The sequence below is a fragment of the Watersipora subatra genome, chromosome 5 (genome assembly GCF_963576615.1).
Source record: "Watersipora subatra chromosome 5, tzWatSuba1.1, whole genome shotgun sequence".
NCBI classification, from domain to species: domain Eukaryota; kingdom Metazoa; phylum Bryozoa; class Gymnolaemata; order Cheilostomatida; family Watersiporidae; genus Watersipora; species Watersipora subatra.
The window spans coordinates 19,050,954-19,195,132 of record NC_088712.1 but is presented as its reverse complement, the minus strand read 5'-3'; the positions used below and the strand labels follow the sequence as shown (position 1 = coordinate 19,195,132).

General features: G+C 36.5%; 4 protein-coding genes and 1 long non-coding RNA gene across 5 annotated transcripts; 4 read left to right on the top strand and 1 right to left on the bottom strand.

The window, feature by feature from the left end:
- Nucleotides 1–39,103: 39,103 nt before the first annotated feature.
- On the bottom strand, nt 39,104–40,490 carry LOC137397174 (general transcription factor II-I repeat domain-containing protein 2-like). Its single transcript, XM_068083462.1, has 3 exons — nt 40,247–40,490; nt 39,830–40,065; nt 39,104–39,715 (listed from the first exon to the last, which is right to left on the bottom strand). Exons 1-3 carry the CDS (start codon nt 40,488–40,490, stop codon nt 39,104–39,106), a joined length of 1,092 nt encoding a protein of 363 aa, XP_067939563.1.
- Nucleotides 40,491–49,850: 9,360 nt separating this feature from the next.
- On the top strand, nt 49,851–56,397 carry LOC137397173 (uncharacterized). Its single transcript, XM_068083461.1, has 5 exons — nt 49,851–49,983; nt 54,320–54,392; nt 54,672–54,815; nt 55,177–55,709; nt 55,796–56,397. The coding sequence occupies exons 1-5, from the start codon at nt 49,851–49,853 to the stop codon at nt 56,395–56,397; spliced, it is 1,485 nt and encodes a 494-aa protein (XP_067939562.1).
- An 11,655-nt stretch (nt 56,398–68,052) lies between these two features.
- Nucleotides 68,053–120,721, top strand: LOC137396166 (uncharacterized). The gene is made up of 3 exons (XR_010978490.1): nt 68,053–68,173; nt 68,943–69,051; nt 120,584–120,721. It is a non-coding gene; the product is annotated as an uncharacterized lncRNA (long non-coding RNA).
- Nucleotides 108,843–118,204, top strand: LOC137396631 (transcription intermediary factor 1-beta-like). The gene is made up of 7 exons (XM_068082949.1): nt 108,843–109,006; nt 109,976–110,129; nt 111,211–111,394; nt 111,630–111,820; nt 115,261–115,431; nt 116,502–116,610; nt 118,164–118,204. Exons 1-7 carry the CDS (start codon nt 108,843–108,845, stop codon nt 118,202–118,204), a joined length of 1,014 nt encoding a protein of 337 aa, XP_067939050.1.
- A 133-nt stretch (nt 120,722–120,854) lies between the features above and the next one.
- LOC137396927 (uncharacterized) lies at nt 120,855–122,701 on the top strand. Its single transcript, XM_068083219.1, has 2 exons — nt 120,855–121,294; nt 122,051–122,701. Exons 1-2 carry the CDS (start codon nt 120,907–120,909, stop codon nt 122,182–122,184), a joined length of 522 nt encoding a protein of 173 aa, XP_067939320.1. The 5' UTR covers nt 120,855–120,906; the 3' UTR covers nt 122,185–122,701.
- Nucleotides 122,702–144,179: the final 21,478 nt, after the last annotated feature.

Below are 144,179 nucleotides of genomic sequence, written 5' to 3'. Positions count from 1 at the left end.
TAAACTTTTAGAAAAGTCGTTGACAAAAATATTTTGCCGATGGTGGTAATAACGACGCTTATGAATTACGAAAAGATGAAGTTTACCTCTATGGATTTGAATAAAGTGATTTTCTAAAGCGAAAACAACCGTTTCGGTAGCTGTTGGGCAAAAAAACAGTTCGAATTAACAGTGTTGAGTTCGAGTTATCTATAGCAATTTATCATTACGTGGGAACGGACCAAAGAAAATGTTCGAATTAACCATGTGTTCGAGCTATCCGTGGACGAGTTATCCATGTTTGACTGTAATTTGTAAAATGTTTTCTAGTTGTGGTAACAGATAAAGTAGGGTTTCTGGCTGTAGCAGGTGCAACATCACCAAGAATTCCATAGCCTTCAGCTCTCCATGTTCCGTCAACGATTGTTCCGACAACATTGTCAATGATGTCACAGGCACCGGGGGGGGGGGGGGGGGGGGGTGTAACTCGAACAGCATTCTGTGGTCATATAATTGTGCAGGACACAGCATGCCAAAACTACAATTTGTGCATGTTCTGCTGTCATTGGTAGAGTACGACGGAGACAACGCCACCTAGACACCATAATCCCAAAGGTATTTTCAATGGTTCTCCGAGCTCTTGAAAGTCTGTAATTATAAATGCGCTTTGCAAATGTGTCTAATGAACGTCCAGGATAAGGTCTCATCAGCCAGTTCTTTAATGGAAACGCTTTGTCACTAACAAGAACAAACGGCATGTTGGTATTTTCTGTACCTACACTTTAATTAATCAGTCAAAGAACTGAAGACTTTCATTAGCAATATAGAATATAATATAGTGGATTTGACTACAGCAAGATGTACATCATTGCGTACTGCATATTTCAACTGACACATAAATTAATATTGATAGGGTGGTGTTAGTGGCAGCATAACATTTCATGTATTTCATAGATTTTAAGCTCTTTTGCTGTAACTAGTTATACATTTGGAATGATGAACACTAATACTTTTTTCTAGGATAAGTAAATAGATGATTAATTAACCTGTTAGTGGACAATCATTTGGAACATTCAGGTTACCAGTAGCCATTGCATGTTTTAATGAGCAATTATCGAAAGTCTCACCGTCAGACCATCGACCAGAGGTACCAACATCCACATATGTAAAACGGTATGACACATCACACATGGCCATAAGGACAATACTGCAAGCAAACAACCAGCCATAACATTAATTACAAAAATTTAGACAATTATACTGCTTATTTTGTAACATTGCACATTGATTGTCAACAATGATTAGTCCATGTAATATGTTTTATCATTAGATACCTGAAATTTTTCTTGTAGTTGAAATAGTCAGAACCGGAAATTGCCGGAGCCTGGATTGCACAGTGTTTTCCGTCCACAGCACCTATGCAATTTAGAAAATTCTAATTCTTCTCAAATCTAAATGAATAGTTACAGAGAATAATAATCGATGTTGACTGAGAGTAGTATTCATGTAACAATGTTGCCTGAACAAGAGCATGATAGTAAGTATTTACAACATTATTATTTATTATAATTATTATTATTTGGTAAAATATATCAAATAATAATAATTATTAAAAATAAGAATACAATAACAAATAAAATAGTTTTTTACTAAGCAAACAAACATACTCAAGTTTGTTTAAATATAATAATTATAATCACCCTTTAGCTATATGAAACCATTCTTCTTCAGTACTTGGGGTTGTGAGGTATAAATCTTTCATAGCAACCCATATGGCTTGAGATGTCTCGTATATAATACCGCGAACTGTCGACTGTCCCATTCTGGATAGATTTGCCAGAGTTTTGAACGAGTCCCCAGTTGCCAAAAAAGTCAGCGTCACACACAATCGTTGATCTGATGAAATGGCTTTTCTAAACTTAGTGTCTTGTTTATCGATGTGTAGCCTTTTTATTCCTAAAATATGATCAAATGACTCTACAGAAACTCTCATACATTCTTTATGCTTTTCGGGGTATTTTTCACGAAATTCTTTCATTAATAAAGCCCAAGCACCCTCAGTAGATCTTCTCAATAACGTTGGATGCACCCAGTATCGTCTTCTTTTCGCTTTTGATTTCCTTTTCATATAAACGCAGCCAAACGCGATAGCAGCTAACTCTTCCATATTTTCAGTTTTCGGGATTTACCAAAAAATCGGCACGCAGCAAAACAAGGTGTCATCTGTGATTCGTTGTTCATCTGCGATAGGTCATAAATTCGCTCTGACGATATCGCAACAAGTGTGCTTTGAAGTGACATTCGTTTGACGCCTCGGCCGCTGCAGCTTCGCCTTATTCGCTTCTAGTGTGCGCGCACCTTTAGGGTTATGTAGAACGTAGTAAAGTGTGCATTACATCTCACTCAGGGTCCAGCTCACAGATTTGTGGCTCAAGAAACATTTGAATTCAGCAAATGCTAAAATTTAGTGGAATCGCCAATATATTCAGCAGTGCTCACACTAGCTACATCTCCAGGGCTTTCCAGTACCGGCTCGACTCGAGTATACGTAGTTTCTTTCAGCATTTCTTGTAGCTGAACTGAGGTAAGTTTTTCGCATTTTTGCTAAAATGTGTTTATAAAGAATTTTTGTTGTGAGGACAGGACCAAGCCGACGCAATATATGCATATATAATAGTTATTGCTACTGACATTTTCAGTTTTTGTTGTTGAAATAGTATATCTTTATGATATCACATGCATAGCTAAGTTTTTAGTGCTAGAAATATGTTTGATTAACACTTAGAGTCTATCTCTGTTACTTCTGACTTTCCTTTTATGCTGACCAAACATGTTTTTGTTATATTTTTTTATAGCTGAGGGAATAGATGCATAATAGATCAAATCAAACCATTCCAGTCCGTTCCTTTATTTAGTCGTAATATTATTAATAATATGCAGTCATATATATTAGGCACACATTTTGACTAGTATTCTGCCATTGAGATTACAGTGAATTTTATGGCTCAGCTAGACTTTGTTTGTTGCAAAAACTCTAGTTATTAACTACTCAGTGAATCCTTGAAGTCAGTTCATCCTTGAAGTACTTACTTTCGGGCCCTTGCATGTTTCCAACTGCATAAATTATGCCCCTAAATATTTTTTGGGGTGAATCTAACCGGAACAAAAATAAGCAGTGTGCTTGATGTCAGCCTCATATTTTTATCTTTTGTAATAATAAAATATGAGGTCATGTATCGCCGAATTGCCACAATTATACTTTTTTATCTTCATGTTTTGTATTTATTGGAATAACACATTTTAGCTATGAGCTCAGTGTAAATCACATAGCCTTTACATTTTCAAGTGCTGAATTGATGTGTACAAGTTTCGCTTTGTATCGTTTTTTGCTGTTGCTGATCAGTTTCAGTCAGTCGAGGATATTGAAAATCATGACATGAAAATGGTGAAATAGTGAGATAATTATCTGTCATGCCATTACCTTAATTTCAATTACTGTCATCAGTTTTACCACCATCTTTGACATTCTCTTGTTTCCTTTACATTGGTGTTTTTCTGTTTCAGTATTCGAAAATTCTGCTCATAACTTAGTTTCTATGGTGAGGTAAATTTATATGTTGCACGAATTTCAATTCCTGAACATTCAATTTCGTTACCAGTTTTTTCCTTATTAATTTCAAACTACAAAATCACTAAATTTGAATGTCAAAAGTGATCAATATGTGTTTTGTATTCTGTTTCAACAGCCTTGTTTATGAGGAGCTTGAACACCAGAACAACTCAAATGATTCAAAGGATATGATAGAGAAAGGGTCACAGTTTCTTTACTTCAATATACATGACTTTGATAACGACAGTGTTTTGGATGATCTTGACATAGTGAAGGCTCTGCGAAGCAACCGTGAGCAGGGTAACTTGTGATATGTTTTGTCTGATAGACTAGTGCCACAAGATGATGATGAAAATTAGTCATGTTTATGAAATGAATCAGGCTAAAAAAACTTGCACATTACCTGGAGAATTGTCTGAAATGGTTTCAATCCGTTTCATAAAATTTTTAATTTATATTAGTAGTTTTTATACATCTGTTACAAGTAGGAATTTTTTTCCCTATATAAATAGCAGTTTTTCCACGTACAGTAGACGCTCCTATATCATCTACCTCTTACATGATGTAAATTCCATGTAATGTAAAAAGATTGTATCAAGTTTTTATTTCGTACTACCTACAATTTCCATGCAATGGTAAATGTCAAATCGGTGCAGGTTTTCAAATTCGATTTGAATAACGATAATCTTTTAGTTATGGCGTTGAAAGGTCACTTTCTTTTTCTCACCGCTCTTGTGGGAAAATACAACATAGGTATAGCATTGAATATAGCTCTGATATATATACTCTTTTGTACAAGTTTCATTACATTCTAGTTTGCCGTTATTAAACTTTCGATATGTCGACAAAGCAGAGAGAATAAGTAGCTGAGCAATTGCTTAGAAATACTTAAAATTGATCGATTGGTAAATGTGTTACAGCGTTGGTTTACCGATTTGAATTTCACGATTTGGAGTATCATCGAATGATATATTTTATCCTAACCTTGTTTCCCATGAGACCGATAAACGACCGACAGGCACATGTCCCGTTTATTATAGCGAAAATGTATTTTTATTTTATTCTATTTTAGTCGTCTAAAATAAATTAGTTATTAGTTTACCTTTGCAAAATAGACCTTGCTGTCTAGGAACAATAAACAAGTCATTGTAAATGGACGCAGAAAATGTTCTCATTTGTAAATTGCTGCAATAATGAACTCTCATAAACTAACATAAAATCTATGTAACGTATATTTATGTTGTAAGAGCATCTACTGTAAACCATTAGCTTGTTTAGTGGATTTTTCATATAAAAATAGTTGTGCATGTGGAATGATGTTATCATTGTAAAACCCAGTCTTCATTGTCTGAAAGTGAACCTCAAAATCAACTTTTGTTTGAAAAAAATAAAATTTAATCGAGATTATATTAAAATTAGTTAATTTTAACTTAACACAATTGTGTCGCTTTCTTCTCTACTGCCTCAGACCAACAAGATCATTTAGACATGATGCGTGGACAACATATTGCTGGTTGGTTAGCTACGAAAATGACACATTTCATTCATTGTTTTGGTGGTCTGCACCACTACCTTATCCACATCTCTTAGCTGTGTCACTTATTTGAAACACATCAAACTAAACCTTGTCATTGCGTTCTCTATAGCTTATTTCAAATCATCGGAGTTGTCATATTACTCTCAATATGCTTTAACAGAAGATTCTCAAGAAGTGTTTGCTTTAACTCTTGTTTGCCGTAAGATATAGCCATTTCTGCTTTAGTAGTTGTGTCTGGTTATTTACATTGTTGGTTTCTACTTAGGCGGCCCTCTGGCAAGTTGAAATTCTGGCATGATCTGTTGACCTGCATCACCACCTCTGCTACTGCTGATCAACAGATACAGTCCACTGATGATGAAATCATGGTAATTGATGACGACATGCTTGTCTATGATGATGTAAACAAATATGGTGATGTGAGTTTCCATGAGTACAGTCAAACATGGATAACCCGTCCACGGATAGCTCGAACACATGGTTAATTCGAACATTTCCTTTGGTCCGTTCCCACGTAATGATAAATTGCTATAGATAACTCGAACTCAACACTGTTAATTCGAACTGTTTTTTTGCCCAACGGCTACCGAAACGGTTGTTATCGCTTTAGAAAATCACTTTATTCAAAGCCATAGAGGTAAACTTCATCTTTTCGTAATTCATAAGCATCGTTATTACCACCATCGGCAAAATATTTTTGTCAACGACTTTTCTAAAGGTTTGGTGAAATTTGATTTATACTGCTATACGATGAGTAGCACGGGCTAGCAGGGTCACGCGCGCAAGGATTTTCGCCACGCACATACAAAACAAAAATCGCATGTTGTTTTTGTTTTGTATGTGCGTGGCGAAAATCCTTGAGTGCGTGGCGTGACCCGGCTAGCCCGTGATGAATAGTTTTCCGACGTTGATTCCGTGTTGAATCAACGTCGGAATGTTGAATGTTTAAAACATCTTAAAAATTGTTGTAATTAAACTTTAACGTTGTCTGAGCTACAAAAAACTATTCATCGTTTGACCTAAACACAGAATACGTGTGTACATTCAATAAGTATCTATTAAAAAACGTGAGTGATATAGAATGTACGTAAAACCTCGTAAAACTTCTAATTGAACTGCCTCGGAGTGTTGCTCTTAACGAATCCCAGGTAAAGTAAGATAATCTTTGCATAAACTTAAAGAAAAAACGGCAAAATTGATCGTGGGTAAAACCCCAAAAAAAAGTCTTTTCTTTTGAGCATTTCAACAACGATCAAGTTTTGCCAATGTCAATCTGAAAAACGTCCTGGCAATAACATCACCTCAAACAACAAACCAATCTCAAGTGATAGAAAAATCTCTATACTTTTTCATAAAAACGTTTTAAACTTTACATTAGAAGCATTTAATTTGAAACAAGCCATTTGTGCTTTTGATTTATATTATAGTTTGTATATGTACATGTATCTACTAATAAATAAGTAAATATATGGACTTGTGACAGTGCTCTGATAACTTGAACGCTCTGATAATTCGAACACTTTTGCTCGGTCCCTTGAAGTTCGAGTTATCCATGTTTGACTGTATATGACTAGGCAATAACCTGCAATTGGAATCCTTTAGATGTTTGACCCTGTTATAAAGCTGTATGTTTGACCTTGAGAAATACATAGAAGGCATGACAGTCAGAATGTTTTTGGTTTATCTGTGGCATGTTAACACATGTTTGTCACTTGCTGTTTGTAATTTTTTATGAAATTTAATCCTCACTACTCTTGTTTATTTATTTTTGTAATTTTTATCGTTATTGTGGTTTCAGCTTTAGTTTTTCATTCACCCTCCACTACTTACCCATTTAGACAATCAAAAAACTGCTCAACTAATTGTATTTCTGTTCATCAAAATCTTGTTACTCGTACTTGCTGCTATGATTGTACTAAAATTATTCTTCAATGTTTATAATATTATTTGGTTTCTAAGGTGATGCGCTGATTTTCTGCAGTCTTCACTCAAATAAAAGCAGAAGCATTAATGCACCTGGACTAATCAATCACCTTTTTGCGTTACTGAATAATTGTATATGTAGTTATTTTGACCGTTTTTTGTAGCTATAAACAGCTTTGCATTTAGCTATTTTACCTGAAGATTTCTGCACATCAGACTGCCAAGGGTCTAGTCTCTACCATAATAAGATCAGTGTCCATACATGTGAGCGGCTTTGGTAAGTTGGAGAAATGGATAGCAGGGCACAGGATTTGAACTCACTCCCTTACACTTAGTAGAGCAAAACACTAACACATGACCAGTCAATCACCATCCAGATTCTTTTAAGATTTGTACATGAAACTGTTAAACTTGCCAACCTCTTACAGAGCACTAGATTGCTAGATTATAGCGGCTTGGGTAAACTTTGCATTGGCTGCTCTCACTAATGAGATACACAGACAGGATTTGTAGGTACCGCAAGTAAGAGGCTGACCAGTTTGGGAATTGTCATTGGTCACAACATGCATTGCTAAATAAATTAATTACCAATAAATTACTAACAAATTAATAAGAAATATATGATGTTAGAGAATTTTTGAAATACCTGACTAATGCTCATTGTTTATTCCAAAAACAACCACTTTTTGGAAAAACTTTCAGCTGGATTGACTGTACTACAAAAAATAATAGGAAGTACAACTTGAGCATGTAGTGACAACTCTCATTTAGGAAGCCAATACAATGTCAAGGTCATCACCTAAGTCTAGCTTGGCTAACAGTTAAACGTAGCTTCGCTAACGGACATGAAACAAAACAAGTGAAAGAGGAACCTCTCAGATTCTGCGAACTTCGAGCCTTGGAGTCATTCAGACACTAGCCTCAGCTCTACGAGTAGCTCAAGAAGAAATGGTCGAACACCTAATTCCAGAAGGTTTAGCGAGTGTATAAAAAGGGGAGACGACCCAAACCACATACCTAGGGAAGCCTAGCCTGTCTTGACAAACTGTTGTTTTTGCGGAGTTGTCCCCCGTCGAGCGGGCGAGCAACAACAGCTTGTCACAAGACGTACTGCACCTGATGCATCAGCTGCTCTTATAGAGAGTTGTTCTCTTCCGTCTACGCGGCTTGGCTGCGATGTTATGTCGGTCGCTCTATTGGTAACCATAACGGATTTCACGCAAAAATTTATGTAGAAAAAAACAAGATTACAACGTTTAACCAAAAACCAGTTTCTGTGATAAACTTTAGCAGAACTTAAAAATAAAAAAAACTGAAAATAAAATCAATAATGACAAATAAAACTGACTGATACAAAAATAGAAATAAAACTGACTGAGCGCACAAATAACAACATGTTTAGTCGCTGTTGTAGCCTAAGTTTTCAAATTCTGCTAAAGTTTACTGCAGAGACGGGTCGCTAGTTAAACGTTCTTATCTTAAATTTTCTACATAAATTTTTGCGTGAAGTCCGTTATGGTTACCAATGGAGCGACCGACATAACATCGCAACCAAGCTGCGTAGATGGAAGAGAACAACTCCCTATAAGTGCAGCTGATGCGTCAGGTGCAGTACGTCTTGTGACAAGCTGTTGTTGCTCGCCCGCTCGACGGAGGACAACTCCGCAAAAAACAACAGTTTGTCAAGACAGGCTAAGGGAAGCCCTATCTGTCATAACAATTTGCCTTCTCATTCATCTCATGTTGGTAGACTTTCAAAGTCTTTAACCGAGCAAAGGAACTATCGGTCTCTATCAGGTCATATATATACATGCAGGCATTCAATTCTCTAGACATGTTTCATCTGCATAATTTAGACATTTTATTATTATGACAGCAGTCTGTGTTACTACTTGTTACCTTTGGTTTTGTAACAATACAGCATTGCTGACTTACTGAGTGTTTACTGTCACTAGTTGCCTTTTACAATTACTGTCCTAATAAAGTCACCTCAATTTTGATATTTTTACTAATAAGGAGATTAAATATATGAATAGGTAGCAACCACTGATACTCCGGAGAGCTCCCTATAACTGCGAGGGCCTCAAATATCACTGTAGCCTGAGTACCAGCAACTCCGATTACACACCAGTATACATTTTATTAGTTTAGCTCTAATGTTTTTCCCTTGTTTATTTATTTACTAGTAATTATGTAAATTATATTCTATATTTGACTGCTAAGAATTTTAGATTTGTTAAGCAGGTCAAAGGTTAGATCATTTTAATGCTTCTAGTAAATATTTTAAACCAAAGCAATATTTGTAGGGGAAGCTGAGAGTGTGCTTCAGTTCCTTTGGTCTCACAAACTATCATTAACTCCCCTTCCAGCCAATCTTTATTGTAGCGTTTTACATTAGGTTCAAAACTTGCGAGGATTCAAAGATGGAATTAAATCACTGATTTAGAGATGGCCGGTATATTGAATCAACACCAAAACTGTTAAATCCACAATTGAACTACATATAGTTATGAGAATTTTCTCTACTGCAATACAAAAAAGAATAAATTTACAAAAAAATGAAAAACTATTTGCACAAACCTTTTGTCGTCACTAAGAAACACTCACAGAGCTAATACAAGTAGTCCACTAAAAATAATTAACAAATCAAATGTCAAAACGTTTGGGTCTAAAATTTTTTCTAATATTTAGTAGCTGAGCGTTGCTCGCTTTAATTTTAAAACCGTGAAGCCAAGCTTGGATGGAGGGTAAATACCGGAAGTAAAACGTGTCGAGACAAGGGGCCAGCCTCCGAAAACAGTCCGACCTTCCTGCCAAACTACCACCACAGTTGGCCAAACACACAACACCCCAAAACAACTCTCATTTGTCATATATTTATTTTTATGCTTGTATTTTGGCTGTCTGCTAGCTTGTTGCTCGTTTGTTAGAAGTTTCGTTTTTGCTGGTTAGCTAGCTAGGTTTTGGTTTGCTAATTGCTTGCCTGTCAGTTGTTTGCTTGTTAGTTTTTTGTTAGTTGCAGCCTTATTTTGCTTGTGTGTTTGTAATTTATATGTTAGTTGTTTATTAGTTGATCATTTGTTATTTTATTGTTTAGGAGTTATCATACTTGTTAATGTTTTTAATAATTAGTTTTTGGCAATTTCTTTTTACTTTCTTGTTAGTATTTGTTGATCAAGGTTTAGAACCGAAAGGAAGCAAAATAATTGCATTTTACTGATGAATATTTTCAAAACTGATACAGCTGTTTTTTTAGAAATCTAGCATTCTACTAAATACTACCAGCATTTATGACTGTCTTCAACAGAATGATAACAGAAACAGATTAAGGACTCAAGTGCTATGGATGTAAGCAATTACTCACGGTATTATAGGGTTCTAAGGTTTGAGTTACAAATATGCTTGGTTGATTTGGTAGATAGTTCCTAGCACAAGAAAAACATTTCGTATTTCTACTCACCTTTTTCAGCTACTCCCCTTCTCAGCTAATTCTTCCTATCTTATAAACTAAATCTGTACTACATGATATTACGGGCTGCTCAGCAAGAATAATGCTACTTGTGTATGCTGCCATGAACAACATCCCCTGCCATCTATTGACTCTTTAATAATACTGGATAACGATTCGAGTGCGTTCAGTTTTTCGAGAGTGGTTCTCTCTCGGTTTACCAATTCAGAAAGCGAAGACAACGGCATATGAATCGAATTGTTCATAACGGTTCGATTCAGTGTTTGTGCATGCCCACCCAGCAGCTTCCTGAGCAAATTTTCGAGAGAGCAATGATCGGTCAGCAAATGTGTTGTAATATTATGTTTTACGTGTTTTTACACAAGAGAGTTTGTCTCGCAATATAAAGGCAGTTCCGTGACTAATACAATAAAGACAGGTTGTCTACAAAGAGTTCACCTGCTTATATGCAAGCAAAATCTCAATCAATCTTAACCATGATATAACAAGGTGGCCAGTCAGAGATAAACGGAACTCCACTGCGTGCCACAGGCATCGGGTCACATCGGCGGACCTCGATGTGACCTTGGAAGTCCGAAGCTAAGTATCTTATTATTCTTCTGTTGATGCTTATAATTAATAATAACAATTGGATTCTTCTAGAAGAGTATGTGGATGTACTACTGCCAGCTACTGTGGTCCATATCTGCTGCCTGGTGTCCCATGTATTGTTATTGCCGCTAACTATGGGTCTAGAATCATACGTTATAGTGCCGTTACAATAAGCCATACTACTCCTATACTACAGGACAGCAATATTTTTTTGCTCATGTCTCTGGTCATTGGTTACTCCCCTCTCCATGCTGAGTGACTACTGCTGCTAACTATATTGCCAATATTGTAACTGTAATATTACTGTTGTTGTTGCATTACTGCTTGTAGAGGGTTGTGTTTGTACAATTTGTTTGGATATTTTTTTTGGTTTTATCACTATTATTTTGTCACTGCAACAACAATGGCCAAGTTTAGTCAGCCTGCGAGTTCGAATTTGTCCCAGAGCGGTAGGAGGAGTAGAGTAGGAGATGGGAGATGTTTAGGACAATCTCAAAACTGAACAAAGAGGACGCTGCTGTCCAGATAGACAGCCTACTTTATACTATGGGCCTGAGTAACAGTAGCATATTTCAAAGTCTAGGTTTGTCGGATACAGACTCAAAAGATTATTCAAATGTGAAAAGTGGGCTTGACAAATAATTTTCCCCAAAGAAGCATATTATTTTTGAGCTTGCTAGGTTTTTTAGAAGAGATCAGATGGTATGGGAAACAGTCGAACAGTATATTAGAGCTCTGAATGACATTATTGGTAGATGTGAATTTGGAGCAATGTGTTCAGAGCAGATGCGAGACACGATAGTGGTCGATATTTTAGACAAAACTACTAGCCGTGAGATGCAAAAAATGGATACCGACATACTTACAGAGGAAATGGCCATTACTATGGCCCGGCCAGCTGAACAAGTAGACAAAAACGTTCGAGAACTTAGTAATGCTGTTTCTAAGACTGTTGTGTCTGAAGCTAGTTCAGTAGACTATGTAAAACAGTCGCGAAACAAGCCTAGCGGTGGTAGTAAACCTTCAAAAGACAATTGCCCAAAGTGTGGGTGTTCCGTTCACACAAAAGCAGCTTGTCCAGCAGTTGGAGTTTTATGTAGAAAGTGTAATAAATGAAATCATTTTGCTAGAGTGTGTAGGTCTACCGCACCAAGACAAGGGCAAGTAAATTATCTAGCCAAAAGTGAAAACTCCCAAAGTGAAGATTCGGAAAATGTTGACACCCTGTCTTGTGCCATGGACCCATACATTCTAGGTTGTGTTGACAATTGTTATGAAATTAATGATAATGCTTGGAATAAGCTGGTGCGGGTTGCTGGCCTACCTGAGCCCATAGTTTTTAAATTAGACACAGGTGCGGATGTGTCAGTAATTACAAAAAAACTATGTGGAGACATCAAACTCCAGCCGCCCGACAAAGTTTTATCAGGTCCTGGTAACACACATACCTATGCTGGGCTACTTCCAGGCTCAACTCTTTGTGAATAATGCTGTCTGCTCAGAATATTTGTATGCAGTAGAGCAAAATCGAGCTTTACTTAGTAAAAAGCCCGTGTAGATTTAGGGTTGGTTAGCCGTAGTGGAGATATTGACAAAATTTTAAATTGTGAGCAAGTTCATGGTTGAGTTCCCAGCGCTTTTTAGTAGACTTGGGAAAATGGAACAGGAAACTAAAGTGGTTCTGAAACCAGACAGCTAACCATTCACTATATGTACCCGCGCTCTGTGCCTTACCCTTTGCTAGACCGCGTCAAAAATGAACTAAATGGCATGGTAGACAGTGGAGTTATTTTCCCCGTTAGTGAACCTACTGACTGGTGGGCTTTTATGGTTGTGGTTCCTAAAATAAATGATAAGGTCTGTACTTGTGTTGATTACACCGAATTGAATAAGTGGGTCAAACGAGAAGTCTATCCTATGGCTCACGTTGAGTCTAGTTTAGCTCAATTGAGTGGGGGAACAGTCTTTACCAAATTGGATGCCAGTTCCGGGTTTTACCAGATTCCTCTGACAAATGAAACTCGTTTGGTAACTACTTTCTTGACACCATTCGGCAGGTTTGCATATAACCATTTGCCTTTTGGTCTGTCGTCTAGCCCAGAAATATTTTTAAAGATTATCTCTGAGGTTTTGTGTAGACTAGAAAGGGTAGTTATACACATGGATGATGTGTGTGTCTTTGGAGCAAATGCTGAAGAACATGATAGTCGAGTCAGAGCAGTTCTTGAGCAAATGCTAAAAGCAGGCATGACGCTCAGTCCTTCAAAATGTGAGTTTTCACGCAGTTCTATCAAGTTTTTAGGTCAGCTTATTTCTGTAGAAGGCGTTCATGCTTGTCCAAAAACTGTCCAAGGTATTGTAAGTTTTGTGAGGCCTAAAAATGTAAGTGAAGTTCGTAGTTTCCTTGGCATGGTGAATCAAATGAGTAAGTTTTCAGTTTGTCTTGGAGATCTCTGCTCTCCACTGAGAGAGGTGCTGCGTAAAGATGTACAATGGTACTGGGGTGATGCGCAGGACAAGGCATTTAAAGAGAAAAAACAAAAGCTGTCAAGAGTTGTTCGGCTCACTGCATACAACCCCCAGTATCCCACTGTACTCCAGACTGATGCATGTCGTAGTGGTTTAGGGGCAGCCTTGTTGCAACTACAGCCCGATGGTCAATTGAGAATGGTCGCAGCAGCCTCAAGGACTCTTAGTGACACAGAAAAACGCTATGCTACTATAAAGCAGGAGGCTTTGGGTGTCGTGTGGGGCTGTGAGAAGTTTAGAAACGACATCATAGGGTTGACTGTGAAAATCCAAACATATCACAAGCCTTTGGTTTCACTGCTAAGTACCATTGAGCTGGACAAGCTGCCTGTTAGGATACAACGCTTCAGAATGCGCCTGATGCGCTTCTTTTACAGAATGGAACATATTGCTGGTACTGAAAACTTGTTAGCTGATGCATTGTCAAGATTGTCTGATGAGATCCCTTTAAAGGTTGACGTAGGCATGGTTGAAGATGCTGAAGAGTTTGCTATGTTGGCATTGGGTCGATGTGCTTCAGGTGCTAGGTTGAGTGGGATAAGGAAGTTGCAGGAGGAAGATACTGTCTTGTCTCAGTTGTTTCCATATGTGAGAGGAGTTTGGCCAGCTTATCTACCAGCTGATGAGGTGCTTTCATGTCCATATTTTGAGAATAGAGGTAAGATTTCAGTCATTGATGGGATTCTGGTGTTTGAAGACAGGATTATTATTCCAGCAATAGAGAGGTTTGAGGTACTGAAGTTGGTCCATCAAGGTCACTTGGGGATAACCAAGTGTAGGGAGAGAGCTCGACAAGCCATTTGGTGGCCTGGCATGTCGCAGCAGATTGCAGACATGGTAAGAAATTGTGTCGAATGTCGAAAGAACACGAATGTAGTTCGTGAACCTCTAGTAAGGTCAGAATTTCCTGAGCATCCCCGGAAGTGAGGAGGTAGCGACTTGTTCTTTTATGATGGTAGGTGGTACCTCTTGCTAGTAGATTATTATTCAAGATTTATTGAAGTCACTGTCCTTAAGGAGTTGTCAAGTAGAGCGGTTGTTGAAAAAATGAAGAGCATTTTTGATAGACATGAGATCCCAGAGCTCCTAACCTCCGATAATGGTCCGCATTATGCATTGCAAGAATTAAATGAGTTTGCTCATCAGTATGCGTTTCATCACATTACTAGCTCTCCTAAGCACTCTCAGTCAAACGGTGCAGCAGAGCGGGCTGTACAAACTGTAAAGTCCTTGTTGAACATGTCTGAAGACCCCTATCGAGCAATGCTGGCATATTGAACATCTCCACTAGAGAACGGAGCGTCACTATCAGAACTCCTTATGGGGCGTAGATTGAGAACTACAGTTCTAGTGCTACCAAAAGTTCTTAGTCCCAAGGTCCCAGACATTACTAGGGTAGTAGATAAGGAAGCGCAGTCGAGGCACCAAAGTAAAATATATTAGGATCAAAGTCATAAGGTAGTTGAGAAGCCTCCCCTACAGCCTGGTGACAGAGGTTTTGTGAGAGACTTACAGCGTGAAGCTGAGGTGGTCAGTAACGCTACTACTCCTCGTTCGTATATAGCTCAAGATCCTAGAGGTACTTGTCTTAGAAGGAGCACTCAGGAGTTAACTGTTCTGCCAGACTCCTCTCAAACTGCAGCACTAGGTTGTCCCAGTCAAAATGCTGACAGTTCACCTGTTTCTACTCCTAAGAAGTCTGGTTTTGGGCGTGTCATAAAACAGCGACAAGTTTTAGATCTTTGAACGCCTTGGCATCCTGTTTCATGAAGTCTGTCCAGTTGTGTAAATACTATGTTATACACATTTTTAGTTAGGCCTTATATAATGTGTTAGACGGTTATTCATGTATGGGTTAATATTCTTTAGTTAGGTTGTATGTAATCTGTTGAAATTTTACTTATGTATATGCTAACCAAGGATGTTCATGGGTGAAAGTTTTATTCCTGAAAAGGGAGATGTTGTAATATTATGCTTTACGTGTTTTTACACAAGAGAGTTTGTCTCGCAATATAATGGCAGCTTCGTGACTAATACAATAAAGACAGGTTGTCTGCAAAGAGTTCGCCTGCTTATATGCAAACAAAATCTCAATCAATCTTAACCATGTTTAGAGTTTTTTTTCATCCAAATTGTAGCAATAGTCTTGACTCTTACCGGGCCTTACCAGCAGCAAATTAACTCGTGTGATATTTTTTGTAGTTAAGGGACCTATATTTGTAATATTTTATTAAGACATTAATCTTCATTGATTGTATTTGGCTTTAGCATATTGTAATTTTTTTATTTATATTTATTCAATTGTTTTTAAATTGATTAATTTGGTGTTCATTCATTAATTTTTGAAGAGGATAACATTTTCCAAATTGTATTGGTTAATTAATATAATTGAAAATGTCACCATTACTTAAACATTTTTTGCAAATATTAATTATTAGTTTATTATTAATATTAATAAATATATTAAAATAAATGAACAATCACACACATCGCTAGAGCAGTTGTCTTCTCTTACTCGGTTCGATGTGGTTCATAATGCCCATCTGAGTAAATCGAAGTAACAAATGAAGATTCGGTTTTATACAGTTTTTAGGAGAAAGCAACTCTGAAATTGAATGCATAGTCCAGGTAGACATTGAACAGCTCTACCCTTTAATAGGGGAGTTGCTGCCAATCTACTTCGAATGCCAGAATTTAATAATTTTTGCTTGCTTTTGGCTCAGACCACTATTACTAAACAAGCCCAAACAAGTCAAATATTGTTGGAAATGTTGGAATTTGAAGTGCGACACAACATTAATTAAATCAGAAAGATACAACATATGCAACTAATGAACTTTTATATAACTTGTAAAGCAATAACAAATATCCAGTTTATTTTATCGCAATTAATGCTCAATCCATTTAAATTGTCCTCACTAAATAGTAAAATAGGTGTAGGACAAGGGAGACAAATTCTGATATTTCAGAAATGACTGTACCAGTTGACAGTCACGATTGCTACATTAGTACATACATGTATAGCCCTCTCGATATCATAACTTAGTTGCTTATTCATTGAAACCTTTTTAAAATCTCTTTTTAGAAATAGGCAAACCACAAAGCGCAATGGTTACAATATCTCATAGTGAAGTTGTCTTTCCTATCTGAGGCCAAATTAGAATAATACCAGTCTTTCATTGATCTGGCAGATTGCCAGCATAAGCTCAGTTTTTGGGGTCATTATAGATAGCTCTTTTATAAAAATAACAAGATGGCATAAAAAAGCTAGAGTCAACACCTGGCAGCCTAATCCGTTGTTTTATTACCCATATAAAAACTGTTTATACATGGGAAGCAAAAAGTAAGGAAGGAGTAATCACAAAACTAACACTATCGGTAAAGTATAACTGTTTTTTCTTTTAATCTGCCAAGGGTATTAGTGTGTCATGTCAACTCTGTTACATCTTCTATTTTCATTCTAACTATTTCTTGTGTTACCCACAATAGTATTTGGATTGCCATTATTCCTTTTTTGAAGAGTGAATACGCCACTGCTTGGGAACATCTAGCTATCCTATGTTTTAACCAGCTTGTGTCGGTCTCAAATAGAGATTCAGCTGCTAGTCATTTGTAATAGTGTCTCTCCACATGTCTTTACATAACGACCTTTATTCTTAGTGACATTGACTGTAGTCTCCGATATTAATAGCTCATATTGTAGAAAATGACTTCTTGACTGTTATATTTAGTTACAAGTAGGGTGGAGTCAGACACCTTTAAGGAGAACAGCCAACCTCCAGTTATATCATCATGTGCCATCTGAGGGACTATATCCCTTGTAAAGTATAATGAATAATAAACACACAGCCCATTTACACAAATAGATATCAGCTACATGTATAGATGGAAAGTGCTGTCAGCCGGCTCTACTAGTCAAAGTTGAAGCATTTCACAATCTGACATAAACCCTATAGTAAATTTTAGAGCTGCAGATGCTTGACTTATTGACAACACAATTATAACTATTGCTACAAGAAAGTCCAGGAGAGAGAGGGCAGATACGAGTCATTGTGAGCAACATCGTATTTCTCATATAGATGGACTACATATTTTTCTTACAGCTCAGTCTATAATGGAACAAAAGTTAATTAAAAGTTTAAAAAAAATTTAATTTTGTTGTCATCTTGCAAGAAGAGCCCAGTCTACCATAGAGTATTACATATGCTGCATTCAGCAAGAGCTCAGTCTATCATGCAGGATTACATTTCATATTTCACATGCTACAATTATATAGCAAGCCTCTGTGTAGCCATATAGATATAATTTAACAAAAATATATTCCTATAATATAACAACATATATTACAATAACTCCACATCATGCAATTAACTAATCTGTAGTAGAATCGATGATACTCCATAATCTTTTTGTTGAATGCAACCAGCAGAACATATTCACCATAGCTCACCATAGCTTCAGGCTTCTTCACTTCAGTCAGGTTCACAGGACTTCATGAGGCGCCGCGTCTATTTTAAAGACTTTGAAATGTTTATGGGATGATATGAGAAACGTGGGGTCAGGGGCATACATGGTGACATAGCTGCTATCAGTGAGAGGAGGAAAAGGAACATGATGTAGAACTTGACCGTCTAAGGAGTAGGTAGTGATTCATCTGGGGATTGAGCCAGTGATAAGAACCTTGTCTTTAATTATCACCAGCGTTTAGGAGTAGTTAGCCATGATTAGGATGCTCCCAGCTGGTGATAACTTCCCTCTTCTGTGCTGTAGACACCGACTGTACCAGGACTGGTAATGGACAAATAGAGCCTGTCCTGGTGACAAAGGATAGACTCTACCTCACTGGAGGTGAGGGTGAACTTGTGGGTGATGATATTATCACGGTCTACTCTGCTGACTGTGTAATCAACTAGTGCAATATAAGTGTTACCCCTATGATGGCATATGAAGAGGAGACTGGATGTTTGTTGTACAGAGAAAAGTCTGTTGATGCTCTTAGAGAGTTGAACAGGTGGAGCCTTATGTTGTTCCACGATGATATCGGGAGAGGAGATGACTTATATCTCAATATCTCTTTTCTCACCTGCAGTATATAGAATTTACCCTTCACTAGAAACAATTAATAAACAGTATACACAGAAATACTGTACTTGAGGGAAAGATATTAGCTCATAGTAGTTAAGATTTCACTTTTATCACTACCTTCAAATGCCCTGTAGGCAGGTTTTAAATCGTCTTCATTAAGGTTTTTCCTGCGCGATTAAAAGAGCTTGAAGAAAGAATTATTTAAAGCAATAAAAATACTCAGAGTTTAGCCAATATGACAGCACTGCCATACAATGATGTACAACTATAAAATAATAATTAGTTATATAATACTAATACCAACTACTATCAGCAGTGTCCAATATTAAGCATTGTTTCAATGATTACTTGTAAGCATGCCAGCCTGGCTCTTTCAACCGAACTATGTATTTCTCACCAGACTGTTAAATATTGATATGACTAAAGCTGCTCTAAATTTCCATGTGACCATGATAAATATTCTGTGAATGTGTTGAAGGCTGCTCATGTTGTGAGAGCTGGTTTGGCAGCACAAAGCAGACAATACAATTATATCCAAACATCATCCTACGTTGTAGGTTGATGTTTCAAACCCTCCCACAAAATATGAATTACATCAGGATTGAAACTGGATTTTTTTGGATCAAGCACGAATCAGAATTTTTACACTTTTGAACAATTGAACTAATTTCTAACCTTTCATGATTACTATGCATATAACAATATGTACATGTCTTTCCTTGTACAAACATACATGTAATACTTGTTTCATACATTCCATATACAGAATGACAATTATTAAAAGCGTGTTCACGCTATATCACCAGATATCAAGGTTTTCCTCTCAACGACAACATGCACGGTGAACCTACAACACCAACAAGAATTATGTCTGGAACCATAGCGACTGTCGAACTTTCCCAATATTTTGCCGAGCATCCATGAAAGTCTGTGACATGTGCACCACTTCCGCAATGGTGATTGTCATTCACAGAATGCTTCATCTATATTTACCTACATGATAGTTGATGTGGGACTATTAATTTATCATTCCCATTTCACCATGTGTAATGAGAACTCTATGTCATGGAACATTTGTCGATAGTCGATGTAAGCATAGATGGGTTGGTGAAAGTGTGAAAAATGTTATCATGATCTATCACCTATGTGTTATGTGATTAACATGACATACTGTGATATAGCGTAAACCAATCTTTCCAGATCAATGGGAGCTAAACAGTGAGGCATGACTAAGGTAAGAATCATTGAAAAAAAGTCAGTGACTAGTAATCGTGTTTCAATCGATATTATCCTAACAAGTTGATGGAAATTACTCGTTGCAATCTTGCGTATTAACCCTTTCACTGCCATCCATGTACAAATTTAGCTATCGGCCTACTGCCGGCAATTTTACCAAAAATTGCGGATATTGCTAAATGACATGAATAGACTTTTTCAATTTACAACTCCAAAGAATTTTTTTAGATATTTTATTTTTTCAACATGTTAACAAATACTGCTAAGCAAAAAGTCAATGTATCTATACTTTGTGCATCGACAAAGCTACGTGAAGCTACGATCACTACAGAGCTAAACGATCCTCCACAATGTTTCTAACTCTTACAAAACTATTACTTTCACCTCTATCAGAGTCAGTGCTGCTACTTTAATTATCTGTAACTACTAAAATTTGAAGGTGAATTGGCTATAATTTCATTAACAGAAGCAATTCTTTCTTTTCTAACTCAAAAGGTACACGCGCCCATACACACTCACTTACACACAAACACTGACCCACACACACTTACACACATTCACCCACACACCAACACCCACACACTCAGCCAAACCTACGCCCACCCACACACCCATACACAAACACCCACCAACACCCACCCACACATAAATGTTTACCCACACACACAAATCTTCCCACATCTACCCTCACACACCCACCTGCTAACACCCACCATCACACACACACACACACACCCTCACACCAACTCTCATGCACCTACTCGCACACACTTATCCCCACCCCACCACCATCCTAACCTACATTCATGCCCACAATTGCCAATTGCATGCTCACACATATGTACTGCACAATCATCATTACGTATATACATGTATGTTACAAAATACATGTACTACACAAGCACTAGTCAACACAATTATACCAACAAACACTCACAAATACACTCACTTACACCCAGTACAAAAAGACATGTGCAATACAGAAATCCTGAATAACAATCCTAACTAACAACATATTGGGGGATAGCTCTTGGCCCCAATTTTTAGTAGCTCTTTCTTGGTCCTTAGGCTATTCCACGGCTTGAGCAGTGCATCTTCCATAAATTCAGTTATTCTAATCTGCGACTGCTGTCGGTTTTCCAGCACACGTTTCTCTAATGTGTCATATTTAGGTGTAACTTTATTGATCTGTCACAGGAAGTAGGAAAGTAAATAGGAATAATAGAAAAACTAATATTGAATAATTATAGTCTCCTTCTCATATTAAAACTAATGTTTCAGTATCACAGCAACTGCTGAGATATAACTTCAGGAAGAATAGCATCTGGGGTGAGTTGTGTTCTCTTTATTATATTACAATAAAGGCCATAGTGTGACTGTGACTACTGGGGTATAAAATTAGAGAAAACAGGAGCCTTGGAAATTTGTAGAGTCAGACACCATGCTATCTTCCAGCAGTTATACAGTGTATAGTATAGTTGGGCTGATCTTAATGATATGAAATTTGATTGAAAAATCGACCAAAACTCTGAATTACCCGCATTCTAATGGGCGTTTTTTGTCTCATAGCGTACATCATCAACCTTCATTCAATGTCTTGCTGTCAGCAGAACCCGTGTCTCTGATGTTTCTCTGAAACACTGGATGGTTGTAGTGAATACCGGATGCAATAATGCTGATATAAGCTGTGTTGCAGCATCTTAACATTTTAACTAGCAAATCTCTAATATGTCTACTCCATAGAGTCTCTATCCATTATATTAATAGAGTAACTGATAGAATTTAGGCACTTAATTCACCAGTACATGCTACACTTCAATAAGAACAATGGTCACAAACCTGACTTTCTTTTGTCTCATGAATGAGTGAAAATATTATGCTGCTAGAAACCATATCTGCAGCATCTCAACATTTCAATTAACAAAGGTCCGATATGTCTACTTCATAAAGTCCCTATACCCAATATTTTAATAGAATAACTGCTAAAGTTTAGTTACTGATTTTACCAGCATGCAATACTTCAACAAGAACAATAATTCAACTTGACTTTCTTTTGTTTGGTAAATAAGTAGAAGCATGGCTTCTGTTCAATCATCAAAGTCTGCCTGAACTTTGGATACTTCCTTGAATAGTTTTTCATACCCTTCATCCTTGGTTGTACTATCCTCCATTATAATGGCGTTCAGCAAGGAGGCAGCCAAATCCTTCAGCAACTGGAAGTCATGTGGTACACCTGTACAATATTATCTTAACTGTTAATATAACATTATAAATGAACATGGATTAATTGCAAATTTAATACAAATCTCATGGATATTTAGACACATGGGCTTTGACCTTGAATACTGACTAAGTATGAGCTGAATCAAGTTGAAAAAAAAATAGAGAAACATGTTGGCTTAAAAAAGGTCAATAAATTTGGAATATCTGCGCCTATCATATCAACATCAACAAAGTCAGGTTTAAACCTTTTGTATGTTTTCAATATTTTAAATAATGAAGTAATTGTTCCTGAAAATGACCATGCATTATTTTAGACTTATGAAAAATTCATCATTTCATATAAAATTGTGTCTTTGATAATCAGTTGGCCAAGCAGTGGGCGTAAAAGTGAAGCAGTCCTTATAGACTCTAATGCACCAGCCTTTACCATTAGCCTCAGCTGCAATATCCCTGCCTAATTCTTTCCTTATTTCTTCAGTTCACTTCAGTCTTTATATGTAAGCCTGTTATCTAAAATGTGTATGGCCCTTGCTCAAGAAACTTATCTTTCTCCTATTTGGTTGAATCCGCAACACACTTCATACAGCTGATGGTATCGCAGGCCTTACATCCCATTACCAGTGGCTGTTTTTCATGTTTTGTACTGGTATCTGGCTTATGTTGGTTCTCCTTTAACATATACTGGGTTATGGAAACTGTATTATGGTCATCTACTACATTGACATGGTGCTGAGAGAAAAAGAAACATGGTTAAAGTACATTTATATTATACAAACGGTGAAGCAAGTGAAAAGATTCAAAAGATTGTTGACATATCTTTGTTATGGTAAATTACCATCTGATGATGTTATGGATACCTTCATATGTTTTATATTTAGAGCAGTTGTTGGGGCTCATAAGAGGTAATGACCAAATGTAGTATGGTCATTTGAGAGTAGATATCAGCATGCGAATTGATGCATTCGTAAAAATCATGAAGTTACTTTCAGCCTAAAAATCCAGATTTCAAACTTGTACAACAAAATATAGCATCATGTGACTTGGCAGTTTGGCTTCAGAAAAATTAGAAAGGCCAGTAGTAATCTGACCTAACTGCTGCAGATATTGAAGGTCATATAAAGTATGAATGTTCTCTACAGAAAACGTGAGTAGGTAAGCCTGACCCTCATATCAACCTTATTACCAAGCAACATTTTAAAACTTACCTTAACCTGTTGGGTGTTCCTAAACAATACAAACTGCATTTCATACTTGCTTTATACATAGTTCAAAGACATGCACTGAATGAATGTGAATTCACTGGTGAATCTTCTGCTTTACTACGAATCAGGGCAACCCCAGACAAAAAGAGTCTCTGAAATTTAAAGGACACCAAAATGAAAAATATCTAGCTTCATAATAAACCTCTGGTGGTCTGATATGCATCAGGTTGTTTCGTGAGGCAGTCAGCTTATAACTTAATGTAAACGGTGTAGCCCAAGGTGGGAAAGTTTTATCACTATATGATCAGCGCTTAGCAGCCTCATTCCCTATTACCATAATGCTATATATACGCTAAATACAATGTAAATATTTGAAGGTTTACTTGCAAAAAAATTTAAATTACAGTTATTTGATATCAAAAAACTTCACATGTCTTACTTTGCTGCGTTGTAGGTGCCAAATCTGCGGAAATGTAATTACAAGCTATTTAAAGCTAAAAAACGAACAGTTAATCACAGCCACCTCAAAAACGCTGTAGGTTGGAATTGCTCTCCAAAACAGCTCAAATGGGACGTAGTAGAACATGATGGCTTCTGTTTACCCTTTCATGCAATCTCATTTGTCGAAATATTATCCCAAGTATATTTCACTCATTCAAAAAAACCATGTCTATTGTCTTTATTTGTTTATTTCTTCATCGTTGTAAAGCTGTCACCTAGAAGACAAATATCTCAAAACCTAAGGTAAAAGTTCATTTTCCTTTTTATCCTTAGCTCAAACGAGTGCATTTCATTCTCTGATAAACATGAGGGACCCGTTGGTCACCTGTGATAGTTGAAAAATGCTGCAGAAATGGTTCGCGCTATTTGGCAGGAAGTATGGGTCACTTGATCAAATTATGAATAGATGACTAAACAAGGCTGAAACGAAACTGTAAAGTAGCAAGCATCTATATTCGATAGATGTTTGGAAGCACCTGCTCTCATTGCTAGGGCTCTTCTCTCAAGGGAGGCCCTGCCGTGCTGATTACTTGAGTCGAGACCAAGCCACAGATCCCTCAGCATCTCCAGGAACTGTACCAGGCCACAAAATCCTCGTGCCAAAACGCAGAACAGGATAGGAAGCTGGCTATCCTACTGGACAAGTATGGGTCAGTATGGGTATGTGATGACGATATGGGTAGAACGTCGCTCGTTGAACACTCCATACCTGTGAAAAACAGGACCCAGCCTGTTCAACAACCCCTTTAATGCCTAGACCTTAAAAAGGAAGCAAAGGCCGAGAGACAGGTGCATGACCTGTTGGCCAGTTGATTGATTAAGCCGGTTGGAGGAGCATGGAGCTCGCCTATTGTGTTAGTGAAGTAGAAGGATGGAAAGTGGCGGTATTACCAGAGACTCAAAGCGGTAACAGAACAAGACACTTATCTCTTTCCCAGAATAAACGAAAGTCTGGATGCCCTAGCAGGGAACCGATATTTCAGTAACCTCGATCTTGTGAGCAGACACCGGCATGTTCGGCTGGACGAAGATGACAGAAAAAGATTGGCAATCATCCTTTGCTTGGGATTGTGACAATGGAGATTCTGTACTTTCGGATTGACTTCCGCCCCAGCCACTTTTCAGCGATTGATGGAGAGAGCGTTTCATGGGCTCCACTTTCAGACCTTACCATTGTACCTAAATGACATGATTGTTATTGCACCTGATTTTGATACCCACCTCCAGTGGCTAGAGGAAGTGTTCCAGCAGCTACAGCGAGGCGAACTCAAGCCCAAGCTGACGAAGTGTGAACTGCTACAATCCCAAATATGGTACATGTGCCACATAGCAAGTAGAGAAGGGGTTGCCATAAACCCAGCCAAAGTGGAAGTAGTTGAGCGCTGACCAACCCCGCATGGAACCCAAGGACTGCAAAGTTTCCTGGGTACTGTCAGGTACTGCCAGCAGTACATCCCAGAGTTTGCCACCATTGTGAAGCCCCTCCACCGGTTGGTAGGGAAAGAAGAGCCCTGGGGATGGACAGGCAAGGATCAGGCAGCCTTTGACACCCTGCGCCACAGTGCCATCACAATGCCCATGTTGAGGTACCCAGATCTGGAAAATACCTATGTACTGGACACGGATGCCAGCGGGTGTGGCATAAAAAATGTGCACTCACTGCAGCAAAGCGACCAGGAATGAGTGATTGCTTACTACAGCAAAACACTTGCACCTTCAAAGCAAAATTACTGTGTGACACGCAGAGAGCTGTTGGCGGTGGTCAAAACAGCAAAACACTTTGGCTTCTACTTATATGGATAAGAGTTTCGGCTTTGCACAAACCCTGCCTCGCCGCGATGGCCTTGCCGCTAGAGATTGTCCTCCCACTAGGTGTTGCTTGCTAAAGGTGCTAGCCAATCTCAAATACATGCTAGAAAACCGCCTGGGACTAAAGCACATCAACACAGATAGCTTGAGTCTACAGACCTGTAAAACTGTTGACAGTGTGCCCAAATAGAGTACCGCGATGGGCACCTAACTGGGCTGGAGTTGGACCAAGAAAACCAAGAAGAGGCTAGAATGATCGGGGAAAACGATGCTCTGTCAGGGAATGCCAGGCCTATTCACGAGATGGCCAGTCAACGGGTGCAATGCTCTTTCTCAATCGGGACAGCCAGGGTCAACCTCGGACAAGTCAAGGTCATCTTGGGATTCCCTGACATTGAGCGGGTGACGACCCGAGGTACTATCAGTCACCTCCAGGAACCACATAGGAGCTGGACAGAGGTGGCCAGGACCACCCGCGAGATGACCGGCCAAACGGGCCAACACCTTGCCCTCACCGGGGCCATAGCCATAATGTACTGAGCACTTTGGAGCCACAGCGAAGTATCTTTGGAACATTTGGAGTTGGGACACCAGGAGCTCAGGGCTCTTCATGGCAGAAAGGAATCCCTGATAATCAGGCAGAATGGCGTAATGGAAACCACAGTGGCCATTCATGGTCAAACCCTATGGTTTGCTATGTGCCTCCATCTATGAAGGAGCCAGTTATCTGGCAGACACGTGTCATGACCCATTCTAGAGTGGGGAGAACAGTGAGCTGCCCCCAGCATACATAGTACTGGCCCGAACTGACTGCCATTGCCTGCAGGTCACTACGAAGCTGTGAGATGTGCTAGACTGCTAAGCACAGAAAGATTAAGTCTTCAGACAGCAGTTATATGCTAGATAAACCTGGCAGAAGATTTTCATCAACTTGGTGGGCCAGCTTTTTACCACTCTGAGGGGCAATAAGTGGATCTTAGCGCTCTCGGACCTCCTTACCGGATGAAAGGATGCCATTGCTATTCCGGAAGCCACGGCTCCAGTGGTGGCCAGTGTGCTCGATGAAAGAGTGTTCTGCCACCTGGGGCTTCCACAACAAGTTTATACAGACCAAGGTGCCCAATATGAGAGCCAACTGATGTAGGAGCTCTGCCAGTTCTGAAAGGTGAGCAAGACATGGACTACTCCCTACCATCCCCAGACAAATGGGATTGTAGATAGAACCAATCGCGGCTTAGGCGACTCTCTGAGAACCATGTTGTTGAAATGAAATTAGAAGAAATGGGATGAGCTCCTGCCTCAGCTCATGCGGACATACCGAAGCACTCCCCACACCATGACAGGCGAGATGGCCAACTTCATGATGTTCGGCAAAGAGTTGTGTTCGTCTGACCAGTTAGAAAGTCACCCCCTTCTACAGAGATGGAATCTACTAGTGACTACATGCTGCAAAGGCAGCCAAAGCTCGAAGAAGCGCATGAGGCCATTCGAAAGGCGCCGATGGAGACTAAGTGAGCAGACCAAGAAGAACCACTGTGCCTAGCACGTAAGGATTGAGCGTGGTTGATAAACAAGCGGAGGTGAAGGGCAAACGCAAAGCTACAAGCTAATTTTGTGAGCCTCTACCAAGTCATATCCGCTTGGTCTAACCACACCTATGTGATGGAAAGACAGGGCCAAAGCTCAACTCAACACGAGTTCAGGTTTAAACCCTATCACACCTGTCCCGGAAGCCCTGGCTGTGCTCCGGCAACGCTTGAGCCTCAAAGAGGGCCAAATATAAAAAGGAACCAAAAGAGCTTGGCCCTCAGCAAGAAACTGCCCATAGACCGATAAAGAATTAATGATGGAGTTCCCTTCCCAAATGAGTCCAGCCGAAAAGCTTGACAAAATGGGAAAGGCAACTCGACAGGCCAATGCCGAAAACGAAAACTAGCACGAGGGTTCGAACTCCAAACCTTCTGCAGCACATCTATAAAGCCAAGTTAGAGAGGAAATAAGCCTTTCCCTTCTAAAAGACCATGTGAGTTAGATACGGATTTGGTTTCCGGACACCTAGCAATGTCCCCCAGGCTATGGAAAGTTCCATCACCGCTACGGAAGAACTAAATCATCTTTCGTCCCGTTTTAGAAAAAGCCGGAACAGTACGGTGATTGGGTCTATCAGACAACAAAAGAATACATAGACCTAGCCACAGACCTGACAACTTGAGGGCCAAGTCCAGACAGTCTGACCCCTCTAATAAGAGAGCTTCCGCTTGGTCACCCGTATTCAGGATATGCAGCGATAACTTTAGGAAGAAGAAATACAGTTCAAAGAGGCAGCCCGCGGTACCAGAACCAGGATACACCAGCTACTCACGACAAACTGTTGATTAATCAAGAAATTAGCCATTTTGAACACCATCTTAAGCAGCTTGAGATGTGGGCCCTGCTGATTGCTCCACCATTTGGTATTATTTAGACACAGCTTCTAATGGAGGGGAGTGTTTGGTGGATGCCGGGCCATAACTTTGTAAGTCTTGTAAATATTTTTATATGTATTTATCTTGCATGCTGTGCTGTTATTTAGATTATATTGTTATTAATTGGTTCGATATACTATATCGCTATTATGCCTTCGTTTACCGCTGTTTTATAGCTATTCCAAAGCATCAGCGATTTTATTTATTACTTCTGTTATACAGTTTTTACTTGGTTCCATTAGCCGAAACAGGTGAATTTATTGTATATAAAGGAGTGCGCTCATTCAGTTGGGCAAAGCATATAATCGTAAGCTCCTCGACTAAGAGATTTTCTTTTCGAAATAAAAGCAAATGAAATTCTTTACAGCAATAAAAGCATCTTTGCATATATAGCTAGTAGTACCTACATAGCTTTTCCATGTAACTGATTAGTGACACCCACATGTATGTAACTTTTCTACAATTTAGACAAGTTGCACCTACAAAACTCATCTATACTTTGTGGTGGCACCCGCATTGCTTGTCAAGATTTTTGTCTAAAAGCACCTGTAAGGGCTGCCTGCGTGTCTGACTATTGACATATGTCAAGGTTGTCAATGTCCTGCTTGAAATACCTGCAAAGCTCGTTTGCGTATCTCCCTAGCAAGAGCAGCCCAAGTTTCCTCATTTAGTAATACTCTGGCAATCTAGTACTCTGTGAGAAATTTTACGTCTACTAATTATTTATACAATTGTTACAAGACGCTAAATGGTAGTGGACTGGCACAAGTGTCAGCATGCTGGTCTACAATAGGTAATGAGTTCTAGCCCTGCGCCCTGCAATATTTTTTCCAAGCTTCAACGGTGGTGCCAAATGGATAGACATCGTTGTTATTATAATAAACATTAGACCCCTGGCAGTTTATTGTGCAGCTATCCGCAAGCATAATAACTAAATGAAAAACTATTCCATTGCACAGCAAGATAGTGAATTGGTGTAGGTAGCAACGTGTTAGTCTATCAAGCTGTATGTTGTGAGTTCGAATCTTGTAAAAAACAATACTTTTTTCTCAAACTTCTGAGCGAGGCATTGCACAGATCTATGAAAAAAATCTTACTACAGCGAAAAGAGAAAAAAAAATGTATGTAATAATAAAAATCAATTTATTATTAGAAACAATAGAAAAAAATCAATATATTATTATTAACTATAGAAACAATCAATATATTACGATAAACATTGAAGAATAATTGTAGAGAACATGCAATCATAGCAGCAAGTATCTGTAGTGAGATTTTAATAAACAGAAATAGAATTAGTTGAGTAGTTGCTTGATTGGCTAAAAGGGTAAGTGGTGGAAAGTGAATAAAAACTGAATATGAAACCTCAAAAATAATTAAACATAAAACAGGAAAATGCAAATAACAGATAACTTGGGCAACAGCTCAGACAACAAATAACCAATTAAACTGAGTGACTATGTTAGAAAGTCTGAAAGGCATTCCAACTACATGAATCATATGAATCATTACACACTTCACAACTGCATCAACTTTGGCATACCTTGTGACTTTCACATTGTAAGTAATTTTATACACAATTTAACAGAAGGGAAGTGAAACAATGTGTTAACAAGTTACTGATAAACCAAAAGTATTGTGACTGTCTCACTTTTGAGGCACTTCTCAAGGTCAAACATACAGTTTTATAATTGACCATTTGTTTGATTGTCTAATAAGGTAAGTGGTGTAAAAAAGAATGATAAAATAAATTTGAAGCCACAACAATTGAAAATATAACAGAAAAGTACAAATAAATGATTAGGTTGAATTATGGCTCAGACAACAAATAATCAATTAAACTGAGTGACTATGTTAAAAGTTTGAAAGGCATTCCAACTACATGAATCATATGAATAATTACACATTTTATAACTGCATCAACTTCGGCATACCTTTTGACTTTCACATTGTAAGTAATTTTATACACAATTTAACAAACAATAAGCGACAAGTGTGTGTTATCAAGCTACGAATGAACCATTTTGACTGTCCAGCCATTGATTTAATTCTCAGAGGTAATACCCAGGCTCTGACAGAGACTATTTATGTTGTAGGTTCTTGCCCATCCGTACAAATTTCCAAACAGGAAGTGACAAATATGTATTAATATGCCACATATAAACCAAAAACATTGTGACTGTCCCGCCTTTGATTCACTTCTCCAAGTCAAACATATGGTTTTATGAATGGATCAATAACCAGAGGATTTACCTCGCAGGTTCTTCCCAGACATAAACTCAAAGTACTCCGTAAACCTATTTTTGTTTACATCATCCTTATGAATAGATAAATTCAAAGTGGTATGACAACTCCAATGATTTGAAAAAGCTGGAGAGTAAAGCTGGTTGTTTATGCTGGTCTTTATAAATGGGTCAATATTCAAAGAATTTACATCACAGGTTCTTGCCCATCCATAAACTCATCGAACCTAGACTACCCATGTTTTGTTTGCATCATCCTTGACAAGCACGTCGTTCAATTACTATGACTTCATCATCAGAGGAGTGTATCTGTTGATCAGCTGTAGAAGAGGTAGGATACAGGTTCCCTCGAAAAGCCTATGTATAAATATTTAGAGTGGTATGACAACTCCAATGACTTAAAAAAGCTGGAGAGAAAGGAATAGTAAGATGTGGTTTAGATAAGTGCACCAGGTAAGTGGTGTAGATAAGGTAGTGATGCAGACTAACACAACAACCCATGAAATGTCTTGTTTTTGTAGCTGTCATAACAGCGACGTGTCAGCAATATGTTATCAATGCATGATGTCTAAATAAACATGTCGGTATGCAGTGGTAAGAAAGAAACCAACTCGATTGTGATAAGTTACAATGACTTTATTTGAAACAAATATATGTAATCTCCATTAAATTTTATTCATTTCAAGCAAGGGCTGATTTATTTGAGGCTCCTTTTTAAATAACAAAAATTGGGTTTCACGATAATGACAGCGCTTCACAAATGCAACTATTTCAATATAGAACAACTATTTATATATAAGAAAAGATATTCTCATTGTAACATATATATGTGCTACAGAACTACATGTACTAGAATAAATTTAATATGTTTAGGAAGCAATTCATAAGTTTTTAGGATTTTCGAGTCTGATTCATTTCATGAACATGATTGATTTTCATAATTAATGTTTAGCGCACTTTTCCTTGAGCAAAAAAAATAACATCTTACCCTGCTCATGGTTGTCTCGAAGAGCCTTCACATTACAGAAGGTTATCCAGGAGGTCATTGCTATCAAAACCAAGCAGCTTAAAATAATGAAACTGTCGTTCTTTCTCTCTCACATTCTTGTCATTCATCATGTTGACTGAGTGTTCAGGTTCCTTAAAAACATGGCTGTTCAAATGAAACACCAAATGCAAAAATTAGCAGTTAAAAACACTTTTAAAACTAAATTATTAGCAGAGTTGCTAAAAACTGAAACAGAGAAACACCAATCTCAAGGAGACAAGAGAATGGCCAATATGGTGCTAAAACCAATGAAAGTAATGGCGTGACTCATAATTAACTCACTATTTCACTATTTTCCTGTCATGATTTGACTGACTGGAAACAACAGCAAAAAAAAATCATACAAAGAGGAGCTGTGCAGATCAGTTCATCAGCTAAAAATGTAAAGACTATGTGATTTAATTTGAGCTCACAGCATAAATGTGTTATACAAATCAATGAGAAATATGAAACCAAAAGAAAATATAGAATTGTGACGATTCGGCATATTAATGGTATACGCATTGGTGCATGACCTCATATTTTATTATTACAAAAGATAAAAATATGAGACCGACATCAAGCACACTGCTTATTTCTTGCTCCGGTTAGAATCACAATAAATCTTTAGGTGCATAATTTGTATAACTGGATTGAAAACATGCGAAAGTAGGTACTTTAAGGATGAACCGACATTCACCGAATAGTTAATAGCTTGAGTTTTTGCAACAAACAAAGTCTAGCTGAGCCGCCATAAAAGCCAACATGATCATAATGGCACAATAGTAGTCAGAAAGTGCGCCGAATGACGCCATATCATTAATAATACTGCGAGAGAAAGCACAGAACTGGTTTGATTTGATCGTATGCTTCTATTACCTTAGCTATAAACAAATATACCTGACAAACTAATTTTAGTCAGCATAAAAGGAAAGCATTGAGAGACCGTCTACAGCTGACTGAATAATTAGGAGTTACCCTCTCCGTATAGACAACTCCATATATTATCCATGTCATTACACTTATATGTTTATCCACATTAGCCAATCAGATTACTAGCTTTACTAGCTATATATACACTACAGACAAAGGCATGTACAAAGCCATACTACGTCTTGCAGAAGAATAAGAGGTTGACACAAACTTTGCAGACAAAAACAGGGGAGCATACGCAGAGCTTGTCCAAGTTATTGATAAACGCTCATTACAACCATTCAGCTCATTCATGAATGATGCCAAAGATGATGGACGAAAAGCTTTGCTATTACCCTACAGGATGAATTTATTCGCGGAGTTAAATTTTGCGAAAATTGCCTTTTCATGCATATTCGCGGATTAATTTATTCGAAGAGTTAACTATAAAGAGTTAACTCTATTGCAGCTAGCAATAGAGTTAACCCTACGCATGCAAACACAGCGTGTTTTGGTGTGCGCATACACCAAACCGTGATGTATACCACAGCTTGCAACTACGAGTCGACCATGCTAAGCTATAAATCTTTTGCCGCGTTCAGAGGTTTTCACAAATATTCATCGATTTGGAGGCCTTTGATGAACCAACAATTTGTGGTAAGTAATGAGTTTTTTCAAAACCGTTTAGTAAATTGTTGAATTTTACCTTGGTTCTTCGGTAAAACGCAATATTTATTTGTTTCATCCCTACCGCTTCATTATTGGTTTTAGTGTGAGAGATTTTTCATCATACCCGAAGCACAATGATTGCAAGGGTAGATGTCATTCTTAGAAGATCACCAATCATTCAGGGAGGTCTTGAAATTGAGGTAAAGGTGACCGCAGCCACTTACGAGGAGAATATATCTGTTTTAAAAAAAGGAACAAAAACGCCTTTACGAGCACAAATTTTTGGCCAACCGGCAGAACTTTGCAATAGTAAGCCACGAGGAGAGTTTTTATGATAACTTTCTTACCAGTCATGTAGTAGCGAGAGAATCGCCTTTAACGTCTACCCAAGACAGTGACAGTGACAGAGCTGCTATTACCAAAATAACTACTCAGAGAGCACCATTACACGCTAGTATTCGCTTATCAAGAGTACCAGTTTAATTTTATTGTTAGACAACCGCCATATAGACTAAACTGTTTATATTTACTCCATTCATCGTTTGTAAAATTTTATTTGTATTTGAAATATTTTATTTGTACACTTAAGTTTGTAATAAATTATAATATATCTATACATGAAATAAAATATATATTATAATCATGTTTGCTGCAGCGATATCAAAGAGTTGTTGTTGATGAAGGGGTCTAGGTTGACTGGTTGCTTCTCATCCAATATTCCTGCCTTGATAAAGATTACTACTTGTCTCTAGTTTTCGTAATCAGAGTAGGTTGTTTTATTCTCAATCTGCAGTAAACACAAAAAGAAAAAATATTAGTAAGTGTTAAGGAAGTACAAAAACAATAGCTGAAGTATATAATGAAAGCAATCAGTTTTTAAACAAAAGCATTAACTAATGCAGTTGATTGTGGAAAAACGTATCTGCACTGCAAATCAAATACATACCATAATGTACAGATCAAAATCATGATTGTTCTCAACTTCGGTATTAGAGATTGATGGAGTTGATTTCAATGTAAAAAGGCGAAGAGAGATTTTTGCGATGCCGAAGCCATGCCGAATAACTTGTGAAAACCTTGAATAATTTTGTAAAGTTTGGTGCAATGGCAATAAAACTCGAGGCCCCGGCAATGATTTTAAAGAAGTTTTGGCACTCGGCTACGTTTAGTACTTCTACCTAGCGGCTATTTTTGCGATGACGCCATTCTGCATATTTTGTGACAACCTTGAATAATTTTGTAAAGAAGTGTGATGCATTGGCAATGGTGTTAGCTCAAAGCCTAGGCAATGATTTTAAAAATGTTTTGGAGCTCAACTAAGTTTAGTATTTATGCCTAGCGGCTAGTTTTTATTTAGATGCAGTAGTTATTATCCCTTGAGATTAAAAATAGAACTAATTATTCACGGAGTTTAATAATTTGCGGAATTGAATTTTTGCGAAATGGCGAGTTTTTATAACTATCGAATATTTTCATCATGTAGGGTACTCAGACAACACTACGCTAGTACTGAGAAACCTAAAATTATGACTTTATATGATGAGCTAACTACAATACATATGACAGAGACAGAGGATGTAACCGATTACTTGATTAGAGCCGAAAAAGCTGCTAGTGGTTTACATTCAGCTGGTGAAACGATATCTGACAATTTTATAATCACTATGCTTTTGAAAGGTTTTCCAGCAGCTTTCAACTCGTTCGTCGTTGTGTATACACAAACCGACCAGAAAAATTCCTCAACCAAATTTAAAGCTGCACTACGTAACCATGTAAATATCGAAGCTGCCCAAAATACTACCACACAATCAACCGCCATAGCAGCCAGTACTAAACCTAGACAATATCACTATACACCTAAAAAAAACCACCTACGCACAATAACAAACAGGTATGTCTGGCGAGTGCGAAACCGGGTCACAGGGCACATGCGTGCAGATCAAAGACAAAATTAGCCTGTGAATACTGTGAAAGGCCTGGTCACGTTAAACTCGTATGTTTCCAAAAAAGAAACCGACCATTACTAACACACAGCAGCCAGTGCATCGACATAAACATTTAGCTTTACAGTCAACGGTAGCCCTACAACTCAGGCAGATAATATAACTAACACCGACAAACATACAGACAATTTTTACAGTAGCTTGTTGGTTGACCGTTAAGCTATGTGCCATATCGTAAACGACGCCTCACCCTTTACTACGTATGATGACACATTCGACTCGAATAAACATTACATACAGCTCGCCGATGGCCGTCGCAGTAACGAACTTGCCACAAAGAGAGGAAATGCAGAGTTTGTAATCTATGACTCAGAAAACAATCCGGCTAAATTCATACTTACAATTGCATTCTTAGCACTGACATTTCATACAAGCCTGTTCTCCATTTGTGCCGCCACCGAAGCAGGAGCACAAGTTACATTTGCTAAAGATACAGTTTATCTCACCTCCAAAATCACTAAATTCAACGTTGTCAAACAAAGTCAGCTGTATTTCCTGCAAACTGACGACAATAGTAGCAAACACGACTTGATATATAATGCCTGTACAATCGAAGAGTGGAATATGACATTAGGGCATACAAACTACAAAGATATACAGCAGCTACAGCATGTAACCCGTGAAATGAAGATAGCATCGCCGCCTAAGAAGCACATGAGCTCTTGTCAAACATGCAAAGAAAACCAACTAACGAATCAACCTAAGTCAAACGAATACCCACCAATACATGCAACAAAGCCGTTACAATGTGTACATACCGACATATCAACCCGGTATCGAAGGAGGGGTAAAAATACATTATAAACTTTATAGACAAGTTTTCTAGTATGCTGTTTGTATAGGCACATTCAAAGATGAAGCTGGCACAGCACTAAAGACGTTTCTAGCCGATGTTGCACCGATTGGAGCTGTACTCGAATTACACAGTGACAACGGTAATGAATATCTCAGCAGTGACTTTCAATCTATTCTTACAGAAAGAGGTATTAAACAAATGACTACGACACCTTACTCGCTGTACCAAAATGGAAAATCTGAACGTTCCTGGCGTACTATTTTAGAAATGTCTCGCTGTCTGATCACGGGAACTACATTACCGAAAACGTACTGGTCATACGCCATACGCCATGCAGCGTATATAAGAAACCGATCGTATCAAAGGAGAACTAAATCGACTGCTTACAAATTATTTACAAACATAAAGCCTGATATGACCAAACTAGACGACTTTAGTTCACTGTGCAAATTTTACACAGAAGGACACAAGCAAAAACTACAGCTTAGGGGACAGAAAAGTATCTACCTAGGTGTTAATCTTAGAAATCAAGGTCACTAAATTCTTGATACACAAACCAATAGAATCCTAATGTCAAAAAATGTACACCTGTGCAGACGACTGCCCAACAACAACACAGCTGACTCAGAGCTCTTGACTGAGGACTATCATGGTACCGACGACCGGCTACTACTACAACAAAAAGGCAGTAAGCAAACCGTAAACGACACCTAAACTACAGCTCCAAACAGTACAGAAAACACCGACATGCCTCGTTGATCTAGCCATGAAAGAAAACCACCTACACACTTAACAGATTACCAACTGCCGACCTCAGTAGATTATGCATATGCTGCTATACCGTTTATACCTAAAACCTACGATGAAGCAGTGAGCTCAGAAGATGCTTCAAACTGTAAAGCAGCTATGGACAAAGAGATGAAAACTCTGACAAACGATAACACATGGGACATAAAACCGTTGCCAAAAGATCGTACTGAAACAAAAGGCAAATGGGTGTACACTATGAGGGTTTTCTGTTTTCACACTTATGGGTTCGGCGTGAAAAAAGACGTTCACTCTAAGCATTAAGCGAGATAATATATTTGAGTCAGATACAGTGTGTACATAGCAATCACTTGTAAAATAACTACTGATATAAAGCTAAAAATGGTTCTTTTATACAAAAACTGTGACAGCATGATTGACGCCAAAGTATAAACTTTGCCAAACACAACTTGGTATTTGTGACAGACAACATTAGACAAAATATACATTTTATGTTTTTAGACACCGATGGCACGACTAGAGTTCACAGGAAAATATATCATTAAGTCTGATGAAATGTATTAAGAATAAACTTGGAAGGCAGAGACAGGATAAGATTGTTGGTCTCAGATATTGTTCAAAGTAGTTAATGTCAGCAATGACTGTCGATATAAATAAAACAGTAAGCATTGCATAGCTTGCATAAAAGAGTGTTATTCTTGGAATGTTACCGTGATGTTATTATAAAGAGATAATGGTTGTCATATATGGCTGACATATTTAGGTCAACTCTGGCGGTCTTCTTCTTTGAGATATCATGATATCTGACAATACATTCAAACAAGGTACAGTAGCCGATGAAGTACAATACAAATCTAGAAATGCCGCCAAATGCTACTCGCAACAATCAGAGATTGATTATTACAATACATACTCGCATGGCATCAATCCGTATACTGTCACAAAAGGCTGTTAATGACAGGTTACAGCTACATCAAATGGATGTCAAAGGAGCTTACCTCAATACCCCTATTGATAAAAACATTTACCTTGAGTAACTAACTGGGTATGAAGAGACCGACGACAGTAAACGCCTAACATGCCATCTTAAAAAGTCGCTTTACAGACAAAAATAAGAGTGGCAAAATTGGTATGCTACACTGACAGACCTCTTCAAATCTCAAGACTACACACTGACCAAGTCCGACTCATGGGTATACATCAAACATACCTCCGACGATAGCTCTCTAATCTTATTTTGGGTAGACGACATAATAATCGCCGCCAAAAACATAGAAACCATAAACTTTATTAAACAAACTTTACACAGCAAATTCCAATTGGATGACCGAGGAGAACTAATGTGGTTTTTCGGTATCAACTTCAAACGTACTGAAGATGGCAACTACAGCATGAGTCAAGAAAGATATGCCGAAGCTATTCTGAAACGCTTCAATTTGACAGATGCTAAAACAGCAAATACACCCGCCGAAAAGAACACACAACTACAAAAGGCAACCGATCAAGAATATCAAGCCTTCCTATCAAGTAAGTTTTCGTACCGTCAAGCCGTTGATAGTCTAATCCAGGGGTGGACAAACTTTTTGATTCGGGGGCCACAATGGGTTCTAAATTTTGACAGAGGGGCCGAACAAGGAGCAGATGGATGGAGTGTTTTGGTAACCCCACCTCATAGGAGAAGAAAATATATCATGGGATATGGAAAAAACATGTGCTTTAATTTCAAATGAAAATGAACAAAAGCATTACAACAAAAGATCTGTCTTTAAAGCCCCACAGTATTTAGCTATTTATTGAAATGAGTCTTAAAACACTGAAAATTAAATGAATAAAAAATAATTTTTTTTGTTACTAACAATTTCTATTTTAAAGCACTGCAAGTTCTGTTACCTCCTGGATATCATCATCACTCTCCTCCTGACTGTATTTATTTCAAAAACAGTAAGAGATTCAGATGTACTTATCCTGCTCCTTCTATTCAGTTTGTGTCTCCAGTGCCAAAAGTCAACAACGATCAGCGCAAGGACGGAACATTGATAACGCGCCACTGCGGAGCACGTTATATTTGATCTGGTGCACATTGTTTGTTTTGAGAACGTGCGTTCATTTGCGCACCACTTATGTGCGCTCCTTAACAGAAATGACATGTAACATATAAGGCTTACTGAACTAATTATTTTCCAAAGCATTTTTTACATAATACAAAGGAGAAACTTTTACTTTCAGTGGGAACAGTGCTGTTGCTCCCCCTTTTTAGCCAGCGCATCAAAGTCTGGAGTGAGTTTAGTTGTAGCAATTCTCAGGATGGATCTGAGGTGTTGGTCTGTTAATTGGGATCTGTGGCTGGCCTGGTTGATGTTCATGATGCTGAACATCTGTTCAAACATGTAGGTCGAGCCGAACAACGCCAGCATCTTCTGCGCTGTCTTCGGGAGATTTGGAAACGCAGCTTCATTGAGTGAAGCGTAAAAATCATTCAGTTTCAGAGAGTTGAACTTCTCTTTTAAGACTGGGTTAGACTGAAGATCAATCAGTTCGAACTGCAGCTCCTCTGGAGCTGTTTTGGGGTCTTGGACAGGCCACCAACTGAAGTGACTTGTCAATTTTTTCAAAATCAGAAAACCGATGGCAGAATTCTCCGTGCAGCGCATCTAGTGACTCGCTGTATTTCTTCATTTTTGCGCCGGCCTCTTTCAGCGTGGCTAGTGTGGGAAAATGTGTCAACGGCTTATTTAAAATTTGCCTAGAAAATAAAACCAGCTTGGATTTGAAGGCTTTCACGTTTGTGTACATGTCCTGCACAAACTGATCCTTCCCCTGTAGTTTCATGTTGAGCTCATTCATGTGCGAAAATACGTCCGCAGCAAACGCAAAGTCACACAGCCAGCTCTTGTTGCTCAGCTCAGGAAATTCGTCAGCCTTTCCCTGTAACTCCAAAAATGCACCAATCTTCTCTTTGAGCTCCCACACTCGTTGAAACTCTTTGCCCAAACTTAACCAGCGGACTCGGGAGTGATAAAGCAGGTCCTGGTGATCCGCATCAGTTTCCTCCAGAAACGTAATGAACTGACGGTGCTGAAGTCCCCTTGCGCGAATAAAGTTGACGAGTTTCACGACAGGATTCACAACATGATTCAGCTGTAATACCGATTTACATAAAGATTCCTGGTGGATGATGCAATGGAAAAAAATAACATCCTGGTCAGGATTTTCATCTTAGACTTTATTCTGGATTCTCCTCAGCAGGCCAACGTTTTTCCCCGTTAAATTCGGAGATCCATCTGTGGTGACGTTGATAAGTTTACTCCAAGGGAGCTTCATCTTTTCGATGACAGCAGACACCCGGTCATACAAGTCTTCTCCCCGTGTTTGTCCTTTCAGAGACTCCATTGTCAAAAACTCATCCGTTATTTCAAAAGTGTCGTTAATCCCTCGGATAAAAATGAGGAGCTGAGCGGTGTCTTTGACATCGTTGCTTTCATCCAGTGCTAATGAATGTAACGTGAAGGACTTCGCCTTTTTATTTAAGTTGCTGGTGATATCTTCATCTATTAGTTCTACACGGCGAGTCACTGTCCTGCGCGATAAACTGATTTTTTTCAAATTTGTCTTTGCTCTCTGGGCACAAGACACTTGCTGTCTCCACCATACATTTTATTAAAAACTCGCCTTCAAACAGAGGCTTGCTGGCCTTTGCCAGTTTGAATGAAAGCATAAAACTGGCCTTGGTACTTGACTCCTGAATGGCAGTTTGGCGGTGAAAAAAGTTTTGTTGAGCCTGTAAATTAGCCGCCAACTTCTGAGCAGTAGCTTCTCGTTCTTTCGTTGATAGCTTGCTAGCATAGTTAGCATGCTTTGTAGTAAAGTGACGGCTAATATTATATTCTTTAAAACCGCCACAGTTTCCTGACATATCAGGCATACAGCAGACGATCGGTGTTCAGTGAAAAAATATTTAGTTGTCCACTCCTTATTGAACACTCGACATTCTCTGTCCACTTTCCTTTTCTTAGGTCCGCTCATCTTTACAGAAGGACTGAGAGGTCAAAAAGCAAACGTGGAGTACCGTAATATGCGGAACCTCAACAAAGTCAATGTATCTAGAGTGCGCCATCCAGTGGGAACACATTAGAATTGCAGGGAAAATAAAACATTAAACCATAACTGTCACGGACAACTTTTATCGTATTTACGAAGGAGCTTGTTACGGCGATCGTATTGTTTTCGGGACCGATATTAAAACGCTGTAAAAAACCTTCATTACTCTAAAAATTTACTGGACAAATCTTTATTTTGAGTACAAAATTGGAATCAGCGTGTCTGATTTACCTAGTTAATACGATAAAAGTTGTTCGTGACAGTTATGGTTTAACAAAGTTTATTTATTTAATTTCTTCAAGTTCGGCGGGCCGGATTAAAAAGTTTAACGGGCCGCATGTGGCCCCCGGGCCGTAGTTTGCCCATGCCTGGTCTAATCTACTTGAGTGCCACACAACTAGGTATATCTTGGACTATGTCATAACTATCACAATACCTAGATAAGCCAAGTATGAAGCACGTTACAGCAGTCAAGCACTTGTTCCGGTACATTAAGGGAACGAAATCATATACACTAGTCTACAAACCTACTGACAACAATTAAAAGCACATACAGATTCAGACCTGGCCAGAAGCATAGAAGACCAACGACTAGTTACGTCAGCACACTAGGTAGTGCGACAGTAAGTTGAAAAACACGCAAACAGCTAACAGTAGCTCCATTCAGCAGCGCAGCTGATTATATGGCTCTCGCTGAGTGTACGAAGGAGATACTTTACATACGAAGCCTCTGTGCATTGCTAAGCATAACAGTCCCTACGCCGACAATCATATATTGCGACAATCAGGGCACAAATGCTATAGCTGACAGTAATGCAGAACATCATAACCAAAATAAACACATAGATATCTGCTACCACTTCGTAAAGGAGCAAAATGACATTACCTACAAACTACCTACAACAACCCTGCAGATGTGCTCCCTAAACTTCTTGGCAAGCTGCAACACAATTCTGCAAATTAGTCTTCTCCAGATTGAGGGGGTGTATTGAGAGACAATCTACAGCTGACTGACTAATTAGGAGTTACCCTCTCTGTATAGACAACTATATATATTATCCACATCCTTGCACTTATATGTTTATCTGCATTAGCCAATCAGATTATTAGATTAATTAGCTGCTGACTTAACGCTCTCCATCTGTTATGCTGCAAAAGCTGATAGTTGTACCAATGATATACAGCCGCCAAAAGGATAGGCGATGGGCATCATGTGGGCGGGGCTTAATGATCGAGCTCTGTTGGGATGAACCCGAACACGGCACTTGAACAAACAAATATGCTAAATAAAGCCCCTTGTAAATTTACAAACATGATAAACAATATTAGTTATTTTACTGATCTGTTGGTTTCCTTTTTGTTGTCAAATAAATATAGTTGCCTGATATTGTCACCGTTATGATCAGTCAGTTGCCATTCACAAGCATTCACGGTATTAATAGTCGCAATCGTAAAATAGCCCAAATTCCGTTTTATATTTAGAGTATGAAAACTACACTCCACAGCTTTGCCTGCTGTCCCATTTTTTTGGCCAGATAACACAATTTGACAACGATAAAATACTTTGTCATTTTATATTAGGGGTGGCAAAACATTAATCAGAAACTAGGGAAAAAAGGCTGTGGTTCGGATGATTTTGGGTAAATTATATTTAGCCTTAAGCATATACTACGACACATACCAATTTCAAAATTGTTTAAAGTAAATAGGGGGGCTACTGACTGAATGAGCTAATGACACGATAACAACGAGTCCTGTTTTCTAAAAACTAACAAGGCAACACGACTGCCTCGCGAGAATTGTGTTGGCTCCATAACCCAGGCTAGCATAAGCCCAACAGTGCAAGATCATTAAACCTTGCCCATATGATAGCCGTTGCCTATCCTTGGAAGGGGAGCTGTATCTCATTGGTTGTACCAATAAATACACAATATGTTAATCTGAATATTACATCACTGATTCCTATCATCTCTACTCAGAATGAGTACCAAAAAGCAGAAAACTCACTCACTTAATAGAAAGTAAGAGAGAAGTAACAAAGATTAACACTAAATATTCAAAAAGGTTTTTTCAGCACTAAAATCTTACATATTTATGTGATAGCACGAAAATACTAGGTATATCAATAACAAAAACGGAAAATGTAATGGTAGCAACAAATACTATACATGCATCTATTCCGTCGGCGCAGCCATGCTTAATAGCGAACATGCTTTTTGAACATGTTCCAAGCAACATGCAAAATACTTACTTTAGTTCAGCTACCACATCCAGTGTCGTATAGGGAAAGTTACGTCGCCAACGGAGCCTATACAAATGCATTGAAAGTTCCAACCAAACATCGGCCACGCCTACTTTTATATAGAATTACAATGGACTGCTCTTACCTGTCTTTATTTATCAGCTAATAAAACTACTTTGGGTAACCTTAGATCAGTATCAACTATACCACAAGAAAGCTCAGGTTTTTCTCTAACTCACATAGCAGTTATAAAGGTGACAACTCCAAATTTACTACTACTTCATAGTAAATAACTCCTATTATATGCTCTAGAATGTCTTAGCTAAATTGTGTTTACTTGCAATTTCACAACTTTAGGCCCTTAACAAACATATTAATGTACTCACAATGATAATTATATTTATAATACCATAACTTGCCAATTTTTTGGTTCTTAAAAATTATAAACAGGCGTGTTCCATGCAAATGAATGGGCAACTCCAAATTTATTATGGACAATGGTTTTAACTGAAAGCACAAGTATGTAGTACAACATAAAAATTGAACAACTTTCCAGAATAAAACCTGAATAATAAAAGAGCATATTATACTACATAAAAAATCCTTCGTAGTAAAGTTACAATAAAAATTATTAACTTTGAATAAACAAGTCAAAGAAGCTAAGCTGTACTAGTACCATAGCAAGCAACACCAGAGTGGTATTTTGTGTGCAATGGCTGACCTACACATGTTTATAACATATATACATATTATATTAGCCAACCAGAATGAGTACAGTAAAGGCGTGGTCACACGAGCACCGAACCGAACTAAATGACGCAAAACGACGTCGCTCTCAGCTGTAAAAAGTTCGGTCGAAGACAGTTCTAGCCGAAATGAACTATTTCGGTACTGCTTGAAATTTTGTGCCGAACCCTTGCTCTTATTGGCTGGTTAAAATTCTAGAATTCTAGCGAGCACGCGTCACATTTCTCCTTACGTGCGTGTGAGTAAAGTTAAAAAAGAAATGGGACGATACTTTTATTTCGTTAAATAAACAACATGAAGCAATTTACAACAAGGTTCACCCGGACTTGTGATTGGGTTGCATGAATGTAAGATGTTGCACTTAAGTTTTGCATAAATGTAAGGGAATGGTTGTGATTTTCTTTTGTGTAGAATATAAGTAATGTGTCATATTCATCCTGATGAAGTATCGTTGACTGATTTATTCATGTAAAACCACAGTACTATGATAAAGACTGTTTTTGTTTGTTATGTACTCAGCATAGAAAAACATTCATATGTTAATAAAAAAATATAATTATGTTGATGGGAAAGGTTAGCAAAATCTTTGTATCGAGTGATTTATTTTGAGCAGCTGAACGATCTTCTGATAAATCTGCTGTGTAATTATAATTTATAATTGTTCCTCAAAGTTTTTTGTTTACAATAGAAATATTTAACTCAAATACATAACAACTACTAATGAAACCGTGTCCTGTTTCTATATGTATGGTATCTAGAAAGCGAAGTGACTTCGGATGCCGTGTGACATGTGCCACAAACCGAACCAGCCTCCGAACCGATCCTACGTCGGTTCGGTGCTCGTGTGACCATGCCTTTAGAATACAGAAAACATCAAATTTTAACAACACTTAATGATTAATATTCTGAGCTAGTGTTTGCATGGCCATGCTTTTGTTGCCTAGCGGAACTGACTGTGAAATGGAGGCATGTTTTTTACATAAAATATGAAGTCTAGCATTCACAAACTTTCTCACTAGTTTCTGTAATATAGGATGACAAGTGGGCAGTTCACGTGGCATATCAATGTTCTCAATGCATTTAGAAGCTATCAAAGTGCCTATATGGTTATTCTTAAGAGGAGGTTCAAAGCTTCTCATGACTGACTCCCACTTTTTGAATAGATCAAATGTGTCACCAGAAACTTCACACAAAGCATCCACCTTCTTTAAAGTTTTTTAATTGCATAAAACCGGACCTACAGTGCGGAACACCAAATGTTTTAGATAGGCTGGTGCAAGAGCCTTCACATACTTGCTTCAACTTTAGCAAACTCTGTAGACAATAGCCAGCTAGATAATATATTGATTTTTCTTCAGCTGCTCTGATCTCCTCATGGGAAGCCAGAGGAATATCTATGAGCAGAGGCTCTGCAGTTGGTACTTCTATGGTAGATGGAAATAAATCTTCGAAGTACTCTCGCTAATCTTCTACACAGTTAGAAGCTTTGGTCCGTTTGAGATACTGTGCCACAGTGACCAGTTTTAGAGCATATTCAAATTCTCGAACTGTTGGCACAGGACTTCTACATCTTACCGAGCTGAAAAGATTCTCGATGCAGTCTTGTGTCAACCTGGAGGTGAGTAAGAACTCCATGTTGTCAAGCACGCCATCACAAATGTTGAGTATGGATCGTGTAGATAGGTGAATACTAGCTTGGACTGGCTTCCATGTATACTTGAATCCTATTCGCATTGACTGAACTATTTGTATCAAATCATCAAGAAATGAATGAGCATCAGCATAAGCATCAGGTTTGTGTTTAGGTAAAGCCACTACCAAATGTCGAGAGGACATCAAATCAAACCAATGATCGACTGTGTCAATAAACCAAGCTGTTGTTAAATACTCCTCAGATCTCCCTTCATTACTAATGAGGTACATCAGTGCCGCACTAACAGACTTACTAAACAGACTTACATTCGCCACATTCATCTTGCTGAAGTGTCCTGTAGACGAGACAGTTTTATCAGACATATTAGGTGCTAATTATAAGTCTTTACCAGACTGGAATTCAAAAAGATCTAAAACATGGGAGAGTTTTATGCAGCTAGAATGAAGGTTATGTTTTCTACAAATATCGTCAGCTATTGTAAAAACTTTATGGATGGCGAACGCATTTCTTAAATTTTTAATAATGTGAGGAACGTCAGCTGAGAAAGGAAGTACATTATCACTGGACACAGGATGTGGAATACAACTCACTAGTGAGTTCCTTTCGCTTTCAATATCAAACGTCTTCCACATCACTTGGTTGCTTGACCCCATGTCTGAAGCGACAGCAACAACTTTCAGACCAATACCGCTTGCATGTGTTATGACATCAATAATAAGAGAAGCTAGAGTGTCCCTGAATAGAGATTCACCACTGAGATGGAATGCGACCTTTTGTTTCCATCTTTCAGTAATTCCTGCAAAGATACAGCCAACAGTTGGATTGGCAGTAATATTAGTAATAAAACTGCAGACACAAAGAGGAAAGTGATAAATGAAATAAACAAGAAATAAACTTCACCATCCTCCAAGCATAACCACCAAACCATGACTAGCAAGGCCAATATGGCCAGGTAACTGCACTTCTCCTATTACAGAGCCGTTGCTCGCACCATGCTCAAGGGCTTCAGTAATCTCCATCTCATCCAACACAAGACAACACAGTTGATTGCTCCATCTCATCCAACACAAGACAACACAGTTGATCCCTCCATCTCATCCAACACAAGACAACACAGTTGATCCCTCCATCTCATCCAACACAAGACAACACAGTTGATCCCTCCCTCTCATCCAACACAAGACAACACAGTTGATTGCTCCATCTCATTCAACACAAGACAACACAGTTGATCCCTCCCTCTCATCCAACACAAGACAACACTGTTGATCCCTCCATCTCATCCATACTCGCAGGCTAAATCAAAGAAGCTTGTAAATGCAGTATAATACACAAAGACATCAGAATATAAAAAAGAGTAGGTAGCAAAACAAATCTAAGAAACATAAAATTTAAAATAAACACACTATGCAATTAGGCACCAGATAGCACTTTATTACACAAGCTCACCTTTTCCTTCATGTATTGAAAAACAGTCGTGAGAAATCCTGGCTCAAAGCAGATAGTTTAAAGTTGTCTTTGAAGTGTCCTAACAGACGGAAGAGGCATTCCTGAATCCAGCAGATGGTTGTATAACCTGTGGACCAACGAGCAAGCCACAATTTAAGTTTTTTCTTTATTGTATTAAGTTACCATTGCATCCTTTAGTGGAATGTCTCTGAAGAGCGACAAGTTGATCCATATTCACCAACTTTTTGAGAGCCATTTCATGGGTTTGGAGTTTTTCTAAGGTAACCTCCATTCTTCTTGGACCTGCAAAAAATAAATAAGTGGCTACATGGTTAAAAATGCTCTTGATTACCACTACTGACCCTATTGAAAAATCGACTACACAGGTTGGTATTAAAATAAACACTAGCAACATTATAGATTTGCATGTTACCAAATTAAAATCCATCACAATTCTCAACAAGCATATACACACATATATGTGTTAGGGTTTCAGAGAACTTAAATTTTCTCAAAATTACATGCATAAAACCGTTCTATACCAATATGGGTCTGAATTGCTCTTACCTCAATGCATAATAGCATAAATCAGCATATATTTTTAAAAATAATCTATATCAAATTATAGTTTTCGATTATTTTCACTAACAACACACTTTCTTAAGCTTCTTCCGTAACATTCGTTCTATGATCTCGATTTCGGATGTAATCAAAGTTGTTGGTTTACTTGATGCGAGTTCTGATTCTAAGACATTCAGTGAATCATTTTCTAAAAATTGAAATATACCATATTAAAATAAAGACAATTGTACTCAATTTAGAAATTTAAGCATCGGCAAATGGGCAGCACTTTTACTCTCTGAACAGCGCATAAACATGCGAATCAATATGAATAGATTGTGAGAAACGTTAACTTGTGCAAACTGAAAATGTGCAGCAAGCAAGTTATTATCATTGGCAATGAGTGATTGAATTCATTAGTAAATACGTGTATGTTAGACAGATATTTAAATCATACATACCACTTATACCTTAGCCCCTATGTTCTACTGCCCACAACAACTGATAATATGATTGCTGCATGCGCTAATAGGAAAAATATTATAGAAGTGAGTGTCATCTAAGAAAGTTAGAGTGTGTAAGAAAGATACATGTATAAAGACTACAATTGTTAATCACACAGCATTTTTGTTCCCATACCTCTTTGTAGTTACCTGGTAAAACATACATGTAAATTAATAACTGAAACTGATTGTAATATATTAAATTACTCTTTGCAAAAATCTGTTGCACAGTTTGATATATCGTGAGCAATAAATGAGAAACCATTATGATGAAGACGCTGTTTAAATTACTATTAAATTTGAAATTGTAAGCTTCTAAGCACAAATTATGCAGTACCAGACTGCCAGCGGTGACACTCCAAACCTCCACTTATGTCACTTCTACTTCACTTGCACGTTTTTCCAGAAAACACCATAGTGCCAGACTACTCCAAGTTAGTTTACTCACGAGTCACCAAGACTCAGACAGACTTGATAGATCATCGAGCTGTGACACCACACGAAGAGTACAAGAGTCACGAGCTACGCGAACGGAGCTCTGATCAACAATGACAACATGGCCGATACCGCTCGTCCGGTATCACAAACTATTCCGAGCTACCGTCGAGCACCACGTAACTACTAACTCACAGAAATTACAAAAAATAATGTAGAAAAATGTTGACGCAAAGATTGAAATAATTCTCATGCTGTTAGATAAACAAAAGTTTACTTTTAGCCTGGTGTACACCTAACTAATTACAGATAAGATGCTTGTGATATACATGAACGAAATCAGAAAATCCTGACGATCTTTTAGTTATACGAAAAGGCTGCAAAAAGGGTGATTTCGACTGTGTATAAGTTGTATTTCTGATTCGATACCTTAATTTGCAACAGCACTTTTTATCGCCAAAGGAGTTTGGGTAAGATGGTAAAAGCTAGTTCCCATCAGAAAAGTCGTGCGCTTTAGGTCTGCGGTATATACGGTAGTTTTTCTTTCCCATCAGAAAAGTCTTTTTTCCGCTTTAACTCACTACAACCCGCAAACATATTCCTTTCTCATCTTCACGCTACGAGTATTCGGTTGAGAAAATAATAAAAAAATGATTGTTTATTGAGGAATCATAGTGCATCATTTTCATTAATGGGTTAATTTTTTATCCGAGATGAGGCCACACGTGCTGGAATATCTTAAAACCAAGTTCAAGGATGCCCTTCCTGACAGATCTAATAGAAGATGTTGGCCTACAGATCGTGACATTGTCAATCACACACAAGCTCTTCCATGAGAACATGATGCTAGTACTGAATATAAGTAGTATTCATTCCACAGCTGAGATTATCATTGGATGTTGGCATGGAGTTTTCTTGACAATGCCTAAAAACCACATAATCGATAATTTTCTTTCTGAATGTGCTCATGACCAAATTAATTTATGCTGATAATAACTAGGCCTAATGTACGATGTATGTAGATTTTTACCAGTTACCAGCGTCCTTATAAGGGTAGAGGCAGTGACCAAGATAACTGTGCCACTCTGGTAGAAGCCTGGTTAAAGAGACATTGAAGATCAATTTCCCTTCGGACTATGTAAGAGGCTCACAGTGCTTTCTGTTTGTGCACCGCACCAGACCAACGTCATCTACTGAAACGCTATGATGATAAGCTATGTTGTTTGGATGCGACATATAAAGACAACTGTAAGAGTTTGCTGTATATCTCTTCTTCGTTGTGGTGAAAACCAATGCTGGCTACTAGGTAATAGTCATATAAGTCAGTCTTCTAACTAGTAAATATTGAAGTGGGTTGATCATCTGAGTAACTGATCGTATTAAAGTCTTGTTTCTTCTGATGGTTCACATTGTCTAAAGTCAAATTTCCACCTTCATTGCAGCATCTCAACGACGCCACTCCATTTTGTGATGAAATTTACTTGTGCCAAAATTGATATCTCACTACATGCACACTAGTTGTACATCTTCAACAATGTAAAAAAGCATTTCAATTTTACACAGGTTGCTGCTACATTCGTAAAAATGGATGAGACTCGAGGAGCTATTCAGGAAGCTTTGAGTGTCGTGAAGAAATGGAATCTAGTATGGTCGCCAAGGTCATGGATCATAGATTATGCTCAGGCAGTGATGTCTGCTCTTGAACACCTCTTTCCAGGTAATAACCTTTTTTTAATGCATCTCTAAACTATAATGACTCAACTAAAAAGAAAAGGTTTCGTGATAGGTGCATGAGTATGGTATGCAGATTGTCAAAATATGTATGTACTGTATATGTACTTTTAGAAGAACGTCAAGTTGCGCTGATTTTTAGAAAAATGGTACATCGGGCTGTCAGTGTTGTGACATATACTATTGTAGGCTGGAAACTGACTAATTTGGCATCACACTTGCTACACCAATATCAAAAAATGATCAAGTAATTAATAAAAGGACCTAAATAAATACATTTCAAGCTTCCGATATATGCTCTTGAAATTTCTTTTAGAAAGCAAAGTTCAACTGTGTGCATTCCATCATGAGCAGGCCCGGGACAGACAGTTGAAAAGAAGAGAAAATGAAATCGGAGAAGAATGGTAGATCATACTCGCATCACCAAGGAAAATTGCAGAGTTTAGGTTTGTCTCCTACGTCTATTGTCTTTTGTCCATTGTCCTATGTCTATTGTGTCCTACGTACACAATAAATCTGTATTTAAAAAATCATAGCAGTGTATTAAGTTCAGTCTCATGTTCCAAGTAAATTTTGTGTAAAAGTATACAAGAGCTGATTCTAGTGCATCTAGTTGTTTTTTTTCCATATTTCAGAATGGAGCAGTATATGTCATCAAAGGCAGCTTTAGAGGGGTCTGACTGGTAGAAAAATTCCAAATCCCTCAAGATACAAGAGTACTTCCTAAACCAGTAGATGAGTGAGGATATGGCCAAGGTAGAATTATAAAAAAAAAAAAATTCACATCAACTTTTTGTATCAGTAATTGACAGTATAATATTTGTTTCTGTATTTTAATTAACAGTTTAATTGAAATGTTTCAAAAGGTTTTGAGCATGCACTGCTTTTTAGTGAATTTTCCGTCAACATACAATATAACATAATCCGTTGAAATCCTTTGGCTCTAAGACAATGTTGAGGAATAGTTTCCATACAGACAAGCTCAATGAATTATTTTGATTTGAAGTTTATATCAATTCATTTATGTATTATTGTAGAAGTGGGTGGAGTGTTATAGCGTGATAGATTCCTGTTTAGTGTACGCACCAACAACTGCATCGAACACATCAACAAACGTTTCAAGCAGAACGTTTCACACTACAAGACCAACAACGGTCTCACCAGGGTGCTCCACATAATCGTGACTCACTTCACACCCTTTCTCTTCAACAGGTACTATGCTCAAATTGAATTTGATCAATGTTACATTAAAATTTCCATCATTGGCTTTTCTACCATTCTGTTAGCAAACCAATCGATGTTCATTTTGGATATTCTGCACATGTCGCAGGTCTAATGACAACATCGATTTAGGCTCGCCTGCGGAGAGATGATATTGTGTGGCAGTTGCAATGAGTGGTTTCACCGTCGGTGCATAATTATGAAACGAACAGATTTTGACCATGTCACTGTTGCTTTGGATCATGAATGGCGATGTAGAAGGTGTGACCCTTTAGGTTAGGTTTTTTCTTTACATCCATGATGCAAGATTTACGTTATGGCATATGTATAAAGATTTATCAACTTGTTCTATATAGTCATGATGAAGTTTTAAATCTGCTTGTGTCAACAGGTATTGTTTCTGTTTATATTTTGTAACATCTCATTTGTGCGATAAGGGGAGGTGCTTTTTTTCCTCTTTCCATCATGACTGATAAGCATGTCCATCAGCGTGGTACGTTTAATAATTTTTATGTTTTTTCTAGTGTACATATGTTGAGAGATATACCAATACTTGTTTATAGATTTATTCATATTTTAATTTATTTCAAGCTTTTCTATGAGTGAGGTACTGAATGAGCCCTTCCTCTTCATACCTAAGACAATGTAAATATAACACAGATTTTGTGTCAGCTACGCTGGCCTAACATGCATATTCTATTTCAAAGTAATTGATTTTGCATATATGCAAACAAAAAACATTTGTAGATACTGTCCAGTAAAAAGATGTAGTTGTTGATAATGATATCATAGTTCCCTGGTGCTCAATCAACCTCTTTTTAACTCATGAACCACAATATCCCATCTGCAACACGGTTAAAAATAAATATTCCATATGACACAACGAAGCATGAATTTACTGAGTGAAGCAGATGCCAAGATTACGCCAAAAAGACAAAAAGTAGGAATTCATTTCCTATATTACCAAAATACATATAATTTTGGCAAGAATAGCAGACCAGTCTGATACATGTAGAAAACTAGCATTGCTATTGACATCTATCGTGAGTGCAATGCATCATCCCCTTTCGGAAGATACTGCTATGTCACTCACTTGAACTTTGTATGGCTATTTCTTCCTTATGTCGATATCTTGGCCATGTTTGCATAACATCTTCAAACCAACAATCGTATTTAGGATCTTGACAATGAAACGCCTTGACCTCTTCGCAAAACTCTGCGCTGAGAAGGTTGATTAAACAAAAAATTAGAGCATCGCAAACAAGCAAAGTTTGTTTATATATATATTTATATTTTGTGTCATCTTTCAAGGGTTCAATGATTCATATGCTATTAGTATTTAAACTGAAAAACCTAGTGTAATATCATTAAATAAAAACAGAAAGCTGATCAATCGCACTTGCTATACATGCAATAAAATATGTAACTCAAGACTCAATGCAAGCCTGCGTAGGCCTGATTGACCATTATATATATACATGTATGTAAATTTAAACTTGTAAGTAACCACAGTCTCAGAGCATACCGGTATGAGTAGGACAGTAAAGATCTTATCTTCCTGCTTGACCACATATTTCATCGTGCGTCTCAGCTCATATTCTTTCATGTATTTTTGGACATCACTCATATTGCCAAATGCACATACAGTATACATCGTAATGGAGTAGCCACCGCCTTCAAGCTGTAAATAAACAGCATGAGTACTGTAACAGAATTTTAGGAAGTAATACTGGTAATTGGTTCCGACTGCTACTAAGAAACATCTAGGCCTACTGCATATCTACTGACCCATGCCATCTTGTTTTAAAGGGCGATGCTGACAAGAAAAAAGGCACCAAGTACAGCTGCAGTTGTTTCAAGTGAATTAGTAATGGTGCGCATGGTATAAATATGATACACTGTCGTCACTTTTAGCTAGTAATAAATATTATTCCTTGTTTTGGCTAGGCCTGTGATAATTATCGATTGACTGAGATTTAAGCTAACATTCCGTCTTAATAAATCTAGGCAGTCACAATCAACAGTTTTTCATCACACTTAACCTCTCACACAACAAATGACAATATTAACCGAGAGAGAGAGAGAGGGGTGGGGGTTTGAGATATTAACGCAAATATTTCATAATAAGTAATTTCTGTGGTAAATAGGCCTAATAAACAAGAACACAGAAAAACCAGCCCATCACGGAAAGAGAACACAAAGTTCATAACAGTTGTTGCTGAACTTTGCGTTCTTTTTCTGGGATGTACTAGCCTGTATACAAGCCAAACAGGGGTTTATATACAGGCTAGTGACATACCTGCCAACTCTCACGCACTGGGCGTGAGACTCACGCAATCACCCCAAAGAAAAAATGAAAATGCGTAAGAAATGCGCGAGATTTTTGCCCCAATTTCCACAATTTTATATATACTATCATTGATACATCAATAGCCCCAAAACCAAATCTCACGCATTGTCCTACTCTTGGGTTGGCAGGTCTGGCTAGTGATGAATGTGAATTGGAATACATATCATATGCGTAGTAAGATTAGGTCTGTCATTAGGTATGTCATTTATAATTGTTTTAGCGCTGACTCACACTCCATCATCTATTAAAGTAATCCCGATATGGTTTCGTCATTAGTTAGTCTTGCCTGAGGTATGTTATTATAAAGCAGTTATGCTGTGGTTTTTGTAGCTGTTTTTGCTGTTGATGAGTTATGCTAGGAGCATTGTGTTGCTGGAGTGAGTAAGCTACGTATACCTGATCAATAAAGGAGAGTATTACAACAGAGCTGAAGTTGAAAGGCATTTAGGAAGATTAGTAGACCAAGATTCAGAACTTACAAGCTATTTCGGCTCAACAATGGCATCAGTAAAGCTGTCAGATATAATCACTAAGTATGAGGACAGCTCCAGTGGAAAATTTAGTGAGTGGTTGAATAAGCTAGAACTGGTTGGAAAATTACAAAAGATTACAGATCTTCAAACCTTTTTGCCCTTGTTTCTTGCTGGACCAGCCTTCGCAGTGTATAAACAACTGCCAGACAGTGAAAAAGAGGATTATGATAAGCTAAAATCTGCATTGCTGATGGCTTTTGGAGTTAATTGTTATGCAGCTTATGAGCAACTGCAAAAAAGAGTGCTGCAAGAGGGTGAGCCAATTGATGTTTATTTGGCTGACATCAGAAGGTTAGTAGCGTTAGTGGGGCAAAATGATGCGGAACCAATCATGAAATGCGCTTTCATGGCAGGGCAGCCAATAGATATTTCTATTCAGCTAAATTCCATGGTATCAGTAGAAAAATTAGGCTTGAGTGAACTTGTAGCTCGAGCAAGAATGATGCTGAGCACCAAAGCATCTGAGATGGCATGTGCAGCAGGTGCAATGATGAAACACAAACGAGGTTGTTTTACTTGTGGAGGCTCAAATCATTTTGCTCGTAATTGTCCTGGTAATACTACTCCTAGGCAACAGATAAGAAAGCCCCGGGTATGTTACACATGTGATGAGCCAGGCCATCTGGCAAAGCACTGTGCAGTTGGCAAGGAGACTGCACAACAGGGAAATGGTCAGGGGGAAGCGTCAGCACCGGATGCTCCTCCACAATGTCAGTAATCAGTCAGGTGCTGCCATTTATAACCATCAAAATACAAGATTGCATGATAAAAACTTTAGTGGACACTGGATGTCAACAGTCTGTGCTTATAAGTCAGTTTTGTCAAAAGTTGGGCTTGTCAAAACATGGACCACAAAAGGTAGTAAAAATGCTAAATGGTGAAAGTACAAGATGCTGTGGTGAAGCATTAGTACATTTGTTGATGAATAATACAAATGTAACAGCTAGATGCCTGGTTGCTCCACAGCTTGTGTGTGATGCCCAGATGATTATTGGAATGGACATTATAACCATGCTGGGAGGAGTGCATGTTGGAAGTAATAATGATGTGCGGCTTGGAGGACAACACTGTGCAGCAGGCGCAGTGACAGAAATGATCCAGAGCAATTGAAGATTGACGAAAGTGACTTTACAGCTGTGTTTGATGATGTAAAGTGGACGATGGAGTGGAAATGGGAAAATGGTGAACCTACAATGGCAAACCAGTGCAGTGAATATGCAGTGCCCAACGACTGTAGAGAGATCTTTGATGATGAAGTAAGTCAATGGATAAGCAATGGATGGCTTGAAAAGTTTAATCCCCATATTCATGACAAAGCAGATGGTGTTATACCGTTAATGGCTGCCTGGCAGCCAAACAAGCCAAAAAAGGTCAGACCGGTCATGGATTATCGAAAGCTCAACACTTTTATAAAGAACAACCCTAAAATTGATGTGGCAGTGTGCCAAGAAAAACTCTGGGCATGGCGTAAAAGAGACAATCAGGCTTCAATTTTGGACTTGAGAAAAGCATACCTACAAATACACAGGTCAGAACAATTGCAAAGATTTCAACTTGTGAAGTTCAAAGGACAACTATATGTGATGAAAAGAATGGGTTTTGGCTTGAGTGTGCCCCTAAAGTAATGTCAAAGATAATTGAGAAGGTTCTCGTTCAAGACAGCCGCATATCAGAGTGAACTGATCACTATATAGATGACATTTGGGTGGATGAAAGCGTCGTTTCAGCTGAAGAAGTCAGACGGCTCTTGTCAAAGTATGGCTTGGAGACAAAAGAGCCTGTGCCGCTGACCAACTCCCGTGTGCTAGGCCTGAGAGTAATCAAAAACCCAGATAACCAGTACAAATGGTACAGAGATGGTGTAGTTCCCATATTACAGGAGATTCCAACAAAATGTGAGTTATTCTCTGTGTTTGGGAAGTTGGTTGGTCATTACCCAGTGGCAGGGTGGCTGAGACCTGCCTGCAGTTACCTGAAACGACAAACTAATGAGATAGGATGGGATGAAGAAATTCCAGTTCCTGTCAGAGAGTTTGCCAAAGAAGTCATGAACAGAATCTCACAGCATGATCCAGTCACTGGGCGTTGGAGTGTGAGCAACGTTTCAGAAGGTGTTGTGTGGTGTGTTGCAAGCAGTTTGGCAGTTGGTTTTTGTTTGGAGATAGATGGAAGTATCGTAGAAGATGCGACATGGCTCAGGAAAGTTGATGGGTCACATATCAATGTTGCTGAGTTGGAAGCAGTGATAAAAGGGCTGAATATTGCCCTGCGCTATGTCGTGATGTTTTGTATATAGCAATGGCTGACAGGCAGGTCACGAGGTCATGCATCCATGTATGTTTACAAGGGCTGTGTGGTTTCACTGTTTCCTGATTTAATTAACTAGTGATCAACTCATGATTAATACTTGGATGTAAAACTGATGTGGTAACACACTTGCTGTTGTGTAGCTGATCTAACAAGAATAAACTAATCTACTCTCCCAAGATTATACTTCATACATTCACATAACACAGTACAACTATAATAATATCATACACGCACAACTGGTACGCCATAATCAACATATGACACGCTAGGGGATTGCTAAACTGAAAATTGTAACTGATTCTGCTAGTGTATACGGCTGGGGGCAGTCAGTATTAGTTGATAGTAAAAGACCTAAGGTCAGTGGCCTGAGTGAGATGGTGATCAAGAGAAGACTTGGGATCATTTCTCAATTGGTAATGGAGTATCACATCAAAATGACTATTCAGTTGGTGCCTTCAACATCTAACAAGGCCGATGTGCTAACCAGGGTACCACAGAAGTGGCTGAACGGCCCGTGCCTAGCTGTAGTGACATTAGATGATAAAACCAAGGAAATAACAAAGTTTCATGGTAAGCATCATTTGGGAGTCAAGAAGACCCTGTATTTGGCCAAAAAGATGTGTGGACAAGATGTGGATGAGAAGGTTGTGAAGCAAGTGGTAGATTCTTGCAATCAGTGTCGGCAAGTGGATCGCGTCTCAATTAAATGGAATCACGGACGGCTGTTGGTTGACGAAGTATGGCAGAGGGTGGCAATGGACATTGCGTACGTTAATAAAAGAGCTTTCCTGACTATAATTGACTGTGGACCAAGTCGTTTTGCTATGTGGAGAAGACTGCCAAATGAAGCTGCTTCCACAGTAGCCAACGAGTTGCATAGAATATTCTTGGAACGAGGAGCTCCAGACGAGGTGCTATGTGACAAAGGGCCATGCTTCAGAAGCTCTGAGATGACTCAATTTTTCAAGGAGTGGGGGATAATTCAGGTGTTCTTTTGTGCATATAAACATTCAGGAAACGGCATAATAGAGCGCAACCACCGTACAATTAAAAGAATGGTTGCCCGAACTGGTGGTCGGTAGAAGACATGGTCTACTGGTACAACAACTCACCCAACTTTGACAATATAGTTCCTGCAGCTAATGTGTATCAGTATGAGGCCAGGCTATTAAGAGCGCCCAAGGCTATTGGGTTACCAGGATAACTGTGGGATACAAAAGCTAATCCATATCAGGCGGGCGATGTGGTTTATGTGAAACCGGAGAACATGCGAACTGATACGACATGGAAGCAAGCTAAAGTGACAAGAGTGGTAGCAGATCATGTAGTTAAAGTAGATGGTATAAATAGACACGTGGTCGATGTAAGACCTGTTATAGCTGACTCAGAAATATCACAGAGTTGTGACCGCCTGGTGACCAATGGAACTGTAGAATATGGCGTAGAGAAGAGTGATGACCAAATCAATGACTTTGATGTTAGTGAGCTCAGCAATGATACTGACAATAGTGAGAGCAATACTGACAGTGATTTACGTGAGAACGATACTTTACCTCTAGGGAGAGACAGAAGATTACCTCCTTACTTGAATGATTTTGTTCTTTACTGATGCTGCAGGTACATTTATATGATCTAGAGATCAGGGGAGAATGTGAATTGGAATACCTATCTTATGCGTAGTAGGATTAGGTTTGTCATTAGGTATGTCATTTATAATTGTTTTAGCGCTGACTCATACTCCATCATCTATTAAAGTAATCACGATATGGTTTCGTCATTAGTTAGTCTTGCCTAAGGTATGTTATCGTATGCTATTATAAAGCAATTATGCTGTGGTTTTTGTAGCTGTTTTTGCTGTTGATGAGTTATGCTAGGAGCATTGTGTTGCTGGAGTCAGTAAGCTACGTATGCCTGATCAATAAAGGAGAGTATCACAACAGAGCTGAAGTTGAGGGGCATTTAGTAAGATTAGTAGACCAAGATTCAGAACTTACAATGGACAGAATGTTGTGGTCGTTTCATCAATTTACAACAAGACTCCACTCAGCATCTACTAATCTCAACTTGAGCTAGTAGCAAAATAATTGATGATGCACTATTCCAAATAAATCATGGTTATTTATTTTCTCAAAAAACTACACGCAAGATAGGGGTGAGAAATAACAACGCCGGTTGTTGCGAGAAAACACTCGCAACAACCCGCTTTATTATTTTTAAGCACTCACCACGTCTTCACTAACTTGAAGCAGAAAAAAGAATGCTCTCCAAATCACCCTTATATATAATATATTTATATAATGTATATATAATATATTAATTATACATATTAATATATATATAATTATTAATTATATATATTAATATTAGAGCAGCGCAATGATTATAAAAATTAATCACGATTAATAACTGGTCTGAACCAATTAATCTTCGATTAATCTTACAATGGACAGAATGTTGTGGTCGTTTCATCAATTTACAACAAGACTCCACTCAGCATCTACTAATCTCAACTTGAGCTAGTAGCAAAATAATTGATGATGCACTATTCCAAATAAATCATGGTTATTTATTTTCTCAAACAACTACACGCAAGATAGGGGTGAGAAATAACAACGCCGGTTGTTGCGAGAAAACACTCGCAACAACCCGCTTTATTATTTTTAAGCACTCACCACGTCTTCACTAGCTTGAAGCAGGAAAAAGAATGCTCTCTAAATCACCCTTATATATAATATATTTATATAATGTATATATAATATATTAATTATACATATTAATATATATATAATTATTAATTATATATATTAATATTAGAGCAGCGCAACGATTATAAAAATTAATCACGATTAATAACTGGTCTGAACCAGTTAATCTTCGATTAATCTTAAAATTAATCTAGCAAAAACCTGTCTATTCGAAAACAAATAATACAGCTATATATAAATTAATTATATTTGAGACAATTGTTGTTAACAGGATTAAATGTTATGTAATCTAGCAAATTCTATACATGTAATTAATCTAGCAAAAACCTGCTTATTCGAAAACAAATAAAACAGCTATATATAAATTAATTATATTTGAGACAATTTTTGTTAACAGGATTACATGTTATGTACAATGTACCTAAGTTACAATGTAATAACTATTATGTGTATGAAAATAGTCAATGAAAGTCTATAATTAAGCCAGCCAAGAGTTGAGGCAGCACAATTTAACCTATTCACATTATCCGAATGAAGAGATGCCCTCTTCGTACATATAGTAGTAGTAGTTATCGACAGCTGGTGATGATTTCTGAGCGGTAGGATGAGAATTAGTTAAATGTTATCTTAATGATGATGTGCTGTGGTGGTAGGCAAATTCTTTCTGGCACATATTACACTTCACTCTCTTGTTATGCTTCTAACCACATATGAAAACGCGCTACCTAGTACGGAGGACATTTTTTTGCTTTTACGTTCCATTAAAGTGTCAATCTTATATTACTATCATTCTAAAGCTGAAATATGAAATTGTGATTTTTTTGAAAAATGAAGATACATGTATAATTCACCTTGAAAAGTTTTTAAATATAAGCAAAGAATAGGCTGTAAAATATTAAATAATACTGAAATCAATTTTGTTGCTATTACCTAGAAACATGTGCAAACAGCTAACAACATGACCGCTTACATCTAGACCTACGCAGCTCGCGTTTTTGTATTGTCTAAACAAGTTTTATGTTAGTGACTCACTTCATGTTTTCATAGTTGAGTGCAAAATAATTGTGGTTGTCTCTAATTGGTAAAAAAGTGTTGCTTGTCATAGTATTTATTTGTTAGTAAATTCAATAGCAGTAACCTGCTATGTTAATGTTATATTGTGGTGGACGCCGGGCCACGAATTTATTTCTTATATTTTATATACTCGCATATAATTACTTTTATATATTGCATATCGTGTCTGTTTTTATTATGTGTTTTACTTGCATATAATTACTCTGATATATATTCTGCATATTGTGTTGTCTTTATTATGTGTCTTATCGCTAATACTTTGTTAGTTTGGCCGTAATTAACCAACGTCTTAGCGAGTCTATTAATCATTTATTCTTTTATGGTTTCTTACCTGGTTCTGTAGTATTATTGCGTTTAGCTAAAGGTAGAATTGAAAAGTTGCGGTTTTATTCGTAGTTTATTGCGTTAACTTGCGCCCAGAATGATCACCGATGTCAAGGTCAAAAACTACGTAACCTTACATAAGCAAGGAAAGACAACACTTAGAGTATAGCCAGCCCAGTTCCACTACATCTCCCCTTCTGAGATTTGAAACAAGCACCAAATGCAACTTAAAGTGAGTACGGCAAAAGATAGGATATACAACAAAAATGATTATCAGTAGGATTTATCTCAGTGCAAAAAAGTACATCATAGGATATATATGTCATAATTATCCGAGGGATGTTTGGTAGTTTTTTACAAAATTTGGCGGTGACTTGCGATCACGTCGTGGTCTACTGTTAATGTTCGGAGACTGAATGTCTTGCCCCTTTTCCGGTATATCCACTGGTCTACACTGTAGCTTAGCTGGTGTGATCATCTGAGTATCTGAGGGGGCTGTCATTGGAACGAGGGCTGATCTATTTCGGCGTACTGTGTTGTCTGCTTCATTAGTTATAGTGTAGGAACGAGGAGCTACTTGTCGTAAGACTACTCCTGTGGCATTCTAATCCCGGATGTATACCTGTTGACCTGGTTTCATCTCTGGAAGGTCTTTAGCACAATGACGTTTATTGTAATGCTCCGCTGCATACTTTCGTCTGTCCTTCTCCCGGCTGCAAGTCTCTTGTTGATTGGCAAGAGCAGGCATAAGGTGATCCGGAAGGACCGGTATACGTGTTTTGAGGCGTCGGCTCATCAGAAACTGTGAGGGAGAGGATCCATTTTCCAAAGGAGTTGATCGATAATTCAACAGAGCTGTGGATAGGTCCCCTGTCTTAACCATTAGGCGTTTCATGGTGCCCACTGCGCGTTCAGCCTCACCGTTAGCTCGTGGATAGCGGGGTGATGAGGTAATGAGTGTAAAATTGTTGTCTCTTGCATATCGCTCAAAACTTTGTGATGCAAACTGAGGACCATTGTCTGATACGATATAGTCTGGGAACCCATGTGTTGCAAAGACTTTGTCTAGGATGGCTACTGTGTTAGCGGAAGTCTGGTTCTTCGTGGTTTCATGAACCTCAATCTAACGACTATAGTAGTCTACAATCAGAAGGTAGACCTTCCCGTCTAATTCAAACAGATCCATCCCGAGTCTCTCCCATGGGCGATCAGGGAAGGAACTGGGTGCCAGTGTCTCTCTTGGGGTAGGCAGAACTTGTTGGCAGATGTTGCATTGACGAACAACCGCTTCTATGTCACCACTCATACCTGGCCACCATATGTCTCTCCTTGCTCTCGCTCTACATCTTGCTATGCCCTGATGGCCCTCGTGTACGAGATTGAGCATCTCCAGCTGAAGACTGCCAGGTATCACAAGTCTCCCATCATAAAGCAACACTTCCTTAACTACAGTCAGATGGCCCTGATGATCAAAATAAGGTGTAAGTGATGGATGTTCACTTTTGTAGGCTGGCCAGCCACGTTGACAGAATTCTATTACCTTCCGCAGGATTGGGTCATCGTTTTGAGCATCCCGTATGCGATTCACAGATGAGTGCTTTGGTATGAACACCTTATTGAAGTATTCCACTTCATTAATGAACTGCACTTTGCTAACAGTAGTCGGCGCTCCATTGGTCCTTGATAGATAGTCTGCTACATGGTGTTTCGACCCTGGAATATAGGTAACTGTGGGAGAATACTTCATCAGACGAAGATGAAATCGAAGAACACGGGCCGGCATATCCGCAAGATTCCTCGAATTGAGCAGCGTGACTAGAGGCTTGTGGTCTACCTCTACGGTGAACATTAGCCCGTGTAAGTACTGGTTGAATCGTTCACAGCCACACGCTACTGCCAGCGCCTCTTTCTCGATGACTGCATATCTTCCTTCAACCTCCGTTAATAATCTTGAAGCAAAGCTGACTGGTCGTCGTGTACCATCAGTTTGAATCTGAAACAAGGCCACTCCTACTCCGCTGTTACACGCATCTGTGGCAAGTACTGTCTCGAGTTTTGGGTCATACGGAGCAAGAACTTTGTCAGAAGCCAGTATTCCTTTCAGTCTTGCAAATGCATCCTGCTGAGCCGTGCCCCAGACCCACTCTCGGTTTTCTTGGAGTAACTGACGAATCGGTGCCGTGAGCTCCGCTAAATTAGGGATGAACTTCATTAGCTGATTCAACATACCGTTTAGGCGTCTGATGTCTGATTGGTTCTGAGGTTCAGGAAATTTTAAAATGGCCTTGGTCTTCTCTGTGTCAGGGTGTATACCCTCCCCATCTATGATATGTCCAAGAAATTTGACCGATGTCTGCCTAAATAGACACTTTTTTCTATTTAGAGTCATGCCTGAGTGAGCGATACGATTAAGAACCTTCCTGAACCGGTCGTCATGGATTTCCCTAGTAGCGGCATGGATCAGAATATCATCCATGTGAATTATTACGCCCTCGATATCACTCAGTAGTTCATTCATATATCGCTGAAAAACCTCTGGTGCGGCTGAAATTCCAAATGGTAGTCTGTTGAATGCATATCTACCAGACAGTGTAAGGAAAGTGGTCAGCAATCGAGAGTGTTTTGTAAGGTTGATTTGATGATACCCAGAATTGGCATCTAGACGAGAAAAAACCTTACTCTGTCCAAGTTTGGCCAGGCTGTCCTCGACACAAGCAGTTGGGTAAATCTCTCGCCTAATTGACTGATTTAGGTGGGACAGATCCACATATATGCCCACGGATCCATCTGGTTTTGGTACCGGCACCATTCCACTACACCATTCCGTGGCCTCCTTTACCGGGGATATAACGCCCATTTTTACCATCTCCTGTAGTTTATCTTTAACCTTCGGTAACAGAGGTTGTGGTACAGAGCGGGCAGTGTATATACACATAGGTCGGGTATCTTCTTTGAGACTTATTTCGTAAGAGTAGTCCTTGACAAAACCCAGTCCATTGAAGACTGTAGGGTATTGCTGATATATTGTCTCTATGTCTGTCTCAACCTGGTACACATTGCATGTTAGCAGCCCAAGGTTTTTGCATGCCTCCCTACTCAGTAGGTTGGTGTTCTGGTTAGCTATGACATATATAGTCTCGTTGGTAGATTTTCTGCCATATCTGAGGCACGCTGTAAAAGCTCCTAAGCAATTAATGCTGTGATTTTCAGGACCACGAAGACGAGACCGGGCTTGGTCTAGATTGACCCTCTGAACCATGGGTTCCGTAATTTTCATAACCGAAGCATCTGCGCCAGAATCGAGCTTGAATTTCACTGGTGTCTTATCAACTTCTATAGTAGCTGACCATCCTGGATGGTTGTGGACACTATCAATCTTGAGGTCCTCGCAGAACAGAGTTTCTTCTGCAGGGCCATCAGACTCTGTTTCAGCCAAATTGACTCGCTTGGAATAGATCGTTGATCTGCAAGCCTTTCCCCAGTGGCCAACTTTGTTGCATTCCTTGCACCTATCTGACCGAGCTGGGCATTGAGACCTAAGATGTGTAATTCCTCCACAGTAGCCACATGTGCCTGACTTGCCAACACTTGGTTTACTGACATGGGCTGGTTTTTGTCGTCGTGATGACCGGGAGACGGCTTCGACTGGTTTAGTTGGTAAATCAGAGGTAAGTGCTTGTGAGCTGATATCTTTCATCGCCCTGGCAGCCAATTCTTGTGATCTGCAGATTTTTACGGCCTCTTCCAGTGTGAGATTATTCCCAAAGGCTATCAGCTTTTTCCTAGAACAGTCTTCGCGGATGCCTAGAACAATCCTGTCGCGAATGAGGTCTGATTCTACATAACCGAATTGGCACTTCTGAGCTTTTTGGCGCAACTCAAGATAAAATGCCTCGAATAACTGTCCTTCAGTCTGTGACGTAGAGTTGAATATATATCGATCATGGATGACATTACGTTCTCCGACACAGTATAAGTGTAAGATTTTAAGAATATCGTCCACTTTACACGAATCTTCCTCATACTGTGGGCTTGTTTCAATGATTTTAACCGCTTCAACGCCTACGCAATGTTTTAGCATAGCCACTTGGTATTCATTCTGTATATATTATTATGTTTCGTTACAATATTATATTATTATAACACTGTAAAAATCTGTACAGGAACAGTTACATGGTAGGTTGTATTTATACACTCTAAAATATTAACCTTTCATCTTGGCCCGCAGAAAGGGGTATTTTTCTGTTTTTGTTTATGTATTATTTTTAATCAATAAAGAGCTTACCACCATCATCGTTTAATACGATGGCATTGTTTGTCCCATATGTTTTCAATGGATGTACTGTCGTTGATAAAAGTAATGAAATCGCATTGATCAAATTGTGACCTGCAGTGGCGTGGCCCTAGGACTATATGTAATTTGCACTCTTGTGAGATCACGCAATGCTTCAAATTAATTAACCTCAACCGTGCCCCTCAACATCACAATAAAAAGTGAGTGCTAGTGCATAATATCATTGGGAAAACAGTATGGTGCTTGGAATCTGAACTATTTATCATGAAAATAATCTGTACAAGGAGAGATAATGACAGTGATTCCTTTGTCATCTTCAGTGGTTTTCTGGAGTTGTGCCACTTTCACTTGCCACTAGCGTCATTATCGTAGTTGATAAATACGCTACAGGATGAACTTATTTGCGGAGTTAAATTTTGCGAAAATTGCCATTTCATGCTTATTCGCGGATTATTTTAATCACGGCTGAAAACTGTCGCTCTCTATGAAGAGTTAACTCTATTACGTCTAGCAAAAGAGTTAACCCTACGCAAGCGCATTGCGTGTTTCGTTTTCTATTTAGCTTACAACTAAGGGTCGACCGTGCTAAGCTATAATTTGTTTTACTGCGTTCAGAGGTTTGCACGGATATTCATAGATCTGGATGCCTTTGATGAACCAACAATTTGTGGTAAGTAATGAGTTTTTTTTTCAAAACCATTTACTAAATTAGTTGAATTTTACTTTGGTCCCTCGATAAAACGCAATATGTATTTTTCCATCCCTACCGCTTCGTTATTTGTTTTAGTGTGAGAGAGAGAGATCTTTCATCATATACGGAGGCACAATGACTGCAAGGGTGGCAGATGTGTTTGACTATATGTGATTTGCACTCTTGTGAAATCACGCAATGCTTGAAATTAATTAACCTCAACCGTGCCCCTCAACATCACAATAAAAAGTGAGTGCTAGTGCATAATATCATCGGGAAAACAGTATAGTGCTTGGAATCTGAGCTATTTATCATGAAAATGATCTGTACAAGGAGAGATAATGACAGTGATTCCTTTGTCATCTTCAGTGGTTTTCTGGAGTTGTTCCACTTTCACCTGCCGCTAGCGTCATTATCGTTGTTGATAAATACGCTACAGGATGAATTTATTTGCGGAGTCAAATTTTGCGAAAATTGCCATTTCATGCTTATTCGGGGATTATTTTAATCGCGGCTGAAAACTGTCACTCTCTATGAAGAGTTGACTCTATTACGTCTAGCAATAGAGTTAACCCTACGCATGTGCGCATTGCGTGTTTCGTTTTCTATTTAGCTTACAACTAAGGGTCGACCGTGCTAAGCTATAATTTGTTTTACTGCGTTCAGAGGTTTGCACGGATATTCATAGATCTGGATGCCTTTGATGAACCAACAATTTGTGATAAGTAATGAGTTTTTTTCAAAACCATTTACTAAATTAGTTGAATTTTACTTTGGTTCCTCGATAAAACGCAATATGTATTTTTCCATCCCTACCGCTTCGTTATTTGTTTTAGTGTGAGAGAGAGAGATCTTTCATCATATACGGAGGCACAATGACTGCAAGGGTGGCAGATGTCATTCTTAGAAAATCACTAATCATTCAGAGAGGTCTTGAAATTTGGTAGAAGTGACTGCAGCTGCTAATGAGGAGAATATAAGTTTTAAAAAGAACAAAAACGCCTTTACGCGTTTAAATCTTTGGCCAACCGGCAGAACTTTGCAATAGTAGGCCACGAGGAGAGTTCTGATGATAACTTCTTTACCAGTCATGTAGTAGTGAGAAAATCGCCTTTAACATCTACCCAAGACAGTGACAGCGACAGAGCTGCTATTACCGAAATAACTAGTCAGAGAGCACCATTACACGCTAGTATTCACTTATCAAGAGTACCAGTTTAATTTTATTGATGGATAACCTCCATAATGACTAAACTGTTTATATTTATTCCATTCATCGTTCGTAAAATTTTATTTGTATTTAAAATATTTTATTTGTACACTCAAGTTTGTAATGAATTATAATATATCTATACATGAAATAAAATATATAATTTAATCATGTTTGCTGCAGTGATATCAAAGAGTTGTTGTCGATGAAGGGGTCTAGGTTGGCTGGTTGCTTTTCTGCCAATATTCCTGCCTTGATGAATATTACTACTCGTCTCTAGTTTTCGTAATCGGAGTAGGTTGTTTCATTCTCAATCTGCAGTAAACACAAAAAAGAAAAAATATTAATAAGTGTTAAGGAAGTACAAAAACAATAGCTGAAGTATTTGATGAAAGCGATCAGTTTTTAAACAAAAGAGTTAACTAATGCAGTTAAATATAGAAAAACGTATCTGCACTGCAAATCAAATACATACCATAATGTCCAGATCATTATCGTCCTCAACTACGGTATTAGAGATTGATGGAGTTGATTTCAATGTCAAAATACTGTAGGAGAGATTTTTGCGATGATGAAGCCATGCCGAATAACTTGTGAAAACCTTGAATAATTTTGTAAAGAAGTTCGATGCAATAGCAATAAAACTCGAAGCCCCGGCAATGATTTAAAAAAAAGTTTTGGAACTCGGCTACGTTTAGTACTTCTGCTTAGCGGCTATTTTTGCGATGACGCCATTCTGCATATCTTGTGGCAACCTTGAATAATTTTGTAAAGAAATGTGATGCATCAGCAATGGGGTTAACGCAAAGCCCCAGCAATGATTTAAAAAAGGTTTTGGAACTCAACTATGCTTAATATTTATGCCTAGCGGCTAGTTTTTAATTTTGAGACAGTAGTTATTCTCTCTTGTGATTAAAAATATAACTAATTTTTCGCGGAATTCAATAATTCACGGAAATGACTGTTCGCGAAATCGCGAATTTTTATAACCATTGAATATTTTCATTCTGTAGAGTATACACTGCATAACTGCTGAAAGATAGTATGATGTCTGTTTCTACAAATAACCAAGGCTCCTGTTCTTTCATGTTTTATATCCCAGTTGTCACGTTTACATTGTGACATTTATTGTAATATAAGAAAGAGGATACAACTTGCCCCAGATACTTTTCTTCCTGAAGTTATATATCTATAGTGATACCGACATGTTAGTTTTAGTAAGAAAAGGAGACTACAACTCTTCAATGTTAGTTTTCATATTATTTCTATTTACTTTACTATTTCCTCTGACAGATAAATGAGATTAAACTTAAATATGACACACTAGAAGAACATGTGCTGGAAAACCGACAGCAGTCACAGACTAAAATTGCTGACTTTGTGGAAGATGTTCTGCTGAAGCAGTGGAATAGCCTGAGGACCAAGAAAGAGTTGCTAGAAAGTGGGGCCAAGAGCCATCCTCCGGTAAGTGCTCTGTATTGTGCATTTATGTTTGTACTGGGTGTAGGTGAGTGTATTTGTGAATATATGTTGGTGTACTTGTGTTGACTAGTCCTTGCGTAGTGTATATATTTAGTAATATATGTACATATTTGTGATTATGTAGTATATACATGTATGTATGTATGTGTGTGTGCGTGCGTGTGTGCGTGCGCGCGCGTGTGTGTGCGCGTGCGGGAATGTGGGTTAGGATGGTGGTTGAGGTGGGGTGTGTGTGACTGAGCATGTGTTGGCGTGTGTGTGTAAGTATGTGAGAGCATGTGTGTATGTATGCATGTGTGAATTAATGCATGTATGTGTACTGGGGTATATTAGGTTACAATGCTGATGTGTATGCAGTAGGTGAAATACACTGTGTTTATGCATTTGTGCCATTCATCATATAACTTTGTAAACTCATGCTACCAGCCGCTTGCGCATTACACTTCCTCAGTGTATCTAACTATAAACTTACTACAACAACTTGATCATGTGTTGTTCGTTGTCTACTAGCCCTACTTACTTTTACATGTTTGTATCGTTTAGTCTACATCATCAACCCCTTTATTCATGCAGTGTATATCATCAGTACATTTTATCTGGAGCCATGTGCTGTACTTATCATGATGACATGGTTCAGCAATGTCCACTCTACCTCATGTACAATGACCTAAACATTACCAATTACCAGAACACATAAAATATGTTTGTATTTTTCTTTTAGTTTTTCCTCCTTGGATAATTCTATGTTTAGGTTGCAATTGTGAGAGGATTTAAAGAGTTGAAGGCAGATCTGGACAGAGTTGCTCGTGAACATTTACCAAAACTCACGCTCACAGACCAGCTACAGTTGAAGCCGAGAGGTATAAATAATTATAAATAGATGTACAGTGCGCCCTCATCATACTAATTTTTATATAAGTACTGCACATATTAAAAATTTATAACAAAATAGTATGTTAACCTTAGTAACTATATTGACCTACATTAACTTTAGTGTACATTTAGTGGTTATGATCGGCAATAAAGTGTAACATTAAAATGTAATATGTGCAGTTTGTAGCGTGAGTAGTTTTTGATTTTGAGACAGACGTATAGCATAATATAACATATTATGTATTTTTAACTATTTTACTGAACTCAAACTTTTTCCTCACTAAAATTTCACCATCAATTGGTTTTCCGCTGTTTTGAAATAACTTTTAGCCGACCTCATAAAAACCTTTCCTAATATGATTTGGCAAGAGAGCCCGAGCAATGCTGTTATTGTAATGAAGTGGATTTTTGTTAGCAGGACACGAGAAGTTGTTGACCACTGACCTTCCGTATGAAGGGATTGCAGCTCCAACTTTACAAAATGTTTGAAAGGAAAATATTACCGTTTTACTCGTGATAATTGATGATCTGAGAGAACCCGGTCATCATGTCTCTTTCAAGCGTTATGAAATTTTTTTTCGGCTAACAGTATTTGGGCGTCTTTTTGGGTAGTATTTGGGTTGTTTTGACAAATGTAATTAGCACCAACTGCCAATTTTGAACTCGGGAGAAGAATGTGTTTAATTTATGTGATAAAACACTATTCAAATGGCGAGATTAAAAAATCAACACGCTCGACTTCGTAAAATAAAAAAACTTTACGCCAATTTAATCCTATTCTGAGAGTGCACTTCTGAGAGGTTAATATTGGATAATGCTGATAGCAGTTAGTACTAGTATTTTATAATTAATTATTAGTTCATAGTTGTAGATCATCGTATAGCAGCGTTGTCATATTGGCTAAACTGTGAGTATCTTTATTGCGTAAAATAGTAGTTTCTGAGTGTCCTCCTAGTCGCACAGAAAAAGACTAAATGGAGTTGCTTTTAGAGCTGCCTACACTGCATTTGATGATGGTGATAAAAATGGAATCCTGACTACTATGTGCTGATATATTTCTCTCAAATACATTATTTCTGTGTATATTATTTTACAATTGTTTCTAGTAACATGTATACATTCTATATTCTGCAGATGAGAGACGAGATATTGAGATAGAAATTATCTCATCTCCTGATATCATTGTTGAAGAACATAAAGTTCCACCTGTACAACTCCCCAAGTTTCTCAGTAGACTGTCCAGCATACAACTGCCATCCAAGCCCCTTTCCATCTGCCACTGTAAGGGTTACACTTATATTGGACTAGCGGATGACACAGTCAGCAGAGTGGACAGTGATAATAACATCACCAACGAGTTCATCTTCACCTCCGGTAATGTAGAGTCTATCACTTGTCACAAGAACAGGATTTACGTACTTGCCTTTTTCTATAAATATCAGTGTCTCACAGTCAGAGTCTACAGCATAGAAGGAGTACCCATCACAAGCTGGGAACATCCTTATCATCCCCACTTCTCTGACATGCTGGTGATAATTGATGACAAGGTTCTTATCGTTGACCCACACAACAGCAGGATCACTACCTACTCCCTAGATGGTCAAGCTCTACCTCATATTCCCTGTCCTCTTCTCGCTGATAGCCAACATGTCACCATGTGCGCCCCTGACAACACGTCTCTCATTATAGCATCCTACAGACATTCTAAAGTCTTTAAAGTAAACATGACTACCCATGAAGTCCTGTGGACCCTCACTGAAATGAAGAACCCTGGAGGGGTAGTGAGCTACGGTGAATATGTTCTTCTGGCTGCACATAACAACAATACTATCTACGCCATTAACTCTACTTCAGGTTAGTTATTTACATGATGCAGAATTATTGTAACATATGGTGTTATATTATAGGAATATATTTTTGTTAAATTATATTTGCATGGTTCCAAAAAGGCTTTCGATCTAATTGTAGCATGGGATATATGGACTGTAATCCTGCTTGATAGACTGAGTTTTTGCTGACTGTGGTATATGTAATATGCTATGGTAGACTCAGCTCTTATAGCAAAGTGACAATAAAACGCAAATATTTTAAAACTATTAATTAACTTTTGCTCCATTATAGACCGAGCTCCCACAGAATTTGTTAAGAATAGTGATCAGACACTTTGTCTTATGACTCAGTGGTTTCAGTTAAACTGTGAGATAAATATGTAGTTCACCTATATGAGAAATACGATGTTGCTCACAATGACTCGTTGCTTCCCTCTCCATCCTTGAATCCCATGTAGCAATGGTTATTATTGTGTTATCAATAAGTCAAGCATCTGCAGCTTTAAAATTTATCATGGAATTTTATGTCCGATTTTAAAATGCATCCATTTTAACCAGAAAAGCGTGATGACAGCAGTTTCCATCTAGAGCTAATATTTATTTGTATAAATGGGCTGTGTGTTTACTATTCATTATACTTAGCAGGGGACATAGTCTCTCAGATGGCACATGATGATATAGCTGGAGGTTACGTGTTCTCCTTAGGGGTGTCTGGCTCCACCCTACTTGTACCTGAACATGACACCAAGCAGCTCATCTTCTACAAGCTGAACTACTAATATCATAGACTACAGTCAATGTCATGAGAATAAAGGTCGTATTGTAAAGACAAGCGGAGATACATTATTACAAATGGCTAGCAGCTGAGTCTCTCTTTGAGACCAGCACAAACTGATGAAAACAGAGGGCAGCTAAATATTCCCAAGCAGTAGCATCTTTACTAATAAAAAAATAATAAAATTCTCAAACACCGTTGTGGGTAACACAAGACCTAATTATAATGAAAATACAAGACGTAACAGAATGGATATGACACACTTATACTTTTGGCAGAATAAAAGAAAAAAACTTATACTTTGCTGATAATGTTAGTTTTGTAGTTGAACCTTCCTTAAGTTTTGCTTTATGAACATTTTTATATGAATAATAAAACAATTGCTTAGGTTTAAAGGGTTGACTGTAGCCTTTTCATGTCATCTTGTTGTCTTCATAAAGGAGCTCTCTATAATGACCCTTAAAACCGAGCCTATGCTGGTAATCTGCCAGATCAATGACAGGACTGGTTGCATGTATTATTCTAATTATAATTTGGCTTGGGACACGAAAGACAACTTTACTATAAGATATGGTAACCATTGTGCTTTGAGTTGTCTCTTTTTCTACACAAAGACTTAAAAAGAGTTTCTATGAATAATCAACCAATGATATTTAGAGGGCTACGCCAGCATGTACTGATGTATTAATTCTGACTGTCGACTGGTATGGCAGTCTCTGAAATGTTAGGATTTGTCTCCCTTGCTGTACAGCTTATTCTACTATTTAGTGTAGATAGTTTACATGGAATTGAACAATAACTACAATCAAATAACCTGGATATATGCTATTGCTTTACAAGTTATTTTAAAGTTGGTTGACTATGTATGTTGCATTTTTTGGTTTTAATGTTCATCGCACTTGAAATTCTAGCAACCCCAACACTATATTATTTGTTGATCATTCTATGCAATGTTTCTGTGAGGCTGTTATGATGGAATCTGGGCGTTCTTAAATACTCGAGTTAACAAGAGGGAGTGAGAGGATTAACAACCCGAGCGAACTAGCCACACAATCCCGTATAACAATGATTATTAATTGAACTCGCTTAGAGCAAGAGTTTTATTCGTTTAATATCTTATTTCCTAAAACATTATTAATATTAGTTTTACTAACAGAGACACGTAAGTAAATGATTATTACATGTTTAAAGTTATTATTAAAAACTTAACAAAATGAAAGTACACAGATATCTGTAATACCTGTATTGAAGAGAGAGCGCACGGCCAGCTGGGCCCACCTTTTAGGACGTCCGCAGCCAGCCACGAAAAAGCGTGGATTTGTTTGTTGGGTCAGTCAGTCAGCAGAAGGATCACGCACGTCTATCAACCAGGAATCCAGGAGAGAGAAGAACGCCACGTAGCTAGCAGAATCTGATCTCTTTCAGCTCCGGCAAGTGTAGACGGGATCACTTCCGTTTATAGTCAAGGGAGGAACGGTTGTCAGTAAATTATCCCACTAAAAGATAACTTGGGCTACAGTTCATGACGTAGTCTTGCTGACACAAATCTATTGGCTAAGGAAAAATCGCGCCACCCTTAGGCTAATTCAAACGGCAATTGCGACGCAATGTGATAGGCGCCTCCCAGGGCTGATACTCCCCCTCAAAAGGCCCATTAGGTTCGGCCCAAAATCACGTTTTATGGGGGGTTTTCAGACCATGGGGCACTGTCAGTGAATTTGCTACTTTAGGGGGGTTTCCACAACCAAGCCAGTAAAAGGGCCCATGCTCATTAAGGTTTTATTCAGCCAAAGTAATACCAATAAATTGCACCAAAATTCCACAGTCTTCATTTTAATGCAGATTGCATCAAAATTTGCATGCTTGCTGACGGAAAAGGAAGGGAAAAGAGACAGTCGACACTGCATCATCTTAGCAACCCTTTAGCAATATACTCAGAATGAATGATATGATATTTCTTTTATTGGTATTATTATGTTTTCTTTTGTAAATGAAATGATGATTTGATGGTTCGTGTTTGGAATAAGTTTTATTAACCCTTTTGCAAGCATAGCAACATTTTTGTCGTTTTGCGATACTGACGCTAGTAAACAGAGCGACTTATGTCACCACACGAACGGTTTTTATAGATTGATTTATGGTTATCTAATTGTCTTTTTTTTGTTTAATTTTTTTTACCAATAGTAAACTACAATATATTGGTCTATGTTAGCAACAAAAAATAAGCCGTTTTCAGAAGAAAAACGATCGTTTTTGCAATACTAAACCAACAAAAAATCCGAAATAAAAACGTAGTTAAATAAAATTGGGAATTTTGTTTGTAGCTTGTTTCTGCTTTATTAATACATGAATCATATTAGATGTTTAGCGCAGCCTGGAACCTGGGCGCCCTCTAGGAAACTCCCAGTGTTTAGGGGGTGTATTTCAAATTGACCAACCAGGTGATTGGGGTACATTATCCAAATTCCAATTGACCAACCAGGTGATTGGGGGTACAATATCCAAGTCTGGGCCTATCCAGGTGGGCGGTTCTTTCAGAGTATCAGCCCTGAGAGGCGCCTTTACCACAGTACAGCACAAGCCATGAGAATTAACCCGGCACAGGGCGTCGGGAGTTATCCGAAGTAGGATGACAACTCCAAGTCTCAATCGGTAATTAAAAACTACCGAAACCGGATATAACAAGGCAAAAGCTAGCAAAAATGGTCCAATTCTGTATTTCCAAGTAGGTTGGCAACAATGCCCACTTAACTAACCTAACTATCATAACTGCCATAAACGGCTTTCATTGTATAATCATAGGTAAATCAGCAGGGCAGTATCCTCCTGTTTGAAAATGGTAGTGCAGAGAGAGTCCAAGAGGGGTACCAAGCGCCCTCTTGGTGGGGGAAAGGGGTCCGGGGGTTCTCCCCTGGGAAAACTTCTAGTATAACTAGTCAAAACGGTGCAAATCTAGCACACTTGGCTCCTGATGGGGCACATGTTCTAACAGAAAAATTGACACTATAATCCAGTTTTCTAAATATAAAACTGTTTATTGAAATTGTCTTTAACAACGCTTATTAAAAATATAATGTGAATGGGAGCTGCTAAAGGGGTTGGCCACAGCTAGCATGAAGTAGAAATTTCACCGGGTAGAATTCTGAATGGTGTAGGAGATGAGTAGTCTCCTATGAAATAATTTAATTAAATAATATTGTAGAGTTAAAAAGTAAGATTAATAGAGCACCATGTTAAAAATAATGTTCTTATACTATAGTCTATAAAACTGAGCAAGTAGTACTTAGTAGATTTAAGTTTAAGCTATGCATGTTACATGCATAGCTCAAACTTAATTTATTTTTATGAACAAAATCTTTTGTACATAAGCATTAATTTACATATCTACTACTACAAAAAAACACAACCATGTACAATTGTCTCTGTATGAAGTGCTTGGAAGCATTCCTTTTGGTAGAGTCCAACGCTATAACGTTGCCGTGTGAGCTACCACAACGATCGTTTTTCTCTGTATATTCCAAGTATTATAAAAGTCTAAAAATTTTAAATCACTTCCATCATCTGAATTATTGTTTTTCTAATCACACCAAAAAATCACTTACAATCGAAGAATCAAATAATATTTCATTTGACCGTTTTGAAAGTCGAGCCGATGTTGACTGGTATTTCCAGCTTTTATTCATTTCCAAGGAGGCGCGATTTCATTAGCACAAAGCAATGCCTTTTGGATTATTGTTTCATATCTTAATTTATTGACTAATATCTTGTTGATGATATTTAAAACTTACTAGCATTCATATCCTTTGTTTAACGTTGCGAGACGGCGGCTTTATACTAAAAGCGACGCAAATGCCATTTCCCACACAACCGATAAATGACATTTTGGCCATTTCTCCAGCCAAAGTGTTAAAATCGAGCAAAAATGACATGAATTCCGAGATTTTGAGCCTCAAAAAATGGTACTGCCATGGCAGTAGCTGCAGTATAAGAGGATATGGCCTGGTAAATCAGACATGCTGATTCAGATTTTGTATTCAAAATTAAGATTGGTCCACTACCTTTCAAAGCCATTTTTGTTTTGGAAGTTTTTTTACAGCAATTCAATATCCGTGTCGCAAACGCCACTACAAGCCCCACCTTTTAATATGTGACATAACCTACCTTTTTAGAGACAGAGGTTAGATATGTTTAGTCCAATTTATAATTATATATCTATGCAAGCTGACCAAATAAAATTGACGATACAGATGTCAAATCATTGAAGGTCAAGGTAATTTCTCAGAATTTATTTTCGAATCGCTCATAAAACGCTTTATTTCTTAGACAGAAGGACTTACTAAACAACAGACACAGATAAGACTTTCAATGGCGGGAATACAAGTACCCTTGGAGGAAGGTATGTATGCTCTGAATCCTGCTGGAGGTTTTGTGGCTGAACCTCATGTTAGGATGGAAGACATTGAGGTTGTGAACGTTAATAACTTTATTTTCATTCGATAAAATTTAATTTCAAATTTGTCAAAAATAATTGATTGAAAAATGTGATATTTGTTAAAAAGTACAAAGCAATTTTATTATTCATTTCATCTGATTTCATTCGAGAATATACATACATACAACTGAATATATCGGCTTGTTCATCATCATGCTTTGTTGTTAATACAATTATTGAGTTTAATCTTCTTGGCTAAGTTCGCCCTAATTTTTTTACTTTGAGACTCAGTTGTATGTAAAGACAAGCTGCTCTGTATTAAACCTCATATCACTAGAACATTTTCTTCTTTACCAGGTTTATGTGCCAAGACCTGTTGATGAATGGTGTAGCTAAAGGAAATGTGAGGCTTGATCTAAAGAGGGTGTAAATGTCTGCTGCAGAGATCATCCTATATAAACTGTTGGTCAAGCTCTAGAAAGGATGTTCCATTGGCACCTCCTTTCAGTGGCAATTTCTGAATTGATTCAGGCTAAATTTGGTATGGAGAATTCCAAACTGATGAATTACCGCAGCTGCCATTCCCAGTTCATTGAGAATATTACTAAAGATTTTGTTGAATTTGTGTTGCAAAATACTTTTTATTTGGAGAGGTGAAACAATATTTATGTTCGACTTCAGAAAGTAAAAAGTATCGTATGTCAGGGTAATCGTATTGTGAGAGTGCACTGTATTTATAACAGTCTAGTGTTTAGGTAAAAATAGTTAGGTGAAAAGAGCCAGGCTAGAATGCCTCCAAACAATCATTGTAACAATGCTTAATATTGAACACTGCTGATAAAAGTTGGTATTGGTATTATATGACTAATTAATAGTTAATAATTGTACATCATTGTATGGCCGCATGGCATATTAGCTGAAATATGATTATTTTTACTGCGTAATATAATTGTTTCTCCATGCTCTCCTAATCACACAGGAAAGAGCCAAATGAAGATAATTTTAGAACGGTTTACAGGGCATCTGAAGGTGTTGATAAAAGTGGATTCCTAACTACTATGGGCTGATATCTTTCTCTCAAGTACTGTATGTCTGTGTAGATTATTGAATAACTGGCTCTAGTAACATATGTACATTCTATATTATGCAGGTCAGAGAAGAGATATTGAGATAGCAGTTATGTCATCTTCCGATATTATTATTGAAAAAACATGAAGCTCCACCTGTTCAACTTCCTAAGACCTTCAGCAAGCTATCCAACAAACCACTGCCATCTTATCCTTTTTCCACCTGCCACTTTAAGGGTAACACTTATATTGGACTAGTGGATAAGACAGTCAGCAGAGTAGACATTGATAGTAACGTCAGCAACAAGTTCATCTCCACCTCCGGTTCAGTAGGGTCTATCACTTGCCATAAAGACAGAATATACATACTTTCCTTAACCAGTACTCGTACAGTCGGTGTCTACGGCATGGAAGGGGAACTCATCACTAGCTGGGAGCATGATAATTATAGCTACTGGTCAGACATGCTGGTGATAATTAAACATGACGTTCTTATCGCTGATCCAGCCAACATTAAAGTCATTAAAGCTACTCCATCGATGGCCAGGTTAAATAACATACTCCCTGTTCTTTTCTCATTGATAACAACTATGTCCCCATGTACACCCCTGATAACAGGTCTCTCATATTATCATCCCACGAAAACTCCAACGTTTTAAAAATAGACACAACCACCCGCGAACTCCTGTGGACCATCACTAAAGTGGAGAAACCTGGATGGCTGGTGAACTATGAGAAATATGTTCTACTGGTTGCACACAACAACAAAGCTATTTATACTATTAACTAGCTGCATTACCTGCCTACTCAAACAGATTCACGCGCAGCATAAGGTTTATTGAGAGTTGTCTTTTATACTGTGTAACAACTCCAAATATGTAGTCTACTGACATTGTTGCCCTTATGTATTATTATGTAAATTGTCTACTGAAATTGTTGCCCTGAATATGCAAACCTACATATTACATGTCAATAATGTTGGGGAGAATAATGAAAATCTGCAATGTGTTTCACAGCTAGATGCGTGTAAAATCTAGTAAATATTCTAGATTCATGCGTCCGTCCATACCTGTCTATATTTGCAGTTGACGATCGCGTACTTCTGCCGCTGAGCCCCCGCCTTGGCTGACCAGTCTTTAGCCGCCTTGCCGTTGACAATCGCGCTCTTGCACTCACCTTGCAATCAATCGCTTCGCACTTGCAGTCAATCGGCCCGCACCCGCCTCATAATCAATCGCCTCGCAATCAATTGTCTCGCACTCGTTTTGCAATTGATTGCCTCGCATTCGCAACCGATCGCCTTGCACTCGCAACCAATCGCCTCGCACTCGCAACCAATCGCCTCGCACTTGCAACCAATCGCCTCGCACTCACCTTGCAATCGCCTCCCACTTACAACCAATCGCCTCCCACTTACAACCAATCGCCTCCCACTTGCAACCAATCGCCTTGCACTCGCAACCAATCGCCTCGCACTCGCAATCAATCATCTCGCAATAAATCGCCTAGCACTCAATTGCTTCGCAATCAATCGCCTCGTACTCGCCAACTCATTCATCTGGAAAGCCACGCCTGGATACTCTCGCTGCACTCGGGCAAGAAAAGTCTCCCACGCATCCTCGAGTGACGCCACGACCCCAAACCGCTAGCTGCATTACCCGTCTACGGAAACAGATTCATGTACAGCAAAAGGTCTATCGAGAGTTGTCTTTCATACTGTAAAACAACTCCAAGTATGCAGTCTACTGAAATGTTTTGCCCTGATCACACTATGCATACACATATGCAGTCATATATGTCAATAATGTTGGGAGAACAATGGAAATCCGCAATACGTTTTACAGCTAGTCTACAATGCATCAGTTTCAAACCACTCAAATCGGCATTCCCCTATTTGTGTACAGAGAACTGATAACGAAATTGACATTGCTAGGCAAACTGAAGTTCTTCAAACTGGCAGTATTGAAAAGTTTTGCAACTTCTAAAAATTTATACAAAATATTTTGCTATCACAAGCATTTATTGAATGGAGACTACATGCTTAAAACACTAATCATAGCTCACCCGTTTTTCATCTATAACCTGTGTTTTGACATGGTATATACAAACAGTAATGAGGTTGTGTCGATAAAATTTATATGTATAACAGCACAGACAGTATGATGTCAAGGCAGATACAGCATTAGCACCTTACAATAATAAAACATAGCACCAACATGATAGCCTTTTTATGAGATACAATAAGGATAAAAAATGCATGAAAATATATATATACTGACAAATATGTTAGAAAATGCTGTATGTGGTATAACAGATCATGAAGAACATAGCATGACATGACAATAACACAATGTTAGTTCAACGCAACACTTGCAGATAGACAACATCTTTTGTTTTTCTGTCGGGTGTATGAGCAAACAATTTTCGGTTTGTGCCTACTTTTTAGCAGGCGACGTACAGCTGGTCATGGCAGATCATGGTCAATCAGATGCAGAATTCTGTGAGGATTCAGAATCAATTTGAATTTTTAACTTCCGGCCACCTTACCCTTGTCAGCTGTGTTTTCTGACTGCGAATGCCAGCGGAATACATAATCCATTGTTCTGAGAATAAAAGAGTTTAAATCTGGAGAGTCAGCGAAGCGCTAACTTTTTTGTTTGGTCCCTAGCAACGGCATCATCAACCGCATCATTTAGAATGAAAACTTGAGCACAGACTAAACTTGACGCTGCGAACCTGATCGATGCATTTTCTAAGGTCGTGACCTTAGTACTGACCTTGACCTTTGGTGCGGCTACATCAAACTTTATTCTTTATCTATAGCCTGTGATACTTGCACAATAGCGATAGTAAACATCCCAAAATTGGTATGAATGACAATCATCGATATCTCAATAAGACAAAATCTGCCAATATTGATAAAAATGATTAAATGGTTGTAATTAAATTTAAAAACAGGTTCCGACCTGTTACGATAAGCATTCGCCTATAATTGCTATGTCTTTCTGTCAAATATAACATGCACACATTCAATGTGTTTGGAACTTACTTACACATGTCCAGGTATGTTACAATAGATGAATAGAAGTATTTATTTCAATCCTTAGAAAACTAATGCTTATTAGTTAGGAGATAACTCCGAAAAATAGTTTTCAGGGGAGATAATTTAGACGGTCATTTCTTTGCTCGAGGGCGCCTGGTAGGCTGGGGAGTGTACTCATCCCTCTCATCACTATCATCACTCTCTCTTGCTTCCTTCCTCTTCTTGCTGGCTTGTTTGACTATACATTTCTTCACCGTAGACTTCATTGTAACATCTACTGCATACATCGATTTCTTACAACGTCTGGATGTAGATAGGATTGGCTCATCATCTGCAACAGACAAATCCATCAATTTTTCAAAAGTTCTTATCACAAAACAAAATTAAGCCACCATAGCTTCAATACAAAAGAAGGCAAAGCGACCCATTTAGCAAACATGGAACAGGAGTAAACTCACACGAGAGACGTTCAATAAGCAAGGTTGAAACGATACCTACCTAGAACCAGTGGGCAGACAAGGTCTCTCGTCTCTTTTGTACAAAGCTCCTTAATGTCTTTGGTCAAGTACACATGTCTGTCATAGTCCAAACCTGGGGGTTCGATCGTCTCTGGCATGCCTTCTGGTATAGCGAACCAGATCTGATGAGATGTTGTCTCCACCACAGATTGGCGCAACTTTGTTGGGATAATACCTTCAAGAAGACCAGATACACCGATAATATAGTTATTATCTAATTTATTCACACAGTAATGAACATAACATCGAAATGAAGACCACTTATACCTGGATTAGTAGCAGACATGGTGAACTGGTGTTGCTTGCGTAGCTGTTTAATAACTTTGCCTTCTAGAAAGCTGGACTCGTCGAGAACTGGAACAATGACAGATCCATCTTGGGCTCCAACAAGCTGAGCTCTATTAGAAATGGAAGATCTCAAAACCGCTTGTGAAGTGGGTGAACGAGTGATTAGGGACGCTTATGAAATTAAAAACATCTAAACTGTAGCATAACTGTGATGCAGTACCGTTGCGCCATTGATATGTCATTGGACTATGTCACCTGCATCACTTACATTTTGAATTTATCTTAATGAAGACACTTGGGTTTTTCTGATTTGCTTATTCAGCCAGCCAAAACAGAGGTCACAACAAAACTTTGTGTCCAGCCACTAAGAAATTAATTTCGACATGAGAATTCCTACCAGTTTCCACTCTCCACAAAATATACTTCATCATAGCATTATTTTGGTTCTGCCCACTACAAATCATACATGCATTTAACTTCATTATCAAACTTTTCAAGGATTACATACACTGAATGTTAGAGGGACAGACCCATCAGAAAGACAAACCTGCAATTATTTGCATGGATCCCTAGTTTCCTTTCTCCTAAGCCATAATTCTCAAGAAAATAGTGGAAGTATGATATAACAGGGTTGGCTCCTTTGCCCTTCATCACTGCCTCATCGATAAGAAAGTTTACTTGTACTGGAAAAGCTGGTATACACACACACGCACGCACGCACACACACACTGTCTTGTAAACGCATGCAATTGGGGACGCGATATTTTTACCATCACTTTGAGGACATTTTTCATCTATCATTAAGAGCTTTAAAAAATAACATATTAAAACAGTTTTTGTTGGGTTTACAAATGCACTGATTTTTGGAGCTGTCATCTTATCCGTTTTTCAGTTATAGCTCATGAGAATTTAACACTAACTTTGGGGACATCACATCACACACATGTATGAATTTTTTATCTAATAAACGGGGACTTTTGCGTAGAGAAGATAACTCTGGCTTATTTTTGTTTTTTTCAACCATTTTGGAGTTGTCGGTATGTGATACTTTTCCCACACTTTCGTAAATGTACTTGTAAAAGTTATCCATCACTAAATTTTTCCCCAAATGTCAACTTAGAAGTTTAATAGTTCTTTATTAAACCTATTTAAAGTACTAATTCTACATATGTATGGTGCACAAAGGTTGAATCGACCTTAGACTTTTTATGTTTAGTAATAAATTCAGTGTAATCAAGTGCTTCACAGAATTTACGGTGATCTGTTCAAGTTAAGGTTTTGAATTGCAAACAGCCAGGCCTGGGTTGCAGGCTGATGTCTATCTAGATTTAAGACTTTTCAACATTTAACGCGAGTATGTTCAAGGTAAACATTTTAACATAGTTTTCATAGAACTCTTAAGCCCTGAATAGGCAAGAAATTTAATTACTATAATCGATAAAGTATTTTGCTACATCTCATTTTATCACTACCAAAAGCAGCTATCAGAAAATTTACATTGCGCAATCATGAGCTAACTTTTTTTTTAAAAAGTAAAAATAACCAGGCAAGCAAATGTGAGTAATTTTTTTTAAAATCAGGAAGCCAAATAAATTTGGATACAGTTAATTTTAGTCATACTTTTCTGTTTGGTTGCACACGATGATTACCACTTTTAATTTAAACTTTTGTGCAATTCTTCTGTTTGTAAGCCATGCATGAAAAGCCAAGCATAAGCGAAGACATATTAGAATCAAGCTTTGGAAATGAAGCATTGGTATCTCCAATATGCCTAATGTAAGCCCAATAACTTTTACCTTATAAAAATATCATTATGTTTAATAAAACGTGTTATCCGTACCAAAAATTTGCCTTCTATTACATTTTCTTAAAAATATATTGAGTTGCCTATCTTTGCAAAAACCATACATTTAATTGTAATCTATTCAAATATTTAATAACAAGATTGACTGAACTTTTAGTGCAGATATGACCAAAAGTATGCAAAATATTTTAACCATTAGCTTGGGAGTGTTAAATAAATACTATCACTGCACACACTGATTTGAGCTATCTCGGTACTATTGAAATAAACTTTGTTCCATTTGAAGGCGTGTACGTCATTCAAATTATGTATGATACTACAGTCAATGTTTTTTGAAGTACTTGGCCAGTTATTGTAACTGCAAACCGTCAAAGATAGTCTCAAATATGTTGTCATACAATTTTTCTGATGTATGATGTAAACATAAAAGAAAAGTGTGTTTGTATTAGTATACAGGTATATTAGTTATTTAGGTACAATTGACAAACTATTAGAAGTGCACACGATATCATAAATTCGCTCAATGCTAGTCAAATAGGGAGTCTGTACTTTTCACCATCAACTATTTAGAGGTCAATATGAACACAAGGGAATGTTTGGTATTTTAATCAGCAAGTTTATAACCATTAGTTTAACAAATTAGTAGAAATATTATCATGAAAATATATCCCAATATTGGTTGTAGAAAAATTATCGCAGGTGTGTATGATATTTTTACCATTGATTTTGGGACACTTACTGATTATTTTATTTGATATCACAGTCATCATCATTCCTAATACCATTGCTGCTCGATGTTCCAAATTTAATGCCAAAATATTAACCCTAATGAATATACTTCTTAAGCAGTTTCCTGAGCACATTGACCAACTATAACAAAAGAGCACAGTCATTCATAGAGTATGTCAACACCATTGCAACAATATGTCGCCAATTTGATTGTAAAATTATTCTCACAGGTGTGTATGATATTTTAACCATTGATTTGGGGACATTGACTGATTATTTTATTTGAAATCACAGTCATCATCATTCCTAATACCATTGCTGCTCGATGTTCCAAATTTAATGCCAAAATATCAACTTCAATGAATGTGCTTTTTAAGAAGTTTTCTGAGCACATTGACCAATTAAAACAGAAGAACACAGTCAGTCATAGACAATGTCAACACCATTGCAACAATATGTCCCCAATTTGATGGTAAAATTATTCTCACAGGTGTGTATGATATTTTAACCATTGATTTGGGGACATTGACTGATTATTTTATTTGAAATCACAGTCATCATCATTCCTAATACCATTGCTGCTCGATGTTTCAAATTTAATGCCAAAATATCAACTCCAATGAATGTGCTTTTTAAGAAGTTTTTTGAGCACATTGACCAATTAAAACAGAAGAACACAGTCAGTCATAGACAATGTCAACACCATTGCAACAATATGTCCCCAATTTGATGGTAAAATTATTCTCACAGGTGTGTATGATATTTTAACCATTGATTTGGGGACATTGACTAATTATTTTATTTGAAATCACAGTCATCATCATTCCTAATACCATTGCTGCTCAATGTTCCAAACTTAATGGCAAAATATCAATCCCAATAAATATGCTTCTTAAGCAGTTTCCTGAGCACATTGACCAGTTACAACACAATAACTCAGTCAGTCATAGAATATGTCAACACCATTGCAACAATATGTCCCCAATTTGATGGTAAAATTATTCTCACAGGTGTGTATGATATTTTAACCATTGATTTGGGGACATTGACTGATTATTTTATTTGAAATCACAGTCATCATCATTCCTAATACCATTGCTGCTCGATGTTTCAAATTTAATGGCAAAATATCAATTCCAATAATTATGCTTCTTAAGCAGTTTCCTGAGCACATTGATCAATTATAACAAAAGAATACAGTCAGTCATAGAATATGTCAACACCATTGCAACCATATGTCCCCAATTTGATGGTAAAATTATTCTCACAGGTGTGTATGATATTTTAACCATTGATTTGGGGACATTGACTGATTATTTTATTTGAAATCACAGTCATCATCATTCCTAATACCATTGCTGCTCGATGATCCAAATTTAATGTCCAAATATCAATCCCAATAATTATGCTTCTTAAGCAGTTTCCTGAGCACATTGACCAGTTACAACACAATAACTCAGTCAGTCATAGAATATGTCAACACCATTGCAACAATATGTCCCCAATTTGATGGTAAAATTATTCTCACAGGTGTGTATGATATTTTAACCATTGATTTGGGGACATTGACTGATTATTTTATTTGAAATCACAGTCATCATCATTCCTAATACCATTGCTGCTCGATGTTCCAAATTTAATGCCAAAATATCAACTCTAATGAATGTGCTTTGAGAAGTTTCTGAGCACATTGACCAATTAAAACAGAAGAACACAGTCAGTCATAGACAATGTCAACACCATTGCAACAATATGTCCCCAATTTGATGGTAAAATTATTCTCACAGGTGTGTATGATATTTTAACCATTGATTTGGGACATTGACTGATTATTTTATTTGAAATCACAGTCATCATCATTCCTAATACCATTGCTGCTCGATGTTTCAAATTTAATGCCAAAATATCAATTCCAATAATTATGCTTCTTAAGCAGTTTCCTGAGCACATTGATCAATTATAACAAAAGAACACAGTCAGTCATAGAATATGTCAACACCATTGCAACCATATGTCCCCAATTTGATGGTAAAATTATTCTCACAGGTGTGTATGATATTTTAACCATTGATTTGGGGACATTGACTGATTATTTTATTTGAAATCACAGTCATCATCATTCCTAATACCATTGTTGCTCGATGTTCCAAATTTAATGCCAAAATATCAACTCCAATGAATATGCTTTTTAAGCAGTTTTCTGAGCACATTGACCAATTAGAACAAAAGAACACAGTCAGTCATAGACAATGTCAACACCATTGCAGCAATATGTCCCCAATTTGATGGTAAAATTATTCTCACAGGTGTGTATGATATTTTAACCATGTATTTGGGGACATAGAACAATTATTATGTGTGAAATCCCAGTCATGAACAATCAAAAAACCGTTGCTGTAAGATGGCCGTTATTTGACATCCAAATATCTCAGACATGTTTACGCTATTTTAAACATTTGTATGGTCGCATTTACCAATTATGATCAAATAATGTGCAGTTTTAAGCCATGTAAATTCATCATGCCAAGATGTCTCAATTTGATCACAGAACTATTATCACATATGCATATGACTTTACAATTTTTTGTAAGTTCACTTACAGTCACTAATCATTTCAAAGCATCTGGGCTGTGGGAAAATCTCTCTAATTTAATAGCACAAATATCACAGGAAGTTTTAGTTATATTTGAACCATTAGCTTGAAAAAATTGATCTATAATTGTAAGTGCACACTTATTCGCCAACCATCTTAAAGCGAATGTGTGAGAAGACTTCACCTATTTTGTGCTAAAACTAATATTGCAACTGTGAATGATTTTGCTTTTATTAGTTTGAAACATTGATCAATTATTACCAATCTACACACAGTGATCAAGCATCTCATAGCTATTGTGACAAGATGTCCCCAAATAGATGCTAAAATACCATCACCAGTGTTTATAATTATGTAACTATTCTGGGAAGTTGGCCAATATGCAACTCCGCTCACAGTCGTACAACAGCTCAAAGTATCTGTAATAAAATGTCCCTATTGCTCGCTTCATTATCTCCACAAAGCTTGTATGATTTTTTAACCATTTGCTTGGGGATATTGAGCAATTATTACAAAAGCAGTTTGAGTGATATAGCATCTCAACGCCATTGTGCTATGTTGTTGCTAATTTGAGGCTTCAAATATAACCACGAGTTTGCATGATCTTTTAACCATTGGTTTGAAATAATTGTCAAAATTTACTGGTGCATAAATAGTATTAATTCATATCAAGGATGTTACAAAAAGTTTCCTTCAGTTTGTTGTTACATTTGATGACAAAGAATAAAATATCTCTAACTTGGAAAGATGAATACCACAACAAATACTTATTATATTACAACCATTAGTTTGGAACATTACACAATGATTATAAGAGCACAATTAGTCGCCACCAATCTCAAAACATTTGTAATAAGATGTTCCCAAATTGATGGTAAAAATATCAGTGCATGAACATTTGCTTGTATGGCCATTGGTTTAAAAACATAAAGCAAATATCATAACTGTACATACAGTCATAAAATTTCTCAATGCTGTTTCAATAACTACGAATATTATCAAAACCGTTAATTAAAATACAACCATTACTTTTAGAATATTAATGAATAAATTAAGTATACTTTCATCCATAAAAAATTCATGAAACATTGAGAAATTGGAGGTGTGTTTGTTGTTTCAACGATTAATTTTGCAAACATTAGTTTAACCAAATAATAGAAATAGCATTGCGATAATATATCCTCATTTCGGTTTTGGAATTATTATCATGGGTGTGTATGACATTGAACCTATTAGTTTGGGATTTTTACCAATTCTTGTACGGAAATTATTAGGTGTATTAAAAAATATTTATTTTCTTTCAAATATTTGCATGATAGAAACTATTGAGCCTATAATTGGCACAGATACACAAGACAACAACACTAATGCAATACAAATATAATATAATTTGTGTACAGCTAAAAGACAATTTTGCAACTAAAGGTGATTTGCTGTCCGCTAAGTAGGTATTTGCCAGAATTATTTATCTTCAGAATCTGTGAAACAAAATACAACCTGTCAAACACATTTCACTTGCTATGCCTGTTTGGCTTTTAATTCATATTGAAGTTTTTAAAAATAAAAATAGACAGTAACTATCAAATTCTTTAAGTATTTAATAAATTTTTAAGTATAACATTTCAACGTGAAACCTTCGGCAATATTTTACTAAGTCAGTATTGTTTATGATAATAATCATCTATGTGAGCAACATCCAATAATATGAAATATTTTGAAAAGGTGATTCGTCTTTACCGCTAACTGTTGTTCACTTTACCTTTTCGATTCAAAACGCATGGCATAATTCTTTGGCAACTGTGCAGTAAGTTGATGAATTGTGAAAGCTGTTTAGATTGGCAAATATGTACGCATGTCTTTAAAAAAATGGGCATAGTGGAAACCATGTGATATAAAATAAAAGTGAGCATGACCATCAGATGTTGCAAATAAAGTTTAAAATCTTGTGCCTAGGTAGATTTTCGACAAATTATTTGCAGTGTCTGTGAGATTTACAAGCTACCATTTCATTAACAACATGTCTCACTCACTGAATCTGCTTGGTTTTTAGCTAACCATAAAGCCGCGCACAGAATAGAATATTATAGAACTGCGTAGACAGAAAATGCTAAGTTCATTTAATATTTGTAAAGCGTCTATGCTATTGAGCACAAACTTTATAAGAGTTTAGGATCTTATTTGTCTTTGATTTAGTGTACAAGCAGAAAATGTTATAATCTTGTCATTGTTCATGAGCAGCGCTGAACTTTACTGATTGCAGTATTGAATAAGTCTCTTTGTTCCCTAAGTTTAATTGATCCTTCTTCAGTATTACATAATCATAAGCAGAACAAGACATGTTCAATGTATGACAGGCAAAGTTTCAACAGTCATAAACATGTTGGCTCAGAAAACTCTCAAACAGAGCAGAAAGTTTATTAATGCTGTGAGAGTTTTTCAAAGCAATTATTAATAAAAAGGAATGGCTATATACATGTATGAGCTACGCAAAGTAAAGTGAGATGAGTTTTCCAATCTTTAAAACTATAGGTAAGCTTTCCAACAAAGGTAGTAAATGGCCAGCTATAGAATAATTCTAAAAAAAATGTTTAATTCAAATTAGCAATCACAATAGAACAATAAGTAGATTATTGCACTATTGCTATTAATATCTAAAATTATTTTGTTACAATGCAATTTCTAAAAAGACTTGTGTAGTTTTTCAAACAAAATTACAAAATGACAAAACAAGAGTTTTGGCTTGTGACCTTCCTTGAGTAAAAGACCAAAAGTAAAAACTTTGTCAGCAGTAATAACAAACAGTTGACAAGGATCTTCAGGCAATTTTGCAAGTGTGCTTGTGCGAATTTTTAACAAGGGATCTACCAGTTGGTAATTATTGGTGCTCAACACAAGTTTTTGTTTAACTTCGTGTCTAAATTATCAGAAATATTTTTGCAAATTGGTATCATTCCTGCAGACTTTTTATTATTGTGAATTTTATAAGCAATTATCAGCCTCTCTTGCTTCATATAAAATTAGCATTGTAATTAAAACCGTTAAATATTTTTAAGTGTAGTATGTTATGGAGAGCATATCTTTAAAGAAAAAATTTCTTCTCTGGATGAGAGGCTGTGTAAAAGTCGCAAACCATATGATCTTATTATTGCCTGCAAGTAACCGTATTGCATAATTTCCTTTATTCTATTAATAGATCTTGTTGCTGTTTGATGTTGCATCATGATTACCTGGACCCTTGCTGCCTAATGTTTAGCAGAAAATAAGTGGAAAGTAATAATATTTACTTGGTTCAGGAGATTCTCTACCAACACTGAAAGTATACCAAAACGACGGATATTAAAAAAAAATTATTACAAAAACAACGACACTAGAAAACAACTTTGCAATAATCACTCACTATTAAAGTTCTTGCTGTGCAAGCCGGTACATCAACCGAACTATCTAATGTGATGCAAAAGAAAAAAACTTTGGAAGTGTGATATTCCAGCAATCAACTTTGAGAATCATGCATTTTGGGTTTAAAAGATTTTTTCCAATTGCAATTTAAATTAAAAACTAAAGCAAATCAGTAAATACATGACTTCAAACCTTCTATAGTTAGGGTGATATAATTCTATTGACTATCATAATTTTCTTCTGGTATAAGTTGCTCATGGTTAAATTGCATTAAAATTGTCAAAATACTAAATTTCTCTTGAGAAATTGAAAAAGGTTTTATAAGAAATACCCTTCATATTTGTTTTAAAATGTAACTGTTCAACTCTTTGTAAATTCGATAGTCCAATTAAAGAATTAATTTGTGTTCCATATTACGTTTTGTTTTTCATAATGTTATCAAATAAATCATTTGACAATATTGCCCTATGTCAGTATAGCGTATGATAATAGTAGTCTATGGGAACAACATCAATTTAGATGAAATATTTTAAAAATATGATTTGTCTTGATTGTTAGCTTTTGTTCATTTTAATTTTTCTATTTAAGATGCATGTGATAACTCTTCAGAAACTATGCAGTGATTTGATGCACTGCGAAAGCTGTTTAGATAGGCAAATATGTACGCATTTCCTTAAAAAATGGGCTTAGTGAAAATCATGTGATCTGAAATGAACGTGAGCACGACTATCATTAATCCAAAACAAATGTAATATTTCCTGTTTGAGGCTAGCTAGGTGATGTTGCAAATAAAGTTTAAAACCTGGCACCTGGGTAGATTCTTAAAAACTATTTGCAGTGTCTGGGGATTTTGAAGCCACCATAGCATTTACAACATGTCTCACTTGCTGAGTCTGCTTGCATTTTAGCTAACCATAAAGCTTTGCGCAGAATAGAATACTGTAGAGCAAAGTAGACAGAAAATACTAAATTCATCAAATATTTGTAAATTGTATATGCTAGCAAGAGCAAACTTTATGAGAGTAAACATTTGATTTGTCTTTGATTGGTGTATAAAGCATCAAACGTTATAATCTTGTTATTGTATATGACCATCAGTACTGAATAAGTTTCTTTGTTCTCCAGATTTAACTCCTGATTCTTCGATATTACATAATCATAAGCAAGACACTACAGGCTCAATGTATGACAAGCAAAGATTGAGAAGCGATAACATGTTGGGTCAGACAAATCGCAAACAGCATCAAATATTCACTAATGCCGTGAGACTTTTTCAAAGTAATTATGGAAAAAAGAGCAACTATCAGTAACACAAAGTACAATTAGATGGGTTTTCCAAACATTGAAACTGTAGATAAAATTTACAACCAAAGTTGTCAATGACCAGTTATAAAATAATTCTCATAAAACTGATTAGTTCAAATTAGCAATCACAATAACAATAGAACAATAAGTAAATTATTGCACTATTGATATCTAAAATTAGTTTGCTACACTGCAATCTATAAAAAATTCTTGCGAATGTCAAATAGGATGTTTCCATGGGAAATATTTGACAACATTGATCTATGTCTGTATAGTTTATGTTAACAGTGATCTTTGTGTGCAACATCAATTCAGATGTAATATTTTGAAAATATGATCCGGCTTGATTATTACAGGTGGTTCACTTTATTTTCTCTATTTAAAACATATAACATTACTCTTTGGCGCCTGAGCAGTAATTTGATGCATTTTGAAAGCTACTTATATTGGCAAATAAGTTCGCATTTTCTTAAAAGGATTGGCATAGTAAAAACAATACGATTTAAAGTGAATGTGAACATGAGTATCATTAATACAAAACAAATACAATTTGTTCTGTTTGAGGCTAACTGGGTGATATTGCAAATGAAGTTCAAAATCTCGCGCCTAGGTAAATTATTGACAAATTATTTGCAGTGTCTGTGAAATTTACAAGCTACTATTTTATTAAAAACATGTCTCACTCACTGCATCTGCTTGGCTTTTAATTAACAATAAAGCCTTGTGCCAATAGAATATTATAGAACGGAGTAAATGGAAAATAATAAACTCATTGAATATTTGTAAATTGTATAGCACAAATTTTATGGAAGTAAACATCTTATTTGTCTTTGATTTGGTGTGTAAAGCATCCAATGTTATAATCTTGTTATTACAGATGACCAGCAGTACTGAATAAGTTTCTTTGTTCTCTATATTTAACTTGTGGTTCTGCGATGTTACATAATCATAAGCAAGACACTACAGGCTCAAGTTATGACAGGCAAAGGTTGAGAAGCGATAATATGTTGGCAAACAAATCTCAAATAGCACGAAAATTTTACCAATGCTGTGAGAGTTTTTTAAAGTAACTATTAGAAAAACAAGCAACTATGACCAACAAAAAGTTAAATGAGTCGGTTTTTCAAACATTAAAACTGTAGGTAAGCTTTCCAACAGAAGTAGTCAATGGCCCGCTATAGAATAATTCTCATAAAACTGTTTACTTCAAATTAGGAATCACAATAACAACAGCACCATAATTAATTTATTGCCCTATCGCTATTGATATCTAAAATTAGTTTGTTACAATGCAATCTATAAAAAATAATTGCAAAGTTTTTGGAACAAAATTAAAAATAGCAAAATAACAAACATTTACCTGTAAACTTTTTTAATTAAAACAGCGCAAGTAATAACTTTGTCAAGAATAATTAAAATAACAGTTAACAAGAAATTGCTAGCAGTTTTGCCAGTGTGATTTTGAAAATCTTTGACCAGGGATCTACTATTTGGTATTTTTTGGTGATCAACAAAAGTTTTGATTTCATTTTGTGTTTTAATTATAAAAAATGTTTTTCTTTATATTGGTCTAACTTCTTTAGATTTTTTATTGTTGTGAATTTTAACAAATAGGTAGCAGCCTCTCTTGCTTTATATAAAACAAGCAGATTGCGGGTAATAAAAATGACGGTTTCAAATGAAGGTGTTTTTTTTTATTTCTGCGTACTGCATTTATTTCTGTGTACTTTTTATATATTTGTGTAATTTATACTGTGCCTGTTTCAGTTCTACTACAGCTCTCTACTGATTGTAATATTCTTGCTTAACATATCAATCAAGCTTATGAGAGAGTCATGTAAGTTATGCATTGTTATGTTAAAACAATGCATACTTATTATAAATGAACATACAATAAAAGACAAAAAGACACTGATATTTATATATAGATTTTCAGTATGCATTGCTTATTTGCTGAGACGTTAGCTAAGCGCATTTGGCTTTGTATCGTATAACAAACAAAGTTTCATGCATTCACTGAACCGTATTAGGCTCTTACATATATACACTACTGAAATCCAGCTAAAATTATATATGATGAATACTACAATAAAATTAAAAAAATTTTAATCTGTTGCATTCCCATGAACGAAGTAAAAATAAACATAAAAAAAATCATTCATGTTGACGATTATTTGCGGTCAGTATTTCACACCCATTTAACACCCCAAAAAATATTTTTATTGTTTGCGAGTATGCAAAAACACTTTGCCTTTTTGTATACCTAATTTTTTGCCAATTTCATGTGCTTGGTGGACAATTTCATGTGCAATCTCATGTGCACACTTTCACAATTATGCTATTAAAAGTTATGCATGACTTCATTTCTACTTCAAACTCAGTTCAAAAGTTCTATAGTTGCCTATGAAATCTTTGTTGAGTAATAAATATACATATTATGACACTTTTTTAATTTACTTTTAGGAAATATTAATGATGATACACATGTATGATGTACAAAGGATAACTCAGCGTTAGGCCATTAGCGATTGACATAAACAGACAACAAATTTAATTACGTTACTGAATTAATTTTGTTGCCGTATCTCATTTTATACTGCTAGCAATGCCAGTTATCAACATATTTACATTGCGTCAGCATGAGTTAACTATTATAAACAAAAGTAAAAAGAACAGGTGAGGTGATGACAAGCACTTTTTCAAAAATCCAAAAGCCAAAAAGAATTAAATATATTCATTAAATGTTGACACTGCTGCTTAGTTTTACACATTGATAACCGCAATTGATTAAACTAGAAACTTGTATAATTCCATTGTTTTCAAGCCATACATGAAAAGCAAGCCTAGGGACATAGGAGTTAAATTACAATCAAGCTTTAGATAAAAGATTGGTATTGTTAACATACTCAATATAAACTTGATGAAATATATATATTTTCTAAAACAACTATAAGTATTTTCAATGAGGAGCGATAAATGTATGGCAGAATTTTCCATCTAGCTGTTTCATTCTCTAAAGATATACTACCTTGTCAAACAGCAACGATAGTTTTTTAGTGGAGCTGATGAAAGAATACTACATAGTAAAAAAGTTCAATGATGGACCGTTGGTCTGAGAAAGAAAAAACAGAAAATTTCATTGAATTCTAACAACATACAGATCTCAGATTACAAATTTGCAGAGACACTTGAAATTGGTTTAATAATGTTTGTTTTAAATGTTTTGAACCAAAATTATCAGACATTCAAGTTAACTTTTAAAATATATTTTAAATCAGAATTTTGACCATTATTATTCATAGATATAGGAAAAATGTAAACGAGTTAGAGAAAGCATTGGAGGCTACATGTTTTATTTTAATATTTTATTCAGTCTAAAAATATCAAGGAAGGATGATGTAGTAAAGTTCTTGCAAAGACATACAATGGATCAAGATTTGAAGTCAATAAAGTACATGTACAGAGATCTTATGCTTAAGACTATGTGAAATTAACCTGAGATTTTATGCAGCTATAACTTATGTAAGAAATGTACGTAATGAATTCAAACAAATCTTTTGAATAATAAAGCGCAATTTTTTTTTAATTGCGTATAAACTACAACCATACTAAAAATAACAGCTAGTAAGTAAAGAAGGATGCGTATGTGAGAATATTTGAAAAAGTACAAGAGCTCTCAAGGATTATTAAAGGCCTGAACTATTGAAGGAAGCAAACGAGACACACTTTCAAATGTCTTCTGAGCGTGTATAACTGCTGACCAAATACATTATATTGTAAAAAAAACTCTGCAAATGCTAAACTACAAAATACATTTGTAATGCAGAAGAGCAAGTATAGCCTTTAGCTAAACAAAAGTTCAAAAATAGTATAAACGCTCAATTTGCTTCTGAAGCTACATTTTAAAAAAAACTCACAAATATTGTGACTTTTCACTCACAAATATTGTGAGTTTTCATCTCTTGTAATTTCATTCTTGTAGCAACTCGCAAATATTGTGAGTTTTTACAAGGTAGAAATTAGCTCCCCGATAAGATATAATGTCCCCAATTGTTAGGTAAAAAGTTTCTATGAGAAGAAAACTCCGAAAATATTTGCCTACTCACAAATGGAAACAGGTCAAATGTGTGTAAGAATTTAACAAACTTAATGGGGACTTACATATTTTTACACACACCCACACTCACAGATGTTCTCGTACAAATGCAGGTAATTGGGGACAGTGCTCAGATTTTGTCGGGAGTTGGATTAAACTATATATTTTTTAGCTTTTTATAAGAAAAAAGGGTTTAAAAGATTGGGGACGTCCCCAATTTCCGAACGTCCCCAATTTGTCTGTTAAATTCTGGTGTGAGTCCCCAATTGCATGCATTTACAAGTTCGCACGCACGCACGCACGCACGCACGCACACACACACACCGAATATTCCACACTTATGCGGTGTTTTAAAAGATAAACAATTTAAACAAAATCAAAATAAAAAAAAATCACTGCGCCATGTTCGGTGTAAAAGTACTCTTCTAAATCATCTGCGTTTACATACTTTCCTACACAGTCTGCCATTTTGAACCGGATATGGATCGCTTGACTACAGAAAAAATGGAATTTTCCGATCGATGCGCTGAACTGATGATAAGACAGAGGTCACGAGGTAAAAGAGCAGGTCGCAATTGACCAATGGAAAGACATAATCAAATATCCATGAGCACAGCATGCGACCGAAGACTCAACTTCACGGCTCTAAACTGAACATATAGAGATCTACCGCGAAGTCCGAAAATCACGGTCACTACCACATGTGTGCCCCATCAAGAGCCAAGTGTGCTAGATTTGCCCCAATTTGACTAGTTATACTATAAAATTTCCTGGAGGAGAACTCCCGGACCTCCCCCCAAAGAGGGCGCTCAGCACCCCACTCGGACTCTCCCCGCATTACCACCTTCAAACAGGTACATTTTGCCCTGGTGGCATATGATGTGGTTCATGGTAGCTTCCACATTTAGAATCTTTTTTGTGGAACAGCTAGTAATCCCATGCAGTACAGGTAATTTAGTTTATAACCTAGGGGCTGTTAGCTGAGAAGGGGAGTAGCTAAAAACGGTGAGTAGAAATACAACAACTTTTTTCCTTGCGCCAGTAGTTATCCACCAAATCAACCAATCATAGGTCTATTTGTAAACTCAAATCATTAACCCTTTTAATAATGTAGGTAATTTCTTGTATTGATAGCACCTCAGTCCTCAGTTGGTTTCCGTTATCATTCTGTTGAAGACAGTCGTTGTTGCTGGTAGTATTTGGTAGAATGCTAGAGTTCTCAAAAAGAGTCGTATCAGTTTTAGAGATATTCACTGGTAAAGCATAATTATTTTGCTCCTTTTTTGTTTTAAATCGCAATGCAAATATTTACCGGTGAATATTTTGAAAATATTCACTGTGAAATGCAATAATTTTGCTCACTTCCTGTTTTAAATCTCGATGAACAAATATTAACAAGCAATTAAAAAGGGACTGCCAAAAGTTATTGTCGAAAAAATAAAAATGCACGATAACACCTAAACAATCAAATAACAAGCGATTAACTATCAAAACCCTAGCATACAAATTACAAACATACAAACAAAATAAGGCTGCAACCTTTTAATGAGTAATAAGCAAACAACTGACAGGCAAGCAGCTAACAAACCAAACCTAGCTAACTAACAAGCAAAAAAGAAACTGCTAACAAGCAAGCAACAAACTAGCGAACAACCAAAATGCAAGCAAAAAATAAATATATGACAAACAAGAGTTGTTTTGGCGTGTGGTGTGTTTGGCCAACTGTGGTGGAGGTTTGGCAGAGGGGTCGGGCTGTTTCGGCGGCCAGCCCTGTGTCTCAACACGTTTTTACTTGTGGTTATTACCCTCCATTCAAGGTTGGCATAATTGTTTTTGAATTCAAACGAGCAACGCACAGCTGATAATTGAGTGAAATATTTTTTGATCAGAACGTTTTGACATTTCTTCTATTGATTGGTTTCATTGAACTACTTGTATTAGCTCTGTGAGTGTTTCTTAGTGATGACAAAGGTTTGTGTGGATAAGTTTTTATTTGTTTTTATAAAATTGTTCATTTTTGTATTGTATTAGAAGAACTTATCGTAACTATGGAGTTAAATCGTGGATTTTGGAGTGGATTTTGGATGAAATCGTGGATAGTGGAATTGTGGAATCGTGGATACAAAGCCAAAACTAAAAATAAATAAGATTATTTAATATAGATAAAATACCATAATATAAATATATATAAAGGCTTATTCAGATTATAAATTTGAGTTTTAAAAATAAATAGAACAAAACTTATAAAATATAATTGTGTTGTTGGTGTTTCTGTATAATGTTGTAAAATGTAGCACTCTTGACTGAATTTCTTACGTAACAAATAATTTTTTCTACCTTGAATAGATGCTCTTTCTACCAAGCAAAGAAAATGATTTCCGTGTCAACCACTATCAACTTCAATCTTGCGAATTTGTGTATGACCTGGTAGATACCTTATTGGTAAATCTGACACAAGTTGTCTTCTCCTGAATGTGTGTATACTTACCTCTCAGTTTAGTAGTTGTCTTGCCTCGCTTAGGCACCAACGTTTGTTCATCTGTAAAATAAGTGTTAGCCACCTTTCTCTCCCCGGTATGTAGCCTCTCTTGGGCGTCAACTTCAAATTATGTACACTATTTGGAAAATCATCATTGTATCAACAATTGGTTGGCTTTTCTCAGGCTTTGATGTAATGTATATTAAACAATAGTGAGCCTCATTGGGCATAAAACAAATTAAGAGAAAACATCCAAATAGTTTGCAGTATAATAAATATGTGTCTCGTCAAAATGATAGTGATAAAAAGGTCTCAGCAGAAACGTATCAGTATAATCGTAGTACTCGACCAAATGGTCTCTTGTCCTTGTGGTAAAACCAGCAGTGAACTGGCTATAAAATTTCACGCGTCCGGCCTGCCTGGGCTGTTCTCTCTGATAAATTGTAGTAACAGGGTAGTAATGGTTCACCTGTTTGGCCCCTCTAGAATGCTGTCTCATTTAATCACTTTCAGTGTACCTGTTTATTCAAGCCATTTAAAAATAGTAACTTTTAATTGGCTTATTATCAGGATTTTTCAAACTGTGTGCAATTGCTGACTAGGCATATCACAACAGATCAGCTGCAGTAGACCACATGAGCTCATCCTTGTGGGAAGCCCATGGTGTTTGAAAAAGTTGACAATTTTTCTGAGTGTACGACTAATAAAAAGTTTCTCTTTCTTTAATTTTGGCTTTAAAGCTCTAGCTAAGATATGGAGTATGTATCTTGCTCCATTATTTTTGTTACTATACAAATAATACTTTTAGGAAATTTACTTTAGTTATGACAAATTATTAAAGTTTATTGTTTAAAGATTCTGTGTACAGCTAGAAGACAACTCGTTGAAAAATACTGTGATTAAATAGATTACCATAGATACATAGTTGAAATTACTGTTTTTCATGAGTTTGATAGTTTCTGAGAACCACTTTGACATTGCGAGTGTATAATAAAATAACAATTTGAATAAAACATAAAATTTAAAACTAAAATGAAGTAAAAAGCATAAAATACAAGATAAAACTGTAAGCTAAAGTCATGAAATTATGGTTTCTGTGACATACTCAATATTTTCGTTGTAGCCTGGGGATGTACGCATGGAGGCTCTGTACTACTCTGTATGGGTTATTTATAATACTGGATAGCTGTTCCCTTTTCACGTCTCTCCTTCATCTGATGTTTTTGCAATATTTTGATGTATTAAATCTGAGTACGTATATAAATAAATGTATAAATTAGGGTGAGATGCAATGATTTGTGGTTTTTCTATCCGGTTAGCATCTGAAATACGTGGGATGGTCTCTGTGTTGTGTCTAAGATGAATAGGTCATTAAATTCCCTTTCTGCGTGTATTGTTGTAATCATAGGTTGTTGTAGTTCATGGTTTACTTGGAAAAATAAGTTCTCCTGTTGTCTTTCAGAACTGATATCTGACAAAGGTTTTTCTGCCTAAGACTTGGAAAGTCTAGCAGCTGGAGATGGATGAGAAGGCAACTTATTATGACAGATAGGGCTTCCAGGGTATGAGGTTGAGGCCGTCCCCCTATTTATACACTCGCTAAATTTTTTGAAAGTAGGTGTCCAACCCTTTCTTCTCGAACTACCCGTAGAACTGAAACTGGGGTATGAATGACTCCAAGGCTCAAAGTTTGAAGAATTTGGGAGGTTTCCCTTCATGCTTGTCTTGTTGGGTGTTCATTAATCAAGCTATATTTAGATGTCAGCCAAGCTATTTTTAGCTGATAGCCAAGCTACGCTTAGTTTTTAGCCAAGCTAAATTTATCAGTTATCAATGCTCGACTAAAGTGATTGACATTGACATTGCATTTGTTTCCCAAATGAGAGTTGTCACTATATGCTTAATTTCTAATTCCTTTTTTTGTAGTATTGACAATCCAGCAGAAAGTTATTCAGAAACAAGATGTACTGGACATCAACAATGGACATTACTCAGTGTTTAAAAACTCTCCATCATAACCTGATATTTCTAATATTTGCGCTTGTAGTTTTCGTAACACTTTGAATGCTTGATAGACAAAGTTCCCTAGTTATGTCATCAACGATGAGAAGGCAGTACTACTTTTTTGTTACTGGCATAGAATTTACTAAGTGTAACTGAAAAAAACTTCATAGTCTCATATTTTGATGATTTTTTAATATGTTGTTGCCCATGTTGAAAAATGCTAAAATCCCAAATTTTTATCTTCTAGGGTCATCGGTTCAGGTGCTATGATGATTTGAACTTTGACCATTTGTCGCCCGAATTTAAGGGCATAGCACATCTAGCTGACTTTAGACTCATATAAATTCAAGAATATACAAGTTAGAGGTCTAGATTTTTTGTGTCCACACACAATTTCCATATTCACACAAACAAATAAGTTTGAAATTTTTTGGATGATTAATGCGGGAGATAACTCCGACCAAAAATGCTACTTTAGCAACTATTCGAAAGCAATTATCACCCCTAACATATAATTTGCCATTGTTTCTGTTGATATTCCTAAATTTCCCCGGGCCTCAGCTATCCAAAACTAGTCTCATCTTCTCTGTGGATGCATCGGGTCAGTATCTAAAAACCATACAAGATTAACATCTTTGTCGAAATACTGCAAAAGTAGAGGTCAAGATCAACCTGTGGTTTCAGCAAAGTCACACATTTTTTTCATGTTTCACACCAATTAACATATGCAGATTTTATTAAAACTCTCAAAAATTTGTGTTTCAGACTGTAAAATGCTTAAAATTGAGTTCCAAACACCTTTGTAAATCGCCTTAATTAAATGAGATTATCCCCCCTTGTCAAGCTTTAACTTGGCTGATTATTATCATATAAAGTTCAAATTTGCTGTGTGCTTGTGATTGTGATAGTAATGAGCCTTGAAATATTTTCTTAACTTACATTCCTCAATGTTATCCATTGTTGTAGCTTCAAATGCATATGTTTTGCCTGAGTTGGTGGTAGATAGCGGTGCCACGGCTAATAGAACATGCTCTTGTGGTACCCAGCAGATGTCTTCTTGCTTTGGCCATGTGAAACTGTTTGTTGAGCTTTTGTGCATGAACCTCACATTAACATCATTGTTCTCTTGATCATAGCCAGTTGACATCCCCATATACCACCGACCATCATATATACAGGCCAGATATTTTCCAGGTTGAGATGTTAAGGTATTGCTGGTAACACGTGAGTCATCAGTCTTCCCAACTTTGTATCTCTGTAGCATACATTTTTCATCAACCAGTTGTGAAAGTTTGCAAACTTCAATGGCTGTTCTACCGAGTGGCTTGAACCAGTGCTGATCCCGACAACCAATGACTCGTTGTGCTGCTTTGAACCTTGGTTCCAAAATTGCTGCTTGTTCTGCGATTTCTTCAGTGGGTATATAAGAATACCACCCAAGCAATGTTTTTCTTAGCATACTTGTATAGTTGCTCAGCACTGAGCAGTCTTTCTTTCCCTGACTTAACTAACTGCTTGGAGTGACGGGTGGCCAGTCTTTTGACTACCCGGCCAATCCCATCGCACGGACCTTTTCCATGTGAGGTGGCACAGAAGCTCCAAGATGCTGTAAGATTGAAATCAAGCTCATAGTGACATAAGCTGGCAAAGTTTCTGTAATTCTTGTATTAGGCACCAGATCCATCACTGAAATAATTGACATGAGTCACTTAAGGTAGGTTTCCTTTAAAGGTTGACTTGCAACAAAATTCCCATCACAGTTATTTGGTATCAAAAGATTCCCCATGTCTTACTCTGTTGTGTTGTAAGTGCCAAATATGTGGAAATGTGATTACAAGCTCTTAAAAGCTCAAAAACGAAAAGCGGCCGTAGATTAGAATCTCTTTATTTCGATGACGTAACCACGTAATTTGGTCATCGTCTTGTCACGTATGTTCTCACGTGAATTGAAAGGCCAATAAAAAGTTCAATATAAAACTTATCGTAGTACTAGTTTATGACAAACACTTTGGGTTTTACCGAAGACCCCGTATAGAATATAGATGCTCGCTACTTTACAGTTTTATTTTGGCATTATTCAATCGTCAAGTCGTTCTCTGATCATGTGACTCACTACTTGGCAAATAATTTTTGCAGCACTTTTCGATTATCACAGGTGGCCAACAGGCCCGTCATAATTATCAGACAATGGTATGTACACTTTCAAGCTAAGGTTAAAAAGTTTAACGATTTTTTATGGTAAGTTATAAGATATCAGTGCTAAAAGTGACAGCATTACAATGACGTTAAAACAGATGCATAAGAACAATAGACATAGTTTTATTGAATGCGTGAAGTATATTTGTGAAAATATTTCGACGAATAAGGTTGCAAAAAAATGTAAACAGAAACCATCTCTCACAACTACATCACATTTGAGCCGTTTTGGAAAGGGAATCCAAACTACGTCGGTCTCGTGTGGCTGCAATTTCCTGTTCGTTTTTGAGCTTTTAAGAGCTTGTAATCACCTTTCCACATATTTTGCACCTACAACACAACAGAGTAAAACATGGTGAATTTTTTCATATCAAATAACGGCAATGTGAATTTTGTTGCAAGTCAACCTTTAAGGAATCTGATGAGCGTTCACTGGAATGTATGTAGCCTATACATTCTAGAGACCATTCTCGGGAATGTATGTAAATAAATGCTAAAATAATATGCTAAAATAGCATTTTCGGTCATTTTTGGTCAGAGTTACATGTATCTCCCACATTATTCATCCGAAAAATTTCCAACCTATTTGTTTGTGTAAATATGAAAATTGTGTGTGGACAAAAAAATATAGACTTCTAACTTGTATATTCTTGAATTTATATGAGTCTAAAGTCAGCTAGATGTGCTATGCCCTCAAATTCGGGCGACAAATGGTCAAAGTTAAAATCCTCATAGCACCTGAACCGATGACCCTAGAAGATAAAAAATTGGGATTTTAGCGTTTTTTAACAAGGGAAACAACATATTAAAAATCATCAAAATCTGAGACTATGAGGTTTTTTCAGTTACACTTGGTAAATTCTATGCCTACTTCTAAATATCAGGCTTTACTATTGTAGTAAACAGAAACTATGGTTACTTTTTTTAAGGCAGCTCCTATCTGAAATATATTCATTTTGAAATACAATCTTAGTAATAAATCAGTTGAAGTGGCTAACAAGCTATGTTGAACATATATTTTAGATAGAAGGACATTCCAGGCATGCTAATTAATACAAACCTTTACATCTCAGTCAAACTGAAGTCAGCATCAATAGATTTAGCTGCTTTAGTAAATTGTTATTTTATATAAAACTAGTAAAATGTATGCAAAAACCTTGAAATAGTTCTTAGTCTGGCTATAGATATATTTTATATAAGATTATAAGTTGTTTGGTTTTATGAAGGCAAACTTTCTGGCGACTTCAAATTTCCTATGGCTATATGTCAGACACCATCGATTAAAATATTCATTAAGAAATATTGTACACGATAAGCATTCATTCAGCACAACATGTTAAAAGCCTAAAACTTCCTTTTACCTGCAATTTTCAGTAATATGCTACCGACACAGCATTTGGTCTATCGATTACTCGAGATCAGACAAAAAAGTTTTTAGCTAAAACCAAACAAGTTGCCTATAAAACAAAGCGCCAGTCATTATTGCCAAAAACCATTAAAATATTCATTAATATCTCAGGCTATGGCTAGTATTTATACACATCTACTTTTTGCGGTCAACAGACCCCACCTAACCCTGTGTACCCCAACAAACACAACAATTCCTATATTTCTTCTAAAACTGAAGGGTAGATGACAAGAAAACATTGCAAACCAGATTATAAATGGTTTAGAAGGCAGGCTATAAGCAGGCTATAAAAACTTGCAGGTTAGAGTGTGAATTTAGATTAGCCTCGCACAATCATCGTAAATGAAGTATTAGAACCATTAAACGCATTTTTTTTCGTCCTTGAAATTGATCTGATCAGTTGCTGATTGGAGTTACTGAACAGCTCCTGCACAATATAAGGATCCAACTACTGTACATGGCTGATTACTGGCAATGCTGCTAGTTTTTGACATACAGTAATATTGAACTTATTCAACCAAACCAAATACTAAAGGAAAGTTGACTAAACTGACATGAACAAGGTTGAACAATCACTATTTACTATAAGATGGAAACTTGATCATGTGGTTGTCCTTTACTACTAAACACTATTAAACTATTGCTATGTAAAAGGTTTGATGCAAATTTTTGATTTGTGACGCCAGTAAAAACTTACTTGAGAAAGAAGATAATAGCACCTACATTACATAGCATGTCCAACAAATGAAATGTGACTCATATATAACTTTTCTTCATTTGAGACAAGTAGCACCTACAAGACAACTATATTTTGTGATGTCGTCGGCATGGTTTGTGAATATGCTACCCTAGTGGCACTTGTAAAAACTCGCTGCGTGTGTGTGATTAGCGACACTTGCCAAGCTTGTCAGCCTCTTGCTAGCGATACCTACAAACCCTGTTTGTGTATTTCACTAGTGAGAGCAGCCAGTGCAAAGTTTCCTCATGTGGCTATACTCTGGCAGTCTAGTGCTCCGTGAGAAATTGCCAAGTGTACTTGTTTCATGTACAAATGTTACAAGATTCTGATTGGTGGTAGGTGTGCGCATGCGGTAATGTTTTGGTCCACTAAGCTTAAGGGAATGAGTTCGAATCATGTACCCTGCAATCCTTTTCTCAACTTATCAATGCCGCTCAGACGGATACGAGTGTTATCATGGTAAAGACTAGACCCCAGTCTGTCTGGTGTGCAGATATCCACAGTTGTAAAAATTAAAGGAACTACTATTTATTACAGCATAGAAAAATAGTCAAAATAATGACATATACAGTCATTCAGTGACACCACAAAGTGATTAAATGGTGAAGGGGTTTGCAGGTTGTTCCGACAACCTGAAGGTCATGAGTTCAAATCCTAAACAATGCAGTCATTTTTAAACATTCGATTGAATGTTTGACTTTTATTAGAGTGAAGACTGCAAAACATCAACACATCACAAAAGATACAAAAAAATAGTAGGATAAAAATGAAAAATAATTGTACAGAGAAAGTGCAATCATAGCGGCTGTAATAATATTTAGTAAACAGAAATACAATTAGTTGAACAATTGCTTCTCTAATAGGGTAAGTGGTTGAAGGTGAATGAAGAAATAAATCTGAAAATTACAACAAATTACATCTAAAAAAATACAACATTAAAAATAATTATAAATAGGAGCAAATAAAAAGTTACAAGAGTAGTCATGATTAGATTTTATAAAAAGAATGTACAAACTGGAAGCGACAAATATGGATTAGCATCCCACGTATGAGCCAGAAACCTTGTGACTGCGTGTTTGATTTACTTCTCAAGGTCAAACGTACAGCTTTGAAAATGGGTCAATATCAAGATGACTTACATCACAGGTTCTTGCCCATCCAGAAACCCATAGAAACTCAAACGTCCATATTTGTTTACATAATCATTAACACATCATCAGCAATAACTATGACTTCATCATAAGAGGGCTGTACCAGTTGATCAGCTGTATCAGAGGTAGTGATGCAGTTCACCAGAGCATGTCATATTATCAACATGCCCTGCCATAGAACCACCTAAAAAGCAGTAAGCAATGTGAATAACCAGATACAACTACTAGAGCAGCAATTACTACATCTGACAGCAAATGGCAGCAATGAAGCACAGCCCATTGTTAATGCATCATGTCAAAATGATTATGCTAGTCTGAGTTGGTAAAAAAGAAACTAACACAATGACGGTAAATAACAATGAGCTTATTGAAAACGAATATACAAACTCGATTTAATTTTATTCATTTCAACAAAGGCTGAGTTCATTTGAGGTTCCCATTTAAGGACGCGGTACTGGTTAAACAACTTTTTTTTACTGAAAATGGACATAGAGAGACATATAGACCGCAATACTAAGCTTTGCAATGATGACGAGTTTTAGACCGCAATTACTCATAGATGAAAATAAGCAGCTATTATATGTGGAAAATAACTATTTATATATGAAAATGATGTTCCTACTTGTCACTAATATTATAACAAATTGTTGCATCTTACAGCAAATGGTAGCTAAAGTAAACACTTCTTAATTAGAAATTTCCTTGTCATACAGTCCACGATCTGATAATGGAATAAGTGATAATGGAAAAAAGAAAAGGGCAGTGCTGGTTGTTGAAAAAGTAGTTGTCAGCGTTGTCAGTTGACAAATATTTACCTTACAATTTCACCATTTTCGTGTCATGGTTCTCAATATACTCGACCGAGTTTACTTGATCAGCAACAGCAAAAAGAAACCATAAAAAGAGGAGCTGTACACATCAGTTCATCACCTAACACTATGAAGACCATGTGACTTATTTGAGCTTATAGCGTAAATGTGTTATACTAAGAAATTCAAAATACAACAACAAAAAATATAGAATTGCGTCAATTTGATGTGTCAATGGTACATGACCTTGTAGTCCATTATTACGAAGGATAAAATATGAGACCGACTTCAAACATATTGCTTATTTGTTGCTCTGGTTAGAATCACCACAAGAAACCTTCAGGTGCATAATTTATGCAAATGATAATGGAAAACAGATATATATATATATATATATATATATATATATATATAAAACTAGGTGCTTTAAAGATAAAGTGATATTCACTGATGGTTAATAACTTGAGTTTTTGCGACAAACAAAGTCTAGCTGAGCCACAAAACTCAACACAGTCTCAATGGCAGAATATCAGTCAAAATGTGCGCCTAATGACCACATATTATAAATAATACCCCGAAAGAAAGCCAAAAACTGGAATTGTTTGATTCGATAATTCGACTTCTCTCGGCTATGAAAAACTATGACTAAGAAAAATACGTTTGATCAGCATGAAAGGAAAGTAAGAGAGAAGTAACAGACTTAGGCACGAAATGTTAACAAAGCATATTTCCGACACTCAAAACGTACCTACGAATGTGATAGCTGATAAATAGATTATTTCAACACTAAAAACTAAAAAATTGTCAGGAACGACAATAGTTACATATGTATCTATTGCGTTGGCATGACTACGTCTTAATAAGAACATGCTTTTGAGCACGTTTTAGGGAACTTGCAAAACTTACTTTAGTTCAGCTACCAGAACTGTTGAGGTGAATAGGTTGAACTGATAGGGCGAGCATTTCTAAACATATTGACAATTCCACCATATTTTATCGTCTTCCGAATTCAAACGTTTCTCGAGCTGCACATATGTGAACTGGATGCTGAGGGAGCCAGGCAGACGCCCATTGTACTGCACGCCTGACTACGTTCTATATAACCCACGTTAACCAAATCGACATGGTTCAATAAATGAATTGCTTTAAAACGGCGCATCCTCTAATTGCTCTTGCGTCAAATCGTGCGTTTGATGGAAACGTTACTGTTTCCGCTCCAAAAGATGCGTCACGCTTCGTTACTGTTGATATGGGTTACGAAAACGAATCTGTCGAAAGTTGCTAGTGCGCAGTTAAATGCACGCAAAACGGAAACGTCAAAATAGTTACTCCTCCATCACTGACCATTGTGGCCTTGTTACAATAATCTCACTTTGAAAATTTTATCGTGAGAGTTATGATTCATAATGTGATGTTATTGAAGTTTGATTATATGTAGATAATACAGCTTCTTTACACAGTCAAACTTGTTTAAGTTCACTTGTTTAAGTATTACGTTTCATTGTGTGTTGAGCTCAGACCTGCCAACCCAAGCGTGGGGCAATGCGTGAGATTTGGTTTTGGGGCAATTGATGTATCAATGATAGTATATATGAAATTGTGGAAATTGGGGCAAAAATCTCACGCATTTTCATTTTTTCTTTGGGGTGATTGCGTGAGTCTCACGCCCAATGCGTGAGAGTTGGCAGGTATGGTTGAGCTTCGAAATTTAATTATATATGCAGCCGATAAAGCTTGTTTACACAATGGGATGTGCTTTAAGCCCATTGTGTTACATAATCAGATGTTTAGTACTAATTAATGTAGGACAATCACGTAAGGTAATCGATTTTGCTTACTGACCGTACGCACACTTGTCAATGCACCAGCCTGATTGCATTATCGAGAAAATATGTTCCATTGCAGCCTTTCAGTTTAACATTTTGAAAGACCTATGAAGCTACTAACTAATAATAGATAGAGCTGAATTTGTTTGAATCAATGATAGGCCTTGGTGTGTCTAATCTGAAATTATTCTCCATTGCTTAATAGAATATGAAATTATCCTGTTGAATTGCTTCAGAACACAATATTACGATTACTACTTGTTTAGGTTATTGTCAACCCTAAGTTGTTCACAAATTGTGATATGAAGCGCTATAAACTTTTATTCCGATGCTTCATGCTGAGGTATTAGCGAGGCTTTTAAGGCCCATCCTTAACATAAGCTGTAAGGGTATAAACTATCAACTTTGTTCTTAACACGGGTACCAGTTAGCAATGCGAATCCATAAACCTATGCTATGCACAGCTGTATGTAGGAGGAAACCTTGGCTTTAGGACCAAACCACTGTTTCTGCTCTAGATATGTTTTGTAACTTTGCATAAGAGAGAATGAACAGGGCAAGTCAAAGTTCGTAACCAGTCTCATTCGACGTACATTGAAGAGTTGGTATTTTCAAAGTCGTTAATTCGGTCATGTGATGTCATGTGATTTTGTCATGTGTTGTAAACCAATCATCAACCTCTCAACTACAGACTGATAAATTCATAACAGGGATATTAGAAGTAATAATTTTTTGAGCTGTACATTTTTATGACTTAATTTATTTATGAGCTTTTCAGATGGCTTTTATGATGCATTGTTAGTAATGAGTGACACTCAAATTGTTCCTCGTGTTTAAACTTTTGCTAGTTAGCAGTATTCATTCCAATTATTAGGAAATCTTTGTTTTACGAGCAGATTGTCTCCTTGATTTCGTTACAGACAGTTACCTCGCTAGTCTCTTGTTTTTTTTTTAAAACATCCAAATTTATGGATGAACCTAAAATATCATCATTACAATATCACAAATAAAATAATAAGGATTCTATCAGGTATCGTAAGAATCAAGAACCAGCTCTTTCAATTGTAGTCTGCTTCTGTTAAACATTAGGTTTGCTTTCTATCAGAATAAGTAGGAGATTATTAATACATTTGGACTATAACATTGATAGTTGCCTGTTTTCTGCTCTGGTCCAATAGTAGTTTGCTAGCCTATCACCTTATAATGCGATGGTTAGCGTGTCGCTTTGTATGTTCTATGAAAATCTTTAAACTCTGTATTTATCATATATTATTGTTAGTTCGTTGAAGCAATGGCTTCTGCACAAGAGGATATTGAATGTGAATTCTGTGGGTTGAGGAATGAAAAGATAGTTGATCCAAAAAAACTTCCATGTGGCCACGTAAACTGTATGCCTTGCCTTACATCACACTATGAGAAGAACAAGATTTGCTGGTGCGGCATTCAAAGCTGTGGGTAAGTAGAATTTACCAGTTCTCTGATGCTAATATTGTCGGTGTTAAATTTGTTTCGGAAAAACTTAGCAACAAAGTATTCATTTGTTGGCTTTGTTAAAGTTTTAGAAGGCCATCCTTGTTAAAACTGTTCCTTGGACGATTTTAACATTCAATGACATTGCTGGTCAGACAGGTTGTTAGTTTGTAAACTTAGATGTTTTTGACAAGTCAATATTGTTTTAGTCTGAAATGTTCTAAATAACTGACAACAGTGACAAATAAAAAGTTTTAAAATTGTTGAAACAAAAGCTGAATGATAGCTACTCTTCTTTACGATTACATTCCTTCATTATTGACATGTGAAAAGTAAGTCATGTACATTTAATTATACTATAATAAGAATTGTGATCATCTTGGGAGTGAATACAAATTCTATTTTAACTTCTGTATAAAATCAGATTAGGCTAATAGATTTTTTATCCACTTTTGAATTGTCCAAACTGAAAAGTTGCATTATGGATGTCAGAGCCTTTCACTTTTGTATAGCGACAACATTTGTTTTAAATATACTAACTTTCAGACTATCACAAAATCCTGTACACACATTTTATGACAAGACCATGATATTGATCGATGCACGGTTCAAATGCTTTCTATATGGCTTATTAGTTTGGTTCTCTAACCATTGATGCCTTTAATTTTGTGACAATCTGATAATATAGATGGATTTCTGACAGGAAAGGTGACAGGTGGATAAATATTGTTTCTCATATGATAATGAAAAATAACTCATTGGCATTTGTGAATAATGTTACTTGAAAAGAAGTGAGTTGCCCCAAGCTATTCTACAGCATAAGCATGTTTATTCGAGCAGGTAGTATACAACTTTATATATAGCATAACATAGAACATAATCCAATTTTTTAATAATATTTATATGTACATTTTTTAAAAATTGTTTATTGTTACAAACAAATTCTTGTTTTAGGAAGGTGTATAAGATGTCACCCGAGTCACTGCCAGACTTTGGCATTGATAGTGCAAAACTGTGCAATATTTGTACCAAGAAGGGACAACACAAGAGACACGCCTCATCTTACTGTACAGATTGTTGCAGAAAATTCTGCCAAGAGCATCTGGAAGTATGTCAGACGTAGTTAATTTAAGTTTTGCTATTAGAAATCATACCTTCAGATTTCAGCTTGTGACATGTTTATTATTTTATATGACATCATAGCTATTGTGCTTTAGTTCTGCCATTCATTGTATATTAGTATAATAATCTAGTTGTTTACTTGTATGAACCAGCTGATATGCCTCCCTCTTTAGATGTTTACTTAGCATATATATATATATATATATATATATATATATATATATATATATATATATATATATATATAGAATTTTGGTATTGGGGGTGACGCTGCTATGCGCTGATAATTTAGCGATAGAACATTCACACCGTGGGCTAACCTGGTTACACTGAGTAATAACCTGGCCGCGACAGGAAACAGCCTGATACATAGCAGACCACCAGCGGTTTAATATCAAGCTAGCTATTTCTCATTTTTGTTAATTTTAAATCACAATGATTTCCTCTGTTTGAGATTGTCTTGACTAGTAGTAGACCAGGATACTTACTGGTCAGTACATGACCCTCTGTTTGAGATTGTCTTGACTAGTAGTAGACCAGGATATTTACTGGTCAGTACATGACCCTGCATTCTGTTTAACAGCAAGTATAAAATGCAGTGAGTGTTCATTAGGCAGACAGATCCTGCTCATAATATACTGGCCAGAATATATATAAGAACAGCCATATTCTATATGACCTCCAATATCTGTAGCAGTTTAGTCAGGCTACCCCTGGCCTTACTACTTTTTATAAAGCCAAACTGTTGAGTCTCTTGCTGCAATATATTGTTGTACAAGATTACAGCCTGCACCTTAGGTCATTAGTAACACCATGGCTTTTAAGAATGCATAAATATGCTTGCTGATTTCCACTCTCAACTGACTATACTTGACTTGGTCATTACCTCCTATAAGCCCTACCACTTTCTCTTCTGAATGTAGAACATCTAAAAACTTCAATAGCGTCATCATAATGATGGTAATTTTCTACAACCAAGACCTGTCAGCAATCTCTTAAATCTATTCACTTGTTTCACCATATATTAGGATAAAAACTTTACTTTAACAATGGTTTATTTCTTCCAGTATCATGACATGGTACTAGATGACCATTATACAATTTCCATGACCCAGTATATGTCAAATGAGAGCCAACATAAGCCAGACATATGTACAAGGCATAACAAACAGCCATTTGTATTGGGATGCAAGGTATGCCATGCCATCAGCTGTATGAAGTGTGTTACGGATTCAACCAAATGTGAGAAAGGTAAGTTTTTTGAGTGATTAATGTACTTACTACAGTTGAGGGACTCGTCATTTTTTTCTATTCCTTCGCTCAACTCGTTTCCACTAAAAGATAATCATAAGTTGAAGATCAAATCCATTGTGGACGTTGTCGTTTAGATACTTACCTTTTTGTCTGCATATCTCTTTGGTTTCAATTTTGCAATTAACACTTTGAGGTATAATGTTATGTTAACAGTTAAGATAATACTGTACAGGTGTACCACATGACTTCCAGTTGCTGGAGGATCTGGCTGCCTCCCTGCTGAACACCATAATAATAGAAGAGAGTACAACCAAGGAAGATGAATATGAAAGACTGTTCAAGGAAGTAGTTAAAGTACAGGCAGACTTTGATGAGCAAACAGAAGCCATGCTTGTACTTATTCATGAAACAAGAGAAAGTCAGGTTTGTAATTATTGTTCTTGTTGAAGTGTTGCATGCTGGTAAAATCAATGCCTAAACTCTATCAATTATTCTATTAACATAATAGATAGATAGACTATTGACTAGAGATACTGGAGATTGGATAATTGAAATGTAAAGATCCTGGTAAACAGCTTATAGCAGTGATACGATATGTAGTATTCACTAAAACCCTCCAGTGTTTTATAAAACCACCAGTGACATGAGTTCTGCTCACAGCAAGAGATTGAATGAAGGTTGATGATATATATTATGAGGCAAACGAAACACCTTAGAATGTGTGTAATTCATAAAACAGAGGTTCCCAACCAAAGAGGAATCCCCCTAGGGGGAGTTTTGAATATTCAATGAAAGGGGAACGGAGAGGTGTCTGATTTGTTACTCTTTAATATATTTCCTGCAATGCTGTGTGAGTTTGGGTTTCATCATTTAACATTTTGGTTTTATTTATAACACTAGTTGCTAATAATGAGCTACTAGTCAGAACCCAGACCCAGTGAACACATCCATCCATTTTTTGATTGGATATTAAGTTAACCTAGTCATAAACTACTCAACCGCCATGCTGGACGTCATGTATTGTTGTTTGTTGTATGGGTGCTGTGTGGAAACTAAAACTATGTCGTTATATGTTTAAATATGTACAACATAATAGGATTATAAGTTGTATCAGTTGTTTTTAGTCATGTGAGTTAAAGGGGCATAGCAAATCAAATTTATGAAAAGGCATAAGGGAGAACTGACTGAAAAAGGTTTTGAACCCCTGCTATGAGACAAAAAGCACACCTTGGAATGTTTATAATTCAGAGTTTCAGTCCGCTTTTAAATCAAATTCCATCTGATATCATTAAGAACAGCCCCCTATACTATACACTAGTTTTGAATCGGTATTTGGTTATCCGCTCCCACCAACACCGAGGGATTCTCGGTATCCGAGGTTGCCAATCATTTTCGGTAACAGCTAGTTATTCGCAGCCGGTTTGACGTGATCGGCATTTATCTGTAAAATATTATTGGTAAATGGTTATCTGAATAGATTTTGTATTTGACAGGCTACAGCCTGAGAAGCCGGAGAATCTCCGGCGCAATGAGCTGCTTATGAAAGTGCTCATTTGACGTCTCACGCGCAATCGCCATTCAACCGAATGAGATTACAATCGCGCATCAATTGATGTTATTGTTAATTGCAAAAAAATGCCTCTTTTACAGACACGCTAATCAAAAAGAGTCTCTGCATTGCACAATTGCAATTTTTTTTCTCAGACATTCTGAAAACACAACACATACGAATTATAGTAGAACTTTTTCTTCAACGAACATTTCCACGCTCACCTATAGGTATCTAGTATTATATTACATTGATAAAATTTAAAACGTAATTTACGTTTTGTATTTTATCAAATGTAAAACGTAATTTACGTTTTTTAATTTATCAAATATAAAACGTAATTTACATTTTTTATTTTATCAAATTTAAAGCATACAGTCATACTTCAACTTACGAGCTTAATGCGTTCCAAAACTGAGCTCGTATGTTAATTTACTTGCATGTTGGTGCAATTTATTTATATATAGAACCATTAAATATACATTGATAGGTTTCCATGCTCTAAAAATGCAAATAAAACACTGAAAACAAGATATTGTAACAAAAAGAACACGTTGGTTATTGTCCTAATTTACCACATGCTTTCAAAAAGCAACAATTAAAAAATAATGCAAGGAAATGTGATTAATTAAAATGTAAAATTAAATACATACAATCGCAGCTACCGCTAGGATTTGCCAGGGAGGGAGATATAAGTTATCCTTCATTACAACAGTTGAATTTGATAAATTTGGATTTTATCAATGTCTTAAAAGACCAACTTAGAGGCAAACATTAAAACAAACTTATTTTTAACTTAACGTAATTAAAATTTCTTCGGCGTTCGTAGTTTGAAGTTTCTTGCTGGTTAGCTAATTTTTCATTTGTTTTGCTTTCGCGACAAACCAGCCATTTTAAGATAAACCTATCTAAGGACGTTTGCCTTTGTCGCCCTTTCAACATTGCGATTAGGAAGAACACAGGTGTCGTCACAAAAAGTTAATGCACGACCACTAGCCAACTTGTCCGAATGTCTATTTTTATAGTTTTGATAGATTGCACCGGCCTTTTCACATAGCATCGTTTTAGTTACGCTGTCACCGGCCAATTGTTTATTTTTTATCAAATGCCTGAGCAGTCTCTCCATCAGCGGTCGTGAAGATCGCTGCGCCGTTTAGAAACTATGGTTTGTCCTTTTGCGAACTAAAAGCCCTGAATATAATTCTTTGATGATCCTGTTTGATAATTGTGGATGTATTTCTGTCGTATTGCTGAGCTAGCTCAATCACACATACATATTTCACATATTTTTCCATAATTTTTTGTTTAATATCAACTGTTATTATTCACTTTTTCTTTGCATTATCTTTCGTTTTACTGGCAAACCTTTGGCCAACGCAGAGTACTTTTAATTTACATACTTCTGCACTGAAAACCCCACACAAAAAACACGGCACAAAAGTATTACCTGAGCAGTTGAAAAATACAGAGTGATGCTGTTCTCATAAAACACCGCCGGCATACTTGGCAACTGACTCACGTGCTCGTATCTCAAACATGGCTCGTATGTTAGTGCTAAAACTTGCTTAAAAGCTAGCTCGTATCTCAAGTTTCTCGTACGTTGGAGCACTCGTAAGTTGAAGTATTACTGTATATTACATTTTTATTTTATCAAATATAAAACGTATATTACGATGTATATTTGATAAGAATTTTTTATCAAATGTAAACGTATATTTCGTTTTATATTTCATAAAGCCCTCCGTTTGATATTTGATACGTTTGATATATTTATACGTTTTATATTTTGATTTATCCTCACCTGTGTTATATGAAAATAGGCAGTAAGTAAGCTGAAGTTAAACACACACTGAAAACCATATACTGAACCACAATACCGACAATACCGAACTTTCTTAGTTGGCAAAGGGTACCGAAGATGGTAAATACCGAGGATACCGACACCGGGCAAACTGATAAAAAACTGCAAGGATATCATATTCGACACTAAATTATTTATTGGCCCAACACTAGTAACTGTGACACTAGTAAACACTATGTAACTGCTGAAAGATATCATGTCAAGTATAATTCTACAAATTACCAAGGCTCCTGTTCTTGTTTATTTTATAGCCCCATAGTCACAGTCACACTATAGCATTTATTGTAATATAAGAAAGAGGCTACAACTTACTTCAGACCATTTTCTCCATGAAGTTATATCCCACTTGTTGCTGTGACACTGAATTATTAGTTTTAGTGCGAGAAGGAGACTACTTCTCTTCAATGTTATTTTTTACCTTATATCTATTTACTCTACTATCCCCTGTTACAGCTAAATGAGATTAAACTTAAATATGACACATTAGAGAAACATGTGCTGGAAAACCGGCAGCAGTCACAGACTAAAATTGCTGACTTTGTGGAAGATGTACTGATGAAGCAGTGGAATAGCCTGAGGACCAATAAAGAGTTGCTAGAAAGCGGGGCCAAGAGCCATCCCCCAGTAAGTTTTCAGTTAGGATTGTAAATCAGGATTTCAGTATTGTGAATGTCTTTTCTGTTCTGGGTGTATTTGAGTGTTTCATGATTATATGTAGGTATACTTGTGTGGATTAATGTTTGTGTAGTATATATATTTAAGTATACACGTGTATAACAGTGTTTTTGTAGTACACATATGTAGATGCAAGCATAGGCGTGAATGTGGGTTGGGGGTGCGGGATGTGTACGTGCATGTAAGTGTGTGAGAAATAGAGAGTGTGAGTAGTTGAGTGTTGGTGGATGTGTGTAAGTGAATGTGTGAGAGGTGTTTGTGTGGAAATGTATGGGGTTTTTGTGTGGATGTGTGTGGGGTTTTGGTGTGTGCTCACACGTGTGGGTGGTTGCGTAGGAATTTGGTGTAAGGTGGGTGTAATCCTGTGTGCCTGGTTGTGATATAGGGTGGGGAAAGGTTGGGTTGGTTAGATTACAATGCTGATGTGCATGGTGAAAGACCCTGTGTTTGTGTATCTCCCAATTATTTCATGTATCTTACAGTTTACATACATCGGTCTGTACAAAAGCATAATTGTGTTCATTTTGATATAATTATATGTATTTTTGTACTTGTATGTTTCCATCCATCTATCCATGTATGTGAGTCAATATTTGTGCTTCATCTCATATGACCTATTAAACTCATGCTATCAAATGCTTGCTCGTTACACCCCCTCAGTGTATCTAAGTCTATAAACCTACTACTACCACTGTACCATACATTGTTAGCTGTCTACTAGCCCTTCTTACTTTTACGTGCTGTATCGTTCTGTACTTTATGTTTATGTACTTATGTTTATGTTTATGTACTTTTATCGTTCTGTATACATCGTCAACCCATCCGTTCATACAGTGTCTATTATAAGTACATTTTACTTGGAGCCGCGTGCTGTACTTATCATGATGTCATGGTTCAGGTTCAGCAATGTCCACTCTACCTCATGTACAATGACCTTAACCTTACCAACTACCATAACACATGAAGTCTGTTTGTCTTTTTCTCTTAGTTTTTTCCTCTTTGGATGATTCTATGTTTAGGCTGCAATTGTGAGAGGATTTAAAGAGTTGAAGGCAGATCTGGACAGAGTTACTCGTGAACATTTACCAAAACTCACGCTCACAGACCAGCTACAGTTGAAGCCGAAAAGTATGAATATTTATATATGGATGCACAGTACGCCCTCTTCATACGATTTTTATTCATTCCAGGGTTGTCATCATATAGCGGAAATGTCGTATAGAGGGATATATAGACCCATAGTAATTATATTATGTAAACCTTCTCTAGTAAAAATCATCAAACTTTTATATAAGTATTGTACATATTAAAATTAATAACAAAATAATATGCTAACCTCAGTAACTATAGTCACCTACAATAACTTTGGTGTATTTAGTAGTTATGATCTGCAATAAAATGTGCGTTACAATACAGGGATTACGTGTTTGTCACAATTTCCATTTCCATAACATTTCCATAATTCATTTCCATATTATTTCCATTTCCATAACATTTCCATAATTCATTTCCATATTATTTCCATAACATTTCCATAATTCATTTCCATATTATTTCCATTTCCATAACATTTCCATAATTTATTTCCATATTATTTCCATTTCCATAATTCATTTCCATAATTCATTTCCATAGTTTTTTCCATTTCCATAATATTTCCATAATTCATTTCCATATTATTTCCATTTCCATAATATTTCCATAATTTATTTCCATATTATTTCCATTTCCATAATTCATTTCCATAATTCATTTCCATATTATTTCCATTTCCATAGTTTTTCCATAACATTACCATAATTCATTTCCATATTATTTCCATTTCCATAACATTTCCATATTTCTAAAATAAAATTTCCATATCCATTTCCATAAAATTATGGAAATATTTATGTTTATGGAAATGGGAAAGTAAACATTTCCATAATATGTTTAGCGATCCCTGCTTGATAGTCAACAGAATGGGTACATTATATCAATATAGCTTCTTGATAGTCAACAGAATGGGTGCATTATATCAATATAGCTTCTTGCTAGTCAACAGAATGTGTGCATTATATCAAGTAGATGGGCAATAAGGTTGGTATTTATTTCAAGGCTATCATATTTAATAACAAAGCTTCTCCCCGTAGGAGCAGCAAACACACCCATTTGCTTTCATAAATATATAAATCTAACAAAGTTCTCAATGGCTGGTATGAATCCACCCACATATGTATGAGCACGAGCTAAAACAGGCCACGCTGTCAGCCTTATATGATGACAGATCAGATCGATTCTGATGACATAATGAGTCATAACTTGGCTTACAGCAGCCCCGCCTAGATGTTGATTATATGCTTTGTGACAGTGTTGTGTAATGTAAGACCTTTGCTCAAAGCTCTGCAGATTTACCTTTCGGCTAGCTAATCTGCTGTCTGTATTAAAAAAATGTAAAAGTGTAGTTTTGATGCTGCTCTTGCATAAATGCTGACTTTATTACCTCTCACACGACCTGCTCTAATCTGCCGTTCATGCAGTCAGCCTAGTGCGCTCGCTTTGCCCACTTGCTTGCAATAAATTGCGCAGTTTTGGTCATAAAGCAACAAATCTCGCGGAATTTTAGCCTGCTAATTGCTTTATTACATAAAAATTGCTGTTAATTTTGTATTATGTTTATGAACTCGTTAATTGCGGTCTAGTGCTGTCGAGAGCTGATGCTGCCAGCTTTAATGAGCTTTAGATGGCGGTGGAATTCAATTCTAGCAAAGTTGTTTAGCTGGTAGCTGAGCATGAGGAGGAATGGTAGCTCATCCGCGTTACTGGGCCGCGCTATCGTTTATTGTGTCACCTGTTGAGTGACTTCAATAGATGATGACTCACACATTGATACCGTCATGTCTGGTCTAAAGTAGTTGTCGATATTATAGTAAGCATGAAAGCTTATTGCATTAGCCACTCTTTTAAGTGACCATTGTTTCTAATAAAATCTTTATACTTTTCATTAAGGTGCAATTATTTATCTATATATTAGTTCATTTATGCTTATGCCTACCAAAGATTTCTCAATAATTTTATTTATTTAATAAGTCAAATTTTATGAACATCAAACCTTCAGAGGTATTCAGACGCAACACTAAATGAATATTTCACAGAGTCTTGGTGCATACAAGGTGCGCTTAGTATCTTTTATTTGGAACAGATAAATTCCCGACAGTATTTCAGCAAGTATTTATAGTAACTTTATTGGGATAAATGTCATTCAGGAATAATTTTTTAAGATAAATACATAACTAAGTAATTACCTAATTACAAATAATAATATATATTTTATTCAGTTGTTGCTTTCAGCCAGTAAAATGCTGAACTCAAACATCTCACAGCATTGTATAGGACTATAGGAGAATGTATAATATATGTATCACTAGGCTAAGAAATGTACAATAGATGTATCATTATGCTGGGAAGTGTTTAATAGATGTATCACTAGGCAAAGGGAGTGTACAATAGATGTATCACTGTGTACATATGTCTGCGCGCTTGCGTGTCAAATGAGCGTGTGTGTGTGTGTGTGTGCGTGCGCGCGCGCGTGCGTGCGTGTGTGTGTGTGTGTGTGTGTGTGCAATCGTCAACTCTTCCCGAACATGTGATTAATTTATACATAATATGAATATGATATTTGCTTGCTAATATACTTTATTTAGGGTCCAGGCAACATCAAAGCTGTATGCTACCATTGCCTATAACTAAGCCAGAGACGATTTGAGATAGTTTCTTTCAGACTCCCTTAATAGTTTCTGTAATATCACTGATGTTAGCTGGGTTTGTGTGTTACCATTGTCTTTACATGTAGCCAAGTCCAGAGACAATTTGAGTTAATTTCTTCCAGACCCCTTTAATAGTTTCTGTAATACCACTGATGTTAGCTGGGTTTGTGTGTTACCATTGTCTGTACATGTAGCCAAGTCCAGAGACAATTTGAGTTAATTTCTTCCAGATCCCTTTAATAGTTTCTGTAATACCACTGATCTTAGCTGTTTGTGTATTACCATTGTCTATTCATGTAGCCTAGTCTATGCAATATAACTCCCCTCTGTTTATATCTTGGATTACGTGTATGTTACAATTTCCATAATTCATCTCTATATTATTTCCATTTCCATAATTCATTTCCATAACATTTCCATAGTTTTTTCCATTTCCATAACATTTCCATAATTCATTTCCATATTATTTCCATTTCCATAACATTTCCATAATTTATTTCCATATTATTTCCATTTCCATAATATTTCCATAATTCATTTCCATATTATTTCCATTTTCATAACATTTCCATAATTCATTTCCATATTATTTCCATTTCCATAACATTTCCATATTTTTAAAATAAAATTTCCATATCCATTTCCATAAAATTATGGAAATATTTATGTTTATGGAAATGGATATGGAAAAGTAAACATTTCCATAATATGTTTAGCGATCCCTGTTGCAATATGTGCAGTATGTAGTGTGAGGAGTTTTTGCCTTTGGCATGGCATAATATAGCGTAGTATGAATTTTTAACTATTTCAGAGACTGTCAAATTTTTCTTCGCTAAATTTTTATCACCAATTGGTTTCCTGCTGTTTTTAATATAACTTTTAGCCGATCTTGTTAAAACCTTTTTTAACTTAATTTGGCAAGAAACCCTGAGCGATGCTGTTATCATAATGAAACGAAATTTTGCAAGCAGGGTAGGAGAACTTGTATGTCCTCTGACCTTCTGTTTGAAAAGATTGCAACTCCAACTGTACTAACAGTTTAAACCAAAAAATTACCGTTTTACACATGATAATTGAGGATCTGAGAAAACTCAGTCATCATGTTTCTTTCATGTGTTGTGAAATTTTTTTTATTACGTTAAATAATGGTTTTTTCGTGCTCTCCTAATCGCTCAAACAAAAAACTAAATGAATATGAGTTTAGTGCTGCCTACAGTGCATTTGAAGGTAGTGATGATAAAAGTGCAATCCTGACTACTATGAGCTAATATGTTTCTTTCAAGTACAGTATTTCTGTGTAGAAAATTTAATAACTGCTTCTAGTAACATGTACATGTTCATTCTATATTCTGCAGGTGAGAGAAGAGATATTGAGATAGAAGTTATATCCTCTCCTGATATCATTATTGAAGAACATAAAGCTCCACCTGTACAACTCCCCAAGTCCCTCACCAGACTGTCCAGTGTACAACTACCGTCCTGGCCCCTCTCCATCTGCCACTATAAGGGTTACGCTTATATTGGACTAGTGGATAAGACAGTCAGCAGAGTAGACATTGATTATAACGTCACCAACAAGTTAATCTCCACATCTGGTGAAGTAGAGTCTATCACTTGTCACAAGGACAAGCTCTATACACTTTCCTTTGCAAGTCCTCTCACCGTCGGGGTCTACAGCATGGAAGGGGAACTCATCACCAGCTGGAAGCATCCTTATCATTGCTGCTACTCTGACATGCTGGTGATAATTAATGACAATGTTCTTATCGCTGATCCACCCAACAGCAGGATCACTACCTACTCTCTAAAAGGTCAAGTTCTACATTATATTCCTTGTCCTTATCTCGCTAATAGTGAACATGTCTCCATTCGTGATCCTGACAACACGTCTCTCATTGTATCTTCCTACAAACATTCTAAAGTCTTCAAAATAGATTCAACCACCCATGAAGTCCTGTGGACCCTCACTAAAGTGAAGAAGCCCGAGGGGCTGGTCAGCTATGGTGAATATATTCTACTGGTTGCACACAACAACAATACTATCTACTCCATTAATTCTATTACAGGTTGGTTATTTGCATCATGTAGAATAATTGTGATGTATGTTGTTATACTATATGAATATATTTTTGTTAAGTTATATTTATATGGCTACAAGTAGGCTTGCTATATAATTGTAGCATAGAAAATATGAAATGTAATCCTGCATGATAGACTGAGTTCTTGCTGAATGTGGTATATGTAATATGCTATGTTAGACTGAGTTCATGCTAAATGTGGTATATGTAATACGCTATGTTAGACAATACTTAGACAATATAAAATGACAATATAAAGACAATACTTAGACAATATGTTAGACAATACTTAGACAATATAAAATGTTAGACAATATAAAATGACAATACTTTTAAACTTTTGACCAACTGCTGCTGCATTATAGACTGAGCTGTCACATAAGCTAACATAACATAACATCACATAAGCTGTTGAAAATAGTGATTTGGCACTTTGTCTTGGGACTCAGGGGTTGCAGTCAAAATATTAAATAAATATGTAGTCCATCTATATGGGAAATACGGTGTTGGTCATAATGACTCGCTGCTTCCCTCTCCCTCCTAGATTTTCATGTAGCAATAGTTATTAATGTGTTATCAATAAGTCAAACGTCCTGCAGCTTTAAAAGTTATCATGGAATTTTGTGTCAGATTGTGAAATGCTTCCATTTTAACCCGAAAAGCCTGATGACAGCAGTTTCCATCTATAGCTAATATTGATTTGTATAAATGGGCTGTGTGCTTATTATTAATTATACTTTCCAGGGGACATAGTCTCTCAAATGGCACATGATGATATAGCTGGAGGTTATGTGTTCTCCTTAGAAGTGTCCGACTCCACCGTACTCTTACCTAAATATGGCAGCAATGAGGTTATATTCTACAAGATGACCTATTAATAGCAGAGACTACAGTCAATGTCATGCGAATAAAGGTCGTTGTGTAAAGACATGTAGAAAGACATCATTACAAATGACTAGCAGCTGAGACTCTATTTAAAAAAGACAAAAGCTGATGAGAACAGAAGAGTAGGCAGTGACATCTTCAATATTCAAAAAGTGATTAATGACACATTCTCGAATACTGTTGTGTGTAATGCGATACATAATTAGAATGAAAATACAAGAGGTAACAGAGTTGACATGACCCACTAATACTCTTGGCAGAAGAAAAGAAACTTATACTTTACTGATAATGTTAGTTTTGTAGTTGGACCTTCCTTAAATCTTGCTTTATAAGCATTTTTATTTATGAGTAATAAAACAATTGTTTAGGTTTAAAGTGTTTACTGTAGCCTTTTTATGTCAATTTGCTTGTTTATAAAGCAGCTCTCTATAATGACCCCTAAAACGAGCCTATGCTGGCAATCTGCCAGATCAAAGAAACGATTGGTTGCACATATTATTATTTATTATTCACATACATGTATTATAATTTGGCCTGAGATAGGAAACACAACTTCACTCTGAGATATTGTCACCATTGCGCTTTGAGTTTTGCCTATTTATACAAAGAGATTTAAAAACAGTTTCTACGAATAAGCAACTGGGTTATGATAATGAGAGGGCTGTGCGAGTGTGTACCAATGTAATAATTGTGACTGTCAACTGGTATGGTCATCTTTGAAACATTAGGACTTGTTTCCCTTGCCGTAAAGCTTATTGTAATATTTAGGGTAGATAATTTACATGGAAATGAACAATACATGTATTTGCAACCAAATAAACTGGATATATGCTTTTGTTTTACAAGGTAATTTAAAAGTTGGTTAATTACGCATGTTGAATATTTTTGTTTTAATGTTGTATCGCGCTTAAAATTCCAACCATCCCAACAATATATTATCAGGCTGCTAGTGGTAGTATTAGTGTTTGGGTTGCTTGCAAAAAGCGCTGTGAGCTAAAAGCTATCAAAAAGATGATCAAATTGTGTCAATCCAAAGTAGATTGCTAACATTGCCCCATGTTGCTGTCTGCCATCTGTTGGTACATTCTCTGCCAACAGGTGGCAGAGAATGTGGTTCATGGTAGCTTCCAAAAATAGCATCTTTAGCATCAGCTAGTAATCCATTGTAGTACAGGTTATTTAGTTTATAAGCTAGGAGCAATTAGCTGAGAAGGGGAGTAGCTGACAAAGGTGAGTGAAAGTACAATTTTTTTGATTGTGCCATCAATTATTTACCAAATCAACTAAGCATATTTGTAAACTTAAATCTTGGACCCTTTTAATACGTTAGGTAATTGTTTAGATCTATGGCACTTCAGTCCTTAGTCTGTTTCTGTTATCGTTCTGTTTAAGACAGTCATTAGTACTGGTAGTATTTAGTAGAATATGTTGCTCACAATGAATTGTTGCTTCCCTCGCCCTCCTAGAATTCCATGTAGCAATAGCTATTATTGTGTTATCAATAGATCAAGCATCTTCAGCTTTAAAATTTATCATGAAATTTCATGTCCGATTATGAAATGCTTCCATTTTAACTATAAAAGCATGATGACAGCAGTTACCATCTATAGCTAATATTTATTTGTATAAATGGGCTGTGTGTTTACTATTCATTATACTTTGCAGGTGATATAGTCTCTCAGGTGGCACATGATGATATAGCTGGACGGAATGTGTTCTCCTTAGAGGTTTTTGGCTCCACCCTACTTATACCTAAATATGACACCAAGCAGCTCATCTTCTACATGATGAATTATTAATACTAAAGACTACAATTAATGTCATGAGAATAAAGGTCATTGTGTGAAGACAAGTGGAGAGACATTATTACAAATGACTAGCAGCTGAATCTCTACTTGACATCGACACAAGCTGATGGAAGCAAAGGATAACTAGATGTTCCCAAGCAGTAGCATCTTCACTATTCAAAAAATTATTAACAACACATTCTCAAATACTGTTGTGGGTAACACAAGACATAATTAGAACAAAAATACAAGATGTAACAGAGTTGACATGACCCACTAATACTCTTGACAGAAGAAAAAACAATTATGCTTTACTGATATTGTTAGTTTTGTAGTTAGACATTCCTTACATTTGCTTTATAAGCATTTTTATTTATGAATAATAAAACAATTGCTTAGGTTCAAAAGTGTTTACTGTAGCCTTTTTATGCCAATTTTCTTTTTTATGAAAGAGCTCTCTATAATGACCCCTAAAAAAAGCCTATGCTGGCAATCTGCCAGATCGACGAAAGGACCGGTTGCACATACATGTATTACTATAATTTGGTCTGAGATAGGAAAGACAACTTCACCATGAGATAATGTAACCATTGCGCTTTGAGTTTTGCCCATTTCTACAAAAAGATTTTAAAACAGTTTCTATAAATAAGCAACTAAGTTATGGTATTGAGAGGGCTATGTATGTACTAATGTAATAATTGTGACTGTCAACTGGAAAGGTCACCTCTAAAATATTAGGGCTTGTCTCCCTCGCCGTACTGCTTTTTGTACCAACTAGTGTGAATTATTTACATGGAATTGAGCAATAATTGCAATCAAATAAACTGGATATATGCTATTTCTTTACAAGTCATTTAAAATTTGTTTAATTATATGTTGTATATTTCTGTTTAAACTTAGTATCGCACTTGAAATTTCAACATTCCCAACGATATGTTTTTTTGGGCTGCAAGTGTATATGGCGCTTGGAGCAAAAAGCTAGCAAAAAGATAATCAACATATTTCTTTCGGAGTAGATTGCCAGTAACCTCTATTGATGTGACGACAAGTGCCAGAAAATCTGGTTCATTATACCTTCTACACATAACATACTTGTTGAGCAGCTAGTAATCCAGATCAGTGCAGATTATTTAGTTTATAAGCTAGGAGTAATGAACTGAGAAGGGGAGTAGCTGATAAAGATGGGTAGAAATACATGATATCTATTCTTGTGCCATGAATTAATCCACTAAATCAACTGAGCATATTTGTTGACTCAAATCTTCGATCCCTATAATACGATGGGTAATCGCTTACATCGATAGCACCTTGGTATGTTTCCGTTATTGTTCTGTAGAAGACAGTCATTAAGGCTGGTAGTATTTGGTAGAATGCGAGAGTTCTCAAAAACAGTTGTATCAGTTTTGAAGATATTCACTAGTAAAACACAATTATTTTGCTCACTTCTTGTTTTGAATCTTGATAAACAAATACTAACAAGCAATTAAAAAAAAATATTAAAAGCATGATGACTACTAAACAATCAAATAACAAAAGATTAACTAGCAAGCAAACGACTAACTTACAAATTACGAACATACAACCAAAATAAGGCTGCAACTATTGAATAGCTACCGAACAAAAGACTAACGAGCAAACAACTGACAGGCAAGCAACTAGCAAACAAAACCTAGCTAACTAACAAGCAATAAAGAAAATGCTAACAAGCAAGCGACAAACTATCAAACAACCAAAATACAAACAAAAGTTAATATATCACAAACAATAGTTGTTGTGGTGTGTTCGCCCAACTGTGGTGGTGCTTTGGCAAGAGGGTCGGACTGTTTTTGGTGGCCGGCCTGATGTCTCGACACATTTTACTTCCAATATTTACCCTCCATCCAATTAATTAATTTAATTAGGACGGTAACTGTAAAAGGTAAACAGCGATAGTAAACACTTAGTATGTCAGCGACACTGTCTTTGTTACAAAATGAAAGTCAACAAGAAGAAATACAGACTGCTGCCATGATAATAAAGTGTTTAAATTATGCAGATGAAACAAGTTTAGAGAACAGACCTGTAAATAGAAGACCTGATAGACACAGACACATCCTTTGCTCTGCCAAAGATTTGGAAAATCTCTAAACTGCGGATGGATGAGAAGGCAAACTTTTATGATAAATAGGGTTCCTCATGGTATGAGGTTAGAGTCGTCTCATCTATTCATAAAACCACTAAACTTTCTGAAACTAGGTGTCTGACCATTTTTCCTCAAGGTACTGATAGAGCTGAGGCTGGCGTCCTAATGACTCTAAGGCTCGAAATTCATAGAAACCGAGAGGTTCCTTTTCACGCTTGCTTTGTTTTGTGTTCATTAGCCAAGCTATGTTTAGCTGTTAGCCAAGCTAGACTTAGTGTTGACCTTGACATTGTGTTATTTTCCTAAATGAATGTTGTCAATACACACTCATGTTTTACTTCCTATTCTTTTTGTAGTATTGTCAATCCAGCTGAAAGTTTCCCAAATAATAATGGTTTTGGAAATAAACAATGAGCATTACATGGGTATTTTAGAAATTTTCCAACATCACATGATAATTCTGATTTATATGTTAGTAATATTTGTTTTAGTAGCCCTTTGAATGCTTGAAAGAGAACGTCCCCTGGTTTTGTAATCAAAATAGAGATGACATTAATACTTACTTGTTACTTCTAGATCTCAGACTTTACTCTTGTAATAAATGGAAACGATTGTTACCTTTTTAAGGCTGCTCCTGTCTGAAATATTACTTTGAGAAACCAAGTTTTAATAAAATTTTTAATCGGCTAACAAGCCATGTAGAACATATATTTTAAATAAAAGGACATTCCAGACATGTTAAATAATACAAACCTTTAAAATTCAAGCAAACTAAAGTCAGTATCATGAATTTTAGCTGCTCCAATAAATTGTTTTTTTTTACAAGTGTAGGGAAATGTATACAACAAACTTGAAATAGTTGTTAACCTGGCAATAAATATATTTTGTATTAAATTATAATTTGCTTGGTTTTACCAAACAAACAAGCCAAACCTACTGGCGGGTTCAAATTTCCTATGGCTATATGTGAGAAGCCATCAAATACAATATTCATTGAGAAATGGAGTACACGATAAGCATTCATTTAGTACGATGCATTAAACATTTGGAGTTATCTTTTACCTGCAGTTTAGAGTACTGTAATATGCTGTCAACACAGCAATTGGTCTACCGATTACTTGAGAACGGACCAAAAAGGTTTGTAGATAGAACCAAACCAGTTGCCTACAAGACAAAACTTCAGTCATCATTATCAAATGAATGGCAGGTTCTTGTCCATTCATAAACTCATAGAAACTCACATAGCCATATTTGTTTACATCATCATTAAAAACCCCCTGGTCGCTAATTACTATGACTTCATCATCAGTGGACTGTATCTGTTGATCAGCTGTAGCAAAGGTAATGATGCAGGTCAACAGAACATGCCAAAGTTTCGACTTGCCCTGCCATAGAACCGCCTGAAAACAAGCAAACATTGTGAATAACCAAAAACAACTAACTACTAAAGCATCAATCGCTGTATCTTACGACAAATGACAGCAATAAGGCAGCGGATACATTGTCAATGCAACAGATCTAAATAATTATGTTGGTCTGGAGTTTGACCAGATCGGTAATGTCAAGTCTGAGATGGTAAAAAAGAAACCAACACAATTGTAGTAAGTTAAAATGAGCTTATTTAAATAAATATATAATCTCGATTTAATTTAATTATTTAAGAGTTTATTTGCAGTTTCCTTTCAAACCACAAAACTAAAATTTGCAATGATGACAGGGTTTTACACAAAAAAATATTAATAGATGAAAAAAGCAACTATTTATATATGGAAAAGATGTCATGCTATTTTGCACAGATATATGAAAACTTCTAGCGTGAATTTACATGTAAGATGTTCATGAAACTTTTCCGAAAACTCTTTTGGCGATCTGCAAGTTATTAGAGTTTGATTCATTTGATGAATTTGACCAATTTTATGCAGATCAACAGAACATGTTGTAGTTTATAGTTTCAACTTGGCCTGCCAGAGGACCGCCTACTGAGAAGTAAACAATGTAAATAACCACACACAACTACTAAAGCAGAAATGGTTATATCTTACAACAAATTACATCAAAATTAAATACCTCTCAATAAACCTCTGTAAAAGCATATTGAGAGTAGAATGACAACTCCGATGATTTGAAATAAGCTATAGAGAAGGCAATGACAAGGTTTAGTTTGATGTGTTTCAAATCAATGACACAGCTAAGTGATGTAGATAAGGTAGTGGTGCAGACCATCAGAACAATGAATGAAATGTGTCATTTTCGTAGTTACCAAATCAGCATTATGTTGTCCATGAGTCATCTCTAAATGAACACGTTGGTCTGGAGTGGTAAAAAAGAAACTGGCACAATTGTAATAAGTTAGAACAACCTTATTTAAATATAATCTCAGTTCAGTTTTATTTATTTCAAGCAAAGGCTGATTTTAGTTGAGGTCTACTTTCACACATTGAAAACTGGGTGACATGATGACAACATTTCACATGCACAACTTTTTTTATATGAAAAAACCACCAAAAGTGCTAACGGTTCACAGTAAATGCTCCTACAACGTAGATAATCGGTTCCAGGAAAGTTTACGCTGTAAGAATATAACGTAATGCGAACTGTAAAATACATGTAAATTGCTTAATCTGTTCCAAGATAATTCCAAGCTAAACCTTTTGACCATGCAAAAAAGAAAATCTAAACTTTAATAGCTCTTTAATTTCCTGGCTGTACTGTAAAAGCTGTATTATTGGTTTGCAACAACAACTTTTTTCAATTTTTTACAACTTTCACTCGTGTCACGATTCATGATTGTGGCACTTTTACAAAAAGTTAAGAACATTTTCGACAACCGTTTACAATTATTTCTTTATTTTTTCTAGACTGCAAGGTATATTTTGCAAAGGAAAACTGATAACAAATATTTTATACATCTACAATAAAATAAAACAAAAATATGTTTTTACTATAAGAGCGGTGTGTGCTTGTCCATCATCTATCAGTCTCTATGGAGTCAAGGTCAGGATAAAATATATATTTCGATGATACTCCGACTCCTGCCATTTAGATTGGTAGAGAGACGCTGAAACACCTGCACCAACCGATCAATTTTAAGTTATTTTAAGCAATTGCGCAGCTACTCTCTGTTTCGTTGACATATCTGAAGGTCTATGATGACTGTTATGAAACTTGTATGCAAATGTATGCATAATAGAGGTCAACCCTTTCGCTGCCATAAACACATTTATGCATTTTCTAGGATCCACTGCTATAGACACATTTTTGCGACTTTCCCAGCAATTGCGTGGTAACCTAATTTTATTATTTGTAGACAATATAACCCACGGTTTTTAAGACATATGAAATGGACAGTGTTGTGAATATTTTTCTATAAAATTAGCCTAAAACAATGAAGCATCTTTAAACTTTTGTTTGAGAATTTCTAATCTAAAAACGAACACTTTTTGTGTGAGTTTACCGAGTACCGCGTGCGAGTCAGAAAACAGGTAATTAGTTATATTGATGACATTATAGCCAATTCGATTTGCCTGATTATACAGTTAATTAAAGTAGCAGCACTGTCTCTGATAGTAGTGAAAGCAATAGTTTTGTAAGAGTAAGGAACATTGTGGAGGATCGTTTTAGCTTCGCATCGATCGTAGCTTCACATAGCTTTATCATCGCACAAAGCATAGATCAATTGAATTTTTTCATAGCAATGTTGGTTAAGATGTTGGCAAAATAAAATAAGTAACAAAAATGTTTTAGATAGAGATTGAAATTGAAAAAATATTGTATACATATCATGAAGCAATATCGGCAATTTTCGGTAAAATGGCTGGCACTAGGCCGGTAGCCGAATTTGTACATGGTTGGCGGTGAAAGGATTAAAGCACATAAATTACATTTTTTATTGTATATTTCAATATATCAGAGTCTTGGCTTTCGAATGAGCTATTGTTTGCCATGGTGAGACAGCCTATTGGTAACAGATGTATAAAAACTACTATAGTATGAATTTAAAATGTTTATGAAATCATTTCAGATAATTCTTCAAGATATTCACAAATCTCTTTAGCCTGTTTCGTTTTATAAATATGATTGATGTTCATCAAAATCATGTAGCGCTAACTTAGTGAGCAAAAGATATCGCAAATTACCCTGCTCATGGTTGTCTCACAAAGCCTTCACAATTTCGAGGCCGTCCAGGAGGCTGTTGTTATCAAAATCATGCAGCTTGAAGTAATGAAACGGTAGTTCTTTCTCTAATATCCTGTTCATCATTCGTGTTAATCTGGTGTTCGAGCTTCTCATGGACAAGGCTGTTCAAACAGAATACCAAACGCATATTGGTCACTATTGACATTCGAATTGAACTTTGTAATTTAAAATTAATAAGGGAAACTGGTAACTGAGGTTAAATGTTCAGGAGTTGAAACTCATGCAACAAATAAACTCACCCCACCACAAAAAAACTCAGTTATTAGCAGAATTGTCAAAAACTTAAACAGAGAATCACAAATGTAAAGGAAACAAGATAATATCAAATATGGTGTTAAAACTGATGAAAGTATTGCCATGACAAATAATTAACTCACTATTTCATGTGATGCCATGATTATCAATATCCCCGACTGACTGGAACTGATGAGTGAAGTGACAGTAAAAAGAAGCCATGCAAATAAGAGCTGTACACCTCAGTTCATCACCTATAAATATAATTACTATATGATTAACATTGAGTCCATAGCAAAAATTTGTGATGCTAACAAATGAAAAATTTGAAAACAAAAGAAAATGAAGAATTATGGCAATTCGGTGTATTAATGGTGTACATATTGATACATGAACTCAGAATTCATTACAGTGCACCCTCGGGATACGATTACCCTGATATATACGATTTTTTCCCCTTATGAAGTTGAACATTGTGAGATCTTCACCATGCTATACGGATTTTATTTCGCGACACGATTTTGAGAAGTTTCGCCCGAGTTAAAATTTGGCCGTCGATGTGCTCATAATGCACATCAAAATAATAAAGACGCCGAAATACGGTTTGCCGAAAACATTTTCAGAACGTTTAGAAGAGACACGATGACCGACTTCTCTCAGGTCAGCATTCCATTTACGCATATAACTACAAATATCTATATTTAATTCGTTAGCTTTGGAATCTGAGACCGATACAAATGTTACAAAACGCCGGAAAAGTGATTTCCATGTCAACAAAGTTGGAGGTCATAAATAAATAAATAAGAAGAAAGCGCCCGTATTGTTAATATTGTCAAGGAATATGGTCGCAACCAATCAACATTTGCAGTTATTATTAAAACAAGAACTCCATTAAAGCAAGCACAAGGAGGATCTTACGACTGACGATTTGAAGGAGTTTCAAGGCCATGCACGCGATCAGCATTCAAGAGCAACCCTTTAGTATGGGCGAGGGCCGAGGAAGCAGAAGATACAGAAAAACCTACATCGGCAGAAATATTTCAAGTCTTTAACTTACTGATGTGGACTGGTACATAAAAACAATGTGTGTTGAATGTATATGAATATCATTATTTATCTTTGTGTGGCATGTTTTATTCATTTCATGTTTTATTTATTTCATTTTGATTTTATGTTTTATTTTCTTGTTTAACCACGTCTTGGCAGTCCGGCTTGTTCTCTACTATGTAAATACAATTCATTGTATGTATGTAACTCATATATAACTAGCTACTCAAAATAGTTGACGCATCAATATTACTTTCTGGAAGTTGCTAAAGCCCTGTCCTCTATGGTATAAATACTGTATACAAACTTTGTATGTATGGTTACATTGATTCTTGTGCACATTTCATACAAAACAAACTACTGTACGACCTTCTCTGGATCCTTTTACAAGCGTTAGCTAGCTAGCAATTTTCTGCATTGCACCAGCAATTTTTTCTTTTGAACAAGTAGAAAAATTGGACAGGAATGAACAACTTCTTTTAACCCACTAAAAAAATTCCAATTCATTACGTATTAAATTTATTTTCAAGTGCACAGCAACATAATTAGCATTGATACGTTTTCGCCTCCTCTCTGCTTTACTCGCTACATGTAGGCCTACCAGCTAAAGCCACGTTACTTCAAAGGTATGAACATCCGGTATAGTAAATAAAATTTTATTTTTCTTTTCGGTAGCCATTAAATGGTCAAGTGTGCGAGAGGCCACTTTCGATGACTACATCCCTCGGCCTTTCTTATTGAATTAGATTAAAAAAGGTTTCAACTAGACACACTAAGTTTTATAGTGGAAGTGAAAATAGCAACTGATGAGCGATGAAATTTTCTGATGAAAAGTTGAAATTCAGTAAAATAGTTCAAAATACATAGTAAAACTTAATTTCAAGTGTGCAAGCTAAACTTAATTGAAGTGAATTCAAAGTTAATGTTATGTGTACATTTTGAAGGTAAGAACTCCTTACCGTACGTACTGCATTCGGTACACACATTATAATTTTACATTTTATTGCAGATCATAACCATTAAAATACTTTAAATACAATACAGTTACTGTAGGTAACTATAATTACTTAAGTTAACATACTATTTTGTTGCTAATTGTCAATATGTACACAGTTTTTTAAAATTTGACGATTTTTACTAGGGGATGTTTGCATTGTATAATCGCAATGGTCTCTATACTCGTACATACAAATTTTTCACCATCGATGCCAACCCTGGAACGGATCAACATCGCATCTCGAGGGTGCACTGTATTACAAAAGATCAAAATATGAGACCGACCTTAAGCAAACTGATTATTTTTAGCTCCGGTTAGAATCACCACAATAAATCTTTAGGTGCATAATTTATATAACTGGATTGAAAACATGTGAAATTAGGTACTTTATGGATGAGCCAATATTCACAAAGTAGTTTAATAGCGTGAGTTTTTGCGACAAACAAAGTCTATTATTAATAACACAACAAAAGAAAGTGCAGAACTGGTATGGTTTGACTCCATCATATATTCCTATTCCCTCAGCTATAAAAGTTGTAACCAACAAAAACACGTTTGGTTAGCATAAACCGAAAGTAAGCGAGAAGTATCAGAGATAAACTCAATGAGTTAACAAAACATATTTCAAGCACTAACAAAATTATCTATGCATGTGAAAGCACAAAGAAAGGCATACACTATTTTAACAACACTATTGGTAGCAAAAAATATTGTACATGCATCTATTGCGTCGGCATTGCTCAACTTAATAGCAAAACTGTTTTTGGAAAAGTTCCAAGAAAAATGCAAAAAACTTACTTCAGTTCAGCTACGAGATCCGCTGAAAAAAACTACACTCGAGTCGTGCCGTTACTGGAAAGCTCTGAAGAAGATGTAGCTAGTGTTAGCATTGCTAAATATATTGGTGATTCCACTATATTTCAGCGTTTTCTGAAAGCAAACATTTCTTGAGCCGCGAGTCCGTGAACTGGACCCTGAGGGTGATGTACTGTACGTCTTATTACGCTCCACATAACCACAAGTAAGCAAATCGACAAGCCAATAATCAAATTGCTTTAAATACGGCGCGTCCTCTAGTCACGAGATACTAGTACTTCAGCGTTCGCATCCAATGACACGCTTGAAGAAACAGTTACTGTTTCCGCTTTACGGATTGTGTCATGCGTCATTACCGTTGACAAGCGTTCGAAAAATGATTTGTCGAAGTCTGCCATAAAGTGAAATTTGAAGTTGCTAGGATACGCGACAGGTAACTTCCTTGCTCACAGGCGATTATGCCTTCGTTGCAATAATCTCACTTAGAAAACTTTTATGGTGAGTCTCATGTGATAAGAAATTTAATTAAATGTAGATAATAAAACTTGTTCGCATATTGAAACTTGCTTACGTGGAAGTATTATGTTTCATCGTGTGCTAGGCTACACAGTTTAATTATATGTTGCCGATAAAGCTCGTTTACCCAATGGAACTTGCTTTAGGCCCAATTTGTTATATAATCACATAACCTTGACTTACTAATTAACGTGGGACAATCACTTATGGTAATCACTTTTGCCCACTGACCACGCTGGCACATGTCGACGTTTAAGTCAGATAGCATTATCAAAAATATGGTTCATTGCAGACATTTAGTTTGACGTTTTAAAGGACTTTCACAGCAAACTAATTATTATCAAGCAGAGCAAAATTTGCCTAAAGCATTGACTAGCTTTGGTGTGCTTGGTCTGAAATTAATTTTCATTGCTCTATTGTTTAATAGAATATGTAATTATTCGGTTGAAGGCTTCGGAGAGCAACACTCTGATTAATATCGGTGTATATTATTGTTGTCCTTGAGATATTCACAAATTGTGATTCGAAGCGCAATAAGATTTTATTCTAGCACTTTACGCTAGGAGATGACACAGGCTTTTTGAAGGACTTTCCTTTATTTAAGCAGTGAGGGTATAAACTATTAACCATGTTGTTAAAGTTACTACCAGCTAGCAAAGCAATGCCATAAACTGTTGCTATGTACAGCTGTTTTTAGGAGCAAAACTTGGCTTTAGTAATAAATCACTGTATTAACTCCAGAGGTATATTACAACCTTTCAAGGGAGATAATAAACAGGGCAAGTTGAAATTCTAAACCTTACTCACCCTAGACAATATCGAAGAGTTTGTACTTTTTGAGCCATTAACTTTGTCTTGTCATGTTTTGAACCAATCATCGACCATTTAACTACAGACTAATAGATCATAACAGGGCTTAACATGTTTTAAAAGTGATAATTTTATTCTTAACAGTAAACTTTTATGGTTTCACTTACCTACGAGCTTATGAAATAGCTTTTAGGATGTATTGTAACTAATGAGTGACATTAAATAATGTTCCTCGCGTTTAGACTCATTGGCTAGTCAACAGTATTCACACCAATAATTTGTAAATACTATTGGTGTGAATACTATTGTTGTGAATGTATTGCTGCTGTGAATATATTGGTGTGAATCTTTGTTTTACCATGAAGATTGCCTCCTTGCGTCAGTCACAGACGAGGCACTGCCTTGCTACTCCCCTATTTACATTTGTTCTAAAACATCCGAATCTATTCATATAAGTAAAATATATATAAAAGTATAAAGTATATATTTAAGTAAAATATCATTATTAAACAACCGCAAATAAAAATAAAAATTATGCTATCAGGTAATAAGAATTAAGAACTAACTCTTTCAATTGTAGCTTCTGTTGAACATTAGGTTCGCTTTCGATCAGAATAAGTAGGAATTTATGAATTCATTTAGACTATAACATTGGTAAGTGCCTGTTTTTTGCTCTGGTACAATATTCATTTGCTTGCCTATTACCTTAGAATGCAACGGTTAGTGTGCACTTTTTCAGGTTCTAAGGAAATCTTTAAATAGTTTAGTTACCATACACTTTTGTCATTTCATTGAAGCAATGGCTTCTGCACAAGAGGATATTGAGTGTGAATTTTGTGGATTGAGGAATGAAAAGATAGTTGATCCCAAAAAGCTTCCATGCGGCCATATACATTGTATGCCGTGCCTTACATCACACTATAAAAAGAACAAGATTTGCTGGTGCGGCCTTCAAAGCTGTGGGTAAGTAGTATTTAACAATACTCTGATGCTAACATTGTATGTTTTAACTTTGTTTGGGAATACTTTGGCGACAAAGCATTCGTTTGTTAGCTCTGTTAATGTTTTAGAAGGCCCTCTTTGTTGAAGTAGTCCATCAGATAATTGTAACCCTTTGAACCCTAATGGCCATCTTTCCGGCATTCTGTAGGGTGTGTCAGAATCCCTAACCACCGCAATGCCGGCATTCGCATGACTTTGTTTACAAAAACTGTTTCTAAGTAACAGCGCAAACCAATAAAATTAATTATTGTTCAGGATGTTAGACCAGAAACTTCATTTCTATTTGTAACAGTTTTCATACTAACTATAATTGTCCAGTATGTTGCAAGACATGAAATAATGATGAATATGTACTCAATGGATATGATACTACAGAAAATCCTTTGCGAGTTTCGTAAAATTAAACGAGCTTTTATAGTTTTACTCAAAATAATGGTGAGATACTGTTTTTTTTTCTGTTCGATGGTGTTTGCTGTAGGTTGTACGGCTTTTTTATTAGTGTTTTATCAAATATCATTGGATTTTGAGCACATTTAGATACACCTAATACAAGTTTGAAAACTTTGGATCGTTGGACAAATTGGCCAGGGGAGCTGACACACATTGACAAAAATGGCCCGGGTTCAAAGGGTTAATATTCAATGACATCGCTGGTAGGACAAGTCGATAGTTTTTCAGCTTAGACGTTTATGACAAGTCAACATTGTTTTGGTCTGAAGTGATCTAAATAACTGACAACAGGAACAAATAACAAGTTTTACAATTAATGAAACAAAAGCTGAATGATAGCTACCCTTCTCTATGATCACACTCCTTCATTATTGACCAATGACAAAAAATTCATGTATATTTAATTGATAGAAATTTGATCATTTTTGTAGTGATTACAATTTCCATTGTAACTTTTGTAAGAAATCAGTTTCATTTGATATACTTTTTATGCACCGAGATATACTTTTTATACAATTCCTCAGTTTTGAAATGTCAAAACCGAGGAGTTGCATTATGGATGTCAGAGCCTTTCCCTTTTGTATAGCGACAACATTTGTTTTAAATATACTAACTTTCAGACTATCACAAAATACTGCACACACATTTATGCCAAGACCACAATATCGACTGATGCACGGTTCAAATATTTTCCATATAGCTTATTAATTTGGTTCCCTAACCATCGACACCTTCTTTTTTGTGACAATCCGGAAATATAGATTGCTTTGGGACAGAAAATCTAACAGGCAGACCTATAATGCCTTCTATACGATAACGAAAAATAACTCATTGGCATTTGTACATAATGTTACTTGAAAAGATGTGAGCTGCCCCAAATTATTTTACCACATTAGCACATCTATGTGAGTGGGTACCTTATATATAACATAGCATATAACAATCTAATCTTTTTATAAAATTTGCGTGTACATTTTTCAAATTGGGTTATATTATATGCAAGCTCTTCTTCTTTAGGAAGGTGTATAAGGTGTCACCTGCGTCATTGCCAGACTATGGCATTGATAGCGCAAGGCTGTGCGAAATTTGTACCAAGAAAAGACAACACAAGTGACTCGCCTTATCTTACTGTACGGATTGTGGCAGAAAATTCTGCCAAGAGCATCTGGAAGTATGTCAGAAGTAGTTGGTTTAGGTTTTGCTGTTAGAATTCATACCTTCAGAATTTAGCTTGTCACATGCACATCATTTCATGTGGCATCATAGCTATTGTTGTTTAGTCCTGCCATTCAATGTATATTAATAGAATAGTCCAGTTGTTTACTTGTATTAACCAGCTGCAATGCCTCTCTCTTTAAATATTCACTTAGATTATATATAGCGATAGGGTTGACGCTGCCAAGCGCTGATCATTTAGCGATATAACTTTCACACCCTTTACTGAACTGTTCACACAAAGTTATAACCTGGCCGCGACAGGAAACAACCTGATCCATTTCAGATCACCAGAGGTTCATTATGATGCTAGCTATTTCTCATTGTTGCGTCCTTTAAATCACAAGAATTCCTTTTGTTTGAGACTGTCCTGATAAAGTCTGGTTCCCATATTGGCTGCGCGGGACCCCAGCGGTAGTTTTGCACAGCAAAACATTTGCGGGCTCTAGGATTAGCGACTTCTGTTCACCTGAAGCTGCATTGCTGATGAATGCATAAAAAATTTTCACCCACCATGCCGTTTTGCAAATTGTGACTATCACCTGTACAGTACATTTCGGAATGGTTTTGCTTGCGGGTCTTTGCGTTTTGTTGAACAGCGCTGAACCCTTGTGTCGACTGCCACCAACTACCAGTGGTACTCGGCACATAGGTTCACATTTATTTGTTGATAGCTCTGCAGTGCTGTCACCGGTGCTTGCAGAGTATATGGGAACCAGGCTTGAGTAGTAGAGCAGGGAATCCACTAGTCAGTACATGAACCTGCATTCTGTTTAACAGTGACTATAAAATGCAGTCAGTATTATTTAGGAAGACAGATCCTGTCTCAAATATACCAAACAGGGGAAGGTCAATTTGAATCTGTTGCTTGGTAATGAGGTTGATATGATGGTCAGGCTTATATACTTCTGACTTCTGTAGAGAACAGTCATATTATATATGGTCTTTGCTCTCTCTAGCAGTTTATTCAGGCTACTAATAGTCTTTCTACTTTTTATAAAGCCAAACTGCCGAGTCTCATGCTGCTATATTTTGTTGTACAAGATTGCAACCTGGGTTTTGAGGTCTTTAATAACACCATGGCTTTTATCAATGCACCAATATGCATGTAAATATCCACTATTAAATGACCATACTAGACTTTGTCATTAAATCGTGTGGGCCCAAACAATTTTCTTTCTAGTTGTAGAACTCATCTAAAATCATCCTTAACATCATCAAACGTTGAGGATCTACATAACACAAGCCTTTCAGCAATCTCTTGAATCTCTTCACTAGCTTCACCAATTACTATGATAGAAATCCTACTTTAACCATGATTTCTTTCTTCCAGCACCATGACATTGTCCTAGATGACCATCATACAATTTCCATGCACCAGTTTATGTCAAAGGAGAGCCAACATAAGCCAGATATCTGTACAAAACATGAGAAACAGCCACTTGTATTGGGATGTAAGGTCTGCCATACCATCAGCTGTATGAAGTGTGTTGCGGATTCAACCAAATGTGAGAAAGGTGAGTTTGTTGAGTAAACGCCATGCATATTCTAGATAACAAGAAGACATTTAAAGACTGAAGTAAACTGAAAAAATATGGAAAGAATTAGTAGGTATATCCACAGGCAGTGCTGTTGCAGGTGACGCTAGTGGTAACTGTTCGTGTATTAGAGTATATAAGGAGTGCTTGATTTTTACACCAGCTGCTTTGTCCTGATTGGCTGGCTGATTATCGGATACACAATTTTAAATGAAACTATGAGTTTATCCTGAATCTAAAACAATGCATTGTTCTTTTGAATAAAAAATGCTTTCTTATTAAGATTATTAAAAACATACAAAAGGTTTAAACCTGACTTTGTTGATATTGGTATGCTGGATGCAAATATTTCTACTGATATAATGAGGATTGTTAACGAAAGTATAAAACACCCAATTATTAAAGTTTTACTGCCCACTGAGAGCAAATTCCAAATTCTTTGACAAGATTTTTTTTGAAAATCAACATATTTTTTTCATCTCTTCTTTCAACTTGATTTAACACATACCTATTCAGCAGTTCAAGGTCAAAGTGCATGCGTGTAAATATTCACAAGGCTTGTATCCGATTCAAATTTGCAACAAATCTTTACAACATTACAACATATTCATTTGTAATGTTACATGTATATTAACAGTTAAGATAATATTGCACAGGTGGATCACATGACTCCCAGTTGCTACAGGATCTGGCTGCCTCACTGCTGAGCACCATGATAACAGAAGAGAGTACAACCAAGGAACAGGAATATGAAAAACTCTTCAAAGAAATATCCAAAGTACAGGCTGACTTTGATGATGAAACAGAAGCCATGCTTCTACTTATCCATAGGACTAGAGATAGTCAGGTTTGCAGTTATTGTTCATGTTGAAGTGTTTCATGCTCGTAAAATCACTACCTAAACTCTATCAGTTATTCTATTAAGATAATGGATAGAGAGCCTATTGACTAGACATATTAGAGATTTGTTAATTGGAATTTTAATATGCTGCAACACAGCTTATAGCAGCAATATTATATCCGATATTCACTAAAACCATCCAGTATTTCATAAAACCATCAGTGACATGAGTTCTGCTGTCAGCAAGAAATTGAATGAAGGTTGATGATATATACTATAAAACAAAAAACACACGGTCAATTTTTCAATCAAATTTCATCTCATATCATGAAGAACAGCACACTATACTATACGCTGTTTAATTGCTAAAAGATAGCATGCTGTCTGATTCTACAAACTACCAAAGTCTCTGTTCTTTCTTATTTTATACCCCAGTAGTCACAGTCGCACTATGGCATTTATTGTAAGATAAGAAAGAGGATACAACTTGCCCCAGATGCTTTTCTTCGTAAAGTTGCCGTAAAACCTCTAATTGAATGCCATGGCGCTCAATTTTTCAACCTTTCTTCTATAGTGGCAATCAACTAGAGGCGGTGTTCAAACAGAGGCTGGCGGTCTATTTTTCAGCTAGCTCGTCAGATTTTCGAAAGATAAATTTAGCCCTATTATGGGCGAAGCGAATGTCGCCCATATTTTGCTCACTTTATCGGTAGACCGATCTTAAACATTTTGAATGCAAGAAATCTGCTAACTTAGCTTTAACTTGTCAAAGATTTCTTAATAAATGTGCATCAAAAACTGAGAAATATCTTTACCAGATAATATCTATTGCTTACAATTTACCTCCGATGACATTATAGCCTGTGTCCTTCTTTGCAATTTGTTGGCATTTTCAGAATTTATTTCACTCTAAATTTGAAAACATTTTTATTTTTTCTATGTTCAACATTGTTGAATAAAAGCTCATTGCACTCACTGATATGTCTGCTACAGTTTGCAGCAAAAACTAGCTTTTGATGTACAATAGAAGTAGAGTTTTATGAGCATCGATCCATTGTGAGCTGTGTTAATATAGCCACAAAAATGCTATTAAATAAAATGCTATAAATTTGCATATTTATAAGGTATGTAGTGAACTTTTGCACTTGCCTCTCGCTAATATAGCAACTTATGGCACTTGCAAGTACTACTATGTGGGATCTGTTACAAGTTGTCTGACCTTACCAAGTGCGATTAAATAAATACGGCAGTATTGGCGTACTACGTGCCTTAGTCAGTGACTGTGTAATACCTGTGATTAGCTGAGTGCCAAAGTAGACCGAGCGGTACACAAACAGAAGACAGTGTGCAGACCAATACAACAAAATATATTATCTAATAAATAATCACCTGCCACCAATAAAAGATAAACTCACGTTGTCGACACAAGTACTCAGAAAACTTTACGTATATTAATACCCAAAAAGAATGAAAACATTAGCTGTTACAGTCTGCCGTGAAAGAAAATCAACTGAATTACACGTCGATCCTCGTAAAAGCTCTCTCTCCTTTTTAATACCTCGGCTTTCCTAAAGAGAAGAAAAGCTAGCAATCTTCTAGTTACCCTAACCTTAGCTCTTTTATGAGCCGGTATTCATCAAGAATAATGGTAACCTCATCGCTTACAGTTGACAAGCAAGTGCGGAACACAGGCTATCAATAACTTTGCAAGATTCCGAGAGAAGCTAACTCTCCGGAAAGACAAAGACCTGCGCTTGACAAACAGCATTATATTAATGATTCGCTAATGCATAGCCTGACCACGTAATTTCACCACAGGTATACAACAATAATCTATCAAATGATACAAATATATATTTATGAACAAGTGACATAAACGAACCATACTTATATTACATGCAGAAACAAAAATTAACATTTTTTAAACAGAAACATTTCTAATGTTTGCTCGGATAGCTGCGTTCTGATTGTTGCTTTCGATGGAACGAACATCTTCTAGTTGTCCAATACCTTCCCCAATATCTTCTGGCCTCCACTCTTCTTCTGCACTGCTGAACTTGTCGATATTAGCGTCAAAACAATTTTTGGGAGAGCAAACTTTCACGTGCTGCATTTAGCACTAATGCAACACGTAGAAGTTCAACTCACACTAAACGTCCCCTTTGGTCCAAAACTTGAGAACCAGTTTTTATATGTAGGCTATGTCCTTCGAAGTATTAAGACCGTGTTAAACAAAAAATTACTGGTATTAGCCTGAGACAGTTAGGAGTTATTTCTATGGCGTTGCTTTCTAAGTTCCATCTACCATCGTAAATTTAAACCTTTTTTGTACTTTTTATAATGGTACTTCGAAGTATCAGGACCACGTTAAACAAAGAACCACTATTAGCCTGAGACAGTAATTATTACTATAGCGTTGCTGTTAAAGTTCATCTACCATTGTAAGTTTGAGCGTTTTTTAATTATAAACGTAGACTACTTCGAAGTGGAAAGACCGCATTAAACAGAGAGCTACTACTAGCCTGTGACTGTTATTGATTATTGCTACGGTGTTGCTTTTAAAGTTTTAACGAAAAAAATTAAAAGCTTCGGAGTTAGACAACAAGATAATTAACTGATATTGATATAAACGATTCATCATTAATATGATTTTGTGAACACTTTTCTACTGCTCAATTGATATTATAGGCTCATAAAGATCAAATAATGTCAAAGTGGCATTCAAATGGAGGTGGCGTTCAATTGGAGAGTGGCAGACTATTTTGTCAACCCTTCTCTATGGGTGGTGGTCAATTGGAGGTGGCGTTAAAATAGAGGTGGCATTCAATTAGAGGTTTTATGGTATATCTCAGTAGTTGCTGTGATACTGAAACATTAGTTGTAGTATGAGAAGGAGACTACAACTTTTCAATGTCAGTTTTTATATTATTTCTATTTACTTTACTATTTCCTCTGACAGATAAAAGAGATTAAACTTAAATATGACAGCCTAGAAAAACATGTATTGGAAAACCGACAGCAGTCTCAGACTAAAATTGCTGACTTTATGGAAGATGTCCTGCTGAAGCAGTGGAACAGTTTGATGACCAACATAGAAATGCTAGAAAACGGGGCCAAGAGTCATCCCCCAGTAAGTTTTCAGGAAGGATTTTTCTACAGGAAATTGGTACTGTACATGTTTCTTGTAATGGGTGTAGGTGGGTGTATTTATGAACATCAGTTGGTATAATTGTGTGAACTATTGCTTGCTTAGTACTTACATATATACATATACGCGAGGTCTGATTCAAAAATTCCGAAATGGAGTTGTATACACTTGCATATTTGCACGATAGAAAAACTCATTGCATCGTTTGCAGGGAAACATCTCTGGAGTGTTGTCACAAAATTTTAGGATGTTATGACAACGCGTTCTCATGTGAGCTGACAATATGTCAAGGTCTGTAAGGCACTACCGGCGATTTTTAAACCAGGAAATTGTATTTGCATTAAATTTTGTGTGAAATTAAAAAAAACAAGTATGTTAGGACCTTCGAAAGAAAGTTTTTATTGTTCCTTAATGCTTCCTTAAAATTGTCGCAAGCGTGCATCCTGAGTTCCTTTGGTCATCAGTTAGCAAGCACGGCACGAACTTTGCTGTGACTCTTTTTATGTTTAAGTCGTCAGTTATACTATTTGAACAGTTTCAAAACCACGTGCAGTTTATCCAGATATCTTTTTAATGGTTAAACGACAATCTGCCATGACTAGTGACCTCACACTGTCGATTGATGAGCGAGTTCTTGTCGAGGCTGGTCTGCCAAACCTCGCATCATCTTCAGCGCTGTCTATACCTTCACAAAAACATTTTTGCCACTCAAACACTTGTGTTTTCTTTAGAGCAGTGTCTTCAAAAGCAATGTTTAAAATTTCAACTGTCTGATTACTTGTTTTCTATAATTTCACAAAAAGTCTACTGCAAATACGCTGCTTCAATTGATTAAACATGATGAGAAATTTGTTAAAAAATTGCCGGAAGCACCTGACAGACCTTGACATATTGTCGGCTCGCATAAGAACGCATTGTTATAGCAACCTGAAATTTTGTGAAAACATTCCGGATGTGTTTTCTTGGGTTTTTCTATCGCGTTAATATGCAAGTGTATACAACTCTATTCCGGGAACTTTTGCATCAGACCTCGTATATATTCTATATCCCTTTCTCTGCCATCCATGTACAAATTTAGACATGTGCCTAGTGCCAGCCATTTGACCTAAAATTGCCGATATTGCTTCATGATATGTATACAATATTTTTGCAATTTTAAACTATATCTAGAAAATTTTTGTTACATATTTCATTTTGCCAACATTTTAACCAACACTGCTATGCAAAAAATTCATTGCATCTGTTCTTTGTGCAATGATAAAGCTATG

Excerpts from the sequence above, each read along its gene's own strand:
- LOC137397174 (XM_068083462.1), bottom strand. The coding sequence starts at position 40,490 with ATGTCAGGAAACTGTGGCGGTTTTAAAGAATATAATATTAGCCGTCAC. Across the intron at positions 40,066-40,246 it reads CAGCAAGCCTCTGTTTGAAG|CACTGGATGAAAGCAACGAT; the intron begins GCGAGTTTTTAA and ends TACATTCATTAG. Across the intron at positions 39,716-39,829 it reads CGAATTTAACGGGGAAAAAC|CTGAATCATGTTGTGAATCC; the intron begins GTTGGCCTGCTG and ends TCGGTATTACAG.
- LOC137397173 (XM_068083461.1), top strand. The coding sequence starts at position 49,851 with ATGGATGAGACTCGAGGAGCTATTCAGGAAGCTTTGAGTGTCGTGAAG. Across the intron at positions 54,393-54,671 it reads TATTTGGCTGACATCAGAAG|GCAACAGATAAGAAAGCCCC; the intron begins GTTAGTAGCGTT and ends TACTACTCCTAG. Across the intron at positions 54,816-55,176 it reads GATGCTCCTCCACAATGTCA|CAGGCGCAGTGACAGAAATG; the intron begins GTAATCAGTCAG and ends AACACTGTGCAG.
- LOC137396631 (XM_068082949.1), top strand. The coding sequence starts at position 108,843 with ATGGCTTCTGCACAAGAGGATATTGAATGTGAATTCTGTGGGTTGAGG. Across the intron at positions 110,130-111,210 it reads TCTGCCAAGAGCATCTGGAA|TATCATGACATGGTACTAGA; the intron begins GTATGTCAGACG and ends TATTTCTTCCAG. Across the intron at positions 115,432-116,501 it reads GGGCCAAGAGCCATCCCCCA|GCTGCAATTGTGAGAGGATT; the intron begins GTAAGTTTTCAG and ends TTCTATGTTTAG.
- LOC137396927 (XM_068083219.1), top strand. The coding sequence starts at position 120,907 with ATGGAAGGGGAACTCATCACCAGCTGGAAGCATCCTTATCATTGCTGC. Across the intron at positions 121,295-122,050 it reads CTCCATTAATTCTATTACAG|GGGACATAGTCTCTCAAATG; the intron begins GTTGGTTATTTG and ends TATACTTTCCAG.